Raw genomic sequence first — 144,179 nt, forward strand, 5'->3', positions numbered from 1 at the left:
AATCAAGAAAGAAAGGCCATGTACAATAGTCACCAAATGTAAAATACACAGGAGTCAGTTTAACCCAGGACGTGAATGATTGTTACAATGAGAACTACAAATCACTGCTGAAAGAAATTAAAGAGGATTCAAAAGGATGGAAAGATATTCCACGCTCTTAGATTGAAAGGATTAACACTGCAAAAATGTCCTTACTACTCAAAACAACTTATTGATTCAATTTAATCTCCATCAAATGCCAATGATATCATTCACAGAAATAGATTTAAAAAATCATAACATCCATATGGAACAACAAGATAGCCTGAATAGCCAAAGCAATCCTGAGGAAAAAAAAATAAAACTGGAAGGCTTAACATTACTTGACTTCAAATTATACTACACTGCTTCACTAACCAAAACGGCATGGTACTGGCATAAAAATAGACACTTGGGCCAACGGAACAGAATAAGGAACCAAGAAATCAACCCACATACTTACAGCCAACTGACCTTTGACAATGGCACCAAAAACATGCATTGAGGAAGAGACTGCCTCTTCAATCAATGGTGCTGGGAAAAGTGGACATCCACATTCAGAAAATGAAACTAGACCCATACCTCTCACCATATACCAAAATAAGGTCAAAATGGATTAAAGACTTAAACATAAGATGTGAAATCATATACGTCCTAAAAGAAAATGTAGGAAAAACATGTCAGAAAATAGAACTGGATATTGGACTGAATAAGACTCCAAAAGCACAGGCAACAAAAGAAAAAAATGTTTAAAAATGAGAGTTTATGAAACTTAAAAGTTTCTGCACAGCAAAAGAAACAATAGAGTGAAAAGCCAACCTACAGAATGGGAGAAAATATTTGCAAACTGTGCATCTAACGAGGGATTAATATGCAGAATATACAAGGAACTCAAACAACTTAGCAAAAAAACAAGTAATAGATTAAAAAATGGGCAAAGGGGCTGAATAGGCATTTGTCAAGGGAAGATATACAAATGGCCAATACACACATGAATAAATGCTGAACATTGCTCAGCATCAGGAAAATGCTAATCAAAACCTCATTGAGATATCATCTCACCCCAGTTAGACTGGCCATTATAAAAAAGACAGTGAACAACAAATGCTGGCAAGGATGCAGAAAAAGGGGAACCCTCCTACACTGTTAGTGAGACTTTAAATTAATGCAGTCATTATGGAAAATAATATGGAAGCTCCCCCAAACAATTACAGATAGAACTACTGTACTATACAGCAATCCCACTGCTGGATACACACCCAAAGGGATGAAAATCACCATGTTGAAGGGATGCCTGCATTCCCACGTTTATCACAGCTCTATTTACAATAACCAAGGTGTAGAATCAAGCTAACTTTATATCAACAGATGACTGGATAAGGAAAATATGGGATATATACACAATGGAATATTACTCAGCCCTAAAAAAGAGTGAATTCTTCCATTTGCAGCAACATGGATGAGCTTGGAGAAAATTATGTTAAGTGAAATAAGCCATGCACAGAGGAAGAAATACCACATGTCCTCACTCATAAGTGGGAAAGAAAGAAAGGAGAGAGAGAGAGAGAGAGAGAGACAGAGACAGAGACAGAGACAGAGACAGAGCCAGAGACAGAGAGAGAGAGAGAGAGAGAATAATGAGTTGAACTTTCAGAAGGAGAGAAAAGAACTGTGGTTACTAGAGTTGGGAAAGGGGGAGGAGGTGGTGAGTAAGCAAGAAAATGGTTAATAAGCACATGGAATGATTATGTTTTGTAATGATGAACATGCTAATTATCCTGATTTGATCATCATATATTGTACTGATACTCAACTCTACCCCACAAATACGTATAAACAATTATTTTCCCCCCAAAATAAAATAAATTAAAATCCAAAAGAAATTCATAAACATTAAAAAGTTAAACCTCTAGCACAATTTGGAGGTTGTCCAGCAAAAATCATTAAGGCAGAGTCTTCTGACATTGCAATAGTGACTCAACAAAAACCATGAATATAGCAGCTGACTGTAATTTCCTGCCCCTATAAAAGAAAAATCATAATTAGCCAAATTAACCTTATCAGGTAATTAGGAAAATGGGTTCCTCACTGCAAATTAATTTCATTTGAGAAGTGAACGACAAAGATGCTCCTATGATTTGAAACTCACAATTTATATGATAATCACTTACTGAAAGCACATATTTTAGCAGGAGCAAAGTAATGCTTATATAGGTTGAGTATCTCTTATCTGAAATGCTTGGGACCAGACGTGTTTCAGATTTTGGATTTTTTTTTTTTTTGATTTTGTAATATTCGCACATATATAATGAGATGTCTTGGGAATGGGAACCAAGTCTACACATGAAATTAATTTGTTTCATATACACCTTATACACATAGTTGGAAGGTAATTTTATACAATATTTTAAATATTTTCATGCATAAAACAAAGTTTGTGCTCATTGAACCATCAGAAAGCAAAGGTGTCACTATTTCAGCCACCCATGTAGACAACCTGTGGTTGTTTGGCATCACCATCATTTCAGACTCTGAATTTACATGCTACCAGTAACTAATCATTTTCTTACACTTATTCATACATAACTACTTAACAGTAAAAAATATGACGTGCTATTAGTACAATAAAAACCTAATGTGGTTGGGGTAACTAAGCAGCCCAGTAGCATCACCAGAACACTTGTATCAGCTGTTAAACAATAGTAACCACAAGCAATGGCAAGCTTTCAGTCTCTACCTATGATGCTTTGTTTTCATTAAAAGGTTACTGTATATATCTATGAAGAACATAAAAACAGTTTAGTCAGGCTCCCTCACCTCATATCAGGCAGGACACGATTCAGCACATTTTAGAACATTCACTGTGAACAAGCTATATAAGAGTAGTGTAACTGTGCATGTTTGCCATGTACTCCTTCGCTTGTTGCCATTATTGTGTACCTATAGCATAAAAGACAACTGCTCTGAACTGCTGGCTGGCAGAACTCGTTTCTGGAATAAAGCATGTCTATTGTGCCTAAGGCTGCCAGAATCTTCTTCTAACTACCTGACTTGTGACCTGCGCAGGATGGGGCAGAAAGATCTGTGATCCAGCTTGACAGCATCTTACTTATTTATTTTAGGTAGAAAGAAACATCAGAAGCAGTTGAGGGACCAAGAAGTGGGTCCTTTAGAGATGAGGAGACGTTCTGCTGGATGGCTTTTTAAAATGTTTCTTATAGAGTCCTCTGCCTTATTAACAATGGTTTTTTAGAAGTCTTTCTTTGATTTTATAACAGACATAATTTCTTGTTCTGTTATGAATATATGCTGCTCTATTCCATCTATAAGCCCATCACATGCATTTTGAGTGTGACACTTCAGATGAGGTTAGGTTTCAGATTTTGGAGCATTTTCAATTTCAGATTTTCAGATTAGGAATGGCCAACCTGTATTTGGAAGAATGAAAAAATCTAAGAGGATGAGACCATGCAGGAAGAGGAGACACGGACATACCAAAATTGCCATATTCACAGCTGTCACAACCAGAATAGGTTAAGAGTGACCCTGGGGATATCGTGTGGTTGGCTAAGATTTACAGACAGAAAAATGAAAGTGATGTACAGAAAACAGAAGTGAAGTATGGAAACAGCTGCATTAGTTGTGGCTGGGAGCTTGCCTTACTTCAACATAATTTGAATAATTGGCTGTTTGTAACTGGCTGAGACTTGACTACTTGTTACTAGAGTAGATTACAGTCTGTTTACACATCAAGTTAGGTTACTGTTCTCTATCTGAAGAAACCTTTAGGCCAAATTTAACACTTCATTCTCGTCTACTTTTTTGCTCCCAAACAGGAAAATAACCTGATTCAAGGGGCCGTCAGTATAACCTATATTAAAGTCTATATTTGCCTGTTTTAACTGAATCAAAAATTGTAAAATAAAAAAATAAAAAATAAAAATAAAATTGCCATATTTATTCACAAAACAGAGCTTTATAAATGAAAATTTTTTAGGTAGAAGAGTGAGAAATTAGAAAACGTAGGTTTTTGCCTAAGTGAAAAGAATCAGAAAAAAAAAAAAAAAGAGAAAGAAAATAAAAATCTAGGGCCGGCCGGTGGCTCACTTGGGAGAGTGTGGTGCTGACAACACCAAGTCAAGGGTTAAGATCCCCTTACCGGTCGTCTTTTTAAAAAAAAAGAAAAAAGAAAATAAAAATCCATGCATAAACTAAAATTTTACATTTTTTAATATCAGAGTTACCCAGAGAAAATATACTTTTTGGTCTTAATTTGAGTTATTGACAAAGTAAATATATTTACACAAAACTAAAAGTCCATAAAAACTAAAAAAATCAATTGGAAAGTTTTTTATGCAAAATCAAATACATCAAATCCTAAAGATATATTAATCTAATAGAAAGATGGATCTAAACTTTTAAATTGCTTCATGAGATTGACTGTGTACCTGTGATATTTCAATAATATAAATAGTATGAAAAAGCTCATACTAAATATCTTTTCTTTACATATTTAGATACTTGCTCAAAGTGGACATTTCTACCATGAGAAGGAGCTAATATAATACTTTCATGTCTCAATTATGATCACAGAGCAATTGCTCCAATTAGCTGAATCATTCACAGATTGATACCCCCAAATTAATTAAGGCACAGAGAAGAATTTATCTGTAATTTTCCAGGAATTATATATGAATTCTTGGAGTATATAATCTATAATTGATGCAAAAGACAGAATTGAAAGAGAAAAGTATATAAACTTCATAAATAAGAGATAAAAGTGGTATTCCTTTTCCCTTTTCACAAGTGAGAGGCTCTTAAAGTATTTGAGCTGTGTTCCCCATAGTACTTATAAAATCTAGACCTCTCCAAACTGAAATATTAATATTTTCTCTTCATGTAAAAAAAGAACAACAAAGTATAGGAGGAACAGAACAATGAAACATGAGGTTCAGGGAGGGCTCTAAGTAACAGTTCACACCAATATTTATTGCTTTATCCGAATAAAAGAATCCTCCTATGCATCCTTTAAAAAGGGCACATTGTTTGCATAAAAAAAAATCTGCTTTCTCTGAGACACATACATACTTCTCAGTTCTCTTTTATATAGTTCCCTTCTAGACAATAAATCACTATTTAGATTTCAAAAACTCATCTCATTTAAGAAAAGTTTAAAAGGTAGGCAACTGATGGAAAAACTATAAGAACAATGGTAAGACACTAAATTCTTGGCTGGCCAGATTCCATGGATCACAAGATGTCATACTGTGTAAACTACTCCCCAAAGGAACCAAAAATGCAATCTCAGAATTCACTTTCCAGAGTTGCTTTTTTTGAACTGTTTTAGTGGCATAATTTCCTGTGCCTGCTTATCATCTCTGGAGACAGCACCTGCTGTGTAATAATAAAAGGTCCCTTTGTTACTACCACATACTTCATTCAGTTAATTATTCAGTTATGCACATGTCTTAACAGTCATTTTTTTGCATGAGCCAGGCCCAAACATCATGCTAAGTAGTGAGGTTATAAGGATGAGAGAAACACTGAGCCACATTCTACCTTCCCAAGAGTTCACAGCCTATTTGCAATGACAACTGTGAAGTCACAAACTGGGGTGAATAAGTGAATAATAAACATAGCTAACTTTTATTAAACTTCCAATGGCTAGGAAAAATGGAAAGGGGAGGAAGGGTTGAGAGCCAGTACCTGGGTGGCTGCTTAAGAACAGAGTCCTAGGCCGCTTGTGGTTGTCTTGTCCTCACCTGTTGTATTAGTCCGTTTTGTGTTGCTATAACAGAAACACCTGAGACTGGGTAATTTATAAAGAAAAGAGGTTTATTTGGCTTACGATTCTGGGACAGCTGCATCTGGCATGGGCCTCAGGCTGCTTCTACTCATGGTGGAAAGTGGCAGACAGCCAGCGGGTACAAGCAGATCACATGGTGAGAGGAAGCAAGAGAGAGAGAAGGTGCCAGGGTCTTTTAAAGCAAAGAGCTCTCGCGGGAACTAATAGAGCAAGAACTTACTCATTAATCCCCCCTCCCCAGGGAGAGCATTCATTAGGGATCCGCCCCCATGACTCAATCAGTTTCCAACACTTCCTCATTGGAAATCAAATTTCCACATGAGTTTTGGAGGGGACAACACATCCAAACTCCATCACCTGTCCTCAAGTGAGACCCTGCAGGGGTGGCCACTGCTGCCTTGTGAGTCCTGCTGCCTCTGCTGGGAACTTTGGCAACTTTGTCTGGCACTGTAGCTGTAACTGGAGCTGCATCTGCTGGTTATCACTGCTGATGCTCCATGGTCCCTGAGGGTCAAAGCTCTGTTCTGTAGAGAATTTATGGAGAATTTCTCTTCCCTTCTGTGCTATACACTATGTTAGGTGGGATAGGAGAAGTGCAAGTTAGAGAAAAACAAGGCCCCACTGTATTCTGCTTTCATTTCATAAGGAAGTTTTAGTGAAGTTGTCACCAGGATGCTCCACTATAAATCCATAGAAAAATGCTCAAGAAAACGCTGCTGGCTGTGTGCCTTTTATTAACTGTTTCTCCCTTTTGAGCTGTATTTTTTTGTAGAAAACTAAAACCAGATGACGGTAACCACTAACGAGACATTTAGTCATCGGAAGTAGAACATCTAACCACAGAGTCAGTGGAAGCTGAAAAGTCCTGAAGACTTGTTTCATCTTTGACCTACTTTGTAGTTCATTGTACCTCCATTGTAACACAATTCCATACTAAGATCTCCTCCACATGGCGGGGGGCAGGGGTGGAGCGGAATCGGATACTCCTTACCCTAGAGGGAAGAAAAAGGGCTTAGCATGTTTCCCAGAAACTGTCACCTTTTTCCAGGAACCCAAGACCCTCCCTTTCTCTCTAACCCGTCTAAGCCTTGAGCCAGACCCAGCTTGGGGTGAACGGTGTCTTTAGAGTGCAAACTCCCCTTTCTCCATTCTTTCATCAAAGAATAAATTTCCTTCTCTGTTTCACCTAATCTGGTGTTTTTGTATAGACCTAAGTGACTCTGGGCAGGGGAACCTTCACTCAAAGGCCAGCAACTGCCCTAGGAAGCCTTGGTTGGGATGGGAATCGTCAGTCTGACACAGTCTCCTCCTAGCCTTGACTCTGGGGTCTGGGGTTGGTAACAAAGGTAGCTCTTTGAGAATTTCGTCACATATTTGCCCTCCAGCTTAGACATGAGTTCATAGAAGCTGCTCTTTAGACACATCTGAACCTAACCTTACTTTGGAATTAGAATTATTCCTCTGTTAACAGATTAAGGCTAAGCATGACTGCTTGATTAAGGCTTTCTTCAAAAAGGATTACCTCTGAAAAATTTTCTTAATTCTTTCCTGTAAACAGGACTCCAGTAGCCCATATGAGTAGTTCTTAAGGCTGCCTGGACAGACATGAGTTCTGCGGCATACAAAGAACAGGGTTAAGCCTCCCCTATCACCCCCACAAATAAATGCATTGAAGCTGAAATAATCTGGATACCTACCAGCCTCTTCTCTCACTATTCCTCCATCAAACAACCCCAATCTCCCAGCACCCTCTGCTCAGCATTGAAAATACTAAAATGAACAAGTTGCTCTCAAACAGGGCATCGTACAAATACAAGAGGAGCCTTAACAATTGTAATAAAACATAAAATCCTAGGTAATAACTTGGTAGGGTATTAGCACTAAAGAGGGAATAATTGGCTGTCTGGAGAAAGGGGCAGGCATTGGATAGGAAAAACAAATGTGCTATTTAACCAGAGTCTTGAAGGATGAGTTACAGATAATCAGGGCATAGGGGTGGAGAGTGGTGGGTGTGGGAAGAGATAGAAAGGGAAAGGTGGATTGTCAGTGACTTCAGAGACAAAGTGGAAAGTCCAAAGCCTCAAGAAGATGTTCAATAAATATTGAACGGGTGGAGGAATAAATCAATGGGTGATAATAAACAATATTTTCTCACATTTTACTACTTCTAAAATGTTTTGGGTAATTATCTTATATACTTTTCACAATACTCTTGCAAAGAGGCAGGGCTTTTAGGTTATACTTTACAGATAATGGATTTGGGATCCTAAGAGATTAAGTGACTTACTCAGTGTCACAGGAGTGACACAACTAAACTGCTACCCAGACCCCATAGCCATGCCATCGCCACCTCAGTGGCTACAGAGCATCAGAAATGATGTCCATCAGAAGCAGCAATGGGAGCAGAAGTGGTCCCCTGACTCCTTGACCTATGTGTGTTAGTGCCTTGGCTTCCACTTTAACTCTTAGTAGATAGAAAAAGGCAAAAGCTTTGTTTGGAATGCTTTTGGCTATTAAGATTCCTGATATCAGGTTCCGCCACCTGAGAGGCCAAAGCTATTTGTTTAGATATTCAAGCTTTGAGAGAATTATTATAGCAACATCTGTGTTCTGAAATGCTGCCATGAAGTCAACAGCTTTAACCTTAAGCCAAATTCCAACCATAAAATGTGATGTGATGAAAAAGGTTACTACCTCTTCATAAACTGATAATGCACAACACTGTTTATTCTACTGGAGGATGATGAGATGAGTGCTTACCATCTGAGTAAGGACAATCCCCTTTGTCTTCTAGTAGATATTTTCTTTATACTGGATATTGGCATTTTCACCCATTGTTTAAATTAAATCTTTTGAATAACACCCATGATTATGGTCATGGATGTCAGCATTGATGTCAGCAATAGTTGGCAACAAAACCAAGATTTGGGAGTTTGCAGAAAGGTAACAGCCCAAATTAGTTTAAAATGTATTCCAATATTCACATCAAAAATTGATGTATTACAATAAGAAATGAATGAAATCTGGACAGACATCATTAATCAGAGGAGTTATTGGATTACCTTCCAAAACACTCATTAGCTTTGCCAGAAAAGTACACATATCATAGTGGAAACACTGATAAAAATGTTGCATGATCTTTATATCAATATGTACAGGATACAGCATGAAGTAAGAAAATGTGAAATTTAATTCAGAAAAGTAATTGCAAGGGGAAGACTCCATTCAGGCTACTCAGTGGAATGGCTAAATAATCTATGTTACAAAGGAAAAGAAAGAACTAACTTAATGCGAGAAGATGGATGACAGGATTACATTGAAAATATATTTTATGCAAATTAACATGTAAAATATATTAAATACAAATATATTAAATATATCTATCTCTTTTATACAAATTAATACTTGCAGTTTAATAAAGTGTATTATGTATCAAGTATTTATTTATCCTAAATACATAAGTTACAAAAATATTTTACTTCTTATTTTTCTGATCTGTTATCATAATAACATTTATCCCATACCAATTCCATGCTCCATTGAATCTATGGAATATTGAACTTTTCTGCAAAGATATGCCCATCAAAAAGAACCAGTCACTAGCCTTTTAGTCCTGAAAGTACAGACAGGTTCAGACTTACGATCGTTCCACTTAACGGTTTTTCAACTTTAAGATGGGTTCATCAGGGTATTGAATGCATTTTCAACTTAGGATGTTTTTGACTTACAATAGGTTTATTAGGACATAACCTCATCTTAAGGTGATAAGCACCTTCATTTCTAGACCTGTAATTTTAAAATAATTTCAAATAAAATTTCACCTTTTAAATTGGCTACAGTCAAGAAATTAATTTTGTTGGAATGGGCTTTATCAACGCTCTTCAAACTTCACTATATCAGCATTCAAAATCATTTATCTACAGAAGACTGGACCTAATTAATTTGAAGTTGATGATGATGACAGTAGCAATGATAATAAAATAATGAGTCATGGTACAATCTTCAGAATGAGAAAATTTAACAATAGCAATTCACTTTCTCAAAAAACATGTGTTGAACAATTACCTTACCTTCTCTGCATCCTAAGGACAAAAAGAAATAATGTATGTTCCATTCTAGCAAAAACAGAGCAGAATGGAGAAAAATGGGCACCCTGTAGACTCCAAATATTAGTGTTATTTAATCAGAAAGATGTTTTTTTGGCTACAAGCATTTATTCTCATATCTTTATATGTAAAATGAGGTATTTATTTTTTCATGCATAATTTTTTATTTATTTGGAATTATCTTTTATTCATGACACAACTGGGTAAAATTTATTTTCATTAAAGATAAAATTATCTTATGTAGAGATACTTTCAAAATATTGATCAAATTATGGTTAAAACTTTTTTCTCCTGATTTTCAATTTGGCAATATATTTCTGAGTTTTTATAGGCTTTCCGATCTCTAGTTATTCATTTTTTTCTATACTCCGGTTTTATTTTTCAGTTTTTGAACTAGATACCTCAAAGCACATTAAAATATTTTATTTTATTTTATTTTTTATTTATTATGAATATTCATGAGATACAAAGCTGATTGTTACCCCTTGTACCCATGATGTAAGGGGCCAGATTCATACTGGCAGCATACATATTACCAGAAATTGCATTTATACCCTGTGTCCCTCACCCAATTATCCCCAACCTCCCTCTCCCTTCCCCTTAAGGTGAGAAAACAAAGTACTAATGATGGGGTTTGGATGTGTTGTCCCCTCCAAAACTCATGTGGAAATTTGATCCCCAGTGTGGCAGTGTTGGAAACTGATTGAGTCATGGGGGTGGATCCCTCATGAATGTATTAATGCTCTCCCTGGAGGAAGGGAGATTAATGAGTGAGTTCTCACTCTATTAGTTCTCGTGAGAGCTCATCACTTAAAAAGACCCTGGCACCTTCTCTCTCTCTCTTGCTTCCTCTTGCCATGTGATCTGCTTGTACCTGCTGGCTCCCTGCCACTTTCCGCCATGAGTAGAAGCAGCCTGAGGCCCGTGCCAGATGCAGCTGTCCCAGAATCGTAAGCCAAATAAACCTCTTTTCTTTATAAATTATCCAGTCTCAGGTAATTCTGCTATAGAAACACAAAACAATATTTTTGTAAAATTGTATTTTTAAATACATATTTCTATAACCAGAGTCTAATCCTACTTATTCTCTGATTAAGTTAATTGAGACATGGAAAAGTTTATGTTGAGATCACATTCAAGGAATGCTATACTTAGCCTGAGAGGACAAGGCAGTGAATGCTATTAACCGTCGTATAATGTTGTTCACGTGGTGCTGTCAGTTCCAGGGTGGCCTCGATTGCCCTCAGGGTGATCAAAGAAAATCCTAGAAATGCCAGTGGGTCAAGATGTAAGATGTTGGGGAAACATCCTGAAAGTTGGCATCCACAGATATGTGTGCTCTGATTTCTGAGATTTTCAGAATCTGAGACTGCTTTCTCTCTACTGTAATGTAAAATAGCTTGTGTTGGTTATTATTTGAAATATTTAAATATTTTTTACACCTCAAATAGCATTGATGAAAACACTCATTCATATGTAACATTTTCTCTTAGAAGCAGAAAAAGGCTATTCTTCATATTTATATCAAGTGCTTTTTCCCCCCCAGACTTATTGGTAATCTATATACAAACATTTTATATATCTCCCAGGTTGCATAGATTATGAGGTTTTTTGTTTTTTGTTTGTTTGTTTGGGTTTTTTGTGTGTAAATGCATTTTATATGTTATTGGCTGCCTACTTTTTACGTTTCTATAAATACAGCCTGGGACTCTATTCACAAAACAGATGTGCAGGTACATAAAATTGTGAAAAAAGTGCTATTTATTGCTATATCTCCTTGGCATTATTGCTATGGAAACTGAAAATTATAAACTCAGGAGTTAAGTGATCCATAATTATCTGAATTCAGTGAGATCCTTCAATGCTTTAAAGTTGTAAAATTTTAAAGCCAAAAGTCATCTTAGAAATGATTTACTTCAGTCTCCTAATATTGAATATAGGAAACTGAGGTCAAATAAGGTTATAACTTGCTCCAGATTTTTCAATTATTGTAAAATCCTGTGATTAGAATATCAGTTTTCTAATCCCCAGACACATGTTTCTTCCCCTGATCTATTGGGGATACTCCTATATAATTCTCTTTTCTTTAAATATATTTATAAAATTCATGGTTTGGAAAGACCCTCAAATATCACTTCGTAGTCCTCTTCTTCTAATTGGTAGAACTCTTGTTTTCTGCACAGACATTAAGCTATTTACTTCTAAAGAAATGGACATATTGTAAATTAGAGTATTATTCAAATGTCATCCACAAGTTGTCATCTTTCCCCCTAAATAAATTAAAGAAAGTTTCATTTTTAAATGGAATATTATTATACTTTAACACAAACAGTACTCTGATATTATATTAAAATTCAATAAAAATGGGATATAATGTACAGAAATGATAAAGAAAACTTTGTCAGCAACACATCTATTCTAAAGTAAAAGAACCTTATTATCATTAATTCAAATGAGTCTTATGTGAGGAAATTTTCTTTTCTGGGGTTTTTGCTATAAAAATTTAGCCTAAATATATACCTCCAAAAACAAAAAAAAAGAAGAAGAAGAAGCAGAATACTCAAAGATCTGATCCCATCAGTTTCCTGCAGTTTGTAAGTCAACTCACAAAAGCATCGGGAACGGGCCGGCCCATGGCTCACTCGGGAGAGTGTGGTGCTGATAACACCAAGGCCACGGCTTCGGATCCTATATAGGGATGGCCGGTTCGCTCACTGGCTGAGCGTGGTGCTGACAACACCAACTTAAGGGTTAAGATCCCCTTACCAGTCGTCTTTTGAAGAAAAAAATAAAAACAAAAAAACAAAAGCATTGGGAACAATTGCACCTATAAAGTCAGACATTCACCAGACAACCCCAAAGTCTACTAGAGTTGATTTTGGTTGAATGCATATAGCTGACTTTGCTACATCATTCAAAAAGAGTTTACTGAGATCATACTCTTTGTGGACACCGTGCAATTAATTCACTTACATAAAGTGGGCTTCGGTCTCTACCATCATGTTGGGCAACCTTTCCCTACATCTCTGAGAGAGGGCTTTCGAGGTAAACAGTCTAGGTTTCAATCCCTGCTCTGGCACATACTAGCTGAGCAGATCCTCTCTAATCTTCAATATTCTTACCTGTAAAATAGAAATATGAGTACCTATCTCATGTTTTAGGGAAGGTAAAATAAGATAATAAACTTATGAAATATCTAAGCACAGTTTGTAGCACACAATGTGAAATTGGAAATATTTAAGCACTAAATATTGTGATTTACTTTGATTAAAATAAAGCCATAAGCCAAATGTTTCAATAGTATTTAATGACAAAACTTTAGGAGGAATAATTGTTTTTAGGATAAGTGCTTTTTATAATTCAAGATACAGGGCTCCCCATTAATTCTTATTGAAGATATAATAGAGAAGATGAAAAATATTTATGGATCAATTACCATAAAATCACAAGGTATAAAGAACATCAGGCATGTACTGCTTTAAATAAATATATCTTATATTCCATCACTGTAAAATAGATTTTTAGAGAAGTTTATTACAAATGAAACTCTTTTATAACATTCCGTTTTCATTTTTCTATTGAAACAAAATTGATTATGCATATTTGTGGAATACAGAGTTGAATATCAATACTTGGGTACATTATGTGATGGTCAAATAAGGATAATTAGTATATTCATCATTACAAAATGCAATCATTCCTTGTGTCCATTAAACAATTACTCTCTAACCTCCCTCCCCCTCCCCCTTTCCCACCTCTGGTAACCACAGTTCTGTTCTCTCCTTCTGAAAGTTCAACATATAATTGTGATTGTTCGTCCTTCCTTCCTTCCTTCCTGCCTGCCTGCCTTCCTTTCTTCCTTCCTTCCTTTCTTTCAATCATTTATTTTTTAGCTCCCACTTATGAGTGAGGACATGTAGTATTTCCCTTTCTGTGACTGGCTTAACATAATTTTCTCAGAGCTCATCCATGCTGCACAAATGACAGAATTTCATTCTTTTTTTTATGTCAGAGTAGCATTCTATTGAACATGCATACCACATTTTCCTTATCCAATTGTCTGTAAATGGCCATTTAGGTTGGGTCCATATCTTGGCCATTGTAAATACAACTACAATAAACGTGGGAGTGCAGGTATCCCTTTGACATGATGATTTCCATTCTTTTGGGTATATACACAGCAGCTGCGTTGCTGGATTGTATGGCAGTTCGATCTGTAGTTGTTTCAGGAAACTTGATACTGTTTTCCACAATGTCTGTACTAATTTCCAGTCCAACCGAGAGGTAGAAGGGTTCCCCCTTTCTCTGCATCTACACCAGCATTTGTTATTCTCTGTCTTGTAGATAATGTCCAGTCTAACTGGGGTGAGATGATATATAAGTGTTTTCATTTTAAAAGTTTTATTTTTTTATCTTTGGTGCAATGTAATCCTTAACTTCAAAACTATAATTACAATAAGGGGCTTGTTGTATGTGCCTTTTTATAAAAAAAATTATCTGTTATTTATTACAGGAAATCAGATTTGCTCACCCAAATTGTAAAGTACACACTAGCCCTCTGATATTTAGCTTAATATTTATTACCATCCCTATTAAATACTGTAACACATCAATTATATACATGGCACCGATTTACTTGTCCATTAGAAAGCACTGAATTTTAAAATCTCCTTTCAGGCCTGTCTACAAAAAATAAATTTGTGACTCTAACACATTCACTTCTCAACAAATCAGCGATTCTTTCTTCTACAATAAAAGGTAAGTACACAACAATGTTGACTGTAGCTAGTAAGGTTAGTATTTTCATTACTTATTCTTTCTTTTCGTCATTTGCCAACAACTGTAAAGCTGACAGAATAATGAAAGGAGAGTAATTTTGCCTTCTGTGAGGGGAAAAAAAAGTTTAACACACCAGGGCTCAGAATTGAGTTAACTTTACTAATTAGAACCTGGGCTTTTCTTAATCCTTATCCTTATATTCCTGTAACAATTGTCTGTAAATAATGAGGACCCTCCTAATACCTGGGGCCATGTCTATTCTTGCTAGACTGCCTACCAGATACTGGTGTACTAAGTGGAAACTGAGGCTTCTGGCGTGTGCCTGACATCCTCAGAGAGTTATTCTCAAGTCCCAGTGCCTGTTGGTGTGTCCACATCCCTGAAAAAGGCCTTCTCCATGTTTCTCTGGTCACTTGCTTATCAAAGTAGTATTAACTAGACACTGTTTTTTGTTTTAATGTGCCTCAATTATATCTCACAGTGAATAAAAATACATAGGATATCTTTCCATCCATTTGTGTCTTCTTCAATTTCTTTCATTAGTGTTTCATAGTTTTTGTTGTACAGGTCATTATTTCCTTAGTTAAATTTATTCCCAAGTTTTAGGGGTTTTTTTGCATCTATTGAACGTGGAATTGTTTTCTTGATTTCTATTTTTTTTTTTTTTTTTTGGATAGTTTGTTGTTAGTGTATAGAAATGCTTCTAATTTTTGTCTGTCAATTTTTTATCTTGCAACTTTATTGAATTTGTTTATTAGTTCTACCTGTTTTTTGAGTTTTCTTTATAGAAGAGTCTTTAGGGTTTTCTATATACAAGATTATGTCATCAGCAAACCGAGACAATTTAACTTCTTCCTTTCAAATTTAGATGCCTTTTATTTCTTTCTCTTACCTAATTACTCTGGCTAACACTTTTAGTACTATGTTAAACAGATTTGCTGAGAGTGGACATTCTTGTCTTATTCCTTATCTTAGAGGAAAATTTTTCATCTTTTTACCTTTGAGTACCATGTTAACTGTGGGCTTTTCATAGATACCCTTTATTATGTTGAGGTTCATTTCTTCTATATGTAATTTGTTGAGAATTTTTATCATAAAAGGTTGTTGGTTGTAGCACTACAGCTGGGTCTGCAGCTCACAGACCCCTCAAGCTTGTTGTCCAGAATGGGTCACAAACCCTTCACATACCAGTCTGGGTCACCAGACCCCTCATACACCAGGCTGGGTCATCAGACTCCTCACATGCAGGTCTATGAGTTAGGTAACTGGCCAAAAGGTCTTTGGAGCCATAGGTCTGAGAGCATGGCTATGTGCAGTGGCAGCTTCCCAAGGCAGTAGACACCAGCCAAGCCACAGCACCACGCATCCACACTATTTCCACCCACCCATAACTTATTTACAAAGAATGTGCTGCACCACCCCCAACTGGATCTGAGGCGAGGGGCCCTGATTAAACTATTCTATTTTCCCAACAATCCACACTTTCAGGGTCCTTTGACTCAAAGTCTACATGGTCAGAATCTTCTGTAATGTTCCCTTAGCAAGGACAGATGACACTTACATTCACATATTACACATTCCATCCCAGTCCCAAAAGTCTTTAGCTTGTTGCAGCACCAACTCCAAAGTCCAAAGTCTCATCTGAGACTAAAGTCAAAACTCCTTTCAGCCATGAACCTACAAAGAGTTAAAAAACCAAGTTATCTACTTCCAAGATACAGTGGGACTGACATTGGGTACACATTCCCATTCCAGAAGGAAGGAATAGAAAGGAGAAACAGTCCCCAAACAAATACAAAACCCAAACAGGGCAAACATTAAGCACAATGGGGCACCTGGACCCCGAAAGCATTGAGCCACCTTGTGTAAGAACCCAAATGCCCCAAGGGATCACACCCTGATCACATAAGTCCTTCTCAGCCACACCCCATCATGGCGCTGGTTGCCCTCTAAGTAGGGATTGTATTTTAAACCAATCAGCCTTCCCTAGAAGCCCTATATATATGTGTGTGTGCCGCCTAATAAACGAGCCCTCTCCGGTGGATTGTCAACTGGTGTTGACTCGTCCTTTCATTTGGTGCCGAAACCCAGGACTGAGCTTCCCTCGAGCGGCGACACTTTTCGGATCGCAGCGGCAACATCTTCCAAGTCGCCCCTCAGGGCTCCCTCGAGCTGTAACACTTTCGAATCACAGCAGCAGCACTTTCCAAGTCGGCCCTCGGGAACTCCGTCCCGCCAGGACCGGCCTCCCTTCCACCACTTACCATTGACGATCCACCCTCATCCATTCTTTTCGGTGCTGGCTCCTTCCACTCACCACCAGCTCATCAGCCCTTTTCAGGCTACCACAGGGAGTCTAGATCGTCTGGTAGCCCCTATCGCCCATACCCCACCCCACCACGGTCTTCACGACCATCATAAATTCCCAAACTATAACAGGTTCCAAAGCCCCGGTAAACTTTTACTTTCATTTTTGGAGGTTAAAAGCCCCATTCTGTTCTCTCCTTCACCCTCCTGTCCACCACTCTCTTCTCTCCACTTCCTGGGTCAAGCACCCGACCAGAAAATCCTGGCGCTAGGTTCCTTCAGGCACCGGGCTTTTGCCCTAGAGAAGTGGAGGTCTGAGTGACGACCCACACCTCCCTTCTCTCCTCCTGGTTCGTACCTGAACCTGCTGGGACTGACGTGACCTACTGGAGACGCCCTCTAGGATCCCGCCTTTCCCAACCGGCCGAAGGATCTGTCCTATCACTAAATCTCTGTCCAATTTCTGTCTAAATTCCCATTAAGAGACCAGAATGGGCGCTTCCTCCTCCTCCCTAGGGGACTCTCCACTTCAATGCCTTCTGAAAAACCTCACCAACCTTTCCCTCAGGCCGGATATTGAGCCCAAACTCCTCACCAAATTCTGTACACAAGATTGGCCTTATTATCCTTTAGATAATCAAAACACATGGCCCCCTGAGGGCACACTAGATACTAACATTCTATGAGACCTCTTTAGCTACTGCCAGCACCTAAAAAAATGGAAGGAGATCCCCTACATCGAGGCTTTTTGCCTCTTGGCTCAGAACCCCACCCTCTGCTCTTCCTGTGCTCCCTCTCAAGTCCTTTTAGCCTGTAAACCATCTTCACAGTCACCCCTCGATTCTTCCACCTTCGACCCTGCTGATGAACCCACACCCTACCGACCTCCTCCTCCCCCAGTGCCTCCAGCGTCTGCTCCTCCTCCCCCGTCATCCGCGTCACCTTCTGCACCTCCTGCACCATCCACTCCCCCGTCTTTACCCTCACCTACTCCTGACCCACTAAGCCCCCCTTTCACCCGTTCCCGAGGACCTCCCCCCGCCCCTTTAACAATCACCCCACTATGTGAGGTAGCTGGGGCTGAAGGAGTAGTTAGGGTCCATGTTCCCTTTTCCCTAGCTGACCTTACAGAATTAGAAAAAAGACTACGGTCTTTCTCTACCGACCCTACCACCTACATTAAAGAATTCCAATGGATCCTGCAGGCCTACAGCCTCACACATCATGACATCTTCATGCTCCTAGCCAATACCTTCCTCCCTGAGGAACACCGCAGGGTCTGGGATACAGCCCAAACCCATGCCACTGACACCCATCGTACCAATCCGGATCACCCGCCAGGCCCCCAAGCAGTCCCGGAACAGGAACCTATTTGGGATTATAACACAGCCCAGGGAATCCAGGCTCGAGACCGTTTTGCCTCTTGCTTAATAATTGGCCTCAAAAAATCGGCTCGCAAGGTCATCAATTTCCAAAAAATTCAAGAAAATGTCCAAAAAAGGAGGAAACTCCCTCTGAGTTCCTCAATAGATTAACTCAGGCCATTCAACAATACACTAACTTAGACCCCAACTCAGAAGACGGCCGGCATGTCCTTATGACCTATTTCCTGGCCCAATCCTACCCCGACATTAAAACTAAACTTAAAAAATTAGAGCAGGGTCCTGCAACCCCTCAAACCAAAATCCTATCAGTGGCCTTCAAGGTTTTTCATAATCGGGAGGAGGAAAAAGAACATCGAAAACAAAAGGCCAACCATGCCAACTTCCAGATGTTTGCCCAGCTTATCAAACCCCCTGGGCGCCCTCCCACAGCCTCCACCTCTAAGCCTCCACCTGGAGCCTGCTTCAAATGTGGGAGGGAAGGACATTGGGCCAAGGCTTGCCCCACCCCCAGGCTACCCATCACTCCTTGTCCAAAATGCTAAAAGAAGGGACATTGGGGATCTGATTGCCCTCTTGCCCGAAGGGGTGAGGGACCAACTGCCCCACAGTCCCCCGAACCGTGGACAACACCTATGGTGGGCCTCGCTGAGGAGGACTGAAGGAGCCTTGGGCCCTTCCCGACCATCTCTATAACAAAGCAGGAGCCCAAGGTATCCATGGTTGTGGATGGCCACCCAATATCTTTCCTCCTGGACACTGGAGCCACCTTTTCAGTCTTTAGGGAATATAAAGGCCCCACCACCTCCAGCAGCTCTCCTATAGTCGGGGTAGGAGGTAAACAAATCTTTCCCCCAAAAACCCCTCTTTTAACCTGCTGCCTTCAAGGCACTCAATCCGTTTTCTCCCATTCCTTTCTAGTCATGCCACAATGCTCTGTCCCCTTGTTGGGTTGGGACATTCTATCACGGCTTCAAGTCTCCATTACTTTGCCCCTGTCCTCTTCCTCTTCCCCTGTTTCCTTCCTCCTAGCGCTAGTTCAAGCCCAAGATCCTACTAATCCCACCCCGCCAAAGAAGTCCTTACCCATCTTAATGCACCCTGTTAACCCCACAGTTTGGGACACTGCCAGCCCTGCTCTGGCCCAGTGTTCCCTTGTACGTCAGTATTCATTAACCACAACAGCCCTCCTCAGGTTAAGCCCCATCATTCAGGACCTATTAAAAAAGGGGTATCTCCGTCCCACTCACTCCCCTTTCAATACTCCCATACTCGACGATCTCCTTCTATGCAGTCCTTTATGGGAACAATCCCAAGCTGACACTGCCCATTTGCTTAACTTCCTAGTGGGTAGGGGATATCGAGTGTCCCCCACCAAGGCCCAAATCTCCTTACCATCTGTAACCTACCTTGGTTTTCTCCTCTCCCCGGGAAAGAAGGAAATCACCCTGGACAGAAAACAGTTTCTTACTGACCTGCCTATCCCCCAAACCAAAACAGAGATCCTATCTTTCCTGGGTCTAGCCGGATATTTCAGAGCATGGATCCCCAATTTCTCTTTGCTAGCCCGACCTCTCTATGAGTAAGGTCCTCCTGAAGAAACTTTGCTCTCCTCACCTCAGCGCCCTTTTCTCAAGCTTCGGCAGGCCCTTCTAACAGTCCCTGCACTTCATCTCCCTGATCTAACTAAACCCTTTTTCCTCTATGTTCATGAAAATACGGGACAAGCTCTAGGCGTCCTAGGACAGAATTATGGCCCCTCCTTTGCCCCCGTAGCATACCTATCAAAACAGTTGGACCCCACTGTACGAGGCTGGGCACCCTGTCTAAAAGCCCTAGCAGCGGGGCAGTTACTGCATAAGGAGGCATCCAAATTAAGATTTGGGGCACCTCTCACCACATTACCTCAAAGACCTCCTGCTCCAATCCCTCCCACCTTCCAGAATCCTAACCCTCCTATCCTCGTTTCTGGAAAATCCTGCCCTATCCTTCACTACCTGCCCACCCCTAAATCCGGCCACCCTGCTGCCTGTACCAGATTCCTCCAACACCCCTTTGCACAGCTGCGTAGAGAGCCTTCAAAATTTCATACCTTACCGCTCTTCCATCACTGAGGGGCCCCTGTCTCACGCTGATCTTGCATGGTTCACTGATGGGTCCTCATTCAAGGAAGGAAACACTCATTACGCAGGTTATGCCATAGTCTCCCTTAATTCGGTTATAGAAGCCCAACCTTTACCCAAGTTTACTACCAACCAGCAGGCCGAACTTATCGCCGCCACGCGAGCCTGCTTTCTAGCTGAAGGAAAAAAGTCCTCTCTCTTTCGCTTGCTCGTACCAATCCCAACACCCCTCTCAAACCTGGGCCATACCCCTCCCACCAGGCCAGAGGTCTCACACCCGCGGCCGACTGGCAAGTCGATTTTACACACATGCCTTCCGTCCAGTGCCTCAAATACCTCTTGGTGTTTGTTGATACCTTTTCAGGATGGGTAGAGGCATTCCCATCATCCAATAAAAAGGCCTCCACCGTAGCACAGACTCTCCTTTCCCAGATCATCCCACGATTTGGGATGCCCACTTCCATTCAATCTGACAATGGACCTGAATTTACCGCCCAGGAAATACAAAATCTCTCCCAGTCACTCTCTCTCCCTTGGCACCTACATTGCCCTTACCGACCTCAAGCATCCAGAAAGGTAGAGAGAACCAACAGAACCTTAAAGGACATACTAACTAAATTGTCTCTGGAATTACACCTTGATTGGGTCCGTCTTCTACCTCTCGCTCTACTCAAGACCAGAGCTCTCCCAAAAAGGCCCTCCAATCTTTCCCCTTTTGAAGTCATGTATGGTAGGCCCCTCCTACCCCCGGGGATCACAGCAACTGAAGGACCCATACCACCCACCATGGCCTTACCCTTGCTCTCCCACCTTTGCACCGAATTATGGAGGTACCAGGACTGGCTACTTCCAGATCCGTCACTTTCCAAAAATAACCTTTCACTCGGCCCAGGCCAATTAGCATTCTACACTTCCCCGGAACCCAAAACCCCCCTAACCCCTAAGTGGGAAGGCCCATGTCCTGTCATCCTTTGCACTCCAACTGCTGCTAAACTTGCCCTGCCAGGTAATCATGTTATTCCATGGATTCATATTTCCACGCTGAAGCCTTACACTCAGGATCCGCCCTCGGCCACCAAGAACTCCAATAACAAGCTGCAAAAGAACTTAACACACCATTCTTTTAAGTGTATCCCTCATCCTACCGACCATTTCAAACTCCGCCTATCCCAGACCTCAGCCTTACCCCCAATTCCGGAGACATGAACCTTCTCCTTGGCTTTTCATTTCTCCCAGGGAGCTTTCAGGCCCCTCTGCTAGCTCCCCAAGGTCACCCATTTACACCTGGCAACAGATCATTTCTGAAACACTCATCTTTCTCTCTCTCTCCCGGAAATTGTTTTCTCTCATGCGACTGCTCCTGGTGGCCGTCCCCTTAAACGCTTCCCTTCCTCAACCATTTATAACCACACCGTCACACCACCAGGCTCTTTCTTCTGGTGCAATGGAACCCTCTCTACCTCCATCCTGCCTAATCTTACTGCCCCATGCCTTCTTATCACCATCGTCCCTCAACTCACTCTGTACACCAGTTCAGAACTGTTCCATCTTCTTCATCCCCCCTCAAGGCAAAAAAAGGGCTGCCTTCCTCCCGATCATGGTTGGTATTTCCCTAACAACGTCAGCAGTCAGAGCTGGCCTGTCGGGAGGAGTCTTAGGACACAGTTTATGGGCGGTCGAAGACATAAATGCTAAACTTGAAGGGGCTCTGACCTCCACTGCCGAATCTCTTTCCTCTCTACAGAGACAAATTACCTCTTTAACTCAGGTCACCCTCCAAAACCGTAGAGCACTAGACCTCCTTACCGCAGAAAAAGGAGGTACTTGCATCTTCCTTAGGGAAGAATGCTGTGATTATATCAATGAATCTGGTCTAGTAGAAACAAACATCATCAAACTCACCGACTTAGCTTCCAGCCTACGAACCACATCCAGTTCTAACCCCTTTCCTTCTTTTATCTTAAACCCTATCCTAACTTGGATTTGGCCCATTTTGGGACCTCTAATCATTATCCGCATAACCTGCCTTTTCTTGCCCTGCATCATTAGGTTTCTTCAAACTCAAGTGGGAAAAATCTCTAATCAGGCCTTTAACCAGCTTTTGCTTAGAAACTACCAGCTCCTAGATACCAATGAACCCCCCGCCTCATCTCGTGAGCACCTCAGCCAATGCTGAAGAGACACCACCTTACAGAGGAAATGCATTCCTACACGCCCTCGCCACCTACGCCTGGCTGCTCCCTCCAGTCTCCAACTACGAACAATGGAACCGGTGCATATTTGACTTGTGGCTTCAAGGAACATTTATGGACTTTTCCCCTTTTGAAATTACTTGTTTCTCCACCCTCCTTTGGGGTTTCATAATGGGTATTTATGTCCCTTCCTCCCTTTGCCCCCCCCCACAACGCCCCAGTTCAGTAGGAAGTAGCTTGATGACTTCAACGTCCCCTTTCCTAAAACAAGAAAAAGGGAGGAATGTAAGAACCCAAATGCCCCAAGGGATCACATGCTGATCACATAAGTCATTCTCGGCCACACCCCATCATGGCGCTGGTTGCCCTCTAAGTAGGGATTGTATTTTAAGCCAATCAGCCTTCCCTAGAAGCCCTATATATATGTGTGTGTTCCGCCTAACAAACGAGCTCTCTCTGGTGGATCATCAACTGGTGTCGACTCGTCCTTTCACCTTGTTCCTACAGCTCTTCCAGGTGCAGCCCATTGAGCTGCCTGTTGCCTGTGGCTTTTCCAGGCTGGTGCTGCATGTTGCCAATGGCCCCACAGTTCTGGGCTCCTGGTAGCAGTCCTGCCATCATGGCTCCTCTAGACATTTCGTCAGTGGGGGCTCTGACCCCACTTTTCTGTTCCACATTGCTCCATAGATGACCTCTGCAGCAGCTCCACCTCTGCAGCAGGTCTCCACCAGAGTCTCCCAGTTTTTCATACATCTTCTGAAATCTAGGTGGAGGCTGCCATGCCTCCACTGCTCTCACATACTGCTGGCCTGCAAACGTAAAACAACATGAACACCACCAAGGTTTTTAGATTTTGCTCTTTAGTGGTGCTGAGGCAGGACTGCTCCAGCCAGAGTGGCTGGGATGCAGGGAGCAGTTTGCCAAGGGCAGCTGTGCCCAGGTCTGTCCTCCAGAGAAACTCAGTTCTCCTAGGCCTCAGGGACTGTGATTGGTGGGGCACCCTTTCAAACTTCTGAAACGCCCTCAGGGCTTTTTCATTGTCTTGGCTATTAGCATCTAGCTGCCTCATCCCTGGCTCCTGAATTACTTGAATCAGCTCAGCTTACACGGGCTATTCACTCACAGTCTCAGTCAGCTCTGCAGCGTTCACCCACAGTTCGAACAACTGCATTCACTCAGTCACTCTTTTCTCAGGTCTATATGTCACCTGTCCAGCCATCGGGTTTAAGTGGCACCCTCTGAGCCTTCTGCCTTTGGACAAATGTGACAAGCATTTACTACATCATCTCTAGAGCATGTTACACCATCCACCCCTAGGTTCTGTAGCTGCAGCAGCCAAGGGCTCTTCCTGTTTCTGCTGCTTTACTGTCTCCCCAAGTCAACCAGTTCAGCCTGGGCATAAAAGACATAGGTGGTGAACTGGGTCACTTGTGGATAACGCACTGGTTGTCCGTCTGGTCCCATAGGCTGCTCATGTGTCAATTTCTCACACACAACAGGTTGTGCCTGGAGACACACGGTCTCCCCCAACTCCCCACTGGGTTGGTTGTTTTCCCTGGTGTGAGAGGCAGGAGTGGCCAGTCGCTGCACATCATCCTCCAGGATAATCATCCTTGCTTCCAACAATTCTGCTTTCTGCTGCAAATCATGATAGTTAACAGCAGCCAGGCTCTGTTCAGCAGAAAAGTGGCCACTGGGCACCACATGCTCAAGGATAGTCACATTTCCTCCCATTTCAAAGGGATTTTGTGTTGTAGTTCCTGGTCTCTGCTGCCTTGCAGTACAGTGTGCAGGAACCAGATCCCAGTCAACAGGAAGGTGGCCATAGGGCAGTGCATATTGAAAAGTAGCCACAATTCTCCTTCTTCCAAGGGCTTTCAGCTCCTGTACCTGTTCAGAATCCTGTCAAAGACTACACCAATTGTGGCACGAGGCTAATGTTGAAATCCTGCCAATGTTGCCAATTGTAAAGCTAGGGCTGGGTCTGGGGCTCACAAACCCCTCAAGCCCATTGTCCAAACTGAGTTACAAACCTTCACACGCCAGGCTGGGTCACCAGACCCCTCACACACCAGGCTGTGTCACCAGACCCCTCACACACAGGTCTATGAGCTAGGTAACTGCCAAAAGGTCCTTGGAGCCATAGGTCCAAGAGCATGGCCATGTGTAGCAGCAGCCGCCTGAGGCAGTAGATGCCAGCCAAGCTGTGGCAACACACATATGCACTAACTCCACCCACACACAACTTATTTACAAAGAATGTGCCACACCACCCACAGCTGGACCTGAGGCAAAGGGCCCTGATTAAACTATTCTATTTTCCCAACAATACCATTTCTCCATCTATTGAGGTAATCATGAGGCTTTTATCTTTCATTTTGTTAATGTGGTATATCTCATTCATTGATTTTTGTATGTTGAACTATCCTTGCATCCCAGAAATAAATCCCATTTGATTATAGTGCATGATCTTTTAATGTGCTGTTAAATTCAGCTTGCTAGTGTTCTGTTGAGGACTTTTGCATCTGTGTTTATCAGGGATGTTGACCTGTAATTTTATTTTCCTGTAATGTCGTCTTTGGTATTAGGGTAATGCTGGCCTTGTAAAATGAGTTTGGAAGTGTTCCCTTCTCAACTTTTTGTAAACGTTTGAGAAGGATTGGCATAATTCTTTCCTACGTGTTTGGTAGAATTAACTCGTGAAGTCATCAAGTCTTGGGTTTTTCTTTCTTGGGAAGTTTTTGATTACTGACTCAGTTTCCATAGTTTTTATTGGTCTTATCAGATTTTATATTTATTCCTGATTTAGTCTTACTATATTGTATATTTCTATAAATGTATCTATTTCTTCTTTGTTTTTCATTTTATTGACATGTAATTGTTCTTAGTAGTCTCATGATCTTTTGAATTTGTTATCATTTATTTGAGTTCTATCTTTTTTATTTGGTTCTCTAGCTAAAGGTTTGTCAATTTGTTTATAGCATCAAATAATCAGCTCTTAGTTCATTGATATTTTTCTATTGTTTTTCTAGTTTCTATTTCATTTATTTCTACTTTGATCTTTTTTGTTTGCTTTTGCTAACTTTGAGATATGTTATTATTATTTTCTTTTTTGTTTAACATTCACTTGTATATATGTGTGGGGCAGAGTGTGTTGTTTCAATACATACATATACTGCATAATGATTCACTTAGCATAGTTTTGTACCCGTCATTCCACCAGTTCGCCTCCCCCACCTCTACCTCCTTCCGCTCCCAGCCTCTGGTAACCATTATTCCACTCTCTTCTTCTATGAGAACCACTTTTTTTGTTGTTAGATTGCACATATGAGTAATATCATGTAATATTTGTCTTTCTGTGCCTGATTTACTTCACTTAACATTAGTTTCTTTTTCTGTTTCTAGTTCCTTGGGGTATAAAGTTAGCTTGTTTATTTGAGACACTTATTTTTTCAGAATGTAAGTGTTTATTGCTAAAAACTTCCCTCTTAGAACTGCTTCTACTGCATCCCCATGAGTTTTGGTGTGCTGTGAGTCCATTTTCATTAGTCTCAAGATATGTTTGTTTCTTTTTTTTTTATTTCTTCATTGACCCATTGGTTGTTCAGTAACATGTTCTTTAATTACCATGTATTTGTGAAATTTTTATTTTTCCTCTGTTATTGATTTCTAGTTTCATATTATTTTGGTTGACAAACATACTTGTGTTAGTCAGGGTTCATCAGATAGACAGAACCAATAGGACATAGAAGACAGATAGATAGGTAGATAGATAGGGAGATAGATAGATAGATAGATAGATAGATAGATAGATAGATAGATAGATAGATAGATAGATAGATAGATAGATAGATATTAGAGGAGATTTACTAGGAGAATTGGCTCATACAATTATGGAGGCTGAGAATCCCATGATAGGACATCTGCAAGCTGTAGAACCAGGGAAGCCAGTATCATGGCTCACTCCAACTTCAGAAGCCTCAAAACCTGGGAAGCCCATGATGTAACTCGCAGTCCAAGGCCAAAATCCTGAGAGCCCAGGAGGCCACTGGTGCCAGTCCCAGTTTCCAAAAGATGAAGAACTTGGAGTTCTAATACCCAAGGAAAGGTGAAGAAGGGTGTCTTGGCTCTGGAAGAGAGAGAAAGAATTTACTCTTTCTCCTCCTTTTTGTTCTCTCTGGGCTCCTAGTTGATTAGATGGTGCTCATCCACACTGAGGGCAGATCTTCCCTACTCAGTATACCAAGTCACATGCCAATTTCTTCCAGGAACCCCCTCACAGACACACCCAGAAATAATGCTTTACCAATTACATAAGTATCCCTTAGTCCAGTCAAGCTGACACATAAAATTAATCATCACAACACTTACTATGATTTCATTTTTATTAAATTTGTTAAGATATGTTTTCTGGCCTAACGTGCAATCTTTTCTGAAGAATGTTCCATGTGTGCTAGAGAAGAATATGAATTATTCTGTGATTGGATGGAATATTCCGTATATGACTGTTGAGTTACTTGGTCTATATTGTTGTTCAAGTTCAATATTTCTTTATTAATTTTCTTTCTTTTTATTGGTTATGACAATCATTAAGGTGATTGTCACCCCTCGTGCCCAAGACATGAAGGCCAGATGCATGCTGGCAGCATGCCCATTACCACAAATTGCATTTGTACCCCATGTCCCCAACCTAATTATCCCCAGCCTCCCTCCACCTCCCTGATTCCCCCCCACTCCACTTTGCATCCCTAGGTATGCTCTCTCCATCTGCAAGTCCAATGCACCACTGTGGTCTTTCCTTCCTTCCTTCTTTCTCTCTTAGCTCTCATACATGAGTGAGCACATTCAGTATTTATCCCTCTGTGCTTTGCTTATTTCACTCAACATAAGTTTTTCCAGGTTCATCCATGTTGTTGCAAATAGGAGAGTTTCATTCTTTCTTATAGCAAAGTAGTAGCCCATGGTGTACATATACCACAGTTTCCTTATCTAATCATCCATCGATGGACATTTATGTTGGTCCCATGTCTTGGCTATTGCAAACAGGGCTGCGATGAACACAAGAGTGCAGGTATCCCTTTGACATGATGATTTCTATTCCTCAGGGTATATACCCAGAAGTGAGATTGCCAGATCATAAGGAAGATCTACCTGTAATTTTTTGAGAAACCTCCATACTGTTTTCCATAGTGGTTGTTACTAATATATAGTCCCACCAACAGTGCAGGAGTGTTCCCCCTTCTCTCCACACCCTTGTCAGAATTTGTTATTCACTGTCATTTTGATTACAGCTAGTCTTACTGGGGTGAGGTGGTATCTCAAAGTAGTTTTAATTTGCGATGTTTAGCATTTTTTCATGTACCTGTTGGCCATTTGTATGTCTTCCTTTGAAAAATGTCTATTAATGTCCTTTGCCCAATTTTTAATTGGTTATTTGTTTTTTTCCTTTGTAATTGCTTGAGTTTCTTGTATATTGTGGATATTAATACCTTGTCAGTTGCATAGTAAGCAAAATTTTTCTCCCACTCTGTAGGCTGTCATTTCACTCTGTTGATTGCTTCCTTTGCTATGCAGAAGGTTTTTAGTTTGATATAGTCCCATTTGTTCTTTTTTTTTTTCTTTTTTTTTTTCTGGCTTGTGCTTTCAGCCTCACGTTTATAAAGTCTGTGCCCAGACCTAGTTGCTGAAGTGTTTCACCTATATTTTCCCTTAGTACCTTTACAGTTTCAGGTCTTATACTTAAGTCTTTAATCCACTTTGAGTTGATTTTAGAATATGGTGAGAAATGCATGTCTAGTTTCATTCTTCTACATATGGCTATCCAATTTTCCCAGCATCACTTGTTGAAGAGGCAGTCTTTTTCCCAGTGTAGATTTTTGATGACTTTGAGCAATATCATATGGCTGTAAGCCTGAGGGGTGATTTCTGGGTTCTCGATTGTGCTCCACTGTTCTGAGTGTCTATTTTTATGCCAGTACCATGCTGTCTTGTAACAATAGCTTTATAGTATAATTGGAAGTAAGGTAGTATTATGCTTCCGGCTTCATTTTTTTTTTTTTTTTTTTTTTGCTTAGGATTACTTTGGCTATTCAAAGTATTTTATTGTTCCATATGAACGTTAAGAGAGTTTTTTCCATTTCTGTGAAGAATGCCATTGGTATTTTCAAGTGGGTTGCATTGAATCTGTAGATCGCTTTGGGTAGTAATGACATTTTTACAATGTTAATTCTTCCAATCCAAAAGTGTGGAATATCTTTCCATCATTTTGTGTCTTCTCTAATTTCATAAGTGGTTTGCAGGTCTCATTGTAGAGGTCTTTCACCTCCTTCATTAAATTGATCCCTAGGTATGTTATTTTTGTGTGTGACAATTGTAAATGGGCTTACTTTATTTCCCTTTCTCTTAGTTCATTATTTGAGTATACAAATGCAACTGATTTGAGGGCATTTATGTTGTATCCTGCAGTGTTACTGAAGTTATTAACCAGCTCTAGGAGATTTTTGATAGAGTCTTTAGGTTTTTCTACATATAGTATCATGTTATCTGCAAATAGAGACAGTTTGACTTCACCTTTTCCAACTCGATTACCTTTATTTCTTTCTCTTGCCTGATTGCTCTGGCTAGTACCTCCAGTACTATGTTAAGTAGAAGTGGTGACAGTGCACATCCTTGTCTTGTTCCTGTTCTTAAGGGAAAGGCCCTCAGTTTTTCCCCATTGAGAATTACACTGGTATTTGACTTGTCATAAATGTCTAATATTTTGTTGAGATACTTTCATTCTATACCAAACTTGCTGAGAGTCTTTATCATGAAGGGATTTAGAATTTTGTCAAATTCTTTTTCAGCATCTATTGAGATAATCATATGGTCTTTGTCCTTGAGATTGTTGATGTGATGTATCACATTTCTTGACTTTCATGTGTTGCACCATCCTTGCATCTTTGGGATGAATGCCACTTGATCATGGTGTATAATTTTTTAATGTGTTGCTGTATTTGGATTGCTAATGTTTTGTTGAGGATTTTTGCATTTATGTTCATCAAGGATATTGGCCTGTAATTTTGTTTTTTTGTGTGTGTCTTTATTTGGGTTTGGTATTAGAGTTATGTTGGCCTCATAGAATGAGATTGGGATAGTAGCTTCTGTTTCAAATTTTTGGAATATTTTGAGGATAATTGGTATCATCCCCTCTTTAAAAAGTTTGATAGAATTCAGTATTGAAGCCATCCAGACCTGGAAAATTGCTAATTACTGATTTAATCTCTTTACTTACTACTGGTGTGTTCAGATTTTCTAGGGTAACTTGTATGTGTCTAGAAACTCATCCATATATTCCAGATTCCCATATTTGTTGTCAAACAGTTGCTTATAATAGTCCCTAATGATTCTTCACATTTCTGTGGTATGAGTCGCAATGTCTCCCTTTCAATTTCTGATTTTTGTTATTTGGGTCTTCCCTCTTCTTCTTTTTTCTTTTCTTTCTTTTTTATTTATTTTTTGTTTGTTTGTTTGTTTGTTTGTTTGTTAATCTACCTAATGGTTTATCTATTTTATTTATCTTCTAGAAAAACCAACACTTTGTTTCATTGATCTTTTCTATTGTCTTGGGGGTCTCTGTTTCATTTAATTCTGCTCTGATCTTAATGATTTCTTTCTGTCTACTGTCTGTAGGTTTGGACTGCTGTTGTTTTTCAAGTTCTATGAGATGTAGTGTTAGGTCATTTATTTGAAGTCTTTTCATCTTTTGATATAAGCATTTATTGTAATAAATTTGCCTCTTATTCCTGCTATTGCAGCATCACACAGGTTTTGGTATGATGTATCTTTATTTTCATTAGTTTCAAGAAATTTTTGATTTTCTGTCTAATTTCTTCTTCATCCCATAGATCATTCAGGAGCCTATTGTTTAATTTCTATGTATTTGTGTAGTTTCCAGAGTTTTGCTTTTTATTGATTTCCAGTTTTAGTCTACTGTGTTGTGAAGAGATAGTTGGAATGATTTCATCTTTTGAAAAATTTGCGGAGACTAGATTTTTTTCCTAATTTGTGGTCTGTCCTGGAGAATGATCCATGAGCTGATGAGAATAAATTATATTCTTAAGTTTTGGGGTAAAATGTTCTGTATATGTCTTCCAGGTCCTGTTGTTCTAAGGTATAAATTTAATCCTGTGTTTCTTTATTGATTTGTTGCCCGGAAGATCTGTCCCACACTGAGAGAGGGGTTTTCAGACCACCCACTATTAATGTATTAGTGCCTATTTCTTTCTTTAGGTCTAAGAGTCTTTGCTTTATATATCTGGGTGCTCTGGTATTGGGTGCATATATATTTATGATTGTTATGTCTTCTTTCTGGATAGATCTTTTGATCATTATGTATGGCTTTCTTTGTTTCTTTTTATGTTTTTTGGTTTAAAGTCTATTTTGTCTGATATAAGAATAGCTATTCCTGCTTGTTTTTAGTTTCCATTTGCATGGCATATCATTTTCCATCCCTTCAGTTTTAGTCTGTGTGTGTCTCTACATGTGAGGTGGGTCTCATGATGATAGTATATACCTGAGTCTAGCTTTTTAATTCAATCAGTCGATCTGTGTCTTTTGAATGGGGAGTTTAATCCTTTCACATTTAGGGTAGTTATTGACAAATATTGTTTAATTCCTGTCATTTAATTGGTTCTTGTTTAGATAATTTTAATATCTTTTGATCATTACTTTCCCTTTTATTTATCTTCTTCAATGTTAGTTGGAAATTTAAGGTGTCATGATTTCACTTCTTCCTCTTTCTTGCTGTCATTTTTGTTTTAATGTTGGGTCTTGCTTTTTCTTATGTATTTGTGATAGTGGTCATCATTAGTCAGATTCCAGATGAATGGCTCCCTAAAGAATTTCTTGCAGGGCTGGTCATGTGATGGTGAACTCCCACAAATTTTGCTTGTCTGAGAAATACACTATTTCTCCCTCATTTCTGAAGGAGAGTCTTGCTAGTTAAGGAATGCTTGGCTCACAGTTTTTTTCTTTTAGTATTTTGAATATGTCATTCCACTTTCTTCTGACCTGTAGGCTTTCAGTTGAGAAGCCTGCTGTTAGTCCAATGGGGGCCCCCCTATAGGTGACTTGTTGCTTTTCTTTTGCTGCTTTTAGAATTCTCTCTTTATCTTTGAGCTTTGTAAAACTGACTATAATATGTCTTGGGGAGAATCTTTTTGGGTTGAATCTGTTTGGAGACTTTTGAGCTTCCTGGATCTGAAGGTCTGTTGCTCACTCTACGCCTGGGAAGTTTTCTGCTACTATTTCCTTCAATGGGTTTTCAATACCTTTTCCTTTTTCCTTCCCTTCTGGAATAGCCACAATTTGGATGTTAGAGCACTTGAAGTTGTCTGCTATCTCTCTTTGATTTTCCTCATTATTTTAATTTTTTTTCCTTTTTTTTTTTGTCTGCTTGGGTTATTTCAAAAAGACCATCTTCAAGTTCTGAAATGCTTTCTCCTGTTTACTCTACCCTGTCACTCATGCTCTCTGTTGTGTTTTATATTTCACTGAGTGCATCTTTCATTCACAGGAGTTCTGCTACACTTTTTTAAGTTATTAAACTCTTTCTCTATTTCCTCCTTCATATTCTGGATATTTTTTGTTGTTTCATTGCATTCTCTAATTGATTCTTCTTTTATTTCTTCAAGTTTTCTTAAAATCATTGCTCGTAATTCTTTTTCAGACACTTCAAGGATTCCTTGTTCCATGGTGTCTGAAATTTGAGCAATACTCTAATTCTTTGGTGGTGTCATATCTTCTTGTTTATTTGTAGCTCTAGTATTTTTTTGGTGACATTTGGTCATTTGGTAGAGAGTTTGCTTCTTCTATTAGATTGAGGCTGGCTATGAGGATAAAGATTCCTTCCTCTCTTTGCAGGATTTAGTGGTGACTCTTATTAAATCAGTGTAGTTGAGTGAGCAGGAGATTACCTGTGGAGTGGCCCTGGCTGCTACTGTGGTGGTGAATTGTCTGTCCTTGACATTAGGTGTGGTAGTGGCTATATTACACCACCTTGGGTCCTGTTCCAGAATCTGTGGCCATAGAATGAGCTTGAAGTACCATGCAGGTCTCCTCAGTTCACCTCAGTGCGGCAGGCAGCAAATGCAGACACTTCCCTCTGGGTCCAAGGAGGGGGATGGGACACCCAATCTGTGTAGGTCTACTCAGCTCCCCTTGGTGGGGCAGGCTGCAGGTTTGTATGCTTCCTTCTGGGTCCAAGGAGGGGGGATGTGTCTCCTATGCCATGTGGGTCTGCTTGGTTCACCTCACTGGGACTTTTTAATTTTCTGTCTGATGATCTATCCACCATGGAATGTAAGGTATTGAAGTCAGTCCCCTACTATTGTTTTATTTATTTTGATTTCTCCTTTCAATTCTGTTAATATTTAGTTCATCTATTTGGGTGCTGTGTTGTTAGGTGCATATATATTTATAATTGTTATATCTTCTTGATTAATTGACCCCATTATCAATATTTAATGAGTATATCTGTCCTATTTGAAATTTTTGACTTAAATTCTTGTCATATAAGTATATTAGTCAATTTCTGTTACTTATAACAAAATACCTGTAAATGGGTAATTTATAAAAAAAAAAACAATATTTATTGTTTACAGTTTTGGAGGCTGGGAAGTCCAAAGATCAGGGAAAACATCTGGTGAAGGCTTTGTTTGTGTGACAGTGACACTGGGGTCTCACATGGCAGAATGGTAGAGTAGGGAAAGAAAGAGCTCCTCATGCACTCTCCTCTTAAAGCCCTCAGAACCTCAACCATGACCACCATTAAGCCATCAACTTATTATTCCATTTACTAGGGGCATTGTCCTCACAATCTAATCACCTCTTCAAGGCCCCACCATTCAATTGTCATAATAGGATTTTCCACCATCAACAGCTACAGTGGGGAATTCAGCTTCAATGACTTGAAGTGGGACATTCAATCCACTTTAGTAAGTAAGCCACTCTTGGTCTCTTTTGGTTACCATTTGCATGGAATATTTTACTATTTGTTTGAAATATCCATACCTTCACCTTCAGCCTATTTGTTTTCTTAAAGCTCTAATGAGTCTTTTGTAGGCAGCATGTGGTTGGACCTTGTTTTTTGTTTATTTAGCCACACTATGTCTTTATATTGGAGATTTTAATCTATTTACATTTAATGTAATTATTGACAGGTATGGTCTTACTACTGCAAATTTTAAAATTGTTGTCTAACTTCTTTGTAGTTTCTTTGCTAAATTCTTTCTCTGTTTCTGTCTTCTTTGTGATTTTTATCATTTTTTGTAGTGATATGATTTGCTTCCTTTCTCTTTCTTTTTTGTGTATCTGCTTCTGTTTTTGTTCTCCTTTGGTGTGGCTACCGTGAGGCTTACAGAAAACATTTTAGTTTTAACAGTCTATTTTAAGCTGAGAACAACTTAACTTTGACTTTCTGTATAAACTGTACACTTTAACTTCTTCTTCTTATCCATTTTATTTGTAGTGGATTGAATTATGTTACACCAAACTCACTGAAGCTTGAATTATGTACCCCAAGTATTATGTATTAGAAACTTAGCCACCACTGTGACTGTTACGATGGTGGAAAATGCTATTATCGTAATTGAAAGGTGGAGCCTTGAAGAGGTGATTGGATTGTAGGACCATGCCATAATGAGTGGATTAAAAATGGTGGCCAGGGGCAAGGTTCTGAGGACTTTAAAAGAAGAGGAGAATCTGTCTTGCTCTCTGTCTGCTTTCTCTGCTTCCACCATCTTGCAATGTGAGACCCCTGGTCACTGTCACCACCACCAGATAGACTTTGGGCTTCTCAGCCTCAGATATTGTAAGCAATAAATTTTGTTTTTCTTTATAAATCTCCCAGGTGAAGGTATTTTGTTATAAGCAGAAAAAATGGACTAAAACATTATTTGATTTCGGTCACAATTTATATCTTTTATATAACATGCATCCAATAGCAGATTTTTGTAGCTATAGTTATTATTAATACTTTTATTTTTTAAATTTTATGCCAGAATTAAATGTGATTTATGCACCATCACTAGAGTATTACAGTATTCTGGATTTGACTATATTATTATTATTATATTTTTGAGAGTTTTGCACTTTTATATGTTTTCATGTTATTGGTGCCCTTTCATTTTAACCATAGTATTTAGAACTTCTATTAGCATTTCTTGCAAGAAAGTTCTAGTGGTGATGAACTCAGATTTTTTTTTTTTGAAAGTCTTTTTCTCATCTTCATTTCTGAAAGACAGTATTGCTGGTTATAGTACTGTTTTGTTGGCAGTTCTCCCCTCCCCCCCGCCCCATACTTTGAATATATCATTCCATTCTCTCTTGGCCTAAGATTTCTGCCAGGAAAACTACTGATAGGCTTATGAGGGTTCACTTGTTTGTGATCAGTTGTTTTTCTCTTGTTGCTTTCAGAATTTGTCTTTGACTTTTGAGAATTATGTTATTATTTGTTTTAGTGAAGATCTCTTTATATTTAATCTATTTGGAGTACTTTGACATGAATTGATCTGGATACTTACTTCGTTTTTTTATTTTTTATGAGCTTTCTGCCCCTTTCTCTGTTTCTTCTGCAACTCCCATAATACATATATTGATTTCTTTATCTTCTTTCCATTCTTTTTTTTTTTTTTTCTTTTTGTTGCTCTCTTACTGGGTAATTTTAAATGACCTTTGTTTGAGCTCACTGATTCTTTCTTCTACTTGTTTGAAACTTCTGTTGAAGCTCTCTAGGAAAGTTTTCAGTTTAGTCATTGTGTTCTTTTTCTCCATAATTTATATTTGGCCCTTCATGCTTTTTATCTCTTTGTTGTACTTCTCATTTTGTTCATGTGTTCTTTTCTGGATATCATTTACTTATCTGTCTGTGACATTTTGTAGCTTAGTGAGCTTCTTTAAGGTGGTATTTTTAAATTCTGACTTATGAGTGAGGACATGCAGTATTTGTATTTCTGTACCTGGCTTATTTCAATCAGAAAAATTTTCTCTAAGTTCATTCATGTTGCTGTGAATAGCAGGATTTTATTCTTTTTTATGGCAGAGTAGTATTCCATCATGTGCATATGCCACATTTTCCTTATCCAGTCATCCACTGATGGGTATTTAGATTGGTTCTAACTCCTGACTATTGTAAATAGAGCTGTGATGAACATGGGGATGCAGGTATGCCTTCAACATGATAATATCTATCCCTTTGGGTATTTACCAGTGGTGAGATTGCTGCATCATATGGCAGTTCTCTCTGCAGTTGTGTGAGGAAACACCATACTGTTTCCATAATGGCTGCACCAATTTATAGTCCCATCAATGGTGTAGGAGGGTTCCCCTTTCTCCACATCCTCACCAGCATTTGTTATTCTCTGTTTTCTTGGTAATGGTCAGTCTAACTGGGGTGAGATAATATCTCAATGTGGTTTTTATTTGCATTTCTCCAATACTTAGTGATGTTGAGCATTTTTTCATGTGTCTATTGGCCATTTATATGACTTCTTTGAGAAATGCCTATTTAGCTCTTTTGCCCATTTTTAAATAAGGTTACTAGTTTTTATGTTTTGTTTTTGTTTGTTTGTTTTGTTTTGTTTTGTTAAGTTTGGATATTTAAGGTGATTATTCTGAATTCTTTGGCAGTTTGTAATTCTCCATTTCTTTAGGATTGATTAATGTTCTGGTACTTTATTTTGTGTGGCATTTTCATTTAATCCTGGTTATTTCTGACCCTGAGGCTTTGCATTGGTACCTAAGCATTTTAAGTAATAGGGACCCTTCCCAATCTTTTTTTTTTTTTTTTTTTTTTTTAGCATTTTGAAAACGTTTGTTTACTCCTCCATCATCCAAATTTGGATGAGGAAAGTGGAATGACCAGTTTATGAGGGAGGATGTGGAAGTGAAAAAGCCAAGTTGGAGTGTACATCTTGGGCGAAAATCGCGTATGGGGTGGCTCAGATTTCTGGATCCATCCTTAGGGCACAGGGTGCAAGTGTCCATCATACCTGCTCCACCTTTTAGCTCCTTGTGTCATCAGAAATATTGAAGGGTGAACCTGGCTTGAGGGCTTGCACAGAATTAATTTCTTTTTTTTTTTATGGTCTCTTTTCTTTATTTTTATTTTTATTTATTTATTTATTTTTAAATTTTATTTTGTCGATATACATTGTGGCTGATTATTGCTCCCCATCACCAAAACATCCCTCCCTTCTCCCTTCCCCCCTCCCCCCCAACAATGTCCTTTCTGTTTGCTTGTCGTATCAACTTCAAGTAATTCTGGTTGTTATATCTTCTTCCCCCCCCCCCGGTTTTGTGTGTGTGTGTGTGTGTGTGTGTGTGTGTGTGAATTTATATATTAATTTTTAGCTCCCACCAATAAGTGAGAACATGTGGTATTTCTCTTTCTGTGCCTGACTTGTTTCACTTAATATAATTCTCTCAAGGTCCATCCATGTTGTTGCAAATGGCAGTATTTCATTCGTTTTTATAGCTGAGTAGTATTCCATTGTGTAGATGTACCACATTTTCCGTATCCACTCATCTGATGATGGACATTTGGGCTGGTTCCAACTCTTGGCTATTGTAAAGAGTGCTGTGATGAACAGTGGGGAACAGGTATACCTTCGACTTGATGATTTCCATTCCTCTGGGTATATTCCCAACAGTGGGATAGCTGGGTCGTATGGTAGATCTATCTGCAATTGTTTGAGGAACCTCCATACCATTTTCCATAGAGGCTGAACCATTTTGCAGTCCCACCAACAATGTATGAGAGTTCCTTTTTCTCCGCAACCTCACCAGCATTTATCGTTCAGAGTCTTTTGGATTTTAGCCATCCTAACTGGGGTTAGATGGTATCTCAGTGTGGTTTTGATTTGCATTTCCCGGATGCTGAGTGATGTTGAGCATTTTTTCATATGTCTGTTGGCCATTCATATATCTTCCTTAGAGAAATGCCTACTTAGCTCTTTTGCCCATTTTTTAATTAGGTTGCTTGTTTTTTTCTTGTAAAGTTGTTTGAGTTCCTTATATATTCTGGATATTAAACCTTTGTCAGATGCTGGCTTCAACAGGAAAAGCCCTTCACCAGTAAGCCTGACCAGTGGTTCTCAGAAGGTGGGTTAGTGCAGCCTGTCAATAAACTGCCCTGTTGCCTGGGTTAGTAGGTGGATGGACCTGGCACTTGAGTACTTAGGAGTTGGTGTTGTGCCTGAGTACACCAAGCTGGGTCTGAAGGATGGATCAACTGGGGGAGGCCTGGAACTTGGGTCTGCTGGTGTGGGACAGGATTCTAGGTCTACAGGGGCCATTTTGTTGCCAGGGACTACAGGTTTGGTCCTGGAGCCTGGGCCCATGGTGGCTTGTCTGGAGGCTAGGTCTGCATGTATTGATGTGGTATCTGGGTCTTTGGGGATGGCCTGGAGTCTGAGTCTGCAGGGACTGGCCTGGAACCTGGATTTTCAGGAGTGGTCCTGGAGTCTGAACTGATGAGGGATGGTTTAGAAGTGGGGTATACTGGGGTGGACATGAACTCTGGGTTTGCTAAAGCAGGCTTGGACCCTGAATCTTCCGTAGCATGGGGCTGTGGAAATAGTTTGAGGAGAATTGGTATTAATTTCTCTTTAAATGTTTGGTAGAATTCAGCTCTAAAGCAACCAGACCTGGTCTTTTCTTGTTGGAAAATTGCGGATTACTGCTTCAATCTCGTTGCTTGTTATTATTCTGCTCAGGTTTTCTACCTCTTCTTGGTTTTGTCTGGGTAATTTGTATGTGTCCAGAGACTTATCCATTTCTTCCAAGTTTTCCTATTTGTTGTCTTACAGTTGCTTATAATAGTCTCTAATGATTCTTCATATTTCTGTGGTATCAGTTGTCATGTTTCCATTTTCATTTCGATTTCTGTTAATTGGTTCTTCTCTCTTCTTTTTTTTAAAAATTTTTTTGTTAACCTAGCTAAAGGTTTGCCTATTTGATTTATCTTCTCAAAAAACAACTTTTTGTTTTGTTGATCTTTTCTACCATTTTTGAGTCTCTATTTCATTTAGTTCTGCTCTGATCTTAATTATTTCTTTCTGTCTACTACCTGTAAGACTGCATTGTTGTTGTTTTTCAAGTTCTTTGAGGTGTAGTGTTAGGTTGTTTATTTGAAGTCTTTCCTTTCTTTTGATGTAAGGTTTATTGCAATAAATTTGCCTCTTAGTACTGCTTTTGCAGTATCCCACAGGTTTTGGTATAATGTATCTCTATTTTCATTAGTTTTGAGAATTTTTTTTGATTTCCTGTTTAATTTCTTCTTGAACCCATAGGTCTTTCAGGAGCCTATTGTTTAGTTTCCATGTATTTGTATAGTTTCCAGGGTTTTGCTTGTTATTGATTTCCAGTTTTAGACCATTGTGCTCTGAAAAGTTGCTTGGAATGATTTCAATTTTTAAAAATTTGCTGAGGCTAGATTTGTGAGCTAATATGTGGTGTATCCTGGAGAATATTCCATGTGCTGATGAGAAGAAACTATATTCTTTAGTTGTTGGGTGAAATGTTCTGTATATATGTGCCAGTTCCAGTTGGTCTAAGGTGTAGTTTAAGTCCTGTTTCTCTTTATTGATTTGTTACCTTGAAGATCTGTCCCACACTAAGAGAGGGGTGTTCAGGTCACCCATTATTAATGTATTAAGGCCTGTTTCTTTCTTAGTTCTAAGAGTGTTTGCTTTCTATATCTTGGTGCTCCTGTATTGGGTGCATACATATTTATGGTTGTTATGTCTTGTTGCTGGAACCTTATATAGTGGCCTTCTTTGTCTTTTTTTATGTTGTTTGGTTGAAAGTCTATTTTATCTGATATAAGAATAGCTACTCCTGCTTGTTTTGGGTTTTCATTTGCATGGTATATCTTTTTCTATCCCTTCACTGTTAGTCTGTGTGTGTCTCTATAGATGAGATTGGTTTCTTGAAGACAGCATATACTTGGGTCTAGCTTTTTAATCCAATCAGTCAATCTCTGCCTTTTGAATGGGGAGTTTAATCCATTAATATTAAGGGTAGTTATTGACAGGTATTGTTTAATTCCTGTCATTTAATTGCTTTTTATTTAGATGTTTTAAATATCTTTTGATCCTTACTTCTCCTTTTATTTCTCTTCTTCAATGTTAGTTGGATATTTTAGGTTGCATGATTTACCTTCTTGCTCTTTCTCACTCACATTTTTGTTTTAACAGCAGGTTTTGCTCTTTCTTGTGTATCCATAATAATGATCATCGTTATTCAGATTCCAGATGAAGGACTCCCTTGAGAATTTCTTGAAGGGCTGGTGTGGTTGTATGAACTCCCACAATTTTTGTTTGTCTGGGAAATACACTATTTCTCCCTCATTTCTGAATGAGAGCCTTGCTGGGTAAAGAATTCTTGGCTGGCAATTTTTTTCTTTAGTATTTTGAATGTATCATTTCACTTTCTTCTGGACTGTATGGTTTCAGTTGAGAAGTCTGCTGTTAGTCTGCTGGGGGTTCCCTTATATGTGACTTGACACCTCTCTTGCTGCTTTTAGAATTCTTTCTTTGTCTTTGAGTTTTGCAAATTTAACTCTAATGTGTTTTGTAGATGATCTTTTTGGATTGAATCTGTTTGGGGACCTTTGAGCTTCCTGGATCTGAAGGTCTGCATCTCTCCCTACCCCTGGGAAGTTTTCTGTTGTTATTTCCTTGAATAACTTTTCAATAACTTTCCTTTCAATTATCCTTCTGGATAATTTGGATGAAAGAATGCTTAAGGTTGTCTGCTATCTCTCTTTGATTTTCCTCATTAATTTTTAATTCTTCTTTTCTGTTTTTTTATCTGCCTGTGTTAGTTTGAAAAGACCATCTTCAAGATCTGTAATGCTTTCTTCTGTTTGCTCTAACCTGCTGCTCAAACTCTGTTGTGTTTTTTATTTCATTGAGTGAATCTTTCATTTCTAGGATCTCTGCTACACTCTTTTTTAAGGTATTGATCTCTTTGTAAATTTCCTCCTTCATATTCTGGATATTTTTCTTGTTTCCTTGTGTTCTCTAATTGAGCCTTCTTTTATTTTTTCAAGCTTTCTTAATATCATTGCTCAGAATACCTTTTCAGACCTTTCAATGATTCTCTGTTCTATGGGGTCTGGAATTTGAGCATTACTATATTCCTTTGATGGTGTCATATCTTCTTCTTTGTTCGTAGTTCTAGTATTTTTTCATTGATGTTTGGCAATCTGGTAGAGGACTTGCTTCTTCTATTACTCTGGGGTTGGCTATGAGGATAAAGATTTCCTCTTCTATTTGCAGGTTCTACTGTTGTCTCTGCTTATATCAATGTAATCAAGTTAGTGGCAGGTTGCCTGTAGAGTGGCCCTCGCTGTCACTGTGGTGGTGAACTGTCATTGTGGTAATAGAAGGTGTGGCAGTATCTGTATTACAACGCCTTGGCTCCTGTTCCAGCTTTCCATGGCCATAGTCTGAGCCCCTGGTGCTGTGCAGGTATCAGCTCGCTTCAGCCCCTGCTGGGCTGTGTGTCCTTCCCTTATCCCCCAGGGTCTTAGACTGGACCCCAGTGCCACAAGGTTCTGGTCTCAGCTTACTTCTGGGGCTGCTGGGCTATGGGTGCTTCCCTTCCCCAAGGGGCCTTAGACTGAGTTCTGGTACCATGCAGGTCTCAGCTCACCTTGGCAGCTGCTGGGGTATGAACGCTTCCCTCCGAGACTTAGACTGGACACTGGTGCCACAAGGGTCTGGTCTCAGCTCCTCTGCGGCTGCTGGGCTGTGTGTACTTCCCTTCCCCCCACCCACCTGGGGACTTAGACTGAGCCCCTCCGCCCTGCTGGTCTTGGGTCACCTTGGCGGCTGCCGGACTGTGGGCACTTCTGGGGAGGGGTATCAAAATAACAGCCTACCTTAACTAGAAACTGAAATTCCACAAATGCAGAATGTTAGCACACAGCAGAAAAAGCTAACTGCATTTTTCAAGAATTTTAGAACTCTAATATAGTAATTTTGTTATCCAAAGCTTTTGACTGTAAGAGCTGAGCTGTTTGAAAAAGGAAAATAAAATTTTTAGTTCCAGAAGCTCTGCTTTGACCAATAAGAGATGAGCACTGAAACAGTGAACAACAGGTTTAAAAGAACCCATGATGATAAAAGAGCTAGTCTTTCCTACCTCTATGAATACAGCTCATTGGAAAGAAAGAAAGAACTGGGAGAGGAAAGAGTTACTGATGTAGGTCCAGAAAAAGGAGATGCTACCAGGTAGAGCCAAAGAATTCCCAGTTTATGATGAGATAGGATCAGAGACATAACTTATTCTCCACTTTATATATGGAGCTCTCAGTGTACAACATGCCAACATCTGCAGCCTCACAGTAGAAATTACCACATGGCAGGGTAACTGTAAAGCAATTCTAATACTGTCCCAAGTTGCTTACATCCTAAAATACTTTGCAGTAGAATTGTTTCTGTGAATAGGGCAGGTTTTGAACATCCAGAGATGGCTAGTGTCCCTAGAATAAGTGCACAGATAGTCTGTGCAAGGCCCAATAGATTTGAAGAGATTCAATATTTTAGATGAGGAGGACAGCATATGTCTTTTGTAGATCTGGCATCAAAGAGAAGCATAGAGAGTAAACATCAACAGATGGGATTGATTACAAAGTCAGAGGCATCTTAGCAAAAACCATGGTGAGTAGAAAGTGGCTGTGAACCAAACACAGAACCTAATGTGACATTATAAAATACTCCACCATCCACAGCAGGTATTGCCCAGGGGAAAACAGATGGTGAAAATAAAAATCCAGAATTTCCTCCCTAAATAATAATGAGAAAAATTCAGAAATTGTTGTGTTTGCCATAAAGGTTCCAGTTTATGTTTCCTTTGTTCTACAAATCAGAAATATATAGTAAAGTTTGGTAGTATAATTGGTAGGATAATTTACATCTTTGAATACTAAATTTTATGATTGTGTAATTCATAGTACTCTAAGTGGGGGCTGGTTTAAAATTCAAAAGATGTTTAATTTTCTTCTAAAAATTTTATTGAGATGAGCTTTGCAGGACATAAAATTAATCATTTTAAAGTGAACAATTAAGTGGAATTTAGTACATTTACAATTTTGTGCAATCACCACAAAAATCTAATTCCAAAATATTTTAATCACACCTAGAGGAAACCCTGTAGTCACTCAGCAGTTCTGCTCTCCACCTTGACTTCAAAAACCACCAGTCTGCTTTCTGTGGATTTACCTATTCTGTAAATTTATTGTAAATAGAATCATACAATTTGTGACCTTTTGTGTCTGGCTTCTCTTATACAGCATAACGTTTTTGAGACTTATTCACATCATAGCATGTATCAGTACTTCTTTGCTTTTAATGTTTGAATGATATTCCACTGTATGTTCATATGTTTATTCATTCATTCATATTTTCAGCATTTGGCTATTGTGAATAGTACTGCTCTGAACACACAAGTACATACATTTGTTTGAATACTTGCTTTCATTCCTCATGGGTATGTATATGTAAGAGTTGAATTTTTGAGTCATTTGGAAATTCTATGTTTAACTTAGTTCAGAAATTTTGTTTCCCTGTTTTTTTCTGTTTGCCCTGGAAGTGATCTGTGATCTAGGAAGATTTATAAATATCATGGCACTTGGTAATATATGTAACTTATGTTTAACTTAACATTGGATCCAACAAAAAATTTATTTTGGCTGAGATGCATAATCTTAATAGATTTTAGTTGACATCTATCCACTGCCTCTGTAACTCAAATGCCCATGTCCTCTTTGCTCTGTGGTGCACAGTTTATTGCAGATCAATATGTGTATTCATTTTCCTGTCATTCTGAGGCATCTCCAAGTCTCCAGCTCACTCTTAGCCATTTGTATTTCTTTTTGAATGGCATAGGTCACTTTTGAGTGCTCCTCCAATCACCGTATTGAGGCACATGCACTCACAGCTTGCTATTATACAATTCAGGTGACAGAGTTGCCTTGTCACTTCTCCAGGTGTCTTTCACTAACCCTCCTTTATGTTTGGGTTGCACTAAATCCTGTCCAAATTTTTGTCAAACAACAAGCCCTAGGAGATGAGCCAGGGACATTTAGTTCACAATGTAACTTTTCTTGATCACCTCTGTCAAATATTATGCTTTCTCTAAAGGAAACACATAGGTTCTTTATCAGTAGAGGGGCAGGAAACTGTTCTCATATCTTCATATAACCTTTTGAGTTACATGCGTGTGGCATAAACTTTAGGTCTGCTTCCTTCAAGGCTGAGTTTATTGAAATGTCAGGCTTTCACAATTCTTGTGTTATATGAGTTTTTAAAAAACGTATTGAAGATTCACTTGACTTCTTTATTTGCAGCGGAATTAGTCCTTCTCTGACTCAAGTAACACCACTGATCCAATGGTTGAAGAGCCCTGAATTTTAGAAAAATGGAAAAGAAAAGCATTGGTTGTTACCAAAGTATTGTCTCCTGCCACACCACCTGTAGCAAAGACTTGTGGCTATTTGGATGGCGGAACTTGGGATAACATTTTATTAGGATATTTATTAACTTATGTTTAAGAACTTTTTTGTGAGAAAACCAAAGCTGTGATATGTTAAATGACTTGCCTGAGAACCCAGTGCTAATTGATAGCAACTCTGGGTTCAGAAAAGTATGGTATTTTTCTATTGCTGGAAGCTAAGGAGCTTAGACACGAGAAATGGAAAAGTGGCTTCAGACTAGCTCAATATCAGTGATTCACAAACATGGCTATGCATTAGAATCAAGCACAGAGTTATTGAAAAATATATATGACTTTCTCATAGGAAGCATGCAGATTCAGCATGTCGGGGTAGGGTCAATGTGTCTGTATTTATAAATAATCTCCACACATAATTTCTATGCTTTATAAAATATACAAAGCTGAAGAACATGTGTAATGCACATCCACTCTGCCTCAAATGTTACCATTTCTGGGCATCCTTCCATCAGCATTTTCCTGGTCTCCCAAAGACCAAGTGGAAGGAAGCTAAGCGAGGCATTAGCTTTGATGTATGCACAGCTGGAGGCAATGGCTTTAATACCATTGTGTGTTTCAAGATCATCTAGGGTACTTGTTAAAAATGTAATTATGAGGATCCAATTCCAAGTTGCATGAAGTACTTTATGGACACTTGATAACGGGCAATTAATAAATGGTATTAATAAATAGTATTAATAATACTAAAATTTGATCTGAAGCTTACTTTTACTATAACCTAGAAGTAGAGCTTTGTAGTCCTATTCAATTCTTACCTACCTCAAACCTTTTGCCTGCTCTTGTGCATTTATCAAAAAGAATTCAATAGATGTGCATAATCAAGCTGGTCTATGTCATAGAGCCTGTTTACCAAAGTGTTTGCCTCCAGTAGTTGAACCTTCTTTCCTTTGGAAGCTGCAAATAGTCTGCTTCCTGCTCCTGGCTTTGAAACTCACTCTGGCAGTGAGTAGGAAGTGAACACACTTGTCTGTTGGGAGATACACCAGAACAGTCTGTAAAAACATTTTCCAAAGTATTTTTGAGTTTGCTCCTGGAAATATAAACTGTCTTCCACCCAGCAAAATGAGCTGTGATGTTTGCTTACTGGGGAGTTTTTGAAAACAGTGAATTTGCTGGTTCATAAATACCCATTTAGAGAACAGAGGATGCCTGCTATGTACAATATGCCTCTCAAAATTTCTTTAAAAACACAGATGGCAAAAAAAGTTTGGGCCTCAGGCTCTGGAATCTGAGGGGTTTGTATCAAGTATAATTATTTTGCTGGTAAAACAGGGGACAGATGTATAACACCAGGTCCAGCAACAGGGTGAACTTCGGTATTGGCCCAAATCATCACTTCATGGCTCCTTGTTTGAATCCCCATGAATACAGAGACAGGAGGTCAACAATCTGTGTGGTGAGATCAATTGCCTGTACTGCCAGACAAGGCAGGTGAGAACCATTAGGAAAAATGTCTCTATCAGAAGAATTATTAGGGCAGCCTCTTTACCAATGAATTGATTTCAAATAGAAGAAAAACCTGAAAAAGGATGGACAATAATAATAATGTAAATAAAGCAGAGGAAAACTAGAAAATTAAACTGCAAAATTAAAGGTGAGGGAGGGTGGGGCAAGGTGGCAGACTAGAGGTACCTAATGTGCAATCTTCCACAGAAAGGAACCAGAGCAAGGAATAGACAGCTATGTATGGGGGAAGAACCTATGGGAGAGCATGGGAGGGAAGTGGGAGTCTGGTGAGGACCATGTGGAGCACAAAAAACAAGTAGGGTAGTGTAGAAGAGAAAACAGGACATGGCTTCAGCTGCCACCAAGTTTCTGACAACAGGATCAGTCAGGAGGAAATCTCCCTTGCAGCAGAAAGAATCTGCTTGGCTTTGAGCATTTCTCAGCAGTAACCCTCCTCCTGCTCTTGACCCAGCCTACCTCTACCACTACTGCAGTTTCCTGTATCATGTCTAGTCCCAGAGCTGTGGCCATTCTCCTCGTCTAGGAGTTCATCCTGTGTAGCGTGCCCCACTGCATGGCTGATGCATCTTGTGTGTTCCAACTGCCTATGCAGCTCTAACCTTTTAGGCAACCTCATGGCCTCAGCCACCCACACGACCCCTGTCACCTGGCTGCTAGTGTGGCATGACCTACCCACCTGGGCCCAGCCATCTGAACACCTGTGCATTCCCACTCATCCATGTGGGCCCAGTCATCTAGCTACCCTTATGGCCCCAACTGCCTGGTCACTTGTGCAATGTCACCTGCCTACATGGGTCCTGCTGTCCAGAAGCTCACAAGACTGCTATTGCCTGTGTGTCCTCATCCACCTGCATGGGAACGGCCAACTAGCTACCCATGTAGTTCCAACCACCCTGGTTGCTCACACAGTCCCCACGCACATGCATGGACCCAGCCATGTGCACAGCCCTAGCTTCAGATGTAGCTGCTGGCATCTCATGGAAATACTAAGTCTACCCAGAACTACTGAGTCTACCCGCAGCAACTGAGACTACCTGTAATTACTGAAACTACTGAGTCTATCTGGACCCAAAACCAAAACACCCCATCCAATAGGCAGCATATAACAAATCTGCAAGAGGAAGTTGTCTCCTCAAAAGCCACTCTAGAGTAATAGAAGAATCAACCACTCCAGCCATCAACATAAGGATATTCAAAGTACCAAACAACAACAACAACAACAAAAACAAGAAAATATGACACCACCAAAGGAACACTATAGTTCTCAAATACCAAGACCCCAAACTTCAGAAAACCCTTGAAAAGTCTGAAAGGGAATTCTGAGTAACAATATTAAAGAAACTCAAGTGAGATGTGAGAAGACTCAGTTAGAAAATACAACAAAATGAGGAAAACAATCCTGGACATGAAAAAGGAAACTTATGAGGTGATAAAAAAGAATGTAGCAGAACTCCTGGAACTGAAAGACTCATTCAGCAAAATAAAAACTACAATTGAGAGCATAAGCAGCAGGCTAGAGTGAGCATAAGAAAGAATTTCTGATCTTGAAGACAATCTTTTTGAAATAACCGAAGCAGACAAAAAAAAAAAAAAAAGAAACAAGAATTTAAAAAATGAAGAAAATCTAAGAGAGCTAGCAGACCACTTATGTGCACAAACATTTGAATCATGAGTATTCCAGAAGGGGAGAAGAAAGGAAAAGGCATTGAAAACATATTGAATGAAATAATAGCAAGAAACTTCCCAAATATTGGTAGAAATGTGAACTTCCATATCCAAGAGGATCAAAGATCACCAAACCAATTCAAACTGAAATGGTCTTCTCCAAGACATATTGTAGTCAAACTGTCAAAAGTGAAAGACAGAGAGAGAATCCTAAAAACAACAAGAGAAAAGTATCGAGTCACTTATAAGAAAATCCCCATCTGGCTTCTCAGCAGAAACCCTACAGGCCAAGAGAGAATAGGATGACATATTCAAACTAAAACAAACAAACAAAAAAGCCAGGCAGGAATACTATACCTGGCAAGGCTATACTTCCGAAATTAGGGGGAAGTAGTCTATTTCCCAGACAAACAAAAGCGACATGAAATCCTCAAGAGAGTCTTGCATCTGGAATCCAAAAAATAACCTTTGCCACCATTAATACATGAGAAAGAACAAACACCACTGGTAGAGAAGACATGCAAATGAGAAAGAGAAAAAAACTATACCATGCTACCTCAAAAAAACAATGAACATGGAAGAAAAACAATGAAAGGAAAAGAAAGGAACAAAAGATCTTTAAATGAACCATATGAAAAGCAATTGAATGTCAGCAGTAAGACAACACCTTTCAGCAATAACCCCAAGTGTAAGTGGATTAAATTCCCCACTCAAAAGCCACAGACTGACGGATTGGATTAAAAACTAGACCCAGCTACATGCTGTCTACAATAGACTCACCTCACCTGTAAAGAAACACACAAACTTAGAGTGAGGCGATGGAAAAAGATATACCACACAAATAGAAATAAAAAAATGAGCAGGAATAGCAATTCTTATATAGGATAAAATAGACTTTAAACCAAAAACCATAAAAAGAGACAAAGAAGGCCACTATATAATGATAAAGGGATCTATCCAGCAAGAAGACATAACAATCATAAATACATATGCAACCAATATGGGAGCATCCAGATATATAAAGCAAATATTATGACACCTAAAGAAACAGATAGACACCAGTATGATAATAGTTGGGGACCAGAACACACCTCCTTCAACACTGATCATCTAAGTAAAAAATCAACAGAGAAAAACAGTATGTAAACTACACTTTAGGCCAATTGCACTTGGCAGGTATCTACAGAACAATTCATCCAACAACTTAAGAATGTATGTTCTTCTCATCAGCATGTGGAACATTCTTCAGGACAGACACATGTTAAGTCACAAATCAGGTATCAACAAATTTTTAAAAATTGAAATCATTTCAAGTATTCTTTCAGATCACAGTAGATTAAAAGTAGAAACCAGTAACAAGTAAAACTCTGGAAATTAGACACATGGAAATTAAACAACATGCTCCTGTATGAACTGTGGGTCCAAGAAGAAATTAAGCAGGAAATTTAAAAAATTCTTGAAACTAATGAAAATAAAGACACAAAATCTGTGGGATACTGCTAAACCAGTACTAAGAAGGAAGTTTATTGCAATAAACACTTACGTCAAAAAATTAGAAAGATTTCAAATAAACAATCTATCACTACTCCTCAAATAACTAGAAAAACAAGAGTAATCTAATTCCAAAATTAGTGGACAGATAAAAATAATTATTATCAGAGCAGAAGTGAATGAAATAAACATTCCCCAAAATGATGCAAAGCATCAATGAAACAAAATGTTGATTTTTTTTGAGATCATAAACAATATAGAGAAATCATTAGCTAGGCTAACTGCAAAAAGAAAGAAGACTTATTTTTTAAAAAATTCAGAAATGACAGAGGAGACATTACAACCAGTACCAGAGAAATACAAAGAATCATCACAAATTTCATAAACAACAATGCACTAACAAATTTGAAACCCTGGAGGAAATGGATACATTTCTGGACAAATACAAATTACCAAGAATGAACCAAGAAAACATAGAAAACCCAGATAGACCAGTAACAAGCAATGAGATTGAAACAGTAGTCAGCAATTTCTCAACAAAGAAAATCCCAGGGCATGTTTTCTTTACTGCTGAATTCTACAAAACCTTTAAAGAAGAATTAATACAAATTATTTTCAAACTATTCCCAAAGTTGAAACAGAGGCCATTCTCCAAAACTCATTCTATGAGGCCAGCATCTCCCTAATACCAAAACCAGACAAAGATACCTCCCAAAAAGGAAACTACAGGCCAATATCTTTGATGAGCATGGATGTAAAAGCCTCAACAATATATTATCAATAAAATGCAAAACATCAAAAAAATTATACACCATGATCAAGTAGGATACATCCCAGGTATGCAAGGATGGTTCAACATATGCAAGTAAATAAGCATAATACACCACATCAACAAAATCAAGGACAAAACCATGTGATTATCTCAATAGACACAGTAAAAGCATCTGAAAAATTTCAACATCACTTTATGATAAAGACTTTTAGCACATTAAATACAGAAGTAAAATATCCCAACACAATAAAAGCCATTTGTGACAAACCCACCACCAAAATCATCTTGAATGGTGAAAAAGCTGAAAGCTTTTCCTTTAAGAACTGAAACAAGACAAGGATGCCCACTCTCACTATTCTTATTGAACATAGTATTGTAAGTACTAACCAGAGCAATCAGGCTAGAGAAAGGAAAAAGGGCATCTAGATTGGAAAAGATGAAGTCAAATTGTCCCTGTTTGCAGATGACATGATCCTATATATAGCAAAACCTAAAAAATCTATCAAGGAGCTCTTTGAAGTGATAAACAATTTCAGTAAAGTTGCAGGATACAATGTCAACATGCAAAAATCAGTAGAGTTCTTGTATTCCAATAATGAACTAGCAGAAAGAGAAATCAAGAAAGAAAACCCATTTAAAATAGTCACACACAGATCCTAAGATGACGGTGGCTGCGGCAGTTGGCGTGGAGTACCTGAGGTGGAAAAGGAGGCCACTGGGCCTTAGGCAGCCAGGAAACTTGTGGACCTTCCTCTTGCCGTCTCTTAAGGGAGGACTGCTGCTGGTGGCCAGTCGTGGGGGCTGACCGCCACTTTGCCCTTGGCAGGAGGGGCTGCCTTGTTTACAGGCAACATCTTTGAAGTATGGAGCAGGAAAAGAACTGTTTCTTATCTGCAAAAGCTAGTCTCTAAATAGGGACACGGCGCTGGGCCACTTTTGACACTGCCAGGACCCCGGAGGCCGGGGCCATGCTGAAGGCAGCCATTTGCCCTATTCAGGATTTGAGGTTTCAGGCTGGCATAAAAGAAGATTCCTGGTAGCGCCTGAGCCACACCGTGGGACTGAGTGAGCAGCCTGAGGTGACAGTGGCTGAATATGGGGATGGCAATGATGCAGAGGCAGAGAGGGAGCCACCCAGCCCGGCACAGCCCTGTGAGTGACCCCTGGCCCGGCCCTGCTTGGGGGGCTGATGCCCGTCCGGCTTCCGAATGCCCCACTGGGCCACCCACTGATCCTGGGGCTGCCTCCATTTCTCAGGTGGTGGCGGGACCAGCCCAGCTCAGCCAAGCCTGTCCTCCTTGCCCAGCTCAGCTCCTCACTGAGCCTTCCCACTTGCTTGCCCCGGAGCAGGGCTTCCCAGGGCCTGCGGGCCGGCCTCGCCTCCCACTCCCTCCGTGGTTCTCTGGTGGGGCTGGTGGCGTGGGACATCCCCGACCAGTGTTGGGAGGGCAAGGAATTACAGGCTGGGCTGACTTTCACTCCACTGCACCCTGGGCTCCTGCCCCCAGTAAACTTCCTGTAACCAGGAGGCAGATACCATCTCAGCAGCCACCAGTTCGGAAAAACGCCTAACCGATTTCTGGTTAGGAATAGTGTGGTCGGAGAGTTCCCGAGTTCGCTTGAACCTGCCGGAGAGCTGACTGCGGGCAGGCATCAGAGTCGGTCCGCACCAGGGGGATTCAAAGATGAACCGTGTGCTGCGGGCTCCTCCCCCGAGGAGCTCACGCTCTGGTGTGGGAGATAAGACAAGTACACAAATAACCGTGATACAAGGAGGAAGGTGATAAGTCCCGAGAAAGATCTACACAGTGCTACAAAGGCACCCAGAGCGACCGGTCGTCTGCACCTAGCAGAAACCTGGTAGACTTCCTGGGTGAGGCAGTGCCGAGCAAGGTCTTGAACGCCCAGCTGATAAACGAGGGTTGCAGAAGACACGCCCCAGCCTACCCCAGTGCTCACAGAGTGGGGAGATGTCCAGCTAGGGAGGGGGAGACTCGGCAGAAACCACACACCCTGTGGGGCCGCCACTGTGTAATCCAGCAGCCCGGGCCAGAGCACACGGAACAGGGAGAAGTCCTGCATGGGAAGTGTAAGCTCAGCAGAGACCACACACCCTGCGGTACCGTCCCGTGATCCAGCAGCCCAGCAGAGTTCAAGCTGACCAGAGAGGTGACTCCCCAGAGAGGACCAAGACCCAAGGCAACCACACACACAAGGCACTAAAGGCCAACTGAGCAGTCACTGAGGTAGCCATACCAAATTGGCAACCACAGCAACATCTTAGTTAGTAAATAGTCTCAAAGTGGTGGACTGTGAAGCCCCCTGCCACAATGAATAAACATCAGAAAAAGATACCAGAAATACAAAAAATCAAGAAAGTACACCACCAAAAGTTAATAAATCTCAAACTCTAGATCCTATAGAACAAGAAGCCTTTGAAATGACTGACAAGAAATTTCAAGTGATAATTCTAAGGAAACTGAATGAGATACAAGAAAACTCAGCTAGACATCATGATGAAACGAGGAAAAGTATACAGGACCTGAAAGAGGAAATGTACAAGGAAATCGATGTCCTGAAAAAAAATGTAGCAGAACTTGCCAAACTGAAGAAGTTATTCAGCAAAATAAAAAACACAGTGGAGAGTTTAACCAGCAGGCTTGTCGAAGTTGAAGAGAGAACCTCTGAACTTGAAGATGGGCTGTTTGAAATAGCACAAGCAGACAAAAAAAAAAAAAAAAAAGAAAAGAAAAAAGAATCAAGGACATTGAAGAAAATCTGGGAGAGATATCAGACAACATTAAGCGCTCAAATATCCAAATCATGGGTATTCCAGAAGGGGAGGAAAACGGAGATTGCATTGAAAACATATTCAACAAAACAGTGGCAGAAAACTTCCCAGGTATAGGAAAAATCACAGATCTTCAGATCCAGGAAGCTCAACGATCTCCAAACGTATTCAACCCAAAAAGGCCTTCTCCAAGACATGTTATAGTCAAATTGGCAAAACTCAGAGACAAAGAGAGAATCTTAAAAGCTGCAAGAGAGAAGCGTCAAATCACCTATAAGGGAGCACCAATCAGGCTAACATCAGACTTTTCATCACAAACCCTAAAAGCTAGAAAGGAATGGAATGATATTTTCAAAATACTAAAAGACAAAGACTGCCAGCCAAGAATACTCTACCCTGCAAGGCTATCCTTCCGAAATGAAGGGCAAATAGTATATTTCTCAGACAAACAAAAACTGCGGGAGTTCACTACCACACGACCACCCTTACAAGAAATCCTCAAGGGAGTACTGGGTTTGGTTCCTGAAAAATAACTACCATTGCCATAAAAACCAAAGAAAAAACAAAACCCACTAGTATAATAAAAATGACATTCATGAAGAGAAAACAAACAAACAAAAATGCTATCTACAACCTAAGGAACCAACAAACACAGAAACCAAACAGTAAATCAGAAAGCAAGGAACAAAAAACACCTAAGACAACCAAACAACCAATAAAATGCTAGGAATAAATCAACACCTTTCAATAACAACTCTTAATGTAAAAGGCTTAAATCCCCCAATCAAAAGACACAGACTGGCTGACTGGACCAAAAAGGAGGACCCAACTATATGCTGCCTACAAGAGACCCACCTCACCCATAAAGATTCACATAGAGTAAGAGTGAAAGGATGGAAAAAGATTTACCATGCAAACAGAAAAGAAAAACGAGCAGGAGTAGCTATTCTTATATCTGACAAAACAGACTTTAAACTAAAAACCATAAAAAGAGACAATGAGGGACACTACGTAATGAGAAAAGGACTGATGCATCAAGACGACATAACAATCATAAATATGTACGCACCCAATGTTGGAGCAGCCAGATTTAGAAAACAAACTCTATTAGACCTAAAGAAGGAAATAGACACTAATACCATAATAGCAGGGGACCTGAACACCCCACTGTCAATATTAGACAGATCATCTAGGCAAAGAATCAGTAGAGAAACACAAGATCTAAACAATACGCTAGACCAATTGGAATTGGCAGATATCTACAGAACATTCCATCCAACAACCTCAGAATATTCATTCTTCTCATCAACACATGGATCATTCTCCAGGATAGATCACATATTAGGTCACAAATCAAGTCTCAATAAATTCAAAACAATTGGATTTATCCCATGTATTTACTCAGACCACAATGGAATAAAACTAGAAATTAATAACAAACGAAACTCTGGGAACTATACAAACACATGGAAATTCGAAAGCATTCTGCTTAATGACATATGGGCACAAGAAGAAATCAAGCAGGAAATCAAAAAATTTATTGAAAATAATGACACATCATACCAAAATCTGTGGGATACTGCAAAAGCAGTATTAAGGGGGAAATTTATTGCATTAAATGCTCACCTCAGAAGAATGGAAAAATGGCAAGTGAACAACCTAACACTTCACCTAAAGACCTAGAAAAACAAGAACAATCCAAACCTAAAGTTAGCAGACGGAAAGAAATCATGAAGATCAGAGCAGAACTGAATGAAATTGAAACCCCCCCAAAAATACAAAAGATCAATGAATCAAAAAGTTGTTTTTTTGAAAAGATAAATAAAATTGATAAACCATTAGGATGCCTACCAAAAAAAGAAGAGAGAAGATTCAAATAACAAAAATTAGAAATAAAAAAGGCAATATTACAACTGATTCATCTGAAATACAAGGAATCATTTGAGACTACTATAAGCAACTATACGCCAACAAATTTGAAAATCTGGAGGAAATGGATCAATATCTGGACACACACAAGCTCCCAAAACTGAACCATGAAGACGTAGAAAATTTGAATAGACCAATAACAATAAAGGAGATTGAAGCTGTTAACAAAAGGCTCCCAACAAAGAAAAGCCCAGGACCAGATGGATTCACAGCAGAATTTTACCAAACATTCAAAGAGGAATTGACACCGATTCTTTACAAACTATTCCAAAATATTGAAACAGACACAAATCTCCCAAACTCATTCTATGAAGCAAACATCATCCTGATACCAAAACCAGGTAAAGATATAACCAAAAAAGAAAACTACAGGCCGATATTCTTGATGAATATAGATGCAAAAATCCTCACTAAAATACTAGCAAACAGAATACAGCAAGGCATACGTAAAATTATTCACCACGATCAAGTGGGATTCATCCCAGGGATGGAAGGTTGGTTCCACATACGCAAATCAATAAATGTGATACACCATATTAATAAACTCAAACAAAAGGACCATATGATCATCTCTATAGATGCTGAAAAAGCATTTGATAAAATTCAACATTTGTTCATGACAAAGACCCTCTATAAGTTAGGTATCAATGGAAAGTATCTCAACATATTTACAGCTATATATGATAAACCCACTGAAAATATTATCCTGAATGGGGAAAAGCTGAAAGCTTTTCCTTTAAGAACAGGAACTAGACAAGGATGCCCACTCTCACCACTCCTATTCAACATAGTGTTGGAAGTACTAGACAGAGCATTCAGAGAAGAGAAGGAAGTAAAGGGCATCCAGATTGGGAAAGATGAAGTCAAACTGTCCCTGTTTGCAGATGACATGATCCTATATATCAAACAGCCTAAAACCTCTACAAAAAAACTGTTGGAATTGATAAATGATTTCAGCACAGTACCAGGTTACAAAATCAACACACAAAAATCAGTAGCATTTCTATTCTCCAATAGTGAACATGCAGAAAGAGAAATCAAGAAAGCCTGACCATTTAAAATAGCCACCAAAAAAATAAAATACTTAGGAATTGAGTTAACCAAGGAGGTGAAAAATCTCTATAATGAGAATTACAAACCACTGCTGAGAGAAATTAGAGAGGATACAAGAAGATGGAAAGATATCCCATGCTCTTGGATTGGAAGAATCAACATAGTGAAAATGTCCATACTACCCAAAGTGATATACAAATTCAATGCAATCCCCATCAAAATTCCAATGACATTTTTCTCAGAAATGGAAAGAACTATCCAGACATTTATATGAAATAATAAAAGACCATGCGCATCCAAAGCAATGCTGAGCAAAAAAAAATAAACCTGGAGGCATAACACCACCCGACTTTAAGCTATACTACAAAGCTATAATAACCAAAACAGTATGGTACTGGCATAAAAACAGACACACTGATCAATGGAATAGAATAGAGAATCCAGAATTCAACCCACAGACTTACTGCCATCTGATCTTTGACAAAGGCACCAAGCCTATTCACTGGGGAAGGGACTGCCTCTTCAGCAAATGGTGCTGGGATAACTGGATATCCATATGCAGGAGAATGAAACTAGACCAATACCTCTCACCATATACTAAAATCAACTCAAAATGGATTAAGGATTTAAATATGCACTCTGAAACAATAAATCTTCTTAAAGAAAACATTGGAGAAATACTTCAGGAAATAGGACTGGACACAGACTTCATGAATACAACCCCAAGAGCACGGGCAACCAAGGGAAAAATAAACAAATGGGATTCTATCAAACTAAAAAGCTTCTGCACAGCAAAAGAAACAATTAACAGAGTTAAAAGACAACCAACAATGTGGGAGAAAGTATTTGCAAAATATACATCTGGCAAAGGATTAATATCCAGAATATATAAGGAACTCAAACAACTTTTCAAGAAAAAAACAAGCAACCCAATTAAAAAATGGGCAAAAGAGCTAAGTAGGCATTTCTCTAAGGAAGATATACAAATGGCCAACAGACATATGAAAAAATGCTCAACATCACTCAGCATCCGGGAAATGCAAATCAAAACCACACTGAGATACCATCTCACCCCAGTTAGGATGGCTAAAATCCAAAAGACTCTGAACGATAAATTCTGGCGGGGTTGCGGAGAAAAAGGAACTCTCATACATTGTTGGTGGGACTGCAAATTGGTGCAGCCTCTATGGAAAATGGTATGGAGGTTCCTCAAACAATTGCAGATAGATCTACCATACGACCCAGCTATCCCACTGTTGGGAATATACCTAGAGGAATGGAAATCATCAAGTCGAAGGTATACCTGTTCCCCAATGTTCATCGCAGCACTCTTTACAATAGCCAAGAGTTGGAACCAGCCCAAATGTCCATTATCGGATGAGTGGATACGGAAAATGCGGTACATCTACACAATGGAATACTACTCAGCTATAAAAACGAATGGAATACTGCCATTTGCAACAATCTTGAGAGAATTATATTAAGTGAAACGAGTCAGGCACAGAAAGAGAAATACCACATGTTCTCAATTATTGGTGGGAGCTAAAAATTAATATATAAATTCACACACACACACACAAAAAAAGAACTGGGGGGGGGGAAGATATAACAACCACAATTACTTGAAGTTGATACAACAAGCAAACAGAAAGGACATTGTTGCAGGGGAGGGAGGAGAGGGAGGAGGGAGGGAGGTTTTGGTAAGTGGCAACAATAATCAACCACAATGTATATCGCCAAAATAAAATTTTTTAAAAAAATAAGAAAATAAAATAAAATAGTCACACACAAAAACCCTATGAATAAATTTAACCAAGGAGGTCAAAGATCTCTACAACAAGAATTAAAAATCACTGCTGGAAAACACTAAAGAGCACACAAAAAGATGGAAAGACATTTCATGCTCTTGGATTGGAAAAATAAACATTGTGAAACTGTCCATACTACCCAAAGCAATCTACAGATTCAAAGCAATATCCATCAAATACCAATGATGTTCTTCAAGTAGAAAAATAATAATAACATTCATATGAAACAGCAAACGAAACTGAATAGCCAAAGCAATCCTAAGAAAAATAAATAAATTGGGAGGCATTGTACTACATGGCTTCAAATTATACAGCAATGCTACAGTAACCAAAACAGCATGGTACTGGCATAAAAACAGACACACAGACCAATGGAACAGAACAGAGAATGCAGAAATCAATACATACTTATAGCCAACTGATCTTTGACAAAGGCTTCAAAAAAATACATTAGCAAAAATACTGCTTCTTCAATAAATGCTTCTGGGAAAACTGGACATCCATAAATAGAATGAAACTACACCTGTACCTCTTGCTATATACCAAAATCAATTCAAAATAGATTGAAGACTTAATTTTAAGACCTGATACTGTAAACTCCTAAAGGAATACATATGGGAAACACATCAGGAAGTAGGAATGGGCAAAGGCTTTATCAAACTAAAATCTTCTGCACAGCAAAATAAATAATCAACAGAGTGAAAGGACAACCTACAGAATGGGAGAAAATATTTGCAAACTATTCATCTGACAAGGGATTAATATCCAGAATATACAAGGAACTCAAACAACTTAACAGTAAAAAACACAAGTAACCTGACTAAAAAATGTACAAAGGAGCTGAATAGGTATTTCTCAAAGGAAGATATACTAATGGCCATCAGACCCATGAAAGAATGCTCAGCATCACTAAGCATCAGAGAAACGCAAATCAAAACAACACTGAGATATCGTCTAACCCCAGTTAGACTGGCTGTTATCAGAAAGACAGAGAATAACAAATTCTAGAAAGAATGTAGAGAAAAGGGTACCCTCCTAAACTGTTGGTGGGACTGTAAATTAATGCACCCCTTAAGGAAGACAATGTTGAAGTTCCTGAAACAACTACAGATAGAACTGCCATATGGAAATCATCATGTCGTAGTGATAACTATACTCTCATGTTCATTGCAACTCTATTCACAATAGCCAAGAATTGAAACAAACCTAAATATCCATCAACAGACAAGTGGATTAGGAAAATGTGGTATATATACTCAATGAAATACTACTGTGCCATAAGAAAGAATGAAATGCTGCCATTCACAGCATCATGGAGGAACTTGGAGAAAATTATGTTAAGTGAAAAAAGCCAGGCACAGAAAGAGAAATATCGCATGTCGTCACTCACAAGTGGGAAGTAAAAGAAATAAACACATTAAAAGAAAGATACAACAGTCGCAATAATATATTGAACTTTCAAAGGAGAGAACAGAATTGAGGTTGCCAGAGGTGGGAAAGGGGCAGGGAGGGTTTAGAGAGAATTTGGTAAAGGGCCACAAAAAATAATTACATTGTGTAATGATGAATATGCTAATTATTCTGATTTAAGCATTGCATATTGCACAAAGGTGTTGATGTTCTGTGCAATACCCCACAGATATATACTATCAATTATGTTTCAATAAAAAAATAATAACAGCGATCCTGGCAGGAGGCTGAAGAAATCATATTTCAGGCAAGAACAGTGAATGTGCTGATTTCCTTTGTTCTCTGCTCCGCATCCAGAGAATCTTAAAAATAGTGGAAAAAGTAGAATTACATAGGAAGTGACACTTGAAAAGAAATACAACAAAAAGCCTCCTTATGGAAAAAAAATATCTGCCACCTTGTGAAAAGGGCTGCTGTCTTTAATACTGGGTATATTAGTCTGTTTCTATTGCTTGTAACAAAATGCACAGAACTGGTACTTTGCAAGAAAGGCAAATTTATTGCTTACAGTTTCAGAGGGTAGGAAGTCCAAAGTTCAGGGAAAACATCTGGTGAGTTTTCTTTCTTGATGGTTTTACAGCAATGCAGGGGACTTACATGGTAGAAAATGGTGGAGCAGAGAGAGAGCTCTTCATGCACTCTCCGTTCAAAGCCCTCAGAACCATGCCTGTGACCACCATTCTTAATCCATTGATTAGGCGTGGTACTCAGAATCTAATCTCTTCTTCAAGGCTCCACCTTGCAATTATCATAACAGGATTGCCCACCTTCTTAACAGTCACAGTGGGGATTAAGTTTTAGGGGGACATTCAACCTGAGACACTGGGTTTATTCACCAGGCTAGAGGCAGTGATTGTACAAAGTTGCTATTAAATGGCAAAAACCTGGAAAGAGTGAGGCTAAAAATCAATGTCAACCATGGAAGGGAACACCAACTCTTTCAGAGCAGGGACCTTAAATTACTGAAGGAATAATTGACCTCAAATTTTAAATCACAGGGAAAACAGAGGTCATAAAAGGGAGTTAGCATAAATTTTCCCAGCAAACCTATTTTTACTTTAAATTCTTCATAATGTAATAGGACAGTGGTTTTCAAAAGTGGTCCTTAGAACAGCAGCAGTAGAATCAACTGGAAACTTGTTAGATGCACACATTTTCAGGCACACCCTAGACCTACTAAATCAGAAACTCTGGGTGGAGGCCCACCAATCTGTGTATTTCTGTGTGTATATTGTGTGTGTGAGTGTGTGTGTGTTCAAGAATCTTACGGACAATTTTTATTTAAGTTTGGTAGCAGAAATTTTTCTAAAATAAAATTTTATTATAGAGTTCCTGTATACCACAACATCCATTTAAGATCGCGAACATTTATAAAAAACAAAACAAACAAAAAAAAAAAAACATGGTCTATTTGTCAAAACTAAAAAAAAAAAAATACTGAAACTTTTTTTTAAGTAATGAACACAAAGGTAATTGCTTCTGTTTATTTACCTTTTCACTTAGTCTAGAGTTGAAAGGGAGAAACTGAGGGGTAAGATATCTCTTTCCCAGGTGAATTCAAAACAGAGTCAAAAAAACTACATAGTACACTAGAAATTTGCCATCTTCTATCTTTTTCTACAGAGTGTGATTTTGTATACAGAAAGATCTTTTGAGGAACCATACACAAGTTTTTAACCAGGAAATGCTCAAGAGGGCATGTAACTGGTGGTTCCAACTTAGCATCCTGCCTTGCAAGCTGTCTCACAGGCACAGCACACACCTCTTTTGCCACGGATAAGCTGAAAATCACATTTAATATAGCAATTAAAAGGCTCTTTTGGAGGTCACTGTTCTCCTTTAGCCTGGTCTCTCAGGTGACTGATACAGAGCCAACTTAAATGTCCACAGATGCATGATTGGATAAGGAAACTGTGGTATATATACACCATGGAATACTACTCTGCCATAAAAAAATAATGAAATTCTCCCATTTGCAACAACATGGATGAGCTTGGAGAAACATGTTGAGTGAAATAAGCAAAGCACAGAGGGATAAATATTGTGTGTATTCTCTCGTAAGTGAGAGCTAGGAGATAAAGAAGAAAGGAAAGAAAGACCGCAGTGGTGCATTGGACTTGCAGAGGGAGAGAACATACCTAGGGATACAAAGTGGAGTGGGGAAAGGGGGATGGGGAGGGAGGTCAGAAATAATTGAGGGGATAATAAGGTGGGGGACATGGGGTACAATCACAATTTGTGGTAATGTGCATGCTGCCAGTATGGATCTTGCCATCACATCTTGGGCACGAGTGGTGACAATGTGCTTTGTACACCATGAATATTCATAACCAATAAAAATAAAACAAAACGTTTAAAAAACAACAACAGAAAAAACTGACCCTAATAAGAATATTTAACTCTCTTATATCTTCTTCAGTGCTGAATGCTCAATAAATGTTATTTAATAAATATCTAAAATTAAACAAATGTAGAAAAATGATACTAAAATAAATATATTTCAACATTTCTAAAAAAAAAATAATAATGTCTACTTAGAGCAGTAGTCTCCTCATGCTATTACGGGTCTCATTAAAGTTAGCAACAAGATCTGAAACATTTCTAATAACTAAATTACGGACTTCATTTGGCTTTCACTGGTTTTTCCACTTATAAATGTTTTCTGTTTCATGACCCAATATAGGATACCACTTTACGTTTAGTCATATTTTCTCAGTCTCCTCTGCGCTATGATAATCTCTTACTTAGCCTTTCCTTGTTTTTCAAAATTTTGACACTTTTAAAATTTTTTATCTTTTAATTTTATTTTTAATTTTGCATATGTGTGAGGTAGTGTTTTAGCTTAATATGTGCATATGTTTTACAGTGATTCACATAGGATAGTTAGCTTATCTATCTTCTAAACCTTTACCTTTTCTTTGTGGTGATTATGTTCATGATCCTCTTTTCTAATTATTTGGAAATATACAATATAATATTATTAGTTATAGTCAGCCTAGAAAACCAGAATTTATTCTTCCTATCTGCCTATCGATTTTTAGCTGTTAATCCACTTCTTCCCCCTCCCCCTGTCACCCTTCTTTTTTGACTTTCTGGTAACCGTTATTCTACTTAACATTATTTCTACTTCTATGAGAACCAGTTATTATTATTTTTTTTTTTACTATTCTACATATGAATGAGGTCATGTGGTATTTGTCTTTATGTGTCTTGCTTATTTTGCTTATCATAATGTCCTCCAGCTCCATTCATGTTGTCACAAGTGGCAGGACTTCCTTATTTTCTAAGGCTGAATAATATTCCATGATAAATATTCATTCTTTATCCTTTCATCCATCAAAAGACTCTTAGATTAATTCCATATTTTGGCTATGATGAATAATGCTGCAATGAATATGGAAGAGCAGACATCCCTTCACCATACTGTTTTCATTCCCTGGTTCACATGGTAGTTCTATTTTTAATTTTTTGAGGAACTTCTATATTTCTTTTTATATTGGCTGTACTAATGTACATCCCATCAACAGTATACAAGCGTTCTATTTTCTCCACATCCTTGAAAATACTTATCTTTTGTCTTTTTGATAGTAACCATCCTAACACACCTGTTAAGTGTGAGGTGATGTCTCATATTTTTAATTTTCATTTCTCTGATGATGACTGATACTGAGCACCTTTTCAGAAGCCTGTTGGCCATCTGTATTTCTTCTTTTGGAAAGTGTCTGTTTTGGTCCTTTGCCCATTTTTTAAATCTACTTATTTGTATTTTTGGTATTGAGTTGTAGGAAGCTTTTTAAAATACACTTTGGGTATTAATCCCTACCAGATACAGGGTTTTAAAATATTTTTTCTCACTCTCTAGGTTGCCTTTTCATTGTGTTGATTGTTTCCTTTGGTGTGCAGAAGCTCTTTAGTTTGACATAATCCCACTGGTCTACTTTTGCTTTTGTTGCCTAAGCTTTAGATGTCTTATCCAGAAAATTATTGCAAAAACCAATGTCAAGAAATTTTTTCTGAATCTTTTTGTCTAAGAGTTTTACAATTTCAAGTTTGTTTAAGTCTTTAATCCATTTTGAGTTGATTTTTGTGTATGGTGTGAAATAAAGGCCCAATTTCTTTTCCTTTTTCCCATGTGGATAGCCAGTTTTTCAAACACGTTCTGTTGAAAAGACTATCTTTCTCCATTGTGTGTTTTTGGCACCCTGTTGAAGATCAATTGACATAAATGTATGAGTTTATTTCTGAACTCTCTATTCTGTCCCATTTTTCTATATGTCTGTTTTTATGCCATTACCATATTTTCATTAATGTATCTGTGTAGTATAACTTGAAGTCAGAAAATGTAATGTCACCAGCTTTGTTCTTCTTACTCAAGATTGCTTTGCCTATTCCGATCTTTGGTAATTTCATATGAATTTTAGAATTTTTTTTTCTATTCCTGTAAAGTGTCACTGGGTTTTTGCTAGGGATACATTGAATCTGTATATCACTTTAGGTAGTATGGACATTTTCAAAATCTTAATACTTCCAATTCATGAACCTGTGATGTCTTTCCATTTATTTGTGTATTTTAAAATTTTCTTCATCAATGTTTTTAATTTTTAGTGTACAGCTCTTTCTCCTTGTTGGTTAATTGCTAAGTAGTTTGTTGTTGTTGTTGTTGCTAAAATTAATGAGATTGTTTTCTCAGTCTCCCTTTTGGATGGTTTGTTGTTGGTGTATAAAAATACCATTAAGTTTTTTGTGTTAATTTTGTATTCTATAACTTTACTGAATTTTTAGTTCTAACTGTGTGTGTGTGTGTGTGTGTGTGTGTGTGTGTGTGTGTGTGTGTGTGTGTGTGTGTGTGGTATGTTTAGAGTTTTGTACGCATTTGATTATGTCATCTAAAAATACAGCTAATTTTACTGATTTGCATGTCTTATTTCTTTTTCTTGCCCAAATTCTCTGGCTAGGACTTCCAGTATTATGCTGAATAGCAGTGGTGAGAGTGAGTATTCTTTCCTTGTTCCAGATCTAGCAGAAGAACTTTTAGTTTTTCCTCATGATTATGATGCTAGCTGTGGTTTTTTCATATATTGCCTTTACTGTGTTGAGGTAAAGTTCCTTCTATACCTACTGTGTTGAGAGTTTTTATCATAAAATAGCGTTGAATTTTGTCAAATGCTTTGTCTTCTTCTATTGAGATGATCATGTGGCTTTTATCCTTCATTCTGTTAATGTGGTGTGTCACATTGATTGAGTTTTGTATGCTGATTTATCCCAGCATCCCATGGGCAAATTCCACTTGATTATGGTGTATGATCCTTTTAATGTGCTGTTAAATTTTATTTGCTAGTATTTTTTAAGTATTTTTGCATCTATGTTCCTCAGGGATATTGGCCTGTAGTTTTCTTTACTTGTGTGTGTTTGTCAGGTTTGAAATCAGGTTGATGCTGGCTTCATAAAATGAGTTGAGGGCATTCCCTCTTCTATTTTTTGGAAGAATTTAAAAGAAGTATTAGCTATTCTTTCAATGTTTGGTAGAATTTACCTGTGACGCCATCTGATACTGGGCTTTTCTTCATTGGAAATTTTTCGTTACTGATTCAATATCCTTGTTTTCCATTGGTCTGTTCTGGCTTTCTATTTCTTTCAATTCAGTGTTGGTAGGTTCTAGGTTATTTTTTCTTTTACACATGGATTTTCATTGTTCCTTCATCATTCGCTAAAAAGACCTGTCTTTCTCCATTGGATTGACTTTGCACCTTTGTCAATCAGTTGATTGTATTTGTGTGCATCTATTTCTGAGCTCTCTATGCTCTTCTATTCATTTGTATGTCTCTTTTTTCACTAATACTACACTGTCTTGATTACTGCAGCTTTATGGTAACTCTTGAAATTGGGTAATGTGAATCATCCATCTTTATTCTGTCTTTTTTCAGAATCATTTTGTTATTTTAGTTTCTTTGCCTTATCATATACATTTTAGAATCATTTTGTCAATATCTACAAAAAATATTATAAAGATTTGGTTGAAATAGTTGATTCCACAGATTAAACTAGGGAGAATTGATGTTTAAAAATACTGAAACTTCCAATGCATAAAAATGGGTGTATCTCTCCATTTGTTTAGGACTTCTTTAATTTCTTTTATCAATGTTTTGTGGCTTTCTACATACAGATCCTTAACATATTTTATTAGACTCATGGCCAAGTACTTTATTTTTGTGGCACAATTTCTTTTTTTTGGGGGGGGGATAGGATTTTAACTATAGATTCAATGTCTTTAACAGATTTAGGGCTATTCAGGCTACCTACTTCTCCTTGAATGATTTTTGGTACTTGGTGTCTTTCAGGAAACTGGTCTATTTCATCTAAGTTATTGACTTTATGGGAAGAGTTGTTAATAGCATTTCCTTATTACCACTTTAATGTCAATGAAATCAGTAGTGATGTGCCCCATTTTATTCCTGATATTGTTGACTTGTGTTTTATCTCTTTTATTCTGGATAATGGTTTACTAATTTTGTTGATCTTTAAAAATCCAGCTTTTATTTTTATTGATTATCTCTCTATTAATTTCTGTTTTAATTTTTATTAATTCCTTTTCTCTTGTTGCTTTAGGTTTACTTTGCTTTTCTTTCACTAGTTGCCTAAGATGAAAGATTGCAATCTGTTTTTAAACAGCCCTCTGATGCTTGCTGAGATTTTAGAATGGATGGATTGCATAATCAACTTCCTGTTTTCCTGCTAGGCTGTCCTCTAAAGATTGATAATGCCCCTGAATTTTATTCTACACTAATATTATTTGAGTAATCATGGATGAGAGGAATGAGAATAGATCATTTTGCTTGTACCCAATACCACTTAACCTATTTGCCCTGAGCCACATATGCACAGGATTTCCAATGAAACTTTAAGCAACCTATTGTTAAATTATTTAGGCAATTTAATTGTCACAGATCCTGGTGTTCTAAAAGACAAGACCTTCCTTTCCATTCCTAGACCATCTGAGAGAGATTCATCTGAATGCTTCCTCTTTCCTTAATTCTTCCCTTTTCTTTCTCTACTTCCCATAGCTATTTTCTTTTCATTTTATTTTCATCCATATTCCTCATTCTTTGCCCCTTATCTTTGATTTTTCACTCTTGCAACAGAAGGAAGACTCAATGCCAATTTTCTCCATTTCTCCAAGTCACACCTTGAGCCTTAAAAGAAGTATGACCTCAGATAACTGCTACATTTTAATGATACCATCCTCCTTATGATTACTCCTAGATTTACATAGAGGAGGTATTCACACTTATCTGTCTTAGTGTCTGTGGTTCCTGGCACAGAGGATGGAAAGACTGACAGGGTAGAGGATAGTTCTGGTATGCTCAATTCCACTGGCATCGTGGGGGGAAGGGTAAAAGGTGGTGACTTTCCCTCTCAATCCAAAGCTAGTCTTCTAAATTACTTGAAATGTAATACACTTCATAAATGCATTCCTCGTGGAAATTCATATTCTTTCTACAAATTTAATTTTATTCTACCTTTTTAAATAATATTGCTAGTGTTATTATACTAAAACTTTTCTCCTGCTCTAGTTCATAGTACAGAATTCCTTGACATCAATCAGTGATGAATGGCATCACATTTCTCTCTACTTTCCAAGGTCTTCCTTGGTTGTATGAGGGCATCACATCTTTCCTACCACAATCTATTTTCCTCTTTCTATACTGAAGTCTTTTTTTCCTCTTTTTTTACTGAATCTGTGAATGTTCCCTCTCCTCCCACTGACCCTTCCATTATAATAAATAAATATTTTTAACTATCATCTCCTAAACTGCAAAATAAAATTCTAAAAACATTATATATGTGCATTTGCATGTGTGGGGGTGATGAATGCAATCTGTGAGTTGCATTTTTCACTTAGAAATTTATTTTAGAGATGTTTATGTTTCTCAAAGTTTACCTTGTTATTTTTGTCATTTTGTGTGTTATTTTGTGCTTTTTATGTTATATGATATTCCATGGTCTATGTGTGCAGTGATCACCATAATCCAGCTCTTCCATGGGCAAAATCTTAATCCCCTTTCTTACACAGCTCAATAATCCTCTTTATAATGATCATTCTGCCTGTTACTCAAACTACACTCAGAAAACTTTGAAAATACTATGTCATATTTATTATGTTATTCTCAGCACAAAACCTGCCATCTGGCATATGGCAGATGGTTAATAAATGGTTGCTGAACAAATGAAGAGATTGAACATGTCTTGTTTCTGTTTTAGTAGAAATATTGAGTGAGGCAGAAAATAAGACATGCTTTTTACATGCTTCTATAGGCTGAATTGTGTTCCCCCAAAATTAATATGTTGAAGCCCTAACCCTGTACCTCCGAGTGTGACTGTATTTGGAAATAGTGCCTTCACATATGTGACTAAGTTAATTTTAAGATCATTTTAAGATCGTTCTTAAAATTTGTATGGAACCATAAAAGAACCTATATAGCTAAAGCATTCTTGAACAAAAAGAACAAAGTTAGAGGCATCACACTTCCTGATTTCAAAATATACTGTGAAGTTATAGTAATCAAAACAGCATCGTGCTGGCATAAAATAGACAAATTGACCAATGCCATAGAATAGAGAGCCCCCAAATAAACCCATAAACATAGCCAACTGATTTTTAAGAAAGGGGACAAAAATATACAATGAGGAAAGGCCAGGTTCTTCAACAAATGGTGCTGAGAAAAGTGAATATCCACATGCACAAGATTGAAACTAGACATGTATCACTCACCATATGCAAAAGTCAGCTCAAAATGGGTTAAAGACCTAAATTTAGGACCCCAAACTATGAAACTGCTAGAGGAAAACATAGGGGAAATGCTACACAAAATGGGAGTGGGCAGCACTTTTTTTTGAGCAAGACTAAAAAGTCACAGGCAACTAATGCAAAAATACACAAATGGGACTACAGCAAACTAAAAAGCTTCTGCACAGCAAGGGACACTATCAACAAAGTAAAGAGACAACCTACAGAATGGGAGAATTGTTTGCAAACTACACATCAGACAAGAGGCTAATATTCAGAATATATAAAGAACATAAATGACTCAACAGCAAACAAATAAATAACCCAATTAAAAAATGGGCAAAGGTCCTGAACAGACATTCCTCAAAAGAAGATATACAAATGGCCAATGGGCACACAAAAAAATGTTCAACATCACTAATCATCAGGGAAATGCAAATTAACACTGCAATGAGATATCATCTCACTCCTGTTAGAATGGCTATTATCAACAAGACAAAAAATAATAAATGCTGGCAAGAATGTGGAGAAAAAGGAAATCTCCTACATTGCTGGTGGAAGTATAAATTGGTACAGCTACCGAGGAAAACAGTATGGAGATTCCTCAGAGAACTAAAAATAAAGCTACCTTATGATCCAATTAACTCACTAGTGGGTATTTATCCAAAGGAAATTAAATAAATATATCAAAAGTATATATCTGCACTCCTATGTTCATCACAGAGCTATTCACAATAGCAAAGATAAAGAATCAATATAAATGTCTATCAACAGATGAATGAATAAAAAACAACTATAATATATACACAATGGAAATCTATGGTTATTAGAGAGGGGATGGGTAGAAGGAAGGGGAGAAGGGAAGGGAGAAGGGAAAAGCGGAGGGGAGAGACTGGATAAGGGGCGTAAAGAATAAGTATGATTTGTAACAATGAATATGCTAATAAAAATAAATAAATAAATAAATAAATAAATATAACTAAAAAGAACCTCCTCCACCAGTTACAGTTTTATTGCCCTGTGGAGTAGTAAATAGTTTTGTATCTCACCTACTAATCTTTAATTCTTTTTTTCTTTTTTTCCTAGCAATCTTCAAGCATTCTTTTTAAAAGTGCCTTTTGTTGATGGAACAAACCCTGTTCCTCACATGCTCTTGGAAGCAGCTCTACCATCTTACTGGCATGTACTGATAATGGAAAGCACGACCAACGCAGTCATTGCTAATCTCTCCTAACTTAACGTTCCCTAACATCCCATTGGCCAAAGCAATCAAACTCATGGGCATGAAACTTCTCTAAGGGACATGGAAATGAATATTAGCTGAGCAAATATCTAACTTACTACAGTGGATAAAGTGGGTAATTCATTAGCAGAACTCATTGCAGTGCACTCATTGTTGGATTCCTAGAACAAATAAAAATAATCATGTAGTATATAAAATATAAATGCATGCAAAGTGACTTCTCAGCAAAAGTGCTTGTTGCAAATTGCACCCTCGTGAATGTGATACAGATTTGATTTAGCACAGTGGGGCTAATAAGCAAATTCAACCAATCCAAACATGGTAATACCATAATAGTGCACTGGTATCACATACAGAGATTTTTTTTTTTTTTAACAAATGCCAGTGTCACAACTTTGTAGGTAAAAAGACATAGCTGTTGTGAACATGCTCATAAAAGACTAAAGTTACACTCATTGCAAAAACAGCTATGATGGGGCAGAAGGTTTTAATAAGACAGAGTGAAAGACTATGGCATATGGGCCAAATGCGGCCCACATCCAGTTTTTGTAAATAAAGTTTTATTGGAACACATACACACACACACACACAAAACTATGATATATATATACACAATGAAATACTACTTAGCTATTAAAAGAAATGATATCCTATCATTTGCAACAACATGGATGGAACTGGAAACCATCATGTTAAGTGAAGTAAGTCAGGCACAAAAAGAAATACTGCATGATATCACCGATATGTGGTATCTGAAAAAAAAAAAAAATTAAAAAAAAGAAGTAGAAAATACTTCTTAGAAGTAGAAAGTAGAATAATAATTACTAGAGGCCGGGAGGTTGGGAAAGAGGAAAAGTGGTGGACTAATGGGTATAAAACTATGCTATCCACCCTAAGTGAATCATTGTGCAGTATATGCATGTATTGAAACTATATACGACACCCCACAAATATGTACAAGTAAATGTTAAAGTATTTTGAATTAAATTAGAAATAATAATAAAGATGTGACTAAGTTAAAATGAGGCCATTAGGGTGGGCCCTTATCCAATCTGACTGGTGTCTTTATAAAAAAAAGGAAACTGGGACACACAGGGAGACACATGCGCACAGAAAGAAACATGTGAGGACAAAGATGGTTGCCGTCTGCAAGACAAGAAGAGTGATCTCAGAAGAAACTAAACCTGCTGACAACTTAATCCTAGATTTCTATCCTCCAGAAGTTTGAGAAATATGTTTCTGTTGTTTAAGCAACTTCATCTGTGGTATTCTGTTATGACACCCCTAGCAAACATACATGTATCTATAATAATAGTAATATTTACACAACTTTGTCACTTACTTGTATTAGCTTTTTATGTTTGCTGTAACAAATTACCACAGACTTTGTTTATTGAAACAATAGAAATGTATTTTTTAACAGTTCTGGAAGACAGAAGTCCAAAATTAGTATTCCTGGGCCAAAATCAAGGTGTTCACAGGGCCATATTCTCTCTGAAGGCTCTAGAGAAGAAATTGTTTCTTATTTCTTTTATCTTCTGGTGGCTGCCAGAGTGATCACATAGCCTACTCCTCTCCTATGTGTAAAATCTCCCCCTGCTTCCATCTTATGAGGACACTAGTGACTGCATTTGGGACCCCCCTGGATAATCCAGGGTAATCTGATGTCAAGATTCAAAATTTAATTAAATCTTCAGTCTGTTTTGCCACTCCAAGGATTTAATCTGGATTTAATATGGATATCTTTTGGGACCTAAGCCAACTACACTTGCCTTATTTCTCCTTTTCTTTCTTTCTCCCTCCATTATTTTATTTTTTTCCTTCCCTTTCCTTTATATTTTCCCTTCTCTGTCTTTCCTTTTTTCTTTCTTTTTGAGCTTCCCAATCTTCTCCCATCCTTCCCTCTCTCACTTTTTCTGAAAATGGCAAAACAGAAGAGGCTGAAAAGGTCTAAATGTTTTTTCCAGTTTCCCTCATTAAGGTGATGGCAGGACTATGAAAAGGATACCTCCCAAGCTGGGTCTCTTTTCACTATATCACATACACTCTTTCTGGCTTAGATTTATATAAAGTCAAAGATAGTCCAGCTATCACCATGACACTTAATGAAGCTCCTCATTACTCTCTGCATTGCTATGAAATTACTGCATCCTAAGAAATTAGCAGCACTTCATATTCTGCTGTATCTCAGGCATAGGAAATGCTTAGCCATCAGTGATGGCCCTTAAAAGGACAGACATAAGTTACAGGAAATAGGCTTTGTTAATAAGCGTGTGTCAAAAATTACAATACATGTGGATTATCAACACAATAAGTGTTTTTTCAAAATTGTCACACTTCAGCTGTATTTTAACAGCACCCAAATCAAAATTGAAACAAAAATACTATCAGTTCATATTTGTTTGACTATAAAATGTCTTAAATGTGCATATATATGCTTTTTTCCTCAGCTGATCAATTTGTTATTTTTATGTAATATAGGCATATCCATTAGAATAATTTTATTTTTTGTATTGTCAAGTGAATATTTTGGGAAGCAGAAGACATAAATAACCTGAGGGCTTTGACAGCTTCTCTGTATCCTGGGGACAAGTAATTAGCCACATTCCTTCCTACTAATATTGAGACTAGTAATAGATACCCTTAAAGTATTTCACAGGGGATTATGTGGGCAAATTAAATGGCATTCAATAAATAGAGAAAATTTTCCAAGGACCAGTGCAAAGCATTTGTTCATTTTAATCTTTAAGCGAAGTGAAATGTAATGTCTGCTGAGGGAATGGAAAGCACTGAAGCAATTAACCAATGTGATTTTCCCTCAAGCGTATTCTCACTTTTCCTCGAAATTATTGAGGCCTGACTCTGCTCAGCAATACTGACTAATAATGGGAAGTTCTACTCAAATTCTGTGATACTGTTGATTTTTCTTTCCATATATAAATTCATATTTCCCGTATAAACTTACTTGCTTGTATATAGTTGGCTTATTAGAAACGACGTTTTAGGAAACCTGTTTTAGCTTTTTTTTTTTTTTCTTACTTTTAGTTCTGATTTTCACTTCATGCAATTTAATTTAAAAGACTGGAAGGGGAAAGACTTCAGGCAGGGAGAATAATTTGGAGGCCACTAGCTTATTCATAACTTAAGTTCTTGTTGAGTGATAATCTAGAGAGTGTTAAATTATGAACAAGAAACATAGTGCTGATTTTTTTTTTTTTTTTTTAATTCTGACCTGGAATTATCTATTAGTTTTTTATCAGCCTTCTAACACAAGATAAATAAATTGGATATTTTTAAAGTACTAGAACATTAGATGAGGTGATTAAAATAAAAATTATATCTAATGAAAATATCTAGTCAATGCCCCTCAGCTTTTCCTCCTATTTGTAGGAAGTGCAGAAGCTGCATCACCAGCAAAAAAATTTTTTAAAAGGTAAAAAAGCAAAACAAATAAGAAAAAGTAGGTTGTTGAACAGTATTTACCACCATAATCTGCCTTAGAAATTGTTCCCATGACTTGCAATAATTACAGAGCATGAAAAAGTTGAGTTTTGAGTCTTAGAAAAGATAAAATTCCTCAAGTCATTGTGAACCATGAGAAAGTTGAATTAGATGTGAGTGAGGAGGTGGATGGAACCAGTTTAGCGTGTTTTGTGGGGTTGTGTGGGGTTCAGTATGAAGTTATCCTAGGGAGAGTTAACGTGCCATAACTCTCCACATATGATTGGGTCTGGAAAATTACCCCTGGGCATGCACTGAGGTTTCCTTGGCTGAACTAGTTTAGGGCTTATGAATAGACTTTAATCAAGGCTTTCCTAATGAGCAGCCAGGTTCATTTCAGGAGGTGGAACTATAATTCCATGCATAAATTAGTGTAAATCCATTATTCGTTGAATGGTAAACCTGGCACATATAAATCAACTTTAAGTTAAACACTCATCCTTTTCCAAAGTCTTCAAACATCTGAAAATGTGATTTTGTACATATTGTCAAATTGTGTTTTCAATGCTTTATTACTTGTGACTTTTTTGATTTCCTATGATGGTAAGCAATAAAATTCACATGAATTCACTAAACCAGATCACCTCCTGGTTTTTCTTTCTTTTTCTCTTTTTCTTTTTCTTTTTTTTTTTTTTTTGTTTGATTATTCTTTTTCTTTTGGCTTTTATTTTTTTTTATTTTTTTTATTTATTTTATTTTTTTTAGAATCTTTTGGCTTTTACCTAATCTGACAGATTCACATACTAAAGAATTTTAAGCAATTTGTTAAGGATGTGAGCCATGTATTTAGACTGCTTTGTTGCAAATCCCACTCCCCTCACTTACTAGAAAGGTGCCTTTAGGCCACATTGTTAAATTTTCTCTTTCTGTTTTCTTATTTGCTAAATTGGGGAAGGTAAATAAATGGTTTTTGGAATGCTTATTGATAAGGTTGTGAGAATTTCATTATTTACCATGTGTCAGGCTCATAGTATACAGTCAAAAAAGATTAGCTACTATAATAATTATACAGTATATAACAGTTATTTCTCTTCTTCCTATGACTTGATTCTTACCATAAAACTTAAAGTATCCACATTGTCACGCTAATTTTTTATCTGGGTTTTAATTGTTTTTTTTTTTTTTTTTTTTTTTTTTTTTACCAATTGTCTCCCCTGCCTCTTTAAAGCTTGTCTTGTAGATTTATCTTGTGTGAAAGCTCCATGAAAGAATATAAGATGTAAGTCTGACCTTCCTTTGTAAATTTGAATTTCCAGTTTCCACTTAGAAGTAATTGTTTTGCACAGATTATTAATGTATTTAGCATATAACTTTACCAGGGATACTAATTCAAGAAAGAGGAGGCAGGGGTCAGTATTTGAGGCCACTTTTTATTTATTTTGTTATTTTTTATGTTTTTATTTTGAGTTTCTACTCTATGCCAAACACTATATTAGAATATTGCATTTAATCTTATGATTAAAAGAAAACAAAACAATAAACCAAATAAAATCCTATTCTTTTTCCCTTATAGGTCCTAGTTAGGAACTATACCAGAAACACATTTTGAACAAATATAGGCACTAAGAACATTACTGACTTCACTTGAAATAAAAGGCAGCCGGTGATGCAGCCTCGGAGATGGTGGAGACGGTGGCATGCTCTTTGCCAAGCTCTGTTTCTCTGTGGTGGTCTCTATGCTATTCTGTAAGCCAGCTTCTTCCACATGTGCTTCAGCCTGACCCCAACAGCTCTCATCCTCACAGCTTCACCATCAGAGAGGGGCTGAGCAGAGCTCAAGTCCCTGAGAAGAGCTCTGACACCCTGGCACAGAGCTCATTCCTGTCTTTGTGTCTAAGAAGGTTGACAACTGTGATTGGCAGTCTCCATTGGCATCCCTCAGTTGCAGTGAAAAATGAGAGATGATTGTAATAGAAGATTAGAAGTGATGCTTCAAGCTGATGGAGGAAGGGGCTGCTGGGGAGAATAAACAATACATGTAGAGTGGCTCTTGTGTCCTACTGCCTGAATTTATGTTCTGAATCCCTAGTTTTCAGTCTTTGTTACCATGGAGAAATGATGTGTCTGCACTAAGCCTCAGTCTTTTTATATGAAAAAACTGGGGATATATAATATCAAGTGACCTGGCATGGTGCCTAGCATGAATTAATGTCACTGTAAGAAAGACTGCTTATCCTAATTATGATATCTTTTGCATAGGGTAAGTGATCTCAATCTCACTGTTAAATAAAAGTAATATAACTTTTTATTTTGTAGACAAAGGGCTGGATCAAATTCCCTTTGGGGTCTCTGATATCTACCAGCTTTATGACAGGAGGTGAGATAATAGCCATGATAATCGGTATTATTGAGGTTGTTGGTAGCATGGGACAAAGAAGGTCTCATTTTCCAGGAGTTAAGTTACTACCCAAGGGAAAGTGGCATTTCTGAGTTCCTATCAAAAGTTGTGGTCATACGGACAGTGTGGCAAACTTAGATTGGCATAAACTTTTGGACTTATTCAGTCTGCCACAGACCCATAGACCAAGTGATAAGCTCTGAGGAGTTTGGAGAGCTCTTGGCCATTGGCATACTGATCTTTCCTTAATGACTCCCTTGGAAGGCTATTTAGCGAACTTCAGCCTTGTCCAGAGAAATTCCCCAAGCTTGCTAGGAGTGAGCTAGCCACCAAGCTGGGAAGGAGGCAAGAGGATTTCGCTACTGCACACATCCAATGTAAGATAAAAAAAAAAAAAAAAAATCTGAAACCATCAGTTACTTAAGTTACTCCCAAATGTCCACTGAGAATAGCTTTAGATATTTCTAGGGTTGGGAAGAACAGCAGGTTCATTTATGTTTGGCAGAATGCATTCTGTGCAGCCACACACAGCTTTTCTGATGACTGTGATACTGAGAAGCATGGGACCCTCACTCTATTGAGGAAGGCAGTGTGCCTTTACTGCTTGCATCATCTGAAGGGAAAGGGTGTTTCCCTTATTTTAAGTGCAAAAGATTGAGCTGTGGCTTATGCTTTGAATGTTAATAAGTATTTTGTGAAATAAAAAATAGATTTGAAGGTGAGTTCCCCCTTCCCCCAAGCCTATTGACAGTTGAGACAGAAAGGTGTGAATGGATTTTAATATTATCACACGGAACAATTTTCAAAATCATTTTTAACCCAGCCACTATTCCTCTTCAAGGAGAAATTTTTAAACAGCCTTGTATGGAGTTAAATATCTAATTTTATGTCTGGACATAATCCATTTTCTTAAAAGACCATTCATCTGTAAGTCCATGGCTTGAAATTACTGCTTGGATACTGCAGCTTTCTTCCCCTATCTTCCTTCCAATACTTGGCTAAATATTGTTTGTGATATTTTCCATTTAGGCATCTATTTGTGTCAATTTGGTTAACTTATTCCTCACAGGAAGGATAAAACCATTTTATAGAATGTTGTATGCAGGGTTCATTTTAATTTCCCTTCATGTGATTGATTGAAGATATTTCTCTTCTTATGTAACATCAGCTTGGTGCTAAAGTAAAATGTGAAGATTTACAGGCCTCTTTCCAAAAGAATTACCCATGAATTCTAAAGCAACACAAAATTCACTAAAGAATATAATAAAATGAGGGAAAAAACTTGATGTTGGGGAAAAAATCCTACAAACAGCATATTGGTTTGTTTGACCAAAGAAGGACATCCCAACATGGTGAGCAGCACAGTATACTGAGGTACTTGCATGAAAATAACATGCACTAAAAAGTGAAACACCTAATGACAGGTTTTTCAACCAGGTTCTAAAGGGCTAGTTTTGATGATAGATTGATTTATGTATCATAGAAACATCCTCAAGGAACACTGCTGGAGGAAACAAGTCCATGCAGGCTGTATCTGCAAATGCTCCACGATTTTCAGTTTTTCAGTTCTTCACTCTTTGAGTATATTTCCTGCAGCTGGTGAATCCCCCTTTTCTCCCTGGCAATCACACATGGCTTTCATAGTGAGGTTCTATACTTTGCCATTGATTTGCCACAGGTGGTTGTGAAAAGATGAATCACTTGTGAGTGCAATGAGGATATAAAATTTGAAAACTTCTGTGCTTGGTTTCTGATCATTACACACTAGCTACAGCAACTCCCAATTGATGGCAAATGTCTATGAGTCCTTGTGGGGAAACAGAAAGCCCATTTCCTTCTTGGTGCTTGTATATATAAGTGTATCTTCAGCTGCCAGCTATCAGATTATTGGTACCTGGTTAGGAAGAAAATTGCTTGCTCATGGGAAGGAAATGATGAATAATAAGTCATAAGAATATCCCTGCAGATAACTACCAATAAGTGTAACCAGAACATGAGACTGTCTCTTCCTTTTCTTATAATGAAATTTAATAGTCTATTCCTGGGAAGTAAAATTAGATCTGGACCAGTCAGTTCCAGCAACTTATGCTTTTACTCTTGTCTAATCGAGGCTTTTTTTTTTTCTAAAAAGCATGTATAAATGTAGTGAATTGTCCCTAGAAATTTTGCTAGTTCACTATTGACTTCTCTCTTCTTGTAGACTTTCTGTTCCTTCATTCTAAGAGCATTTTGAAGGTTTTCCTTAACCTTCAGATACAGCCTCTCTTTCTTCAGCATCACTCAGATGACTCACTCATTGAATACTTATTAAGGACCAGACACTGAGCAGTCCTGCCTTTCAAGATGCTCAGCATAAGGAAGAGAACTCATGGAATAAAAACAGTCATTGTAGTGCTGTGCAATGAGACCAAAACACAGGTTCTCCTGACTCATTTCACTGTGTATATGTATATCAAAACATCATGTTGTACACCTTAAATATGTAGAATAAAGAAATTTTAAAAAGTAAAGAAAATAATTTGTCTTATAGAGTGTGTTCTCTGGCCTGAATGAAATCAAAATAGAATTCAGTAAATAAGAGATAACAGGAAAATCTCCAAACACTTGGAAACTAAACAGCACAACTCTAAACAATCAATAGGTAAAAGAGAAAATTCCATGTGATTTTTTAAAAATGAATTAAATAAAAATTAAAATACAGCATCTCAAAATTTGTGGGATGTTGCTTTGCCTCCCATGGATTTGTCACCCCTTTTTCCCTGGGTGACAGAGCTGCCAAAGATTACTCAAAGCCCATCTCTTCTGAGCACTGAGAAGCCTCAAAAAGGGGTTAATATTCCAGAACCCTAAAGAGTGAGGCATTCCTCCCATTTGGGGAATTAACCATGATTTGGGGTTCTCTTCCTGCATTTATTCTCCAGACCAGCAAGCTACAGGAAGAGACACAGTTTTAACAAGTTTAACAATAGAAGCTGGTAAAATTCAGTAAAAACAAGTCAGATGACATTCTATTAGGCAATTAAGTGGTCCACCAACAAAAGCTTGATTTTAGCAAACATTCCTTCTCCCCTCAACATTCCCAGTAACTTTACATATCAATCAGTAACGTTTCTGTCTTTGAATCAGCAGCCTTGGTGTGTTACTACTCTTTATCTTCCAACACTGACTAAATAGCCTGGGGAAAACTTCCCGTTTTTTGTAAGGTCAATATTTGAAACTGCAAGGCTTTGGAAAACCAGGCCCTGTGAAGTACATTTGCTTTATGCATACTCCACAGTGGGACACAACTAACACAGGGCTGAGAGAGAAACTGACAGCACAAAATGCATACATTAGGAAAAAGGAAGTCTCAGATTAATAATCTAAGATCTATTTAAGGAACCTAGAAAAAGAAAAGCAAAATAAACTCAAAGCAAGCAGAAGGAAGGAACTAATTATGATAAGAGTAGAAATCAATGAAATTGAAAAGAGAAAAACAATAGATAAAATCTATGAAATAAAGTACTGGCTCTTTGAAAAGATCCATAAAATTGCTAAATGTCTAGTAAGGCTGACAGAGGAAGAGAGAAGAAACAAAAATCACCAATTTCAAGAATAAAACAGGGAGTATCACTAAAGACTCTGAAGACATCTAAAAGATAACAAGGTGAACAACTCTACACACATAATTTTGACAATTTAGAGAAAATCAACTGATTCCTCAATTTGGGATTTGTCCTCTGGACACCATGTGACCTTGGAGAATGCCACAGATATATGTTAAGAGGAGTGTACATACGATTGAATTAGCATCAGTGTTAATGCTCATTTCCATAATAGGCTTACTGAAAGCCATCTCTGATGTCTACGTCTATTTTATCTTCTTTTAAGGTGACTTTACTGTCCAGTTGTGACAGCAATATATTTAATTTTAAAAAGTACATATATTTAAGCTATCATAGCCTCAAATGGTAAAAAAAAAAAAAAGACTAACACAGTAATATAGTAAGAACACATCCTTGAACAACAAAATGTAATACATAGTCTTAAAAGGAAGAGAAAGGCAGTTTACAAAGAATAAAAGAATAATAGAGTCATCTGACTGGCACCATGACATGCATAACCTAGCAACCTTCTGTGATTTGCAGTAAGTCAGCAGACTCTATGGTACCAAAGCAGAAACAGACCTTTGTACCATTTCTTAACTCATTTATTTATTTACTTGTTTGGCTTCTAAAGCTTTGTACTCAGTTCTTTTCTTTTATCCTTTATATTGTCCTCCTAATCTTGCCCAGACTGATATATCAGTCTTTCTCATTTTGACAAAACATATTGCAGAAGCCAAGAGAAAATTTCCTTTTTAACCCCCTGACGATTATATAAATAATTGACGAATAAACAGATTAATATGGAGAAAAGGCATAACAAATTTTCTTAAGTCATAGTTTTAAGTGACACTGGGACCTTCAGAATAGAGACCCAAACATATAGGGAAAACTACATTTTCATGCTTAGGTTCTATGAAGCAGGCACAGCCATGTGGAAATCTGATTGGACAAGAAAAGTATGATCTAACACTCACAGACTGTGTGGGGAAACCCAGCAAGGCCTGTCTGTTCAGATTCTCCGTGGCTTCTTTGTGTAACATTCATTCCTTTAGGCTTCATAGCAGGTCCCTTTTTTCAGGTCTTATGAACTACAACCAGACAAGGTAGGTCAGAGAATTTCTTTATGGTCAGCTCTAAGAAAGGCGAGGGGAAGATTAGAATATATCTGTGACCCACCTTGGGGAAGAGGGATTCTAGTTTCTATGACTTGCATCAGAGGAGAATGAGGCTGAGAGACAGGAGGTCAGGAGAAGATCAAAAGAGAACTTTGCTTCTGAGGCTGCTTCTGAGTCCTTCACTTTGGGATGTTGCTTCCTGAGCTCCAACAGTATATACCATCTATTTTCAACAAATACCACAAATCTGAGCTTTCTCTGAGGACACAATAAAACTGTCATAAATCCCATTTCTCTGTTTTAATTTTTTTTCTCACTTCCTCATCTTCCCAAATGGTATTTGCCTCAACTACAAACCATACCATGGGTACTGCTTTTTCTTGATAATTTAGCACTGGTGCCTCTTGGTTTTTATGCCTTCCAAGAGATCATCACAGATTATTTACTAAGGAAGACTATAGCTTAAAATAAAACACTTAGGTGCTTCCATCATTTAAAGTGAAATCACATCTTCTTACTTCATTTTTTAGAGGAACATCATTTGTTCCTTGTTGAATAAAAGAAAAAAAAAAATTGGATAGTCAGATATATTCCCAAGTGGATGACTTATCAAAGTCCTCTTTAGAGAGTAGCAAATGTGTCCTTGTTTCAGTGTTCCTGCCTAAGCCAACTTAGCAGTGTCCCTTTTCTGTCCTCTCTTTTACATTGCTCTCTTATGAAGGTCACGGAAAAGTAAAAGTGCAAAAAGTTCTTAGAATTCTTGGCACACTCTATGCTATTCTCTTCAGATGGTCACTCCATTAAACAGCTTTTAAATTCTAAATTTTGCAGTGTTCAAACTATTGGGATTCCATACAGACAGTACTGGCCAGCCAGCTAGTATAGTTACAGCAGGGTCCATTGCTGGCCTTTGTGACATGCAATGTTCAAAACTGTCAAGCATGAGCTTAGTCTTTCCATCCATATCCACACTGAACACACTAAAAATCTTTACTTGTCAAGTTTCATAGAGGCACATTTCTTAGGTATCTAGTTTCAGATGTCAGGTTTCTCAAGTACATAGCTGAAGTATTTTGAAGCTGTGAATTTCAGCCTTAAACATGTCTTATTTCAGTAGAATCTTGGCAGAAATCTGAGCTATAAATGAGCAAATGAAAGCCATAAAGATAAGAGAGCATTTAGTGAGAAGATGTATCTATATGTCTATGCTGAAACTAAAAGAATTTATTATTTATTGTGTGAATATTTAAATAATTTTAATAGCTTTTGAAATTTCTTCTTAGGTAACTGATAATGGTTAAGAAGAAAATATCTCAAAGATAAGTGAGAACTGAGAACTATTTTTTACACATCTGCTTTACACTTTTATTACTTAGAAAATTGAGGGCACTCTGGGATTCAGGCTGAATTATTTACTACCACAACTCAGTGGACAATTGCCATTTTTTCAGTACAGTTTTAGTTATAAAAATCTAGCATGAAATGAAATACATCTCAACAACTCTCTAGGGACAATAGGCCTGTCTTAACATTCAACTGTTTTGGTTTGAACCCCCTTGCAGGACTCACATCCCTTTAAAAGTACAGCTGCCATCAGTTTACGTACTACTTTTTAAATTCATCTTTTCTGTCCTGAATTTATTGACCTTTTACCCCAGATTGCATTGTGTTTAGGGTCTCTTCATCTGATCCTTAAACTTTAAGAAGGTTCCCAGGAAAGCACAAAAACTAACAGACAAATCAAAATTTTAGAAAAGAACAATTCTGAAATAATTGTGTAATGTTTCAATTTATGCAACAATAAATAATTTATTCAAACTGCACAATTATCTTGGACATCTGCTTTCTTTTTACAGTATTATATATGATTCGTGTCCTTGAACATAATCCTCTGACTCACAGTAGATATAAACTTTATTTGTGTATTTATTTATTTATTATCTTCTAACATCCTTGTGTTGGCTAATCAACACTCTCTATCCCACTTTCCTGGAATTGATAATTAGTCAAGGGGTGTTCTTATGCCCTAAGTAGGTCAATCTAATACCTTTTCAGGATTGATAGAGAGATATCAAGAGAATAGAAGAAAAAGGCTCTTTAACCTCTGGAGTTTCTGAGCAGAGAGAATCTGCAGCTCCTTGGGGCCATATTTTTTTTTCCCTTGAGAAGAAACCTACTTAAGAATGAAGTTAAATGAAACTAGCAGAGAGGAACGGTACGTGGAGTCCAGGAGAGCACTGACATATACTAGTTTCTACTGTCTGACCTTGGGCCCTGGGTACTGCATGTCTGCCTTCAATTTTATGACTTTCTCCTGTATTCTTTTGAGCTTTAGGAGCAGCCAATATTCACTTAAATTATTTTGATTTGGTATCCATCATTTATGACTGAACAAATTCTGTTTATTTTAGCCTCTCCAATCCTTTTAAGAACTGATTTCTAGAAGTGTATTTTATCACTTAAAGAACAAGAATTTTTAAGGCTCTTGATACATCTTGCAAAATTACATTCTGCAATAATAATATTAATTTGCACTCCATTGATAATGAATGAGAGTTTGCCACAGATAGGTTTCTAGAAAATCTCCAAATAATGATGACTGTGTTTGAGACTATTTATAATTTTGAGTCTTTATTTATTTCCCCAATATTTATTGAGTAGCTACAAAGTTCCAGGAATTTTAATCTAGAGTACAAATATGAAAAAGATACTAGGCCTGTCTTAAAGGAGGTTACAATTACTGACGGAAGCACACAGCTTTCCATCTAAATAAGAATGTATCAGGATGTGATCAGTGATACAATGACATTATCAATGAAGGACCCTGGAAGTACAACAGAGTAAGCAATGGTTTGAGATAGGTAGGCATGGTTTCATAAAGCAGGTTAAAATTCACATTAAATAAAATTTCAACCACTATAGCAATGAGAAAGGTAGTAGGAACTGCAAAAAAAAAAAAAAAAAAAAAAAAAGAAAGGAAAAAAAAAAAAGAAAAAGAAGAAGAAAAGAAAAAACAGTCATGGAAGAGATTAGCCCATTATGGATACATAATTTACTGTGTAAGGAATGATGTCAGGACATGAAGTTCAGATTGAAGTCCTACAATGATGGTTAATGACAGCCACGTTCTACAGTTGGTTTCTTTTCCTGTGGACCCTCAATTTATGAATGATGGGTGGAAGTGAAAGATTTTAAGTAGAAAACCAACAATATCATATTTGTATTTTAGAAAATGTAACATAGTAGCAATATGGAGAAAGTGTTGAAGACTAGCAATATTATACATAGGAAGACTAATCAGTAAACCATTGCAGTTGTCCTGGGGAAAGACAATGAGGGTCTGAAATACTAAAAAAAAAAAATTAAAACATTGTTAGGGAAAAATGGAGGGAAGAATATGTTCAAGAATATCTCTATACTAATTTGTTTACTTATTTGTGATTAATTTACTCAAACATTCATTCGAACACCTCTTTTGGTCTAGACTGTGGTCTACTTGGATAGGTAAGAATAACATAATATCAGGCTAGGGGAAAGGGGGAAGAAATCAGAGTGGTCTTAGTGGTAGACCATGATATTGCCATGTTTTGGCTGAATGTCCAGACTGGAAGTCTGGCATGTGCTATTTTTCTGGTACTTCTGGACAGTCAGGGGTTGGTATAAAAACAGACCTGAAAGGAGGGATGGCAAGAACTAAATAGCATATCAAGCTCTCTAGCCTTCAGTTTGTACTGAGTTAAGGGTTACGAGTCACGGTCAACAGAAGAATTCACATAAAGGAAACTTGGGTCTTTATCCAGTCATCCAAAAATGACAATGTGAACATCTAGGTGGAAGAATAAGAGAAGACCACACACTGGGAGTCAGCATGAGTACTAGACTCACCCTGACATAACAAATCTTGGGCATGAGCAAAAGACCTGCACTAAGGGAACCTGCCCATCATGGCTTTTATGTCTAGAAGTGGATGGAGCTGGATGTACGGATGGGGGATCCACCAATGCATTTATTCTGGGGACCTTAAGAAGTGGAAAACAGGCAAATACTGAGCATATGCTTAATTTTTTGCCTAGTTCTAGATGTAGGATAAGGAGCCCCAGTTTAAGGGCCAATTTACAGAGGAAGGTATTGTAATACAGCCTTTGTGTGGAATCCTCCAAAGTCAGTGCATCTAAGCGATAGAAAAGGAAACATGAACATTCCCAAGTATGTTACTTTTCCTTGGTGTACTTGGCCACTTCTCTTTGATGCTGGAGGAAGGGTCTGTGGGCCTGATAGCCGGCCTTAACCCACCCCCTCCTCTTATCAGGTTCTTGACTCCACCATAGGAAAGAATTCAAGAGCAGTCACAGTAGAAAGTGAGAACAGGTTTAATGTAACAGATAAGAAATACAGGTTCCACAAAGAAAGTGCAAACTACCTCCAGAGACTGGGCAGGGCCCACACCAGCTTTAATACAAGAGTAAGAAATACATACTTAAAGTTCCGTACAGAGTGCAGGCTGTCTCAAGAGAGTGACCAAGCCACCTGCTAAAAGTAAGCTTAGCACAAAAGTAAAGCATACACACCTCAGTCAGTAAAGTGCAGGTTGGCACAGGACAGTGAGGAACAATCCCACCTTCTTCTGGGACTCCGCTTTTATACTTTCACTATCTAATGAATATTCAATTAAGGGGGTGGTTCCCAGTTATGTAACATAGTCTTGCACATGATCAGTTGGTCTCTTTTTGGAGTATGTTCACTGGAGAAATCCTATCACAAATACCGGATATATTTGTTACACTTCCCTCTGTGTAATGGAGATGAAAAAAAGAATTACACAATTACTCAAAGCACTATGTATGCATCAAGAGGACCAGAAGGACTGCACTTCAGTAATTTCCCCATTAGGAGGAGAGAGCTGAAAGTGACAGCAGCAATTCAAAGCTAGCCTATCCCTTTTATTGTAAAGACAGGAAGTTTCACAAGAAAATTCAGTTGATTTAATCATTACAAAGTACGCAAGGATATGGGTGGAATTATGGCTAAGTATAGTTTTAACAAGTGGAAACCATTAACATCAGTGAAATAAACAAAGTGACATTCCATAATGCAATTTGTAAAAGGTTAAGTCAATCCACCAACAAAAACTTGTTCTTAACAAACACTGTCTTTTCTTACAGCAATTTCCTTAGTACTTTTACACAACAATAAAGCAACTTTCTTAACATAATCAGTAAGTTAACCAAGGACATCTGTCCTTAAGCCAGCAATTTTGCTGTGTTACAATTCTTTATCTGCAACAGAGACTTTAGCCTGGGGAAAGTTTCCTGTCTTTTGCAAGCTTAACATTTCTATATGTAATTTTAAAAAGTTAAGTTATACATGAAACTACAGGGCTTTGGAAGCTAGGCCCTGTGAAATACATTTGCTTTATTAACATTAGTACACTCCACATATATTCGAGAATATTCTGTGCTCCTTAACACTCCTAGTTGAAGGTCATTTAAAAAATAAACTCCCTTCCACTGAGCATTCTTGGCTACCAGGGTTATATAATCCTTCTCTACTGAGTATGCCCAGCTACTGGATTTGCATAAGCCAGCCCCTTGCAGTCTCAATTTCTCCGTATTGGTGCTGAAAATAGATCTAAATAGTGACAGTAACTTTCCTCTAGGGAAGGGCTTAGAGGAAAGAGTAAGCTGAGACCTTGGGAAATGGCTTGAAACCCAAAGGTGTGTCCTATAACCCAAGCCCATGGAAAGTGAGCACCTCCTATCTCATTCCCCCCTCAGAGATTCTGTTCCCTTAATCTTTAAGGAAACCAAAGGGCAAAGGTCTGACTTCGGTAGCTGCTTTGGGCTGACTGGGACTGTAGGGCCTGCTTATCTTGGAATAGACATCTTGGAATTCTTCATCTAGGGACCCCAGCTCAGTTTCAGGTGGTTGGGTTGGTACAGGGTAGAAGTCGTGTAGAGTCATCATTTTTACACAAAACTGTTGAGGTCTAGAAGAGACAAATTTAACAAGAAGGTTAAAGATACAGGGACCAAAAATCAAAAGCAACAGAAGAGTGGCTAGTGGTCCTAACAAGGGCAAAAACCACATGACTGAGGGTAGGTAATTCTTTACAGATTCCCAAATGCTTTGAGAGTTAGGATTACAGAACTCATGTAACCAACTGGCTTGTTCATATATTCTTTCTATGTCTTCTATTTGGCTTGAGGTGCTTATGTACATGCAACAAGTTTTATTTATCACAGCACATACTCCCCCTTATTCAGCTAGGAGATAATCTAGGGCCAAACAATTATCCAGGATAACACCAGCTAACGAGTCCAGGGATGTCTGTAGTTTTTGTACAGCATCCCAAGTCATCTGGACTAACTCAGCCACTGTGTTAGTCAAATTCTGTAGAGTGACTTCGTGATAAGCAAATCTTCCCCAGGGAGCAGCTAGTCCAATAACTGCCCCAATATCTGCTAATATTAGGCCTATGGCCCATTTCTTTCTGAGTGTCCTGTTATAGATCTTGTTACAGATAAAAACACCATCTGGGGTCAGGAGTCTTACTGTGCATTGTCCTGTGAACACTACATTGTCTACACATAGGCAAGCCCTTGTTTTAAGGGCTGTGGAGAACCTCCCCTCTGGGTTTACAAAATCTGGGGTCCAATTTGCTGGTGGCCTGTTTGAGGTGTTTGCACACAAGAAGATATATCCAAATAAAGCACAGGCCCTTTTTCAAGAAGTTGTGTCAAACTCCTTAGTTATTTGTAGTACCCAATTAGGGGATTTAGAAGTGGTATGATTTGGGGAAAGTGGCCCTCCTGATTGAGGAGTCATGTCCTTAATCCTCTAACTTCATGAAGCATTATTAAATGCTGCTTTTGGAATGTCAAAACTTACCTTCCAGACACCTAATGGCAGGTCATAGCCTTCCAATAGGCTACATACATTTTTGGTACTGGCAGTTCTGTTGCCATTGATGCTTTTAACAGGGCACCAACGGGTGTCATTTTGAGCACATGAACCTGAGAAGCACATTGGTTATATCACTGAGTTGGAAGGCACGGATCTTCCACAAAGGTGGCAGACTATACCTAAAGTGGTGCAAACTAACCTCTGCTTTACCTCCAAAGATGTAATATTGTGGAGAGGGGTCAAGTTCATGCATGTCATAGGTCTAGTACTATCTAGGGGTACTTCGATAGTTTGTGGGCTAGGTTCACAGTTCGGAAATATGATATTGACGTCTCCTTCATGAGGGAATGCTCTTATTTTGTTTGACCAGACATGAGGATTATAGTGAGATATCCAGCAATCAGAATTTCCTCTTTAGCTATAGTTAAAGACATATTGACTATAGCATTGTTTTCCCATTCTTCATAAGCCATTGTAAGTGATGAAAGGAGGTGGTTATGCAACTGATGTTCATTTTCATTATCATTACCAAAGTTTCTAGAACAAACACAAACAAAATAATTCTTTACTTAGAGGTTGGGGTCTGGAGAAGTAGCAGAATGGCAATACAGTAGTCAATATCATCAGGAAAACCACCAGACCTAGAATTATCTGCCACACCATCACTTATCTGGTTACAAGTTGATCGCTTAGGACTTTTCTCTCCTGAATAGGTACTTGAGGCTTTCCACAGGTTCACACAAGTATGTAGAGTCACCTTCATCCCCCTGGGGTTTCTGTAAGGACTCATAAGAAACAGGTTTTGCACAAGAAAAGTAGACCCAACTAAGAGGTCTTTTGCCTCTATGACTTCTGATTGGCTCACCACTGCACACCCTGCCTTCCAGTTCCTATTCAAAGGCAACTTACTTTAAAATACTATAAATGATACTAATTTTTTCCTGTTTGAAATAGGGAAGTTGTGCCATAACAAATCATTCCATCGAGTGTAACTGCTGTCCACAAAGTTGAACTTCTGGGGTCAAGAAAATATATTTAAACTGATTCCCACTATACCTGGTGGGACACATTTAACTCGGCTGTGAAAAGACACATCACACATCGCCTTACTGCTGATTATGGTCTGGGGTCTCTGTCTTCTCCCCTGTCCCCAAACAGTAGGTATATATTCTTTCAAGTGTCCCTGCCCTTGAACTGCTTCTGGTTCCCTTCATAGGGACAAATCATTGCCAATAGTTCCTACACTTCAAGATCTTCAAATGCCACCCTCGCCAGAACAGCCATATTCTGTTGGAGCAGAAACTTGACCTCAGAGAGGCCACTTACATGGTACACCAGGTGATTGTTCACCCAGAGACAAACTGGTCCCTGTCCCCTCTAGCTGCCTTAGGGACTAATGGCTGCCCCAAGCCTTAGAGACCCTTGAATAGGAAAAGAATTAACCAACTGGCACTCACTTCCATTTTCATTGCTCTCACAAATGGAGCACAGGGCAGATTGGAAACGCATTTGGTCTGGATTCCTCCATGAACAAGAATAACAGACCATTTCTGTTTGCAGGTCCAGAATATGAGTATCACAAAATCAAACCTTCTTCATCTGCCAACACCATTTACTCTCTGGTTGCAAGACCCTTGCACCAGCATCATCTTTACTGGAAGCAATAATCACTCTCTTCCCCCAAAATGCACAGGTATGTGAAAATACCTGTTGAAGTCACTGCTCCCGGGTTAAAGTTCCCCAAACCAGCAGGGTTATATAAAACTCAGTCCCTGAAGACCAATGATAAGTCAATTTTAGGTTAAATATGAACCATTTATTCACCAGCCTGACTCCAGTGCAGCAAGTCAGTGTTCAAGGATCTGATTTTTACGTATATTCCTTCCTTAGGAGTACATAACAAATGACTCAGTCACGGTCATCATGCAGTTACTTATAATTAAGTCACTCTTCCCTGGTCAATTCAACTAGAGTGATCAGCCTAAATTTATAGATTTCTAGCACAAACATACTAATTCTATCATATCTAGTTTGGTATTGGGTCTAAAGTGGGATGTGAGTAGACCTTTTCTTATTGAAATTAAATTGTAGAAAAGCTCCAATCTGGAGAAAAGAGACTTTATATACACCTCACACTGAAAAGAAAAGTCAGAATCCAGGAAACGCTGCTTCTTATGGACTTTCTTGGAAGTTGCAGAAGCACAGCAACTGCATGCACCTTGGCCTTATTCCTATCCCCTCAGTATGATGGGGCCTGTAAAACACACTAAGAAGCATGGTCCATTGCACTGTACAGAATGTAGTGATTGTAGGTAGAGGCTCTTCTTATTCCATTTGATGGGAGAGGAAAAGAGAGTGTTTTTCCCCACTGAGCAACATAACAGAGAAACGGCACTATTTACACAAATAATAGAAAGTAAATATGAATACAAAATTTGTGAAGGTACAACAAAGGGATATGAGAAATCTACTGTCCAGTTGGATGTGTGCTTATGTAGGTATTTGCTGCTCTGTCCCTGACCCATCTGGGACAGAGGGCCACAGGGTGGAACGAGTACGCAGTTGAAAGAAACCTGTGCTCTGTCAGTTGTAGCAAGATTATATGAGACTCCTATGGGCTCAGTGGACACTGGGTGGTAGTTGACCTTGTGTCATCTTGCTCACATCCTACTTCAGAGAAATGCCCATAGAAAGAGAAGACCCCAGCTGTAAGAGACTGCCAGAATTGGGAACTGATGGGTGATGAGTAAGGTGGGGAGTGAGTTGGTGCCAGGTCTTTCATTTCTTAGAGATTTGTGCATTGGAGAAGCCCTACAGATCATTTCAATAACTTTCACAACACACACATGTAACTCACAAAAGGACTACAAAGAGGTAATTGAGGTTCAGTTTGCATTCATTAGCCAGAAAAATCAGGAAATAAAACAAGGAAAGAGCTACAAATGTAGCCAAGTGTATTAGTCTCTTTCTGTTGCTTATAACAGAATACCTGAAACTGGGTAATTCATAAAGAAACAAAATTTTTATTTCTTACATTATCAGAAACTGGGGAGTCCATGGTCCAGGGAACACATTTGCTAAGGCCCTTCTTCTTGCTGGGACCTCTACATAAAGTCCTGTGGTGACCAGGGTATCACATGGTGAGAGAAATACCTGAGCAAGAGAGCTAATCTTCTCACTAGCTTTCCTTTTAAAGCCATCAGAACCACACCCATTACTCCATGAATGGATCAATTCATTCACAAGGGCACAATCTAATCACCTCTTAAAGGCCCAACCTTTCAAATACCATAATTGGATTTCTTGCCCTCTTCACAATGTCACAATAGGGGCCAAATTTCCAAACAATCACAGCAATACATTGAACTTTTAGAAAGAGAAAAGAACAGTGGTTACTAGAGGTGGAAAAGGAGTGAAGAGGGGGAGAGGGAGAGGTTTAATGAGGAATTGGTTAATGGACACAAAGAATAATTACATATTGTAATGATGAATAAGCTAACTATCCTGATCACACATTGAAAATCCAATTTTTACCCCACTTGCATGTATAATAAATTATCTTAAAAATTAAAACCAAATAATTAATTTTAAAAGTTTTCAATATATGAATTTTGGAGGGAAACATTTAACCTATAGCATCAAGTTAGACAAGGAAAAGTTATCCTACTCTGCCACTGTTCTGCTCATTCCCAACACACAAGAAGAGCTAGAATCTTGAAGGGAAGGTTGCTGGGAAAAATTTTGAATATGCTCTGAAATTGATAGTTTTATATTGCATTAGTCTACTTTAATAACCAATAATGACCAGAAATGATACAAATGTCCCAAGATGTCATTAAATAAAATGAAAGGGGAATTCAGGAGAGCACGTTTTAAAATCAATGGTTAAGAAAAAAACTTTTAGAAAGAACAAAAGCCCTTTTTATATGTATTATTCCAATATGTTGAGCTTTCTCAATGAACCAGCTATGTATGTCATTTATAGGATATAATTGTATAATTCCGGAAGTTTCCACACCTACTAACTCACTTAGGTGTGATAAGAACTGCATCATATATTCAATTTTCAGATGAAATTACAGGCTCCGAGGGTCTAAGTGACTTGACTAAAGTCACAGAGCAGGCAAAGAATGGCAGTTTGAGCCAAATTATTTCAAGAGCTACAGTTACTTTAACGTTATCAATATGCCCAGATACCCCAAATTCTCTGTAACTGTGAGTCAAAAGGATCCTTGATTAGTCCCCTACCTGGGCAATCTCAACAAAACAGAGTAAGTCAGGGGCTCTACCTGATCCCTCTTTCCAACTGCAACATCAGCTCTGTATTTGGGACAGGCATAAATTCCATTCTCCTTAGAGCAGAGTCACCACTCATGAAGCAACAGAGATTTACAATGCACTCTTCCTAAAAACTTGGTCATGCACTGTATAAAACTGCCAGTCACTTCAAATGGAGAGAGTCAAAGGTTAGAAAACATTTAAAAATTATCCCCTAAATGCACACTTCACAAGTTTCTTTTCCAGTGTTGTTTTTAGGTAGTCAGAGAGTGAGGTGCTGATTTAAAGGATCAGACTTCTATTTTCATGGTTCTGCCAAATATTTAACTTTTGAGAGGTTTTTTTTTTTCTCCCAATGAATCTTGTTTTCTTAGTTTGTGAAACAAATACAATAACATATTTCTTACTTATTTTACAGGGTTGTTGTGAAAAGAAAGTACAGAATAAAGACCCTATTAAATTGACATAAAAAAAAACACTTTTTTTTGTAAACCACAAAACCCTGTAAAATTAAATATCAGGTATTTCCACTAATATTTCTTCTCTGTCCATCCTTTTTTATAAGGCTCTCTTTCTTTTATCAGTGCTGTTTGTGGCAGAAATTGGGCATATGCTTATCATCCCACTTTTTATTCCTGGGATCATTAGTAAACTACATCTTCCATCCTCCCTTGCACTTGTGTTAGGATTATGAACTAGATTCTGGGCAATAAAATGTGGGAAGATGTGATATGCTTCATATCCAAACTCAGCCTTAAGAAAAATATAATTTTTCTTTGTCTAACTAGATGAAATGGATGCAGCAGAAGTGGCCGAGGAGCACTAGGAGATGCTGGAGTTACAAGATGAAAGTAGTCGTGATCCTGCTACTTGCATATTGCCATCAGCCTATGGATTGAGCTTAAAATAAGTCTTCAATGGGATAAGCCATTGAGATTTTGGGGGTTGTTGCAATGTCTATCATTAATTACCTGTCTAGTGCAATATTTGATAAGTTTGGTATTCATGTTTTCATCACCTGTAACTTGGGAGCATTTTTATATAAAGTCACCTGTAACTCGGAAGTGTTTATATTTAAAACTCTGGAATGTCAGAGTGGTCTAATACCCAAAGATAAAGATTCTGCCTTCTCTTGCACAGGGGCCTATTCTTGGGTGTGTTTGTTAGTGTGTGGTGTACTAATTATCTAGTTTAAAATTCAGAAGTTGAGGGAGAATATTACGCCACAGAAACGAAAATGTGCTGTTATCACTATTAATGTGCTAGGATTTGCTAAAATGATTTTAATTGATCATATATATTTTTCTTTTTCTTAAAATAATACAATACTCACAAAACATGATGTGCTGTTGATTTCTGTTCAACTTTCCCTTAATCACATTCTCTGGTTAAGCATGCAAATCTAATTTAAGACTGTATGGAACCAGCCCAAATGCCCATCATCAGATGAGTGGATACGGAAAATGTGGTACATCTACACAATGGAATACTACTCAGCTATAAAAACGAATGAAATACTGCCATTTGCAACAACATGGATGGACCTTGAGAGAATTATATTAAGTGAAACAAGTCAGGCACAGAAAGAGAAATACCACATGTTCTCACTTATTGGTGGGAGCTAAAAATTAATATATAAATTCACACACACACACACACACACACACACACACACACACACACACCGGGGGGGGGGGAGAAGATATAACAACTACAATTATTTGAAGTTGATACGACAAGCAAACAGAAAGGACATTGTTGGGGGGGAGGGGGGGAGGGAGAAGGGAGGGAGGTTTTGGTGATGGGGAGCAATAATCAGCCACAATGTATATCGACAAAATAAAATTAAAAAAAAAAATTTTTTAAAAAAATTTTAAAAAAAAGAAAGTGAAAAAAAAAAAAGACTATGATAATTTGACATAAAATGAACAGTGAAATAAGAATTGCCTTCATTATTGTAAAGGAAGAAACAGCTTAAATCTACCGATTGAAATGCTGAAAAATACATGACCCCTGGTTGTTTTTGTTTGATATGTTTTGCTTGGAAAAGCCTGTTTCGTTCCAGTAAAGCTGTTGGCAACCTCCTTTTCAAACTTATCATTTGACGTCAGAAATAGCTAGCTCATATATTGTTCTGGATTTAAACAACACCTCATGGGAGAATGAACAAGAAAACATACTTGTTTAAAAAGGAAGAAAATGTTGTTTGGAAAATTTATTGATTGATCTTACTGACCTAATTATTCCTTCTGTTCTCCACTTCATTTGCTCCTACACTTAATACCTCCCATCACATTATGTACCTCACCATTACAGCTTATTTACTAGTCATTCTGTAGTTAGTAGGTCTTACTTTTAATTTCACTCCTCAATAATCTCTTCTTTTAAATTTAATTTTACTAAAGTTGATAGAATTTCTAAAAAGATTCTCTTTTATAATATATCTATGTCTGTAGCTATGAGTATATACTGTCCTCATACAAAATGGCAGAATAAAGTATAATATGCATATAATTTTATATTTCAACAATTTTGTGATTGTTTATGCTCAACATTTCATTGACCTCAATATATAGTAAAAGATAAAAAGAAGATAAAAAGAGGAGGTCATCAGTAAGGTAGGAAGAGTAATTTCTGTCATCCAGTTTCCTGGGAAAGCATCCAAAAATTCTAAGGGCAAACAATACTAGCCTGATCAAACAAATATGCCTACCAAAATAAAACGCTGTTTAGTGTCTGATTAAAAGCTAGTCAATTAATTAGATCAATTCTGTGTGTGAAAAAAATAACTTGGCAGGAGAGGAGTTGTGGTAGGAGGGCACATTGAATATGTAGAAGGGTGAACTTCCAACAAGGCTATCACTTCATATTCCTTCTGATCTATTTTCAAGAAAGAGGATCCGGGCAGGAGAAGCAAAGTAGGAACATGTCTAATATAGAACATTCACTATAAACCAGCTCAGGAGGCTAAGATGGCCACCAAGCATCTTGTGCCTCCCAAAGAATTGCAGCTTCCACCTCCATCACCTCCAGGGCACTAAGTTTGCAGAGATCAGAGCTCCTATCCATAGGAGTCTCAAAGAACTGGTGAGCAGCTGCAGACCTACATTTGCTATACTGGCATCATGCTGAATCATCCAGTTTTGAGAGGAGAAGATGGGGACAAGGCTACTCCCTCTCCCATGACAGCACAGCTCTCTGGGATTCCCATTCCACTGCCACCCATGAGACTCCCTCCTCTGTGACCTCCTACACCACCCCCATCAACTCCACCATGCCTTGGCTTTGGCTTTCCCATGGCTCACCCACCAAATTTGGGGCTCCCACCTCCTCTCTGTGTGGGTGAGCCTGTGGCACTGTCAGAGGAAGAGTGGCTGAAGGTGACGCGCCAGCAGGTGGTGTTGCTGATGTAGCATGAGGAATACACCAAGCAGCAAGGAGATCATTCACTGAAGGAGCATGAGTTCTTAGAGCAGCAGAAGTGGGGAGCTGTGTTAACTGGAGCAGGAACGGCAGCAGGAGATTATCAAGATGGGCATCTCAGTCCCTTGGACCACACAAAACATGGGCCAAAGTGGTGTTCCTATTCCTCTGGGTCCTCAAGTGGCTGCTCCAGTAGACCCAATGGACCCTACTCCCACTATTTTTCCCATGGGGTCCCCTGTTCCCTGGCCTCATGGGTCCCCACCATCCCCTGGAGATGAGAACCAAGAAATGGATGACTTCTCTGTGGGCCCCAAGATTCCCCAGGACGTGGAAAAGATCATGCAGCTAAAAGAGAGCCATGAGGAAGAGATGAACTCTCAACAGGAAGAAAAGTAAATGGAAACAGACACTTGCTCATCCCTGAACTAGTCAGAGTCAGAGACTGAAGAGGACACAGTGTTCATATCCAGAAAAGAGAAAAACCAAAAGTGTTGGACTCAAAAGAAGAAGAAAAAGCCCCAGAGGGTGCAGAGGATATCATTTGAGAGCTCTGGAGACCGAGAGAAAGACTCAGCCTGGTCCCATGGCTCTGAATCCCCAGATGCTGATGTTGAGATTGAGTATGTGAGAAGAACTGAAGTTTATGAGCCCAGCTTCATCTTCTTCAAGTGGATATTTGAGGCATTCAGGCTCACCCATGATATAAAGAAAGAGAAAGAGAAGGAGCCAGAGAAACTTGACAGATTGAACTCTACAGCCTCCAAGAAGAAGGGCTTTGAGGAAGAGCACAAGGACAGTGATGATGACAGCAGTGATGATGAACAGGAAAAGAAGCCAGAAGCCCCCGAGAAGTTGCACCAAATGAATCGCTTCACCGAGGCTGAACTCAAGCAGCAGGTGGCTCGGCCTGATGTTGTGGAGATGCAAGATGTGATGAAGCAGGACCTTAAGCTCCTGGTCCACCTGAAGGCCACTTGGAACTCTATGCCTGTGCCACACCATTGATGTTTTAAGTGCAAGTACCTGCATGGCAAACAGGGCATTGAGAAGGCCCCCTGTAAGCTGCCAGACTTTATCAAATGCACAGGCATCCAAGAGTTGTGGGAGGTCCTGCAGAAGAAGGAAGAACAGGAGACCATGAAGTCAAAGATGTGAGAGAAGGTTTGGTCCAAGATGGGAAAGATCAACATTGACAACCAGAAACTGCACAATACCTTCTTCAAGTGGTAGACCAAACCAAAGGTGACCACCCACATGAACTGTACTACAAGAGGAAGGAGTTTGAGATACAGCTAAGGAGAAGAAGCCTGGAGATTTGTCTGATGAGGTAAGGATTTTCTTGGGGATGCCAGTAGAACCAAATGCCCACAAGGTCCAACCCTGTGGCTGATTGATAGGTAGTGATATGGACCACCCCTGTTGTACCCCAACCTGAAAATCCCTGGGCTGAACTCACCCATATCCAAGATCTGTTCCTCTGGCTATCATGCTGGTGGCTAGGGCAAATTTCCTGTAGACAAGACTGGGAAACCACTCTATGGGGATATGTTTGAAACTAATGCTGCTGAATTTCAGACCAAGACTAAGGAAGAAGAGATTGATCAGATCCCATGGGGGGAACTGGAGCCATCTGATGAAGAGTCTTCAGAAGAAAAGAAAGAGGAGGAAAGTGAGGAAGGCAAACCAGATGAAACAGACTTTATTACCCATACAAACAGTGGCCTCATCATTCCTGGAAGGTTCTCATCAGTACCAGATGCAATGGAGAGCCCTTGACTTTATTAAGCTGAGGATGAAGACACCAAGGAGGTGATGGATGGAAGTGAGACACCACAGCTGTTCACTGTGTTACCAGAGAAGAGAAACAGTACTGTTGGGAGAGCCATGATGGGATCCACCCACATTTATGACATGTCCATGGTTATGAGTCATAAAGGTACATTCCCCAAGCTGCAAGGCATGAAAGTGGCCCTGGAACCAGAACAGTTGGAGCTGGATGCCTGGGCCATGTCCTGGATGTATGAGGAGCACGTGGAGAAGGAAGACTTTAGTAACATGGTGGCTGAGCATGCTGCCAAGCAGAGGCAAGAGAAATGGAAAGCTCAGCCCCAGAACAGCCAATGGGGCAGCAAGAAATACAGGGAGTTCAAATTTAGATCCCCCTCATATACCCACCCCTCCTTAAGTCCTTTGTCTGGATATGTTGGCTTCACACATGGGTCCCCACCTCTCCTGCAGTTCCCAAGGGCTTGTCATTTCATGCTTTTAGACCTGCTTTGTAAATAAAGCTGCTTTCCAAAGAAATAAAAATTAGCTCAAGAGTAGATTGTTCTGAAGAAACTTTCCAAAAGGAAAAAAGGAAGCTGAAAGAAGGAATGGATTATCTCTTCCTCTCTTTCTTAGAGACTTTTAGTGCAGAAAATATATTTTTAAGTCAAATTGATTGCATAATTTCTTACCAGATGAAGAAAAAATTCAGTTTGTTTTTATACAGTTTTCAAAGATGGGGGCATATTTCTCCAAAATACAAACATTTCAATTGCCAAACAGTTTTAGTCTTGAGGGTAAAAGTTGGGGAAGTATGTTGACTTGCATGGTCAGGGACATTTGTAAATAATTGATAAAACTGAATGCCACTTCTTATTCTAGTAGCATACTGTGGAAGCGATCTCTCTATCCTCAGTGTTGGCCCTAAGAGGATACATCTTTGAATCATACATTCAGTTTTTAGATGAAATAATAGAAGATTTTACAACAATAAAATCAACTGAAAGTCAGCTGGCTTTGTGTTATATGTCAGACAATTATAAACATCATTTTGTTTAAAATACTCCTATCCTAAGCAATCTTCTGTTGGTTGATCTAAATTTCAAACAATTTCTATGGCCATTGTTGAATTTTAGCAATATTGATACAACCTTGAAATTAGCACATTTTTGTTACTTATCTTTTTATAAACATTGCAAGTTAATTTGAAAATAGCCTTTTGTACAGAAGTCCTGACATATAGGTAATTGGTTATAGATGTTCTTAGAGAAAGTTCCTAAGTTACTGAGTAGTGTGAACATTTAAACAGTAGAACCAAATTGAGCAATGTTCAAATTGACCACAGTCATTCAAACAAATTGAACAGTTATTAATGAAACAAAGAAAAAGAACTTGAGTTTTGTCAATTCTGTCATTTTTGTGAACAATTGAAATTTTCATTTGTTTTTAAAATGTAAAACACTGAAAAAGTGTGACCCTCAAGGAATGATATTTTTGTTTTGCTAAGTACAAATTTTGGTTCATACATAACTTTTTATAAATTTATATCTTTAAAATTTAACTGTATTATTTTTTTCAAATTGTTGACTGGTTTAAAATTAAATGATACATTAAGATGATCAATTGCCTAATTGAATTTTTTCATTCATTTCAATTTGTTGTATTCAAGACTTCAACTGATTGCATGGGGCTCACCCACGTTATGGAGGGTAATCTTCTTTACTCGGTCGACTTATTTAAATGCTAGTCTCAGATAAAACTTACCTCACAGAAATATCAGAATAATGTTTGACCAAATGTCTGGGTACCCAGTAACCAAGTCAAGTTGATACATAAGATTAACATGACACATTATCTTAGTTTATTTTTTTGTTGTTGCTATAACGGAATATCTGAGACTGGGTAATTTATAAAAAATAAATAAATTTATTTCTTATAGTTCTGTAGTCTAACAAGTTCAAGAGCATGGCAGAGCATCTGGTGAGGGCCTTCTTGCTTCATTGTCATATGGTGGAAGGCATCACATGGCAAGAGGGCAAAACAGCCAGAGAGAGCTTGCTTTTATTACAAGGCCAATCCCATGATAGCAACATTAATCTATTAATCCAATCATGAGGGAAAAGCAAACATTAACTCATTCATGAGAGCAGAGAGATTAAATTTCCAACACATGAACTTTTGGGGGACACATTCAAACCATATCACCCCCTCCATAAATTATTATAGACCAATACTGTATTTGTTGGAAATTAAGTGACTGAGAAGAGCATCAAAGTAACAAGTCTTATCTGGAAGTTATGACATAATTCTAATAATAATGTCATAAATATCATTGTATCAGAAACAATAAGGGACTGGTGGAGAGTGTCTCGTGATAAATAATAGGCTCATTTGTGGAAAAAAACTGCATTTTGTCACATAATGCCTAAGTTTGAAGCCTATTCAAAAATATACCCACTAACCTTTCTTTAACAAAGAAGACTGAAGAGTAGACTGTTGGATGGATGACTTTCTATGTTTAAGTGTACTGATGTGAATATCTGCACAATACTTTGTAAAACCTAAAACTTTCAGTCTTTCAACAAGTAGTTTTGGGAAAACTGGATATTCACATGCAAAAGAATAAAGCTGGACCCTTACTTTGCACTATGTACAACAATGAACTCACAATGGATCATAGACCTAAACCAGAAGAAATAAAACTATAAAATTCTTAGAAGAAAATATAGGAAAAAGTCTTCATGACACTGGGTTTGGAAATAATTTGAGGGACATGGCACCAAAAGCACAGGCAAAAAAAATAAAAGATAGAGAATTGGAGTTAATTAAAATTGAAAACATTTTTGCATCAAAGGACACTATTGACAGTGAAAAGGTAATCTACCAAATGAGAAAAAAACATTTGAAAATTATATATCTGATAAGGGATTCATATCCAAAATATAATAAAAACTCCTGCAACTCAACAACAATGGAAAACAAGTAGCCCTATTTAAAAGTAGGCAAAAGACTTGAGTAGACATTTTCCTTAAGAATGTATGCAGATGGCCAAAAAAGTACAAGAAGACATGCTCAACATCACTAATCATTAGGAAATGCAAATAAAATTCATGATGAGATACCTTTTTATACCCTTTAGAATGACTATTATTAAAAGCAAAAACAAAAAAACAAACAAGCAAAAATAAAACAATTGTTAATAAGAATGTGGATAAATTGGAACTTCATGTATTCTTGATGAGAATGTAAAAGGGTGCAGTCCTTGTGGAAAACAGTATGGTGATTCCTAAAAAAATTAAACATAGAAATACCATGTGATCTAGAAATTCCATTTGTGAGTGTATACTCAAAAGAATTGAAAGCAGGGACTTGAACAGATATTTGTACATCTCAGTTTATAGCAATATTATTCAAAATAGCCAAAAAATGGGAAAACCCAAATGTCTATTGCCAAATGAGTGCATACAAAAAATGCATTATATACATACAATTGGATGTTACTCAGCTTTAAAAAAGAAGGTAATTCTGACATATGCTACAACATGGTTGAACTTTGAAAACCGTAGGCTAACTGAAATAAGCCAGACACAAAAAGACAAATGTTGTATGATTCCACTTATATGAGGTCCCTCTAGTAGTCAAATTTATAAAGACAGAATATAAAATGATGATTACCAGGGGCTAGGGAAGGGGCAATGAGGAGTTAGTGTTCAATAGGTACAGTTTCAGTTTGGGAAGACAAAACAGCTCTGGAGGTATATGGGGGTGATGGTTACACAACAAAGTGAATGTACTTAAGGCCACTGAATTGTACACTTAAAAATGGTTAACTTGATAAATTTTATGTTGTATATATTTACCACAATAAAAAGTTTAAAACTTCAGATATGTTACAAGCTGGAAAAATACATATTATGATTAAAATCTGTATTATTATTTTGGAGGATCAACATGATCAATGTCCTTGCTAATCCTAATTTTATATCAAATAATGAACAGCACCTGAAAAAATACAGAAATAAGATTTGTCCTTTGTTTTCTGTAATATAAACTACTTCTATCATATATCCTTCCAGTGGTTACTTCTGACATTGTTCCCTATTTAAGGCAGATCAGGTTACTACAGGAGACATGACCAGAGCAGTACTTACAGCCCTGTCCCTGGTCCTTGGCCTTTCTTATAGAGAGTTTACTCAGGAGATTGTTAATTGTGCCCACCTTCCCTCAATGCCCTCCGGTTTATTTACAAACATTACATCCTCTTCCCCACTTACTGGCAATTATTTCCCCTGTAATGAAGTGAAAACTAGGTTTTTCTCTGAAAAAAAATCATGAAGACTGATTTTATAAGTTCAACGGTTCTTTGAATAACTTTTCATTTAGGAAAAGATTAGTTTCCTAAACCAGCTATGTGTTATGCACTATACATAACAGTATATATACATAATCATTTATTATGGGGAGTATCATTTTCTTTAATTTGCTCCTTTTTCATACCTTCTCTGATATTACTGTCTTTTTCTTTGGCAAACTTTACCTGCTCTTCACGAGGATGAGGCACAAAAGGATTGCAATAGTATCTCTTGATAATCCATATGCTTCTTATGTCAGTACACCATGGATCAGGATCCTGATTAATGAACAAGTCTCCCCTCATCTGACTGCCTAATTCAATGTACAGTTTCAGAGCAACCCAAGTAATAAGAACAATCTTGACAACTTGTTCCCTCACCGATGGCTCCTTTCTTCTAAACCCATGACCCCAACCATATTGGTTCTCTGCTGTTCCTAGAATCTAACTACAGATGGCCGTGACTTAACAGTAGTTCAACTTAATGATTTTTTGGCTTCATGATGGTGCAAAAGTGATATACATTCAGTGGAAACCATACTTCGAAAACCCATACAACCATTCTGTTTTCCACTTTCAGTACAGTGTTCTACAAATCACAGGAGACATTCAACACTTTGTTATAAAATAAAACTCCATTAGATGATTTTGCCCAACTACAGGCTAATGTAAGTGTTCTAGCATATTTAAGGTAGGCTAGGCTAAGTTATGATGTTTGGTAGGTTAGGTGTATTAAATGCATTTTCAACTTACACTATTTCCAATTTATGATGAGTTTACTGGAACTTAACTCCATTGTAAATTGAGGAGCATCTGTACTACATCAAGAAATGTTTCCTCTATCCCTTCATTTGCTCTGCCTTCTTGTTGTTTCAGGGAAACTACACACTAAATCGCCCTAAAAGGTATAAGATCCTCTCCTCTTAGGGTCCCTTGTGTGTTATGACATTTGAAAATAAAGATAGGAACTTGCTCTAGTAGTTAGGACCTCTGTAAAGGAGAAAATAACCTGTTTTAACTCAAAAGATGGGCTCATTGAAGAGGTTTTATGCTAATTTTTAAGGTGTGAAAGATACTTTTTTTGTTTTTCTCATTAAATTAAGTGAGAAATGACTCACAAGATATTCATGGTCATTATACTCCTCTAAGGAAAATATAGTATGTAGCCAGTATTTCCATGGCTGCATGAATAAGCAAAAGCAATTTATAAAGAAAAACGTGTGCTGTTCTATTAATAATTACTGTTATCATCCAAACTGCCCTGTCACATAATTCTCAATTTAAGTGTTTATGTGCATTCCCAGAAAATATTTTAAACTCCTCTAAGAAAGGCAAATTATTTATTCTGAGTTTTATTTTTATCCAAGACATCTAGCAAAGGTGTTATGTGTATTTATATACATGTAGATGTATTAAATATATCACACATGTATCATATATATTTTATTCACATCTATCCTATTTTATGTATCTTATATATCTTGCATATATATATTATTTTATAAGATATATACCAGGGTGCTACAAAAAGTTTGTGGAAAAATAGAATTAAAAGATTATATGAATCTTTCTATGAACATTTTGAAGACCCTTTGTATACATATGCATGTATTTCACACATATATGTTATAATTAATATTTTCAGACATGACGTGATTCTTATTTTTAACGGACAATTTTTTTGTAAGGAAGTAAAAGGGAAATAACAATTATTTAGAACCTTACAGAAACCTGTGTTAGACTTTAAATATTAATGATGCTATGAAAGCTGTGTGTTAACCAAAAACATGATTTAAAATGTCTATATTCAATGTTGTAAAAAATACTGGGTGAGAGGAGAAGAAAAAACTCTAGTTTGCAGAAGACCCCTCATTCTCATAACAGTTGGATGAAATAAGAACACTAGGGCATAAGGTGATCTGATGTAACTGTAACAATTCTTCCTAGGGCAGGATACAGACCCCTTACTTTACATATTTTGATGTTCTATATATGGCTCATTTCCTCATAATTTGAAAATTCCTCATAATTCTTTCACACTGTGGTAGACACAGTCTCTTAGGAAGTTTTAGACGGCACTCTTCAGTCTAGACAGGCATGATTTGCATTGATATTGAAAGGTGAAGGAGCAAACCCCAGAAGACTCCCTCATCAATGTCACAGGCAGGACTCTCTAAATTAGTTGCTTGTTAGACCTGCCAACTCAAATAAGTGTGTGAGAAATAAAATCGTCTGTGTAGCAAGAGGCTAGAATGCTGGCTTAATCTCAGCCTGATATCAAGTGTGAATGTGTTTTAATGCAGTGGATGTAATTCCGCAGGAAAAGATGGAACTGCAGCAACTTGTTTGGATCTAAGATTAATCTTCAAGACATGCCTCAAAAGCTTGAGTTGGGACAAGTCCCCTGAGTCTCTGCCATGTCCTGTGGAGAAGCTGACTTGGCATGCTGTCTCTGCATTTGCACATTCTCAATTGTTGTTGTCTACTAATCATCCTCAGCTGTAATTACCTCTTTTCTAGCTTATTCTCAACTCAGCATCACATTCAGCGTGCATCTCCTCCTTCCTACTACACATCCTCCATTGGCCTTTCAGTGATTCTGATACCCAGGATGCTGTACTGAACACTCAGAGAACCAGAGATCATTGTCAATGCTTTCTGAAATGGGTACCCCTCATCAATATCTCCCTCTCTCCCTCCTTCTCATTTCAATGAACTTCGTCTATAAAAACATGGTCTACTAAGACCTAAAACTGCATTCCACAGTACACGTTCTGGCCCCTTAAGTACCAAAAGTGAATTATCATTGCCAATTGTTCCTCCTTGGTAAGAGTTTGGGGGAGTATTTGTAGGGAAACTGGGGGGGGGGGGACAATAAACCAAACTCTTCCACATTCTACATTTTCCTAAATGAATTACTAAATGTATATTGCTAATCATATCATTTTCTTCATGAAAACAAATAGAGAAAAAAATCAAGATGTTGTTATGCACTACTAATTACAGATGAGAGAACATTAAGTTGGAAAGAATCTCATTGCAAGAAAATGACAAAGGAATAAAACAAAATCTAATACTGCTATTATTTAACAGACACAAATAAAGAAAAGAAAGTTTAAGGTTTTTTTTTCTAAGAAATTGTACAGAGAATTTGATGGGTACTTACCATCCAGTTGGCTTCTTTTTATTTTTCTTTTTTTTTTTTTTTCAACTAAAAGTTTAAACTGGCCCTTTCTTGATGGCATGCAGCCTCAGCTAGGACAAAGAGAGTGGATGGGAAGAAAGGAAACCACCACAATCCTGGGTCTTCTTTAGCTGCTAATGTTCTGCAGCACCAAGACAGTGATGAAATCCTTATGAAGCACAAAAGACGGGACTAGCACCATAGAAAGCAGAGCAAAGCATCTAGCCTCTGCTCCATGACAGGGACTAGTGCAGAGTCAAAGAGAGAGAAGCATAACTCTACTGACTGCTGGGTCCTGTGACATCTATGCAGGCTTGTTCCAGGCTCAATAACTGATACAGGATTCTACTACAGAGCTGCCAAGACCTGCTGCACCAGTTTACACATGCTTACTGACTGACAGCAGATCTGGCAGGAGCTTTGATCCTCTAAAGCAGGTCTCTACAGAACTCCTGAGCCAATAGCAACAACAACACTGCCCAATGTTGACCAGCCCAAAAAGAAACTACCAAGCACTCCACCACCTAAGCCACAAAGGCACACACAGATAACTCCAATACTGAATAATACAGTTGAAGATGTTGCACAAAGACTGAACTATAATACTCAATCAGAACCAATCCTAAAATGCCCAACCTGACTGTCAATATAGAACACTCCTACATAAAGTTTCTCCCTTCAAAAACTACTCTAAAAATTAGAAGTGACTGCCTGCCTACTAGATGTACAGACATCAATGCAGAGATATGATAAGCATGAAAAAAAACAAGAAAACATAACACCCCCAATAAAACAATAATTCTACAGTATCAGACTCTAAAAACAGTAAGAGAAAAGTGTCAAGTTATCTATAAGGGAAACCTCATCAGACTAACTGCAGACTTCTCAAGAGAAACCTTATAGGCCAGGAGAAAGTGCAATGATATATTCAAAGTGCTAAAGGAAAAAAACTGCCAGCCAAGAATACTATACCCAGCAACACTATCTGTCAGGAATGCAGGATAAACAGTGTCTTTCACAGATAAACAAAAATTGTGGGAATTCACCACCACAAGACTGGTCCTACAAGAAATCCTGAAGAGAGTCCTACATATGTAATCAAATAATGATAACTATCATCACAAATACATGAGAAGGAATAAAACCCTCAGGTAGAGCAGATATACAAATGAGAAAAAAGAAAGAACCTGTATCTTATTACTACAAAAATACCAACAGCAGAGACAAACAATAAAAAGGAAAGAAAGGAACTATATATAGAGAGAGAGAGAGACACACACACACACACACACACACACACACATTTACATATGTATATACAAATTGCATTAGGGATTAAGTTCCCAACACATGAACTTTGAAAAAAACATAGCAATGCTGTTCTATTATTTTAATTTTTTAAAGAATTAACTGAGAAACAAAGCACAGATTACTTCATTACAGTTAACAAATCAGTTGCACATAATACAAATTCATTAGAAATAAAATAATACTATAAGATAGTTGAGAGGAGTGGAAAAGGTAGAAAGTAACGATGCAGTAGAACATTCCTCTTTTTAGCATTAGGCAGTCAACATGTTTTTTGCCTCTTTAGCATCATGTAATCAACATGTCCCTAATTCAAAAAATAACACTATAAAAAATTATTTAAAGTTATAATGATAACCACCAGAAAAAATAAAAGATAGAATCTGGAAAAAATGCTTACATTTTGTTGGGTGGGGCTAGAGAATGGAGAAAGGGGAAAAATATTCCTTAATTTTAGACTCTTCTGTATAGTTTCTTTCTTCTGTAATATGTACAGGCATTTAATTTTAAGAAGATTATTTTAATGAATGAATGACACTTTCATAAATTAAGAAAAAAATTGCAATATATTTCAGGAGTTTACAAACTGCAATCTATGGGCCACATCCTGCTCTTCAAACTGTGATATGTGTCCTGCAAACAATGCCACACTCATTCATTTATCCATTCTATATGGCTGCTTTCATACTACCATAGCAGAATATGTGGTCTCTTCAGCTGCAAATCCTAAAATATTTACTATCTGGTTCTTTTCAAAAAAAGTTTAATAATAAGGTATGTTCTTACAATGAAATGCTAAGCAAGCATTGACAGAATCGGCAGATCAATAGGAATGCTGGTACGGAAACATGTCCAAGATGTAATGTCAAATGAAATAGGCTTATCTGTAGTTTTATTTTCATATCAATTAAAAGAGTCTGGAAAAATACACATCAAGTTTTTGTTATTGCAGCATATACTCAAGAGAGCTCTTTTAAAATCTTTTTTAAAGTAAAAATAATTATACCACCTCCAGGCTTAGGACCCTTCAGGGTTTTCGCAGCACTTAGGATAAAAAAAGTCAGTCAACTTAACAAGGCCTACAGGCCTCTCTTGACTTGGCTGAGGCCTGTTTCCCTAGCTTTGTCTCATACTACTGGCAACATTTTCTCCCTATTCTAAGTCACAGTCATTATTTCAGTTCCTCAAGTGTGTTCATTTTGTCTTGCCTCAAAGCCTTTGCACATTCTGGTATCGTTCTGTTTCTACTTTTCACCGTGTTAATTCCTACTCATACTTCAGATCACAACTTCAGTCTCATTTCTTGAAGGAAATTTTTCTGAAGCACCAGTTTAAATTTAGAAGCCTCTTTTACTCTGTAATCATAATTGCAATTTACCTTTTGGACATTTATCACTTTTTCTTTTGCTTTTATTATCTATTTTATGTGATTATTTGATTGTTTAATATCTGTCTCCCTTCTGGATCTTCCCTTTAGTATGCCATTATGATTAGTTGAATCTGATTTTATTTTTTGAGTATTTTTATTTTGAGCGGTTTTAAGTATTTGTAAGGATTGATATTACATGACTTTCATTAATTCTTAAAAATGTTCCAAAGAATAAAGAGAAATTCTATTTTTAAAGAAGTAAAACCATTTTATCTTGAAATTATTATCCCCACTTTCCATGAAGAAATTGAGGATTAGAAAGGTTAAGTAATTGTCCTAGATTTTGCAGCTATTATCCTGCAGACTTTTATTTGCACCTAAGCAATCTTACTCCACAGAGCAGCAGTGGTATATCTTTTTATACTTTTTAAAAAATTGAAACATAATAGATTGTATGTATCTGTGGGGTACAGAGTTGCATATCAATACCTATGTGTAATATGTGATACTCAAATTAGGATAATTAGCATACTCCACATTACTCAATGTATTCATTTTTGTGGTCCTTTACCTATTTCTTGCTAAACTCTCCTCCCCTTATCCTATCTCTAGTAACTTCAGTCCTGTTCTCTCCTTTAGAAAGTTCGGTGTATTATTGTGATTGTTGTATCTTTCCTTTTAAAATTTTATTTATATTTTTATTGAAGCGTGACTGATTATATATATTTTTAGGGTACAACATTTAATACAATTGCCCATGTACAATATGTGTTGATCAAATCAATATTTTTAGCATGTTCATTATTACAAATCATAATTATTATTTATGCCTCTTACCCAATCTCTCCTCAACCTGCTCTCACTTCCTCCCTCCTACTTCTAGTAACCATAGATTTGTTCTCTCCTTCTGAAAGACCAATGTATTACTGTGGCCTTTCTTTCTTTCATTCCTTCCTTTCTTTCTTTCCTTCCTTCCTTTCTTTCTTTCTTTCTTTCTTTTTTTCTTTCTTTCTCTATTTAATTAGCTCCTATTTATATATGAGGACATGCAATATTTCTTGTTCTGTGCCTTGCTTATTTCCCTTAACATAATTTTCTCCAAGCTCATTCATTTTGCTACAAATGGCAGAATTTCATTCTTTTTCATGGCTGAGTAGTATTCCAATTTGGGTATATACCACAATTTCCTTATCCAGTCTTCCATTAGTGGACATTTGGGCTAGTTCTATATTTTGGCTATTGCAAAGAGAGCTGTGATGAACATGGGGGGGCAGGTATCCCTTTGACATAATGATTTCCATTTCATTGGATATATACCCAGAAGTGGGCTTGTTGGATCATATGGTAGTTTTCTCCTGTAGTTGTTTGAGAAGGTTCAATATTGTTTTCCATAATAGCTGTACTATGTTACAGTTCCCCCAACAACATAGGAGGGTTCCCCTTTCTACACATCCTTGCCAGTATTTGTTATTCTCCATCTTTTAAACACTGGTCAGTCTAACTGAGGTGAGATAATATCTCCGTGTGGTTTTGATTTGCATTTTCCTGATGGTTAGAGATGTTGAACATTTGTTCATGTACCTGTTGGTCATTTGCATGTTTTTCTTTTAAAAATTTCTATTCATCCCTTTTGCCCATTTTTTAATTTGATTATTTCATTTTTTATTGTGAAGTTAGAGCTTCTTATTTATTCTGGATATTAATTCCTTGTTGGATATATAGTTTGTGAATATTTTCTCCCATTCTGTAGGTTCATTTCCTCTCTGTAAATTGTTTCCTTTGCTTTGTAAAAGCTTTTTAATTTGATATAATCCTATTTGTTTATTTTTTCTTCTGCTGCTTGTGCTTTTGGGGTCTTATTCATAAAGTATTTGCCAAGTTCTACTTCCTGAAGTGTTTCCACTATGTTTTCTTTTAATAACTTTATCCCAACTAAGAAAAGCCCAGGACCAGATGGCTCTACTGCTGAATTCTATCAAACATTTAAAGAGAAATTAAAACCAATTCTCTTCAAACTGTTCCAAAAAATTGAAATGGAGACACTCTCCCAAACTCATTTTATAAGGACAGCATCATCCTAATACGAAAACCAGACAAAAATACAACAAAAAAGAAAACTGCAGGCCCATATCATAGATGAACTTAGACTCAAAAATCCTCAACAAATTATTAGCAAACAGAATACAGCAACACATCAAAAAGATTATACACAATGATCAAGTGGGATTCATCCCAGGGATGCAGGATGGTTCACCATACACAAATCAATAAATGAGGTCCACCATGTCAACACATCAAGGACAAAAACCATGATTATCTCAATAGATGCAGAAAAAGCATTTTACAAAATTCGACATCCCTTCGTGATAAAGGCCCTCAGCAAATTATGTAGACAAGAAAGGTATCTCAACACAATAAAAGCTATGTATGACAAACCCACTGCCAATATTATCCTGAATAGGGAATAGGTAAGTGCTTCTCCTTTATGAACAGGAACAAGACAAGGATGCCTGCTCTCACCATTCCTATTTAACATAGTATTGGAAGTACTTGCTGGAGCAATTAGACAAGAGAAAGAAATAAAGGGCATTCAAATAGGAAAAGATGAAGTCAAGCTGCCCCTGTTTGCAGATGACATGATCCTGTGTATAGAAAAACCTAAAGACGCTACCAAAAATTTCTTAGAGCTGATGAACAATTGCAGTAGTTTTGCATTTTACAAAACCAACACCAAAAAATCAGTAGCTTTTTTATTCTCTAATAATGAACTAGCAGAAAAAGAAATCAAGAAAGCAAGCCCATTTACAGTAGTCGCAAAAAAAAAAAAGACTAGAAATGAATTAACCAAAGTGGTGAAAGATTTCTATAATGAGAACTACAGAACTCCACTGAAAGAAATTAAAGAGGACTCAAAAAGGTGGAAAGACATTCCATGTTCCTGGATTAGAAGAATTAACATTGTGAAAATGTCCAAGCTACCCAAAGTGATCTATAGATTCAATGCACTCCTTATCAAAATACCAAAGACATTCTTCGCAGAAATAGAAACAACAATCGTAACATTCATATGGGACAACAAAAGACACTCAATAGCCAAAGCAATCCTGAGAAAAAAACTAAAGCTTTATTTCATAAAAATAACGCTACCTGATTTCAAATTATACTATAAAGCTATACTGACCAAAACAGCATGATACTGGTGTAAAAACAGACACTCAGAATAACAGAATGGAATAGAAAACCCAGAAATTAACCCGTATATCCAACTGATCTTAGACAAAGGCAACAAGAATGTACGTTGGGGAAAAGACTTCCTCTTTAATAAATGATGCTGGGAAAATTGAACATCTATATGAAGAGTGAAACTATACCTGTACCTCTCACCATATACCAAATTCATCTCAAAATGGTTTAAAGACTTAAGTTTGTTTTGTTTTGTTTTTTTAGCTCACACATATGAATGAGGATATGTGGTATTTCTCTTTGCATGCCTGGCTTATTTTTAACATAATTTTCACCAAGTTCATCCATGTGGCTGCAAATGTCATAATTTCATTCTTTTTTATTTTATTGTGTAAATATAGCACATATTCTTTATCTATTTGTCCTATAACAGACGTTTAGGTTGATTCCAACTCTGGGCTATTGTAAATAGAGCTACGATAAACATAGGAGAACAGGTATCCCTTTGACATGATAATTCTGTTCCTTTGGATATGTACCCAGTAGTGGGATTGATGGATCATATGGTAGTTCTAACTTTGGTTGTTTGAGGAATTTCCATACTGTTTTCCATAATGGCTGCACTAATTAACAGTCCCACAAACAGTGTACAGCAAAATAGTAGCAATATCTTTACATGTATAGACATTTGAATGTTTTCTCTTGATATTCAGATATATTACGTTTATTTATTGTAATCCGTATTTGGGCTTAAAAATGTTTATTTCATCTGTTTATACAGGAAGTATTCGGCATTTCTAGAAATCAAAGTGAAAGTTAAAATGAGTTAAAAAAATTCTCTTGCGAGCTCAAAAGTTGATTCCTGAAGAAGTGTACAAATTCAAAATTGAATCATTGGAATAATAAAGCTTCAAATGTTGTAGGGTATTTTGAATAAAATCAATTCTTGTCTTATTGGTAAAACATGATGAGAAAAGTGATAGTGTAGTGAAAGAACGGCCTTCAATTTGAATGAGATAGCCACAAATAATGTCAAAGGAGGTCTTAATTAAAGGGAGTGTCTTAAGTTTCATCATTGTTCTAGAGACAACAGGGACCTATTTATTCAAGATTATAAAAACTGAGCCCTAGAAAATCAGAGTTGATTTGAATAAAATGTATGGTTAGTTCTGTGACACAATTAATGCGAGTGAAAAAATGTAACGAAATTCTAATGAAGTTTAAAGGGAAAAAAAAAAACATGAGTATTGTAAACACATTGTTATGCGCATTCTGATTGAATTTAACTGTTGTAACATTTTTGTGAGTAAATAACTTTCTCAATACTGTCAATTATTTGTATGACACTTTATATGCATCTGTGAAAATATTAGCAATGCTTTAAACAGGTCTAAGCAAAGCAAAGTTGTAACACTAGAAGGCTATATAATTTGTTAAAAACCTGCTGAGATTTATATCATTGTATATTATCTCCTGTGATGAAAGAGTTTCCCGCGATTACTGAAATTTTAGAACTTGAATCAAGAACTGTTCCTATGTTCAGGTAGCCTATGAATTGAGTGGTTTCCGGGTTTCCTGACAGTAATATTTCCAAATTTGAAATACTACTTTTTATATATTTATTTTTACTTTTTTTGTGTTTTTTAAAAAAAATATTGAAACTTGGATCATACATGTACACAATGTGTGATGATAAATTCAGGGCAATCAACATATTCATCCTTGCAAAACTCAGTCATTTATTTGTGACCTGCACATTTGATCTCCTCTCTTCAACTCATTTAGTAATATCCAGTAAATCATTGTTAATTATACAGTCCCAGGTCAACCGTACACCAATAGGACTTATCTCACGTTATATGTTACAGGAATTCTTTATACAGAGCCTCATAGTGGAATTGTAGATTTTTTCTTTTGACTCTAAAAATAGAAGAAAACTTCATTTTTTATCATCTGAAGAACATGACAAACATTTTAAAACCATCTGAGGTAGTGGTGAGAAATTATGCCAATTCTTATTCTCTAAATCAGCACTTCCAATAGAATTTTTTATAATGATGGAAATGTTCTAAATCTGCACGGTCCAACGCATTAGCCTCTAGACACATATGGCTGCTTGAATACTTGAAATGTGGCTAGTGTGACTAAGAGACTGAACTTTTAATGCTATTCAATTTGATGTAATTTAAATATAATTTTAAATAGCCACATGTGGTTAATATCTACGTATTGATCAACAGAGCTCTAAGATTTTAAAATAAGAAAACCTTGTTTGCAGAATGAAAAAAACCCTTTCCCATTTATCAAAAATAGATCATGGCAATTAAGATGTGCATTTTACCCTTTTTAGACAGAGAAACAGTATTCAATTAATATTTAGTATGGAATACTGGATACAAAAATTACTAAACTTAAACCTACACTTAAAATCTTCTAGACTGACAAGGCCTCTAAATATCTTTTTTTTTTTTACCACTATATTCTCAACATTTAACACAATGCTTGACATAGATTAGGCACTAGATAAATATTCATTCAACAGATGAATGATAAAAACAAAATTAAATTAATATTAGATACACTATTTAAATGGAAGCAACCATTAAACCGGTAGCCAAAAATGTCCAATGATAGTACAAATGTAGATGCAAATGTTATTCCAGAACTTGGATTTTATGGGAACTATCCAAAGCTCAACTCTATCCATGAATGTTTCAACTAAATCAATTTTGGCTGTTTGTTTATTCTTCAATAATGCTCATCTCATCTCAGAGGTATTGCATATTGCTTTGGCAAGTGCACAATGCTCGTTTTCATTCAACAAATATTTGTTGGACATGTATTATCTTCCAGGCACTGTATTAGAGAGGCAGTATGTTGAGTAATGCTGCTAGTTCTGGAGTCTGGCCACCTGGATTAGAATCCTGCCTTTTCACATACTTTATATATACTTTATATCTTTGGGCAAGTTATTGCCCTCTCCATGCTTCAGTTTCTGTTTCTGTAAAGAGGGTTGATTATGGGATGTACTGTATCCAGTAGGTTATTTTGAGGATTAAGTGATTTAATGCATGCAAAGTATTTAAAATAGTCACAAATATACAGTAGACATTTAGTAGATGATAGCTACTAAGTGCTGGGGATTCAGGAATAAACAAAACAAATAGAGTCTATGACCTTATAGTCTTAATTTGACCCTCAGTATATTACAAAAATTGGTCTTCAGCATTTTCCATCTGTGTCCAATGGACCATTTTGATTTTATTTTTTATACACCAAAAGCAATTTAGAAATAATTTATAGAAGTAAGAACAAAGGAATAGTGAAAACTGCATCATTAAAAAATTAGTAAGAATTTAAACATAGTAAACCTCTGTGTATCAAGTACATTTTTGTCACACAAACATAAGGAAACATGAAAGAATACTGTCCTACATCCTTGTAGCAAAATGGGATGTGTCAGGCTCTTATATAAAAATATTGTGTGATGAAGTTCTTCTTGTTGAAGAACTAACTGGAAGACAAAAAGTTCCTTGTTGTCTTTAGAAATATATTGTTTACTAATGAATTCTTATGTTCGAAAAACTTGACCTTGAATAGCACTATGTGAATATTCATTTAGTCTGAGATTTCTCTTCTTACATGATCAATTTCACCATTATCATTAGAGTCTGGAGTGATGATATCTGTTTATTTGCATTCAACTTCTGATTTAAATAATTGTGAAATGTCTTCTGTCAATTTTCTTGTCTTTGCCATTACAGGTGGTAAAAAATCTGAATTCTCAGTTCTGGTCAATGAATGCTAAAAACAGACTACAAAGATATTGCATCTGGCCTTCTGTTATAACTTATCGAAGGATGATTTAATACTTTGGACAGTGCGTTAAGAAAACTGAAAGTCGACCACTTATTTCACTGTAGCATAATTTTCCTGGTAATTTCATCATTATTCTACTTAAATATTATTTTAAACATAGTTTAAAATACTGATGAGTAATAATGAGTAGTGATAACATAATTTCTGGGATGATAAAATAGAAAAATCTTTCAAGTTATTAAAATAAGTTACCTAAGATCTCAAAATGTTGTCTTAGATTTATTAATGGGTCCCATAGATGATTATTTTCCAAAATGTAGAAGAAAGGGTTAACAAGTTGGTTGCCTTTAAGATATTCAGTGTCGTCTACTAAATTGTCTTTTATAAACATTTTTAAGGATTTAGGGAATTTTTGATATATGGAAAATCCTGCAATCATCATTAGACATTCATCTGTTCCATTTATCTGCTGTACAAATGACTTTTCTACTATGCAGATTGCCATTTGTTATCACTGAAATAGACATAATTATAAAGGAAAAAATGCTTGGTTTTTACCATGTAGAAAAAGAGAAACATGTGAAAGGTTTTAAACAAAAAAATAATATGGTTATATCTGTACTGTAGAAAGAGCACTCCTAAATAGATGGAGCAAGAGTGAAGACAAGGAGGTAGATTAGAGAGTTATTGTGATAAGAAATGATAAAGTCTTGGATTAGGTGAGTAATAGAATAGCAGGGAGAGGATCAACTTGAGAATTATTATGAAAACTTAATTGACAAAGCTTGTTGGCCAGTTGAAAGTGGGGAGTGGTGTGCAGAGAACAGAATGACTTCCACATTTTTGATGAGTCATTCATTTCCAAGTAGTCTGTAGTTTCATTTTTGATATTTTCTTTAAGCCAAATGGTAGTGATAAAAGCACTTTTAAATTTTTTTATGAAAACATCAAACATATATAACATAAAGCAAACAGTATAATATATAACTATACTCTCTCTACATTCCCCAGTCAATTATTACAATTATTTTAAAAGTTGTTGTTTTGTGAAACTTACAAACATAAAAATTCACAAATCTTAGTTGCACAATTTGTAAATTATGTACACTCAATAAACCCATATTCCTAACATGATGTAGAAAATCTTTTCATAATGCTCCTTTATATACCTTCCCAGTCAATCCCCATCCCTACCAGGTCTAATTTTCTCACATTAGATTAGTCTTTCCTTTTTTAGGGCTTCATATAAACAGAATCATACTTTATATCTGTGAGAAGCATACATTTTATTGCATATATAAATGTTTTATTTTTAAATTTTTATTGCTTAGTTGAATTTTATTGTATGACTATGCTACAGTTTTTAAATTTTATTTTATTGTGGTAAGAACACAGCAAGAAATCTACATTCTTAAATTTTTAAGTGTACAATGCAGTATTGTTAATTATAGATACAATGCTGTATAGCAGATTTCTGAAATTTATTCATTCTAGTTAAATACAATTTTATATCCATTAAATATCAACTGCCAATTTCTCCTTCTCTCTAGCTCCAGGCAATGACCATTTCACTCTCTGTTTCTATGAGTTTCACTATTTAAGTACCTCATATAATGGGAATCATGCAGTATTTGTCCTTCTGTGACTTGGTTTTTTCACTTAGCATAATTTCCTCTAGGTTCATCCATGTTATCTTCTTTAGTTCCTAATTGCAATACATTTGGATAAATATTCAGAAGTAGGATTGCTGGATTATACAGTATTTCTATTTTTATTTATATTTTTAGAAATTTCAGTACGGTTTTCCATAGGAGCTGCATCATTTGGTATTCCCACCAACAGTGTACAAAGGTTCCAATTTCAAAACAACCTTGCAAACACTTGCCTTTTTTTGTTAATATATAAAACCATACTAACAGGTGTAAGGTGATATCTCATTGTGATTTTGATTTGTGTTTCCCTTAAGATTACTGATGTTTAGCATCTTTTCATATATCTGTGGTCCATATGTATGTCTTCTTTGGAAAAATGTCTATTAAAATCTGTAGCTTATTTTTAAATCAGTTTATTAGTTTTTTTGTTGTTGATTTGTGGTGGTTCTGTACACATTTTGAAGAATAACCACTAATTAGACATATGATTTGCAACCATATTCTCTCATTGCACAGATTGCCTTTTTACTCTGATAATTGTTTTCTTTTCTGTGAAGAAGCTCCTTATTTTTTATTAGATTCAAATTTATTTATATTTATTTTTGTGGGGTACATTGTGTTGTTATAATACATGCATATCCTGCACAATGATTCACTTTGCAATAAGGATGTTAATCTTTGCATGCTTTTTTTTTTTTTTTTTTTTTTTTTTTAAGTAGAGAGTAAAATAATGGTTACCAGTGGCTGGGAGGGGCAGGGATGGGAGTGAAGATTAGGGGTGAACTAATGGAGACAAGACTATGAAGAAGCTCTTTAGGTTGATGTAGTGTCATTATTTTTGCTTTTGTTGTCTATACTATAGTTTTTAGTTCTTCTTCTGTTGATGGGCATCTGGGCTACTTCTGTTTTTTGTGGGGTTTTGATTATTGTAAATAATTCTGTTATGAACGTTTTTACACAAGTCCTTTTCTGGACAGATGTTTTCATATGTGCTAAATAAATACCAGGAGTATAACCACTTGGTTAATGTGCTGGTATACCAATTACTTGATAATTTTAATTGTACAAGAAATTACTATAATATTTCCCAATGTGGTTGGGCAATTTTATATTTCTTCCAGAAATGTGTGGGAGTTTCAGTTACTCCATATCCTTGCCAAAATTTTGTATTGCCAGTCTCTATAATTTTATTTGCTCTAGTAGGTGTTTAGTGGTATCTGAAAAAAAATTTATTTTTAACACAATGTGCAATTTGGAGAGACTCCCCTTGATTAATAACTTCTAAGTTTGTCACATTGTAGAAAGAGATTGTGGTACATACAATTTCTAATTTTGGGAAAATATTAATTTTTTTATTACTTACTATATATTTTAGGTGTACAAATATAAAGGATAGGGACCTTGGTCTTTATCATGTAGAGAAAGAAAAAAGTGAAGGTTTTAAAGAGGAAAATAATATGGTCAGATCTGCACTGTTTGATTATTGCTACAGATTTCCATATATGCATATACGGTCCATTCTCATTATTCATGGTAGTCATGTTGTATAAAGTCACTGCAAACAGTGAATTAGCGAATACTAAACCATTGCTCCTAGGAGAAAAAACAGCATCAGGTACTGTTAAATTAAACAAAATTTGATCTGATGCTTCCTCCATACTTGAAGTTCCTACTTTGCAAACCATACTTCAAGTTCCTACTTTGTAAACTCCAAATTAACTTAGTATGTAAACAAACTGCAATCTAACTTAAGAGTATATTCTTTTAATAGCTTGGTTTCAGCCAGTCACAGGCTTCCAACTGATCACACCATGCCCAAATAAGGCAAAGGCCTAGCTATAACTAATTAAGCTGCTTCTGCACCTCACTTTTTTTTCTTTCTATGAATACCGCCTTCCCACATTGCTAGGTAGAACTCTCTGAACCTTATCTGGTTCTGAGTGCTACCCAATTCATGAATCATTCTTTGCTCACATAAACTCTGCTAAATTTAATTTATCTCAAGGTTTTCTTTTAACAGTACTTACAAGCCTCTGGTCACAACAATTTCATCAGCTGATCAAAGATAGCACAACTTAATTTTGTGTGTGTTTCTGTTCAAACACACCTTATTTAATACATTTTGTCAATTTGTTAACATTAAAATCATGACAAAGAACACTATAATGCATACCTGGACAGAGCTTGCATAACACAGGCATTTTTCCATAAGGTACCTCACAGCCTTGTTTTTCTTGGGACTACTAGACAGCTCTTCTGCACTATGCTTGGGAGGACATTTTTAACAGTAAAATTTCCAACAAAAGACGCAAAAATGCAAAAAAAAAAAATAAAGCTGGCACTAAATATACTGCAAAAAGGCCACTTGTTTATAGTATGAAAGCAAAAACAAGGATTTAATTGATTTTAGCTGGAAACATACACATCACACAACCAAATTTTTCATCAGTCTGTGCATATCAATTTATTGATTTCCAGATTGGCATGCTAATACTATCCCTTGCAATTATACATTTGCATATTTCTCTTTGTATTTTGTTGAGCTAGGACTAGGTCTCACAGACCCCTTGAGCCCGTTGTCCAGACTGGGTCACAAAACCCTTCACACGCAGGTCTATGAGCTAGGTAATAGGAAAAGGTCCTGGGAGCTGTGGGTGAAGAAATAATAGGCTTTATTCAGAACTAGGAGCATCCAACCTAAATAAAGGCTTTGTCAGCTAGGGCTAGGGTCTGAAACTCACAGACCCCTCAAGCCCATTCACAAACCCTTCACACATAGGTCTATGAGCTAGGTAACCAGCAAGAAAGTCCTTGGAGCCTTGGTTGAAGAAAGAATAGTCTTTATTCCGCACACACACATCTGAGAGCTAGGCAGTCCACAGAGAAACTCAGAAACTCAACTGTTACTGTTGAAGTCCAAAGACAAACTGAAACTGAGCAACTGCCAGCAAAGTAAACATGTTCTATTTTTAGACTCAAGCTCTGCCGGTCAGGTTCTGCTTCACACACTGAAGAATACACAAAAGCAATTAACTAAAAAGATACGTTGGTGCACATGCACACTAACTCTACCCACACAAACATGTTTATAGGAAATATGCTGCTTGACCCCCCAGCCAGACCTGAGCTGAGGGAGCCTGACTAAATTACTCTATTCTCTCCACAGGCTTCCTGGAGTGTCCTCCGAAGCTTCGTGCATCAGCGCCATTAGTCCTTTATACTCAGGTCCATAATCCAAAAACCCTTCAGCAGTGGCTGCAGCCCAGAGTTGAAGCAGTTGGAAGGGAAAGGCAGACCCTCAACATGGCCACTGGCCCTGCCCACACCAGATACTCAGCAAAGCTCTGAACATCCCAGGGGCCCTGACCATTTTTTAAATATTTTCCCAACATATTTGTAATATATTTTGTTTTAAATATTTTTAATTCCTGTCCTTAAATAAATAAAGGTTCAAGAGTGATATATTTTTGATGGATTGTAGATTTATTCAATATAAAATACCCCTCTTTGTTCTACTTAATGCTTAAATTAAATAGAGAATTTAACTCACTTAAATTTGTTTTGATTTATGTTATATTAAGAATTTATTTAATTTGAAGTCTAATCCTTTTTTTATTTAACTGCGATAAAAAAACACATAACATGTGATCTACCTTATTAACAAAATTTGAAGTGCACACTTCAGTATTGTTAACCATAAGAACAATGTCATGCAGTAGATCCCCAGGAGTTTTTCATCTTCCTTGACTGAAACTTTACATCCATTGCACAAAAACTCCCTATTTCTTTAGTTCCTGGAAATTACCATTCTAATTTCTGCTTCTCTCAGTTTGACTACTTTAAATAACCTTTACACTTCTCGCTGTGTAATGGAGATGAAAACAAATGACTACTTAAAGCAACATGAATGCAATGAGAAGCCCGAAGGGACTGCCCCTCTGCAACTCCTCTGTCGAAGGAGAAAACTGGGTACAGCCCCAATTCAAAGTTAGCTTCTGTTTTTATTGTAAAGATGGAGGAAGTTTCACAAGAAAAATCAGTTGATTCAATCATTTCAAAAGGACACAAAGACATGGGCAATGTGACAAAAGTTATCTATGGCTAAGTATAGCTTAAGCAAAAGAAACTAGTAACTTCATTTAAGTTAACAAGATGACATTCCAAAGTACAATTTGTGAAAAGCTAAATTGATCAGACTGTGATCATTATATAATCCAAAATATAACCTCTCCTTAAATGATATAAGCAAAAGCATTCTTACATTCTTATAATTGTCTCTAAAGTTTCCACCAACAAACAGCTTGTCCTTAGCAAACATTTTTCCACATTTTTTCCCTACAGCAATTCTCGCAACATCTTTTAACAACAATCAGTATATTAAATAGTCAAAGCATGTAATCCCATCTCTAAACAGTGATTAGAATTGATTAGATGGACTTTTGCCACAGTATCTGTGGACTTCTGTCCCCCAAATAGAGGCCTTTTGCCCCATACCTAAAAACCTTATTCTAAAAATGTGCATTACCTAAAAACCCTATACAAAAAATCGAGGCATCCTCACAGGTATAGCCCTGCCCAGACCAGAAATATTACAGAAATAGCTTTAGCTGACACCCCGCTGCAGCTACAAACCCCACTCTGTCTCACCCTGTGGTTATTTTGCTGACACCCTGTGGTTTCACAGACTGCTGTAACTGAATGTCTTAATCTCTCTTCTGTTCTTTTATTCTGCTTTCTCTTGCTGGTACTTTTCCAATTTAAGATAAAACACCCACCCCCATGCTGTAAAACTCAGAAATGCTATAATATAAAAATAACTGCCCCACTGTGTTCTGTGCTCAAAACTTTGGATATGCGTCCTTCTGGGCCAAATGCTGGCATTTCAATAAACTCTGTTTCCTGTTTTAAGTCTTGGTGTTTCCTGCCTCTCCCTGCAAGTTCACAGTAACTCACTGCAACAAAATCAACTGAGAATCAACATATACTCAATTAGAATTGATTAGATGGGCTTTTGCCATGCTATCTGTGGAATTTTGTCCCCTAAATCAAGGGCTTTTGCCCCATACATGCATTACCTAAAAAACCCATTCTAAAAATCAAATGAGAACCAAGATTTCTAACCCTCTACAGGTAACTATTTGTCATCTTTTCATGCATTTCTATAAAAACATTTTTTTATCTCTTCTTTCCTATTTTCAGTTACATTTTCAATTATTATCTCTCTGATATGGTTTAAAGTTATATATCTCATTTCTAATATAATAGTTGTTTATCTTATTATTTTATCTTATATTTAAACTTATGATATCAATATTGGAGTAAATTTCCATCTAAAACTTCCCTTCAGTTTGCAGATGACATGATCCTATATATCGAACAGCCTAAAACCTCTACAAAAAAACTGTTGGAATTGATAAATGATTTCAGCACAGTAGCAGGATACAAAATCAACACACAAAAATCAGTAGCATTTCTTTTCTCCAATAGTGAACATGCAGAAGGAGAAATCAAGAAAGCCTGCCCATTTACAATAGCCACCAAAAAAATAAAATACTTAGGAATTGAATTAACCAAGGAGGTGAAAAATCTCTATAATGAGAACTACAAACCACTGCTGAGAGAAATTAGAGAGGATACAAGAAGATGGAAAGATATTCCATGCTCTTGGATTGGAAGAATCAACATAGTGAAAATGTCCATACTACCCAAAGTGATATACAAATTCAATGCAATCCCCATCAAAATTCCAAAGACATTTTTCTCAGAAATGGAAAAAACTATTCAGACATTTATATGGAACAATAAAAGACCACGAATAGCCAAAGCAATGCTGAGCCAAAAAAATAAAGCTGGAGGCATAACACTACCTGACTTTAAGCTATACTACAAAGCTATAATAACCAAAACAGTATGGTACTGGCATAAAAACAGACACACTGACCAATGGAATAGAATAGAGAATCCAGAAATCAACCCACACACTTACTGCCATCTGATCTTTGACAAAGGCACCAAGCCTATTCACTGGGGAAGGGACTGCCTATTCAGCAAGTGGTGCTGGGATAACTGGATATCGATATGCAGGAGAATGAAACTAGATCCATACCTCTCACCGTATACTAAAATCAACTCAAAATGGATTAAGGATTTAAATATACACCCTGAGACAATAAAACTTCTTAAAGAAAACATAGGGGAAACACTTCAGGAAATAGGACTGGGCACAGACTTCATGAATACGACCCCAAAAGCACAGGCAACCAAAGGAAAAATAAACAAATGGGATTATATCAAACTAAAAAGCTTCTGCACAGCAAAAGAAACAATTAAAAGAGTTAAAAGACAACCAACAGAGTGGGAGAAAATATTTGCAAAATATACATCTGACAAAGGATTAATATCCAGAATATATAAGGAACTCAAACAACTTTACAAGAAGAAAACAAGCAACCCAATTAAAAAATGGGCAAAAGAGCTAAGTAGGCATTTCTCTAAGGAAGATATCCAAATGGCCAACAGACATATGAAAAAATGCTCAACATCACTCAGCATCCGGGAAATGCAAATCAAAACCACATTGAGATACCATCTAACCCCAGTTAGGATGGCTAAAATCCAAAAGACTCTGAACGATAAATGCTGGCGAGGTTGCGGAGAAAAAGGAACGCTCATACATTGTTGGTGGGACTGCAAAATGGTGCAGCCTCTATGGAAAATGGTATGGAGGTTCCTTAAACAATTTCAAATAGATCTACCATACGACCCAGCCATCCCACTGTTGGGAATATACCCAGAGGAATGGAAATCATCAAGTCGAAGGTATACCTGTTCCCCAATGTTCATCGCAGCACTCTTTACAATAGCCAAGAGTTGGAACCAGCCCAAATGCCCATCATCAGATGAGTGGATACGGAAAATGTGGTACATCTACACAATGGAATACTACTCAGCTATAAAAACGAATGAAATACTGCCATTTGCAACAACATGGATGGACCTCGAGAGAATTATATTAAGTGAAACAAGTCAGGCACAGAAAGAGAAATACCACATGTTCTCACTTATTGGTGGGAGCTAAAAATTAATATATAAATTCACACACACGCATACACACATACACACACAAACCGGGGGGGGGGGGGGGGAGAAGATATAACAACCACAATTATTTGAAGTTGATACAACAAACAAACAGAAAGGACATGGTTGGGGGGGAGGGGGGGAGGGAGAAGGGAGGGAGGTTTTGGTGATGGGGAGCATTAATCAGCTACAATGTATATCGACAAAATAAAATTTAAAAAAAAAAAAAAAAAAAAAAAAATTATAAGAAATTTTCTCATCTCTTCCTCTACCCCACAACCTCCCATATTAAAATAACCTAGAATATCAGTGTCAGATAAGGATTACTGTTGGCCTGATGGAAAATTCAGGTTATAATCATCATAGTCTGCCTCTGATAATTGTGGAAGAGGTGCAGAACTAGCAGTAGGCCATGTATGTTCAGGTATATTTTTCCCTCAAATGTGGGAGTTTTTCATTTCTTCTGATGGATATGATTCCCTATGAAACTTTCATATTTCTCCCATCCCACTGCCTACTTTGAGAGTTTCCTAAGACATTTTACTGTCTCCAGAAGCTGAACTTTTAACCTAGAGCCTAGGGTGAAATATAAGAATCAGCTAGGTTGACCATCTCATATTGATTTGCCTGGGAATCTCATCACTGAATGTCATGGGAAAACTGAGATAGTCATCCTATAATCATAATCTCTTTTTTTTTTTTTTTTCCTCTCTCTCCTCAATCCCCTAGTTGAAGGTACTAAAATTATATAGGACTGGTCTCTGCTTCACTCTAGCACCAGCACTTACACTCAAAACTATTTTCAATAAGATCCTTAATTTTGTTTTTATTGTATATTTTCCTGGGTGTAAATGCACTCAGAATAAGCAGAAGAGAATATGGGCCAGATTGATCCAGTTTTCCCACGTACTATTAATTAATTATTTCGATAATTGCTGCATGTTCCACATTTGTTGGTTATAGTTCTTGATTCCAAATTTTTAGAGGCTGGTTATGAAGAACAGCAGTTGACTAGTTTTGGGTTGTGTTTGTGTGTGTGCGTGTTTCTTATCTGCTTGTATTGACTTTTTTCATCTTTCAAAACAGATCTTTATTTTTTGCCATTATTATGTTAGTAAATGGATGCTCACTGTAAGAACTTTTTCCCATTATCCCTCACCCAGCACCGCACGCGCACACACACACACACACACACACACACAGAAGTAAACAATTATCATTAACTGATGCATTTTCGTCTACTTATATAGTCTTCACTCAAACTATTAAATGCCATCTGCTTCTCTCTTTCAGGATATAAGAACTCAATGTTCTCATAAAGTAATGGTACATTTCTCAAACATACTAAAATAAATATCTCTGTTAAAAACTATGTTCATTAACATATTTTTATTTATTTATTTATTTATTTATTTATGTTTATTTATTTATTTATTTATTTTAAATTTTATTTTGTCGATATACATTGTAGCTGATTAATGCTCCCCATCAACAAAACCTCCCTCCCTTCTCCCTCCCCCCTCCCCCCCAACAATGTCCTTTCTGTTTGCTTGTTGTATCAACTTCAAATAATTGTGGTTGTTATATCTTCTCCCCCCCCCGTTTGTGTGTGTGTGTGTGTCTATGTGTGTGTGTGAATTTATATATTAATGTTTAGCTCCCTCCAATAAGTGAGAACATGTGGTATTTCTCTTTCTGTGCCTGACTTGTTTCACTTAATATAATTCTCTCGAGGTCCATCCATGTTGTTGCAAATGGCAATATTTCATTCGTTTTTATAGCTGAGTAGTATTCCATTGTGTAGATGTACCACATTTTCCGTATCCACTCATCTGATGATGGGCATTTGGGCTGGTTCCAACTCTTGGCTATTGTAAAGAGTGCTGCGATGAACATTGGGGAACAGGTATACCTTCGACTTGATGATTTCCATTCCTCTGGGTATATTCCCAACAGTGGGATGGCTGGGTCGTATGGTAGATCTATTTGCAATTGTTTAAGGAACCTCCATACCATTTTCCATAGAGGCTGCACCATTTTGCAGTCCCACCAACAATGTATGAGAGTTCCTTTTTCTCCGCAGCCTCGCCAGCATTTATCGTTCAGAGTCTTTTGGATTTTAGCCATCCTAACTGGGGTTAGATGGTATCTCAATGTGGTTTTGATTTGCATTTCCCGGATGCTGAGTGATGTTGAGCATTTTTTCATATGTCTGTTGGCCATTTGGATATCTTCCTTAGAGAAATGCCTACTTAGCTCTTTTGCCCATTTTTTAATTGGGTTGCTTGTTTTCTTCTTGTAAAGTTGTTTGAGTTCCTTATATATTCTGGATATTGATCCTTTGTCAGATGTATATTTTGCAAATATTTTCTCCCACTCTGTTGGTTGTCTTTTAACTCTTTTAATTGTTTCTTTTGCTGTACAGAAGCTTTTTAGTTTGATATAATCCCATTTGTTTATTTTTCCTTTGGTTGCCCGTGCTTTTGGGGTCGTATTCATGAAGTCTGTGCCCAGTCCTATTTCCTGAAGTGTTTCCCCTATGTTTTCTTTAAGAAGTTTTATTGTCTCAGGGTGTATATTTAAATCCTTAATCCATTTTGAGTTGATTTTAGTATACGGTGAGAGGTATGGATCTAGTTTCATTCTCCTGCATATCGATATCCAGTTATCCCACACCACTTGCTGAAGAGGCAGTCCCTTCCCCAGTGAATAGGCTTGGTGCCTTTGTCAAAGATCAGATGGCAGTAAGTGTGTGGGTTGATTTCTGGATTCTCTATTCTATTCCATTGGTCAGTGTGTCTGTTTTTATGCCAGTACCATACTGTTTTGGTTATTACAGCTTTGTAGTATAGCTTAAAGTCAGGTAGTGTTATGCCTCCAGCTTTATTTTTTTTGCTGAGCATTGCTTTGGCTATTCGTGGTCTTTTATTGTTCCATATAAATGTCTGAATAGTTTTTTCCATTTCTGAGAAAAATGTCTTTGGAATTTTGATGGGGATTGCATTGAATTTGTATATCACTTTGGGTAGTATGGACATTTTCACTATGTTGATTCTTCCAATCCAAGAGCATGGAATATCTTTCCATCTTCTTGTATCCTCTCTAATTTCTCTCAGCAGTGGTTTGTAGTTCTCATTATAGAGATTTTTCACCTCCTTGGTTAACTCAATTCCTAAGTATTTTATTTTTTTGGTGGCTATTGTAAATGGGCAGGCTTTCTTGATTTCTCCTTCTGCATGTTCACTATTGGAGAAAAGAAATGCTACTGATTTTTGTGTGTTGATTTTGTATCCTGCTACTGTGCTGAAATCATTTATCAATTCCAACAGTTTTTTTGTAGAGGTTTTAGGCTGTTCGATATATAGGATCATGTCATCTGCAAACAGGGACAGTTTGACTTCATCTTTTCCAATCTGGATGCCCTTTATTTCCTTCTCTTCTCTGATTGCTCTGGCTAGTACTTCCAACACTATGTTGAATAGGAGTGGTGAGAGTGGGCATCCTTGTCTAGTGCCTGTTCTTAAAGGAAAAGCTTTCAGCTTTTCCCCATTCAGGATGATATTGGCAGTGGGTTTGTCATATATGGCTTTAATTATGTTGAGATACTTTCCCTCTATACCTAACTTATAGAGGGTCTTTGTCATGAATGAGTGCTGAACTTTATCAAATGCTTTTTCAGCATCTATAGAGATGATCATATGGTCCTTGTGTTTGAGTTTATTAATATGGTGTATCACATTTATTGATTTGCGTATGTTGAACCAACCTTGCATCCCTGGGATGAATCCCACTTGATCGTGATGAATAATTTTTCGTATATATTGCTGTATTCTGTTTGCTAGTATTTTAGTGAGGATTTTTGCATCTATATTCATCAAGGATATCGGCCTGTAGTTTTCTTTTTTGGTTATATCTTTACCTGGTTTTGGTATCAGGATGATGTTTGCTTCATAGAATGAGTTTGGGAGATTTGCGTCCGTTTCAATCTTTTGGAATAGTTTGTAAAGAATCGGTGTCAATTCCTGTTTGAATGTTTGGTAAAATTCTGCTGTGAATCCATCTGGTCCTGGGCTTTTCTTTGTTGGGAGCCTTCTGATAACAGCTTCAATCTCCTTTATTGTTATTGGTCTGTTCAAATTTTCTACGTCTTCACGGTTCAGTTTTGGGAGCTTGTGTGTGTCCAGAAATTTATCCATTTCCTCCAGATTTTCAAATTTGTTGGCGTATAGTTGTTTATAGTAGTCTCGAAGGATTCCTTGTATTTCAGATGAACCAGTTGTAATATCACCTTTTTCATTTCTAATTTTTGTTATTTGAGTCTTCTCTCTTCTTTTTTTTGTTAGCCATGCTAATGGTTTGTCAATTTTATTTATCTTTTCAAAAAACCAACTTTTTGATTCGTTGATCTTTTGAATTGTTTTTTGGTTTTCAATTTCATTCAGTTCTGCTCTGATCTTAATGATTTCTTTCCATCTGCTAACTTTAGGTTTGGATTGTTCTTGTTTTTCTAGTTCTTTAAGTTGAAGTGTTAGGTTGTTCACTTGCCATCTTTCCATTCTTCTGAAGTGAGCATTTAATGCAATAAATTTTCCCCTCAATACTGCTTTTGCAGTATCCCACAGGTTTTGGTATGATGTATCATTGTTTTCATTAGTTTCAATAAACTTTTTGATTTCCTGCTTTATTTCTTCTTGGACCCATATGTCATTAAGTAGAATGCTGTTTAATTTCCATGTGTTTGTATAGTTTCCAGAGTTTTGTTTGTTATTAATTTCTAGTTTTAATCCATTTTGGTCTGAGAAGATACATGGGATAATTCCAATTTTTTTGAATTTATTGAGACTTGATTTGTGACCTAATATGTGATCTATCCTGGAGAATGATCCATGTGCTGCTGAGAAGAATGAATATTCTGAGGTTGTTGGGTGGAATGTTCTGTAGATATCTGCCAATTCCAATTGGTCTAGAGTCTTGTTTAGATCTTGTGTTTCTCTACTGATTTTTTGCCTAGATGATCTGTCTAATATTGACAGTGGAGTGTTCAGGTCCCCTGCTATTATGGTATTAGTGTCTATTTCCTTCTTTACGTCTAATAGAGTTTGTTTTATAAATCTGGCTGCTCCAACATTGGGTGCGTACATATTTATGATTGTTATGTCTTCTTGATGGATCAGTCCTTTTATCATTAAGTAGTGTCCCTCATTGTCTCTTTTTATGGTTTTTAGTTTAAAGTCTATTTTGTCCGATATAAGAATAGCTACTCCAGCTCATTTTTCTTTTCTGTTTGCTTGGTAAAGCTTTTTCCATCCTTTCACTCTTAGTCTATGTGAATCTTTACGGGTGAGGTGGGTCTCTTGTAGGCAGCATATAGTTGGGTCCTGCTTTTTGATCCAGTCAGCCAGTCTGTGTCTTTTAATTGGGGAATTTAAGCCTTTAACATAAAGAGTTGTTATTGAAAGGTGGTGATTTATTCCTAGCATTTTATTGATTGTTTGGTTGTCTTAGGTGTCTTTTGTTCCTTGCTTTCTGATTTACTGTTTGGTTTCTTTGTTTGTTGGTTCCTTAGGTTGTACATAGTGTTTTTGTTAGCTTGTTTTCTCTTCATGAATGCCATTTTTATTGTACTAGCGGGTTTAGATTTTTCTTAGGTTTTTATGGCAGTGGTAGTTATTTTTCAGGAACCAAACCCAGTACTCCCTTGAGGATTTCTTGTAAGGGTGGTCTTGTGGTAGTGAACTCCCGCAGTTTTTGTTTGTCTGAGAAATATACTATTTGCCCCTCATTTCGGAAGGATAGCCTTGCAGGGTAGAGTATTCTTGGCTGGCAATCTTTGTCTTTTAGTATTTTGAAAATATCATCCCATTCCTTTCTAGCTTTTAGGGTTTGTGATGAAAAGTCTGATGTTAACCTGATTGGGGCTCCCTTATAGGTGATTTGACGCTTCTCTCTTGCAGCTTTTAAGATTCTCTCTTTGTCTCTGAGTTTTGCCAATTTGACTATGACATGTCTTGGAGAAGGCCTTTTTGGGTTGAATACGTTTGGAGATCGTTGAGCTTCCTGGATCTGAAGATCTGTGATTTTTCCTATACCTGGGAAGTTTTCTGCCACTATTTTGTTGAATATGTTTTCAATGGAATCTCCATTTTCCTCCCCTTCTGGAATACCCATGACTCGGATATTTGAGCGCTTGAGGTTGTCTGATATCTCTCTCAGATTTTCTTCCATGTCCTTGATTCTTTTTTCTTTCTTTTTGTCTGCTTGTGTTATTTCAAACAGCCCATCTTCAAGTTCAGAAGTTCTCTCTTCAACTTCGACAAGCCTGCTGGTTAAACTCTCCATTGTGTTTTTTATTTCGCTGAATAACTTCTTCAGTTCAGCAAGTTCTGCTACATTTTTTTTCAGGACATTGATTTCCTTGTATATTTCCTCTTTCAGATCCTGTATACTTTTCCTCATTTCATCATGATGTCTAGCTGAGTTTTCTTGTATCTCATTCAGTTTCCTTAGAATTATCACTCGAAATTCCTTATCAGTTATTTCAAGGGCTTCTTGTTCTATAGGATCTAGAGTATGAGATTTATTAACTTTTGGTGGTGTACTTTCTTGATTTTTTGTATTTCTGGTGTCTTTTTTTGGGTGTTTATTCATTGTGGCAGGGGGTTTCACAGTCCACTGGTTTGAGACTAATGACTAACTAGGATGTTGCTGTGGTTGCCAATTTGGTATGGCTCCCGCCGTGACTGCTCAGTTGGCCTCTAGTGTCTTGTGTGTGTGGTTGCCTCGGGTCTTGGGCTTCTCCGGGGATCCACCTTTCTGGTCAGCTTGGACTCTGCTGGGCTGGTGGATCACGTACCACAGGGTGTGTGATCTCTGTTGAGCTTTCACTTTCTGTACAGGACTTCTCCCCGTTCCGTGTGCTCTGGCCCAGGCTGTTAGATCGTGCAGTGGCGACCCCACCGGGTGTGTGGTTTCTGTCGAGTCTCCACCTCCCTGGCCGCATGTCTCCCCCCTCTGTGCACACTGTGCTGGGCTGGGGCGTGTCTTCTGCACCCCTCGTCTATCAGCTGGGCCTTCAAGACCCTGCTCAGCACCGCCTCGCCCAGGAAGTCTACCAGGTTTCTGCTAGGCACAGACGACCGGTCTCTCTGGGTGCCTTTGTAGCACTGTGTAGATCTTTCTCGGGTCTTGTTCACCTTTGTATCCCCCTGGTATAAACCGAGTCTAGTGCCCGCCTGCAGCCTGCTCTCCGGCAGGTTCAAGCGGACCTGGGAACTCTCCTACCACACTATTCCCAACCAGAAATTCGTTAGGCTTTTTTCCAAACTGGTGGTTGCAGAGATGGTATCTGCCTCCCAGTAACAGGAAGTTTACCGGGGCCGGAGTCCAGGGTGTGGTGGAGTGACAGTCGGCCCGCCCGTACTTCCTAGCCCTCCCAAAACTGGTCGGGACGCCCCACACCCCCAGCCCTGCCAGAGAACCGCGGAGGGAGTGGGAGAGGAGGTCGGCCCGCAGGGTCCGGAAAGCCCCGCGCCAGGCCAAGCAAATGGGCTCAGTGATGGCCGAGCAGGGCGGAGCTGCCCGCACCTGGGAAAATGGAGGCAGCACGGGGGCAGTGAGTGGCCTGGTGGTGCAGGCGGGAGCCGCGTGGGCATCCACCCCCCGAACAGAGCTGTGCCAGGGATCACTCACAGTGCTGTGCCAGGTCGGGCGCTCGCTCTGTCTCTGGTTTGTTGCCTTCCGTGTTCTTGGCACTGCCGCCTCGGGCTGTTCAGTCGCGGCGCCGCTCGGGCGCTCCCAGGAATCTTCTTTAATGCCGGCCTGAAACCTCGAATCCTGAATAGGGCAGCTGGCCGCCTTCAGTGCGGCCCCAGCCTCCGGGATCCTGGCTGCATCCACAGCAGCCCTGGCGCCGTGTTCCCTGTTTCAAGACTCGCTTTTGCAGCTAAGAATCAGTTCTTTTCCTGCTCCACACTTCAAAGCTGTTGCCTGTAAATGAGGCAGCCTCTCCTGCCGGGGGCAAAGTGGCGTTGAGCCCCCCCGACCGGCCAGCAGCAGCAGTCCTCCCTTAAGAGATGGCCAGAGGAAGGTCCACAAGTTTCCCGGCTGCCTGAGGCCCAGTGGCCACCTTTTCTACCTCCTACTCCGCGCCAGCCGCAGCAGCCGCCGCCATCTTGAAACTCATTAACATATTTTTAAAAGAACCTTAAATGTTACGAGCATATTTGCAACATTATAATAATTCTCAAACTCTATGTCTGAATTCTCAAAATTGTTCAAAACTCTGGAAACTGCTCTCAGGCTTACTTTCCTAAATTACTGGTTTCATCAAGGTATTACCTTATTTAATAACTTACAATGCCCACTGAACTAAGGTCAGAGTTTTCCACTTGACTTTCAAGGACAGTAATCTTAGTGTCTTGCTTCTTATTTTGGTTCCCAAACATAGAAGAGTCCTTACTTTCTTAGAGTAGACAATCCCTTCTTTAGGTTTTGTCTATTCAATAAGTTCCCCCAAATTTAAGTAACTAGAGCAGCTATACCATAAAACCATGCTGTGACCTTGTTTACCAATTTGAGATAGGCATGCCTGTATGTATGTATGCACGTATATATACTTTCAATGATTTCTATAGAACACTGAGTGAGAAGACCTGTACCTTTTCTTATTCTCCAACTTCTTCTGTACAAAATATTGTTAACTATACCCATTTATAATTGTGTAAAAATTAATTGAATTAATATTTGTAAAGTTTCTAGCAAAATGTCTTACAAATTGTAGGTGCTCAATAAATGTCCATTTAAATACAAACTCCAAGATAACTTCTTTGAAGGGGAAACTTACATTTAGATGCCTAACTTCTAATGTATTTGCTACAGTATTATAGTCATAATTTGGACATTGATAAAATTGAGGAAAAGTGATGGGTACTATGTTTTTGTTTATTAGCCATAGAACTTTTTTTAAACTTATAGATAGAACTTGGAAGTCATAAGAAATAAACGAATAAAATAATTTCTATATGTAATAATATATTTGTACAACACCATGTCACTTACAAATATCTTTTGTATACATTTTTTATTTGAACCTAGGTGGAAAGTATAGAAGTATTAATGCTACTTTATATATGTGAACACTGAAGGATTAAACAGACTAAATGACTGACCTAGATAAAGAAGCTGATATTCAAATAAATCACTTCAGAACAAATTAAGTGATTTAGAATCTTGTCAAAAATTTACATTTAAGAGATATATAACAGATCGGAAAATATCAGGTCAAAGGGATATCTGCACTCCCATGTTTATTGCAGCTTTATTTACAATAGCCAGGTGATGGAACCAACCTAAATGTCCATCGATGGATGACTGAATAAGGAAATTGTGGTATATATACACAATGGAATACTACTCAGCAATAAAAAAGAATTAAGTTATACCACTTGCAGCAATGTGGATGAGCCTCGAGAAAATTTTTCTAAGTGAAACAACCCAGGTACAGAAAGAGAAATAATGCATGTTCTCACTCATAACCAGGAACTGAATCTGTAAATAAACAAATGAATAATAAAGAGAGAGAGAAACAAACAAACAAACAACAATCACAGTAATATGTTGAACTTTTAGAAAACTAGAGGTGGAAAAGGGGAGGGAGGAATTGATCAATGGACACAAAGAATGATTAGTTATTGTAATGATGAATAAGCTAACTATCCTGATCTAACCATCACACATTGTACACAATTATTGAAAATCAATGTTATACCCCACATGTATGTATAATAAATTATATAAAAAAATAAAAAATAAATAAAAGATATATAAATATGTTAAAAAAAGATATATCACAGGACTTTTTTTATATGCAGTCTGTGTGTGTTTATAGGATGATGTGAACTTTTTGTTGTAATACCGCATACTGGTTATGTAAATAAGCATATAAACAGCTTAACTGAAGTTCAATTATTAGAGCATTGATTATGTCATCTTATGCAACGTCTAACATCTGATGGTTTTATTTTCTCTTGAAAGATTGTTTGGAAATTTTAAATCTCATCACCTGTTACTCTGGGATGATGTGCTATGAAAAGTGATGGTAAAATATACCTCAAAGTAAACCTGTGCTTTTATTGGTCTATTTTTTCATAAAATCTTGGCCCACAATTTAATTATTATTCATTCTGTTTTGCTCCTCAGTGAATGGGGATTAAGTCACAATATGTCATTATTGTCAGAAAGGAGCCAAGTCATTAATAAGAAATAGTGATGCCTGGATCATTGTGTATTACCTCGTTGCCCACTCATTTCCACTCTCCGTATAATTTCCTTTTACATTTAAATCTATCAAACTTTGTGTCTCAAGAGGATTATCTGGAAAAAGTCCAAATGAAAAGAAAGGGAGTGAAAAAATACTACTGCAAACAAAAATAAATAGAAGAAAATAACAGGGTGAAATCTAAAAGGATTTGTACAATGCTGAGATAACACCACTTTATTCCTTGCAGTATAAATGACCAATAAGCAATTTAGATATAAAAATCTTGAAAATGTGTCATTTTAATTTTTCTTAATATATATAAACCCAAGCAAAAACTATAAAACTATTTTCATGGGTTTTTTTATAATTAATGCTTATCAAAGCATATGACTGTTCTCTCTACCTATGGAAATGAGGAATTTTTTGTCAAATAAAAAAGCCTCTTTATACACATTCAGAGCCAAGATATTTATCAAGACCCATGAGGAAGCATGGAGACTGGGAATTCAAGGAATAAGTTCTGGCGTTCTATTGCACAGTATGGTAACTAAGATTAACAGTTAAGTTTTGTATATTACATGGTAACTAAAAGTTTTTGAATGTTTTCACTCACTGCAAAGAAATGATAAATCCATAAAATGATGGTTACATTAACTATCTGACCCAATCATTATAGAATATATGTGTGTATCAAAACATCAGATTGTACCTACCCATAAACATGTACAATTAGAATGTGTCAAAATACATTTTAAAAATAAGTTAAATTAAATTAAAAAAATAAAATGCAGCCTATTATTTGGGCAAGAGGGAGGCAGGTATCACTGTGGGGTCTGTGTTTCTCATCTTGTATTCTTTCACTGTCCCAAATGGCAGCTTGATGCTTTATTTTCTAATGTTTTTCATCTTGCTCTTGCAGCCTGATCTCAATCCCTTGCAGGGTGCAGTGGATTGAGTGGCCCCCAACAATCATTAAAGCTTAATTCCCATTGCAACTGTTGAGGGTAGGAAAATCCTATTATGACCATCGAAAGGTGGAGCCTCGAAGAGGTGATTAGGTTGATGGAATAATGGTGGTCATGGGTGTCATTCTGAGGGCTTTAAAAGGAGAGTGCATCAGGGGCTATCTCTCTCTGATATGTGAGACCACTGCATTGCTATAAAAAATGACCACCAAAGAAGACCAGCTCCAGCTGTGTTCCCTGGACTTTGGACTTCCCAGCCTCTGAAACTGTAAGCAATAAATATTGTTTCTTTATAAATCACCCAATTCCAGGTATTTTGTTATAAGCAACAGAAATGGACTAATACACAGGGTAATTGATTTTGCCTCAGCAATTGAAATCTAACTTCTTATATTTCTAACCCTTCTTCCTGTTGCTAGGGACTGGTTTATCACTGGCAAGTTGATCTTGATTGCTCATTGCTCCTTTTAGTGTTTGTCCAATGTTCTGTACTCTGGTATATTCCCAAGTTCTGACTAACCTTATCATACTAGCTCTGCCAAAATTGCCCAAATCCCTCAAATACCTATATCTGACAACGCAAATGAATATCCTATGTAAAAGAGACCTATTCTCAAGGTGTATCTTGAGAATTCTAGTACAAATGCCTGTAAAAAATTAAATGTTTCCAAGCACAGCTGTGTTTGGCTTGCTGCAGAACTAACTGTTTATTTCTTCACATGTTCATATCATCTAGATGAAGTTCTGATATAATATTGATGTCATATTTAGATTCCAATTCAATCAAAATTTATCAGGCATTTTTATAGAGCTAGGCACCATATGAAGTAGTTTTCCAGGCATTATCACTTTTAAGACACTCATAAACCTGTAGGATGGACAAAGCTAGCTCTATAACATCATGGGTAAGGAAACTGGGATTCAAAAGTTAGGTGAGTTGCCCAAGGTCTTATGGTAGTGTTACTGGCAACAGGCTCAACTTGCCCTCTCACACTAAATAAATGACTGGAAAGTCCAAAAGGATTGGAAGCTTTATTCAGATAACTGGCATCTTGGGGATGACCAAGCTAAAATTATTCCACCTTCTGATGCCTGTTCTGGGGTTTATAAAATCTGCTAGAGCTCAGGGGAAGAGGAGGAGAAACTTACAGAGTGCATGAAGGTGGGAGAAGCCATTATGAGAGAAAGAAAAACGGCTCTGACCATTTCATGCTGTGGCCGTTTTAAGGCTGGAACTGCTGAGCACACAGAGCAGGAGACAGCAAAAGTCACAACTGTGCCCTTTGGATGGAGTTGCTTGGAGACTGCAGGGGAGAAGAGGGCCTTGGTGGCCCCCAGGCCAGCAAGACCACTAATAGGGTTCCTGTGGACCCACATAGGAGTGGGGAGCCACAACAACTGAAATAATGGAGCCACTCAGAGGCCGGAGAGTCATCACAAGAAACTGGTGCACAGCCCATCCCACAGGGGGTGTTTGCAGCACAGGCAGTGGGAGAGACGGGCCCACCAGGGGAACACTGGGGCACAGCAAGGATAGTTGATCTGCACCCCAATCGGCATAGGACCACTCAGAGGAGACTGGTCAGGAATATAGAATTGCATGGGGTGCAGTTTGATGAAAAGACTCAGGCCCAGATCAGAGTAACTATACAATCCAGGTGCACTGAGTCACTGGAGAGCCAGAAGTACCTATAAAGTCAACTATTATAACCTATGATGCACAAAAAGCCTTCCCTAGGGAAGCAGCAGCAAAGCAGGAATTCAGCTAAACCACAGAACTCAACTACTGGTCCCAACAAGAAGTTCCCCCTCTTTAGAAGTAAGCAAAGGACAAAAAAATTAGTTCCAGGTTAGACACACCACCAGCACCTCAGGTCTGCCCAGGGACGTGAGGCATGGAGCCGGAGACCAAACTGCACTCCCACAACCAGGTTCAATGCACCAGTGCCTTGGGGCCCGCCCAGAAACCTGAGGGATGGAGCTGGGGATAGTACTTCCCTCCCCTCAACCAGGCACAATGTGCCAGTGCCTTGGGGCCCACCCAGCAAACCAAGGCATGGAGCCAGGGACTGGACCCCCCCACAATCAGGCACACTGCCAGCACCAAGGAGCATGCCAAAAACATCACCTCCATGTGGATGGCCCACCACACCCACCACAATAACCATGGCTGCTGCAAAAGCAGCTAGATGCCACAACCACCACATAGATGGTCTGCCAGCCACTGGAGTGCATTGACACAAGCAGAGATAGAGAAAAGGAGAGGATGTCTCTCTCTACAAAGCCCATTCCAGAGTGATAGAAGTATCTGCTCTACGATAATACTGGGGGACCTGATCACACCTCTCAGCATTGGACAGATCATCTATGCAACAAATCAACAGAGTAACCATTATTTTTTCAGAAGGAGAGAAGAAATCTAGGGTAATTAGAGGGAAGAGGGGGGAGGGGAAGGGGGATAGGGTGAGCTTGGACAAGGGGCATAAAGAATAAGTATGATTTGTAACAATATATATGCTAGTAATATTGATTTGATCAACATATATCAATGTTCAACCCCCAAAATACTTATAACCAATTTTGACTCAATAAAAATTTAAAAAATAAAATAAAATGAGAACACTAAGCTTCAGACATTATGTAATTTTCCCAAGACTAAGGGGCTCATTAATGCTAAGGCACCCCTCCAAAAACCCACATCTTCTGACTCTTAAGTTGAGTCTTCTTTCCAGATGTCTATTTTTTCTACTTGTTTCTGTTTCTTAATTTCTCTAGTTTCAAAGCTGCTTTCTAAAAGGAGAGAATGCAACTGAGGCCACTAGAGGTGGAAAAGGGGGAATAGTAAGGGGGGTTAGGGAGAAATTGGTAAATAAAAGGCCACAAAAAAATGTTTATATTGTGTAATAATAAAATAAAAAGCTGCTTGGTAGCTCTAAAAGAACAGTGCTTATACATATGTTTATACATATGAGAGCTATTGAGGAAAGATGAAAGATGAAGGTCTCATTTAACTATGCACAGAACCTGCTTTGCTGACACTTGGTGTACGTCCAAGTAAATGACTCCCAAGCACAGTCTGCAGACAAGGAATCCACTAGCTAAAAAGGACTCTCAGTGAATGGTTGCCAACAGTCCAGCAGATAGCGAACAACTAATGTAGGTGTTTCCAAACTACTACCAACATTTATTGGCATCTATTGGTGATAAAGTATTGTGCTAATAACTAACAACAGCAGAATTTAGGAAGGGCTTGATTAGATTGCTGAATTCTGGCGGCAAATTGGCTCCATCTGTAAGGGATGGCTTTAAAGACAGAAGACTGGGCATTAGATCACATTTCTGCCCTTGCTAGCTAAGTTACACTAAGTCACTCCATCTTGATGATCTTTGGTTTTCTCATCTGTGATACGGGGATTATCACATCTACCTCATGAGACTATTGTAAACATAAAATTGGTATGAAAGTTTCTGTAAGCTAAAGCATTATGCAAACTAGAATCATAATTATCTATTGTTAAGCATATTTTCCCTCTTGCTGTGTTCACAGTACTGGACTATAGGTTGTAGGCAATGCAAAGAAAGCATGGTAGTTATTCATTGGGAAGTATTCTTATTTTATGAATGATAAATAAACATATGAAACACTAAGAAACTACAAGCCAGATGTATATTTGTATCTGTGAATTGTTTACCTCAATATATTCACAGCATATAAGATGGCATCTAATCTCAAACATAACTATGACAGTGGTGCAGCAGCTGAATATACAAAGAGTGAGTGATACTTTCGTATAGTCTGTTTCTACTAGCCCAGCTGGTTAGGTCCTATGCCAACATAATGATAGGCCCTATTCTGTTGCCAGTCACCATGCTGTGTTGCATAGTCTGCAAATTGAATTCTTCCCTATAGCCCACCATTTTATAAATTGACATAGATGTGAATAATGATTTACTGTATTTTACACATAAAACACCACGTATGGAATTATTGTGGTGTATCCCACACTATGCCAGTGCTTTTAAAATATATTTTCTAATTTAATGCTCACAATAGCCCTGCAGGTTACAGTAGAGGGAAGGTGATAATCCACATTTTACAGATAAGTGATCTGAGTTACAGAAAGGTGAACCAACCTCTTCAATTATGTTGAAAGCTGGAATAAAATAACGATCTCTCTGACTCCACAACTTGCATTCCTTCCACTAAGTGAATTACTGGCATGCTGCTGTGGTAGAATAGACGAATTTCCAGAGAGAGAAGGGTTCTTAGAGATGATCTAGTCAAAACTTTCATTTCATAGATGAGCAAACTGGGGTCTCAAGAGATGAAAGGACTTTTTCTAGGTCACGTGGGAAGTAAATAACAGCTTTAGGTTAGAACATACAACACAAAACTGGAATCAATGCTTTGACAATTGCTGGTGCTCATTGGCATTTGATGATATGATGAGTAATTGCCAAAAACAGTAGTTTGTCAATAAGAGCTATAAAAGCAGCTCTAGAATTGGGCCCTAAGGTGGGTAGAACTGGACCAGCAGATAAGTGTTTAATTGAGACACAGTATGGTTAATGCTGGAGAAAATAAATTCTGACCCTCTGAACAACACTGACTAGTTTTAAATTCCAGGTTCACAATTCCATTCACTTTTTCATTCATCCACTCATTCAAAAACTACCTGGAATGCCAAGTATGGGTAAGGAATTATTCTAGATTCATTGAATACAACATTGAATAAAACAGATAAAAATCCTTGCCTAGGTGGTGCTTATATTCCAGTGGAAAGGACAGACAATAAAAAACAAGTAGAATATATAAGTAAATCAGAATATATAAGTAGAATATATAAGCTCATTAGAAGAAAATAACAAGTAGAATATATAAGCTCATTAGAAGAAAATAAATACTCTAAAGGAAAAAAGTTCAGCTGGTTAAGCAAGATCATGAATACAGGGAAATACGGTATAATTTTAAACAGAGTGTTCATGTAGGATTCATGTAAAAGTTAACATTTCATCAAAAACTTGGAGGAGGTAAGACAGTAACCTAGGAATATAGTTGGAGGACAAATAACCTCTACAGTGGAAAAGTCAAGTGGAAAGGCTATGAGATTAGATAATGGCTGGCATATTTAAGAAACAGTGAGAAAAGCAATTTGCCTGGAGCAGAGTGGTACAAGGAGACAGAAGATGATAAGATAAAAGAAGAAACTCGGTACTACAGATGGAAGATGATTGTGTAGGGCCTTGTAGGGCATTGTAATAATATTGAATTTTACTCTCAAAAAAATGAAGAGCCATGGAGGATTTTGAACAAAAGAGTGACTAAATAAACTACTGCATATGAAATACTTAGTATGCTGTTGGCACATAGTAAGCACTCTCTAAATGAAAGTACTTATATTTAATAGTGCAAATTCTGGAATCAGTCAGCCTGGACTCAAATGCCATTGGACACATTATCTGTTCTCTTTTGGCCTTGTGTTCTTCATCTAGAAATTAGGAATAATAATAAAAATTCTTACCTCATGGGGATAATGAGAGAATACATGAATAGTGCATGTCCTAGCACTGATGCTCTAGAGAGGGGAAGGGAAATACAAGGATTAGGAAGCACAAAGCCTGACTCCATCTAATTTACTCCCTGAGCTTGAGCAAATTATTTAACTTTTGCAAAATGAGGACAATATCATCCTTGTCACTTGCTGTTTATTGTAATTTTGAAAGTCCCTCTGCATAATGTAATGAAACACAAACCCAACCAAATGCTATGTAACAATATGAGTGCTTTCCGAATTTTAACAATGCCTTTGTGTGAAGAGGGTTAACACTGAAACCCAGATACATTATCCCAAGATAACTAAATAATATAAACATAACCAGTTTGTAAAAGGAGGATGGGGAAATGGGAAAACTACATTTAATAACCCTGGCTGAGGAGCCCACTCCATTGCCCATCCTCTGCACAGCTCCTAAAAAAAGCATGCTACTGATGACAAAAAAATATCCTGTGAATTCCCCCTCTCCCCCCAAGTTGTAAACTATCATTGCCGACAGTGGCGATTAGATATAGACATTCAGTTAGTAGCTATTCTGTGCCAGCTCTCATTCTAGGTTCTAGAATACAGACTACCAAGTAAAAGAGACTAAAATAGTCAAAATTTAATTCAGGACAATAAGTGTAATAATAAAGGTATGAACAAACAAAAAAGCTGGAGAACACAAGCAGCAACCTCAAGTACATTATTTGTTCCACAATTCTCTGTCTGAGAACAATCCTGTTTCCGGAATGAACTTTTTCATCTTAGAATTTGAGCTCCTTTGGGGCAAAGACTGTTACTTTTTGTTCTTTCTCTCTAATGCCTGGCAGAATAGATTCTCAGAGCCTCCTTCAGAAAAGGAGGAAGGGAGGGAGGGACAGAGGTAGAGAGGGAAGGAATGCTGATTGCAGTTAAAAGGTGTGGAAGTATTCAGTGATAAATCCTAGAGCCTTCCATATTTCACACAGTTCCATCTCAGCAAGAGGCCACAAATGGGCTATTTTCAGAACTGCTCTGTGCATTTTGGGCTGCATTTTTGCAAAATGGCTTGATTTGTTTGAATAACTATGTCTTCTGTACATACATACACAAATAGAAACAAATATGCACAGGAACTTTTTATTGTAATAACAATTCAAAGTGACACACCAGAATCTTGATGGAAATTTCTCCAGCTGCATGGCTCACTCTTTATTTTAGAAAAAGTCATCATTCCAGCCATAGAAGTGAGCCTGAGAAGTGGATAGAGACTATTTTGTGGAACACCATAGGATCAGGTAATGGCCATCCCTCTGAATCTGTGAGCAGGAAAGAGAGAATTCTTATATTGAGGCAGTGTAGTGGAAAAAGCTTGCTCTTGGAATTCAACAGACCTCATATGAAACCCTGGATTTGTCAGTTATTATTTGGGTCACCTTGTGAAAATTATGTTATCTTTTGGAGCCCCAGTTTTCTCATTTGCAAGCTGATAAGAATATGAAATGTATCTCACAAAATTGTTATGAATATTGAATAAAATAATGCATGAAGTAAGATTAGCAGCAGGCCTAGCATGAATACAGCCAGGGCAGGATAATTGGTAGCTTCTATTCCCAGTAAGCTTAAAAAGAAACATGCTCAGACTGAATGGAGTAAGCAATACTTAATGCAGAGTTCCATGGTCCAGATCTATTTGGTGGCATTTCCATTGCACACTTCACATTCTGTATGTCACAAATAGTTAAGATTACAAAATAAAATAGAAGATAATCAAAAAGGACCACCAACAAGGACAAATCTCTGAATTGAGATCAAGTGTTCTGTGGCAATCTCAGTGGTGGTAACACCCTAACTACTGCTTGCTATGCAATAGGGTGTGTATTAATTTGCTAGGGCAGCAATCACAGAGCACCACGGACCAGGTGGCTTAAAGAACAGAAATTTATTTTCTAACAATTCTGAAGGCAGAAGTTCAAGATCAGGGTGTCAAAAGGGTTGGTTTCTTTCTAAGTCTCTCTCCATGACTTGCAGATGTCCACATCTCGCTCTCTTCACATGGTCATCACTTGTATGACCATGTCCTAATCTTCTCTTCTTAAAAGAACACCAGTCATACTGGATTAGGGCCCATCCTAATGACCTCATTTAATTTTAATTACCTCTTTAAAGACCCTATCTCCAAATATGGTCACATCCTGAAGTATTGGAGCTTGGGACTTTAACATATGAATTTTGGAGGACATGATTCAGCCTACAGAACTTTGTTAAGGTGAAGGGAGAGGATGAGAATGGAGTAGATGACAGTGATATGGATTATCAGTGAATGAAATATTTTTAATACTTAATTATTTGAGCTCAGCTTGAGACTCATATTGTCTGCTCTGTTGAGCGTGAAAAAGATCATGATTCCCAGGATTTCTATTTTGTTCCATTGATCTGAGTTTCTATTTTTATGCCAGTACCATGTTGTTTTGGTTACAATAGCACTGTAATATAATTTGAAGTTGGGTAGTGTTATGCCTCCAGCTTTGTTTTTCTTTTGCTCAGAATTGCAAATATGGAACCAACCTAAGTGTCCATCAACAGATGACTGGATAAGGAAAATATGGTATATATACACAATGGAATACTACTCAGCCATAAAAAAGAATGGAATTCTGCCATTTGCAGCAACATGGATGAGTCTAGAGATAATTTTGTTAAGTGAGAAAAAGCCAGACAAAGAAAGAGAAATACTGCATGTTCTCACTCATAACTGGATGGTACAAGGAAGGAAGGAAGGAAGGAAGGAAGGAAGGAAGGAAGGAAGGAAGGAAGGAAGGACCACAACAATACTTTGAACTTTCAGAAGGAGAGGACAAACCTAAGGATACTGGAGATGGGTGGAGGAGGAAAGGGGTTTGAGGAGGGATATATAGGGTAAAGGGCATAAAGAAAAATCATGATTTATAATAATGAATACACTAATAATGAAAAATATTTTTTTTAAAAAATCATGAAAAAAAAGAGAAAGGGCTCATAATATTAACAAAGTGTGTGACTTGCTGAGACCATAGGCACGCCATAGGTCATAAGGGAAATGGTAGTATAAAAGTGGGTATGGCTCATTTCTGCATACGAGATACTGCAATCACTCCTAAGAGCATCTACAATAAGGAAGGACTATGATATAATCTTTCTCTTGAAATTGGAAGACAGGGAATATATGTTCTCTTGGGGGATTTGTCTCCGTTTGTTTTATTTCATTTTCTTCTTGTATGAAATTAAGAATTTGGGCCAAATAATATTTAAGAACCATGTCAGCTCTGACAGTCTACTGTGTTAATAAGAGGACTCCATGGATGAATTAAAAACCAAAGTATCAACTTCAGAGAGTCAGTTGGTGCTATGAAAGAAAAGAAGGCTTTAGACTGGGGTTCCATTTGGGGCCCACCAAAAGGCTTCTAAACTGGAACTAAGCAAATCTTTGTGGACCTCTGTATTTCTTCTGGAGACTTTTCATACAACTATCATTTTAAGGAAAGAACTAGGCAAGTCTTGCACTGGCTTTATTGGAAAATTTCAGAATTTCTTGACACTATAGCAGCTAGACAACCCTTTCACATGAGTTGATACCATCACTGAATCATTTGACAGTTTTTACAGGATCCCAAGTTCTGTCTTTGCCACCAGAGAACTCTTTATTTTTGCCATGCGCTACTCTGCTTAAAGTCATTCAAATATTTCCAGTTATACAAATGAGTTAGCCAAACCCTTTGGAATGCTTCTCAAAGGCCTGACCACTGATGCCACTCACAGCCTCTGCTTTCATCGTATGTTTTCTCACAACCTATTCCCCATCCACACCTGTACCACATGCTGTAAAGTTCAGCCAAAATTGAACTTCTTGTAGACCTTCAGCTTGCCTTCAGTGGCTATACCTCTGCCAACTGCATGAACTTTTACTGATCGTTCAAGACTCAGGTCAAATGTTCCCTTTATGCTACATGTACAGTAAGAAAAAGATTATGTAAATGTGTTGTGTTCCCAACCTTCTCAATCTGGTCCTTTCTGCACAGGCACAAGTTAGCTTATTAGAGTAGAACTGTTTGATAAACCCTATGACTGATAACTGTGCCTTCCATACCCTTTCCCAGGCCAGTTCATTTATTCAAATTGTATTGGAAGGACAGAAACAGCCTGCCAGCTCTAGAGCTCTAGCTCTCAAATGCAACCAGGTCTGTGCCCATTTGCCTGTTGCTGTTACCCTTCACTCTCACATTTCTGGATCTCTCTCTCCTCTTTGTCTCCTGGGCCTCTTCAATTATGAGATACATTGTACTCTTTTTTCCAGTTTTTAACTATAACATATAGTACTTATCTAAGAACATGACTTCTGGAATTGGAAGTCTCTCTCTCTCTTTTTCTCTTTCTCTCCCCGCTATCCCCCCCACACACACACATACACATACCTGACCACCTGTGATTAAAAAGTTTTATGATCTGATGTATCCTACTTCAGAATACACGGGATAGTTTAAATGATTCACATTTCAACCTGGGAAGGTGAATCACCTAGCTTATATTATTGGCCTTGTCATATCTCCATTTTGGATAACTCAACATGAACATGCAGCCAACACTACACTGCAGTTTGTCTATATAAGAGTTTCTTATGTATAAATCCATATCACATGAAACAGCTTAATAGGTAAAGAAAATACCATTTATAAAGTACCTCTCATGTGGTACATTACAAAAGTTTTCATTTGTAATGCATACAACTAATGTAATTGGCAATGATTACTTTTCGCTTCTAACAGAAGAGAATAGAGACCTGAGGAAGCTCAGTGCTTGCTTAAGATCAAGGCAGTTGGGCTTTCACTAGTAACATAATGAAGAGGAAATGGTGCTTATTCTGAGAATTCCACATCATTCAGGAGGTTAGGCTAGAAAAAAGATGATGGTGGCTACTACTCTGGAGGAAGCTATGTAGGTGATACATAAATAGAGAACTGTAAGAGATACTTTGGAGTTATAATGGATAAGAACTGATGACTAATTTATTTGAGGAGTGATACGAAGGGTAATACCCTGAGTTCTGGTTTGGAAGACTGGGTGGATGCTAGTTTGATTGGTAACACACAGTGCAAATAGATTTAAAGAGTCTAGATAAGGAATTTCATTTGGAAAATATTTGTCTGAGCAGCCTGTAACATTTTAATTGACTATTCAGAAAGCAGTTGCATTGACAAGTCTGTCTACCTTAGGAGAACAATCTGTGCTAGAAATATAGATTTACAAGTACTGATCAAATATATGGCAAAATATGAGATTTTCCAGGGGAATAAAAAAGTTTTGATAGAGAATAGAAAGTGGCTGAGGGTAGAATTAGCATCCAAGAGATATGTAAATGAGGGAAGATATTAAAAGAGACTGAGGAAGAGTAGTTAGAGAAATAGGAAGAATGCATGGAGAGAGATGTGTCACAGATGGAAACTGAAGAAACATTTCCTTTTATTGTGATAGAGAGAAAGATCAACAGTATCAAATGACTCTGAAGAGGAGTAAGCTGAAGAATAAAGACTGTGCATTCAACTTGACCTATAGGTCACTGGCAGTTGTAATAAGAGATGTTCAATGGAGTGATGGTGGCAGAAGGCAGGTTGGGAGGTGAGGAAACAAAAGACAGGGTGTATAGGCAATTCTTTCAAGATATTTGACTCTGTGGATAAGAAGAGAGAAAGGGTGGTAGTTTGGGGAGAATGTAGGGTATGAGGAAAACACATTTTAATTGGAGACTTGGACATAAAGAACATTGATAGACAAGATCTGGTTAAGAGTAGAAAACC

The 144,179-nt window shown here is 37.6% G+C and overlaps 1 pseudogene; it reads left to right on the plus strand.

Annotated features, from left to right (window-relative positions):
* The first annotated feature begins 93,442 nt into the window (after positions 1–93,442).
* LOC134367977 (splicing factor 3B subunit 2-like) lies at positions 93,443–96,182 on the plus strand (annotated as a pseudogene).
* The last annotated feature ends 47,997 nt before the right edge of the window (positions 96,183–144,179 follow it).

Source organism: Cynocephalus volans, chromosome X (assembly GCF_027409185.1).
Source record: "Cynocephalus volans isolate mCynVol1 chromosome X, mCynVol1.pri, whole genome shotgun sequence".
Taxonomy (NCBI): domain Eukaryota; kingdom Metazoa; phylum Chordata; class Mammalia; order Dermoptera; family Cynocephalidae; genus Cynocephalus; species Cynocephalus volans.